At 42.9% G+C, this 121,896-nt stretch overlaps 3 protein-coding genes across 5 annotated transcripts; all 3 read right to left on the reverse strand.

Annotated features, from left to right (window-relative positions):
* Positions 1 to 11,416: 11,416 nt before the first annotated feature.
* Positions 11,417 to 52,851, reverse strand: LOC126046222 (gamma-aminobutyric acid receptor subunit rho-2). The gene is made up of 9 exons (XM_049818352.1): positions 52,497 to 52,851; positions 42,623 to 42,729; positions 28,168 to 28,235; positions 24,548 to 24,771; positions 20,369 to 20,451; positions 18,633 to 18,773; positions 18,240 to 18,392; positions 16,027 to 16,223; positions 11,417 to 12,351 (listed from the first exon to the last, which is right to left on the reverse strand). Exons 1-9 carry the CDS (start codon positions 52,763 to 52,765, stop codon positions 12,043 to 12,045), a joined length of 1,551 nt encoding a protein of 516 aa, XP_049674309.1. The 5' UTR covers positions 52,766 to 52,851; the 3' UTR covers positions 11,417 to 12,042.
* A 1,868-nt stretch (positions 52,852 to 54,719) lies between these two features.
* UBE2J1 (ubiquitin conjugating enzyme E2 J1) lies at positions 54,720 to 99,686 on the reverse strand. 3 transcript variants are annotated; one of them, XM_049818361.1, is made up of 8 exons: positions 99,616 to 99,686; positions 76,310 to 76,383; positions 73,769 to 73,900; positions 73,012 to 73,096; positions 70,882 to 70,987; positions 68,267 to 68,396; positions 63,117 to 63,248; positions 54,720 to 55,789 (listed from the first exon to the last, which is right to left on the reverse strand). In XM_049818361.1, the coding sequence occupies exons 2-8, from the start codon at positions 76,367 to 76,369 to the stop codon at positions 55,520 to 55,522; spliced, it is 915 nt and encodes a 304-aa protein (XP_049674318.1). In that variant the 5' UTR covers positions 76,370 to 76,383; positions 99,616 to 99,686; the 3' UTR covers positions 54,720 to 55,519. The 3 variants fall into 3 exon arrangements, with proteins under 3 accessions (XP_049674318.1, XP_049674317.1, XP_049674316.1); XM_049818360.1 differs by lacking the exon at positions 99,616 to 99,686 and adding an exon at positions 93,551 to 93,575; XM_049818359.1 differs by lacking the exon at positions 99,616 to 99,686 and adding an exon at positions 88,059 to 88,297.
* Positions 99,687 to 100,710: 1,024 nt separating this feature from the next.
* Positions 100,711 to 119,641, reverse strand: RRAGD (Ras related GTP binding D). Its single transcript, XM_049818364.1, has 7 exons — positions 119,295 to 119,641; positions 112,608 to 112,903; positions 111,996 to 112,195; positions 110,901 to 111,015; positions 104,886 to 105,028; positions 102,905 to 103,053; positions 100,711 to 101,107 (listed from the first exon to the last, which is right to left on the reverse strand). Exons 1-7 carry the CDS (start codon positions 119,440 to 119,442, stop codon positions 100,956 to 100,958), a joined length of 1,203 nt encoding a protein of 400 aa, XP_049674321.1. The 5' UTR covers positions 119,443 to 119,641; the 3' UTR covers positions 100,711 to 100,955.
* Between the last annotated feature and the right edge of the window lie 2,255 nt (positions 119,642 to 121,896).

The raw sequence follows: 121,896 nt of genomic DNA on the forward strand, positions 1-121,896 counted from the left end.
AAACATTTCTGCAAGCTTTTCAAACTTTTTGCTTTTGTTCACTTCCTTCATTTCCCTGTCTTCTTTTGATATTAAGACTGAGCAAGGAAATGAAATAAACCCAAAAAAACTACGAAGCAAACATTTCTAAAGCAGCACGTTTTGAGACAGAATATGTTGGTGAACTTTTTGTTAAGACTTGATTCTTTTAAAACCCCAAAGCCCAAGAACATATTGGGATTTCTGCAAAATGTCTCTTCTTTTTTGTCTTTAGTGCTGGAGCAAATAAAAAAATGGATGTTATTAATTTGTACATGCTTTTTGCACATGGCTTCTGCAGCAACTTGGAAGAGCTTATGTCTCCATTTATCATTAAAGGCATTGTGCAGTGTGCCAGAGCCAAAAAAGCCAATAACAATCTCCAGGCTGGCATCCCTTTAACAGTAACTTCTTTCATACTCCAAAGTATTAGAAAATATTCAGCATTTTTGAGAGATGATTAAGATGATCTAATGGGGCTGTTCCATCTCGGATGTCAATAATCAGAGATTTTCATCTCATTGCTCACTTCGTATTGGTGTCACAAAATTTTCTGTTGGTTATATATATGGCCTGTAATTTCCATTACAGCATATGCAGAGTTGCCCATGAGTAAAAAGAGGTTGGATTTTGCTTTGTACTGAGAAGCATAAAGCTGCTCATGGACTTTAGTGGTAAAAAACAGTGTGTGAAAAAGGCTCAGAGAGGTGTTGATGACCATTTTCTCTGCTCACATCAGTACCCAGCCCCCATTGCTTGCATGGCAGCCTGCTGGGAAGCCTTGTTTGCACACCCGGGTACCATGGGCTGACAGCCCTTTGGTGGTCAGGGACTTCTGGAGATGTCTTCCCTGAGCAGCGTTAGCCTGAGCAGCCCCATGGTGTTTCTCTTCATCTCTCTCATGTGCCACAGTGGCTAGTTTAAGCCACAGCGGGTTTAGGGGTGCTGCTGGCCAGGCCGTTGCATTGGCAGCATGACCCCGCAGCGGTGGAGCCCCTGCCCTCCCATCCCCGGGACGCAGGGAGAGGGGAAGCCCTTAGGGGCAACATCATGCTCCCAGACACAAGCACAGGGCTCTTCCAGGTCACCTTAACACAAGTGTACGTAAATGGCAAAAACACTAAGGAATCACTTAAATAGAAATTTGCAGAGTTCAACCTCACTCACGCAGCCTATGTACCTCACTCCAGCTGCAGCGATTAGTTGCTAAGTTAATCACCTGCTGCGTCTCTTTTGAAGTCTCTGCATATGACAGTATCTCCGCCACCAGCCTTTTTCCCTGTTTGAAGTCCTTTGCCTGCACAGAGCTTACTTTGTTCTCACATTTCTTACACATTTAATCTGCTTTCCACAGCTTGGCATCACTGTGCAAAAGCAAGGTGAAACAGAAAGGAGATGAAAGAAAACCCCGACATCTGACAGATCCCATTTTAGCTGCTGAGGACCCACACTGCTCAGGAGATGCGAGTCTCATTTGTCTTCTCCTATTCACATGGCACAGCTTGTGGGGCTTCTCCTGCTTTATGTACGTTTATTTTGTGTAAGTCAATATACTGTAAAATACAAAAAGCACAGGTAAAATGGAATAATTGTTGGTTTAAGCCATAACTGTAAAATTCCTTCCAAATCTTTCCTGTGAGATCATCAGTAAATCAGTAGGAAGATTCCTATCAGATCAGGAGTAAGATTAAATACAGTAAAAAAACCTGTCCTCATGAGTACAAATCACTTTCCTGTATGTGAATCAGTTTTATTATATCCATATCCTTATATCACAGGATAACTATAGTGATTTTTCTTTTTCAGCGGTAATTAATGACACTATTTATTGACGTTCCAGTGGATTTGGCTTTCTGGTGAGTTTTGCTTTAGATCTCATGGCTTTGGGAGAATATCTCAGACCCTCTGCCGGGGTGGGTGCAGGTGCTGCTGTAAGTCCCCCCTGTAAGAGTGACACTGGCACAGCCTGGAGACACAGTGTCACCTGCAGAGGAGCCCAGGGACCAGCTCCTAAAGCCTCATCTCAAGGAATGTCTTAAAGGAAGGAGAGGAACGTGAGTCAGTGTGAAATGCATTGCTCTCTTGCAAGTGGAAGTAAAGGTCCCAGGAGCCTCCTGATGGCTGCAAGGGTGAAAACCTGTGTGTGTGCATCCACTACGACACCGGCTGCCGGGATCCGGGCGGCTGCGTGGTCCCCTGCCAAAACCCCTGCTGCTTAAGCTGGGTTTGACCTCCTGCTTTTCACAGCCGGTTTCCTTGCGGCTGCTAGAAGGTGAGGGCTGGATACCCTGGCCCCCCTGTGCAAGCACAGCCCAATACAGCTGCACCCCTGCTCCTCGCATCTTCCATGGGTGACACGGTGCAACCCAGCGTACTCTGACACCCACTGGCCAGCCGCAAACACCCGTGGCCGTGGCCAGGGAGAAGGCATCATCCTGACAGATGCAAGAGCCATGGCACAGCTGGGGCTGCACGAGGCCATCTCCTGCATCCCCAGGGCACGGGGTCCGTGTGGTGCCCCCCTCACATCGGCTCCTCTGCCTCATCTGCATCACCAGGCTATGGTGCAACATATTGTACTCTTTAGGAAACAAGCTCAGTGCTCCTGGAATTAGGATCCGAGTGACGCTGGCTGAATCATAACCTTTAAAAAATAGCAGATTTTTTTTTTTGGTCTATTTTTCCTGCAGTGGAACAAAGCCGGATTTAAAGGTCTGCCGTGGGTGGATGATTGCAACCCTTGATCCCCGGCCAGAAGCATTACATTACATAAAGAGTTCTTTTCTTCATTAGGAATTAATCTGTGCTAACCAACTGTCAACTGCTGGTAACGACCATTTATTAACGTGCTGCCCTCCCCAGACTAGGGGCATTTAACTGACTTATTACATTAGATGTAATATGAAAATGCACTTATGCATATCCCAGGCACGCACGGGGCCCAGCTTTCCACGTGTGCTGGTGCAGGGGAGCGAGGGCAGCCGGGTAGGGGCTCAGCCTTCCTCCTGCCTCTCCACTGCCCAGCTGCAGGATGTGGTCCCAGCTCACCAGAACCTCCCCAATGGAGAGTCGAGCTGATAAAAGAGACCCATCCTGTGAAAGTCCTGCTTTGGATTAGACTGAGGGCCTTATTTGCCACCATGGCAGGAACCAAAGTTTGCAGCCATGCAGAAGGCATGGAAAAGCACTTCTATGCATTTATGGAATGTGTGTGTTTATTGATGATTAAGTTGGGAGAGGGATTTATTCTGCGTAGTAGAATTTTTGTAAATGTTCAAAACTAGTCACTTCCGGGCTGCCAGCTAATCTTAGCAGGTGTTAAGGAAAAGATGAGGCTGTTGTTCATGGATGAGTTATCACCTCTATGCAGTATAATGACATTTAATGAAATAGCTGGAAAACATATATGCAAAAAAAAAATCAAATTCCATCCTCAAACCATGCTGCTGCTTCCGCAGAAGGAAATATTGGGGACGAGCAGGGCTCATATGGCTTGATTGTAGGCAAGGCTGCTGTGATGACTTTCTGTAGACAAACTGGAGGGTCTTCGAGGAAACCTGATTGATAGATATCTGCACAAACTTAGGTACATAAACTTTCTTTCATACCCACTGCAGGTAGCACAGGGCGTAACAGGCCCAAGTTACAGCAAGAGAGCTCCAGCCTGGCTGCCAATAAACACTTTCTAATTTTAAGGCTGGTTAACCATTGGTATAAGCTGCCTGGAGAGTCTGTGGGATTGCAGGTTTTTAAGAGCAGGCTGCACGAGCCTCTGTCAGAAATGATTTAAGCGTGGCCGAAGCTGCCTTTGGGTGCGGGAGCGGGCTGGCTGGCCTCCCTGCGGCCCCACCGAGCCCGTTTCGGCCTGGCTGCTGCGGCAGGGCTCGGCATGGCGGCCTCGTCCTGGTGGTGGGGACATGCTCCAGGTCTGCCAGTCCTGGGCCAGCAAGGTGTCGATGTGGGAGCCGGGCTGGGCCTCACCGTGCCACGCCAGAGCCCCGGCACCCACCAAACCTTTGCGCCAAGCACCCAGGGACCGAGCTCAGCAGCTTCACCCTCTCCAGCCATCCCATCCCTTGAGAAACACTTTTCAGCCTCTTTCCCTCTTCTGCAGCTGCCCTCGGCTTTTTTCTGGGTGATTCCTGATCTCCTTTCACAGCCTCACAGGGATAAGAAACGAGGTTTAGACACCAGAAGATAGCCGGAGAGGTGGCTGCTCGGCTGCAAGTGCGTGTGAAGTCTTTGAGTCTGCTACCTGCTCTAGTGGGCATGGTTAATGGTTGGACTCGATGATCTTGAAGGTCTTTTCCAACCTAAATGATTCTATGATTCTAATGACAGTGGAAGGCGGGGAGGCTGGGCTGAGACATGGGTAAGGTGCTCAAGGTGTTGAGGCACGTCCAGGTTCGGGCAGGCAGCTGGGAAATGGCACTGGAGCAATTTAACACCACAGGGCTGAGCAGGGTGGACCAGCCTGAAGGCTCCTGAGAGATGAGTGTCAGGGCATTCAGCTCCATGCAAGATGAACCGGGGACCAGGAGCATGCCTCAGAGCAACCATGAGGGTCCAGGGCAGCCTCCATACCAGGAACGGACACGCCTGGAAGCAATGGTGAGCATTTTAAGGCTTAGGTGGCAGGCCAGCAGCGTGAGATGGAGAAGCTGAGGAATGAAACTCTGGATCTAAAGTGCTTCGTGGGTGGCCGCTCCAGTCCTGGGTGCACCGGTGGTTCCTCCTGTGGGCTGAGTCCTGGATCCGCACCCATCAGCCAGCAGGGCCAGACCTCTCACGGCTGCGTGCTGTGCATCTGCACCGGGTTGCTTGATACCTGAAGTGAGGGTAAGCCTCGGACTTCTTTCTGAGGCTGCTTCCTCCTCTGTGAAATCAAACAGAATATTTTTTCTTTTATTTGTACCAGGCTGCTTTACCTCCTCCCAATTAAACTGCTTCAACTAATTGGTATATTGGATTCACACAGTAAGGAAACGGCCTTATGGACAGGGTTTGTACTTGTAAAGCAGCCTTCATGGTTTCTTCCCGTGGCAGAGCACCAGCACAAAGGTGGCTTGTGCTGGAGCTGTTAGTCACATACTTTCATAGCTTTCATCACCAGCTGAGACGTGGGAAGAATATTGACATGCTGTAATGTTTACGTCAGCTGCCAGAGGACTCAGGAAGAGAAAGCACAAACATTACAGCCATGATTAAAGAAAAGCTGGAGAAGTGAGGAGCAGCTAATGGCTTGGCAAAATACTGCCTTCGGCACAGTCACAAAAATACTTACTTTCATTTGGGGGGGGGACTTTTTTTCCTCTTCTTGCCTCTTTCCCTTTCCCTACTTTTTTCTCTTTTTTAAGGAAGCCATGTCCTGCTAAGGACTGCAGGAGATGGGGGGAGAACTTCTGTGGGAGGCTGAGCTTGGGGAAGGCAAGCTGATGGACAGCATAGATCCTGGTAGCATCACTGCCAGGCACCAGGCATTCCCGTGTGTGTGAGCGAGGTAAAGAATGAGCTCCTACCTACAGAGCTCCTGCCCTGGCCTTACTCGGTGTGGGTGGCGGTGAGGGCTCTGGGCACCTCAGCAAGCACCATTTCTATTTAGCAGCTCAGTTCAAAATTGGGTTTCACAGTTTTCATGTCCTCTGTCATTTAGGGCAGAAAGCGCCTGAGAGCCCAGGGCAGACCATTTGACCCCAAGTGATCAGCAGGGCGTCCCATTTTGACCCTTTCCTTTGCTTTCTGTGCTGTTCAGCAGCCCCTTTCTAAAGGAATCGGCAATCCTTGGAAGCAAAGGCTCCTCCTTCTCCTCTCCTGGGCCATCACCAGGAGGAAAGGGAGGTCTGGGGTGGCAGGAATCTGACAGCAAAATCCTGCGAACAGCCACCACAGCTGCTGACCAGGGCACTGACCTCCCTGATGGACAAAACACACATGGAGAGGCCCCCCCACGCCAGCCCCCAAGGAAGAGAAACTTTTCCTTCAGAGCACTGTCCCGGGGCCAGATCAGAGCCATCTGGGGCAGGTGGACACCTTCCCTGGGGTGGCAGTTTGTACCTGTGTCACTGTCACGGCTGGGGATGACCACCCGAGACAGTTACTGTCTCCAGATCTGGCCCAAGCAGGAGCTTCCCTTCCTCCCCATACAGTCCCCCTCAGCACTGCACCCGAGCACCTCAGCGTTAGGTGCTGAGGCTGGTATCTGGTGCAAATGATACGGTCTTTCTCTTGTCTCCCTGCCTAATGGCCGAATAACTCTGCCTGTCCTGTTTTGCAGAATGGCAGCTCTCTTAAAACTCTAGATTAAAAAAAGTATTTTCACTTGGAGGCTGCTGCAATTTACAGTCTGTGCACGACACTGAAGGTTTCCTCCCAGCCGTACCTATAAAAATGTGGTCATTATGCACCTTAATAAGAAAGGTTTAAAATTTCATGGTTGAAATGAATTTGGACCCTAATAAAAATCCAGATAAAATGGAAAGAGCCAGGAGGCTAGAGAGTTTTACAGCTCTAATGTTCTGTCCCATTTCCCAAAATATATTTGTTCAAGTAATTCAAACTGTCGTTACAATTAACTTGTCCTTTCATTTCCCTCTCTGAATTCCCTCTAAGCTAAACACACAATTTTCTTCTATAAATCTGCGTGACAAGTAGAGCAGTAAAATTTTTTTTTTCATGTCATTTATATGCATTTTGCATGGACTGAGTTGCCAGGCACTTTTCCTAAGCTAATTTCTATGGTTGCAATTGCGTACATCCACACTCAGAGCCCCCTGAAAGACTCGTGGGAGAAGTCCAGTTTGGACAACTGGCCAAGATGAGTCTTGTGTGTTGCCTCAAAGATAGGAAATCTTAAAGATCAGTCTTCAAACTATCTGCTGAGAGCTTTGTTGCTTGCTCCGAGGAGCAGGCAATGCAGGGCTGTCCTTGTTCGGGTGTCTTCTTTTATGGGTGCAACGCAGGCTAGTGTCAAAAGGCGGTGGCATGAGGCACGATTCCTTTAGAGAAAATTTTGTGGACAGCTGTGGGTGCAAATATTGCTTGTCTTTCCAGGTCCTCCTGCCTCAGGCCCCAGCCCACAGCCAGCCTAAGCCTAGTTTCCAGCAGCAGAAAACATTTTCTTGCCCAAATCAAAGAGTGCTACATGGTGATGTGTGATGCCCAGGCACCGAGTGCCTTGGAAAAGCTGGGTCTTCCGATCCGCACCTCCGCAGCGGGCTCTGCTCAGCCTGGGATCGCCCCTGCCCTGCCACAAGAGCTGGATGCCAAGAGCAGCACCTTGGCCCCTGCTCGTGCACAATTTCCCTCCCCACCCTTCTTGCTTCATCTGAAATGGCAATTCCTCTGACCAGGAAAGTAATGACCCTGATACATTATTTCAAATGTCATTTTTGCAAAGGAATTAATCAGCTTAGTGTGAGACGGGATTACATTTTAATTTTAATAGTGCTAAAGTCTTGCTGTTTTTTAAATACGTTTTTCTGTTCTTTAAATTTCAGCAGGGCAGTATCTCACTTAGTCTGTACCTTGCTGTAATCTCTTCATTGTGGAAATTTGACAGACAATAGCCATTATTCAGTGGTCTGGGTATCAGCCTCGCCCATGCGCATTTACTTTAGTCCCATTGTCTGCATTAGGGATAATAGCTGAGATCGGGCAGCCGGGACCTCAGAGCGGTTATATCTTCAATTGGTAAGTGTGGAGACAATCTTTTCAAAAGCACAAAGGAGGAATTAAATGACAAGTTCTCATTTATAGTCAAATGGAGATTGGGATATATACCTACCATATGGGCTTTTTAAAATGTGCCCTTAAATGTAAAGTAATTATTGAAATTTCCTCAGTTGTGGGCTGCAGTTTTCACAAAAGGTCTCTGTAGCTTATAGCTGTAATTAACAGCTCAGTTTTCCCAAGGAGCTTTGCATACTTCAAAGTACTTGCATGCTTCCACTACATTTCTTCCATCTTTTGAGATGCTTTTTATTTTAAATCAATTACAAATGAGTGTTTATTCAAATCCTTTACCCCTGGGCATTAGCTCATAGGTGACAAATCTCCAGACGGAATTAAAATCATACTTTAAAGTTCACACCATGAAATGGACTCTTTTCCACCCTTTCCATCTGTTATTTTATTACCAGGTTTGATTACAGTGATCAGCACAGTGGATTGTACCTGCTGTACAACCAGTTTATCATCAGCCTTTCTTGCAAACTTCTCAACACTTTATTTTTCAGAAGGAAAATGTGAGACAACCCATAATTTTTGCCAATTTTTGCCAATTTCTTGGCCCTTAGCTGGCAATAAGAGCCTTTTTTCAATTCAACATAGTAAGTTTTCTGGGCATAATAAATGGTAATTTACATACAATATATTACAACTTCACATATGTACAGTATTTAACATAGGTACACATCCCAGTGTCTTCCTTTGTTATATGCTACCTGCGTATGCATTATACATATGTGTACAGATCTATATACAGAGTTACCTTCTTGCAAAGAAATGATTTGGTTAGAAGTAGAAGTACAATGGAGCCAGACGCAGAATGAGCGGGGCCAACATTTTCTCTCTTTGCAATTGGATCAGGTTATTCAGAGAAGGCGTATTCATCCACGGGCTTCATTTGCCCAAATCCCTTGTGCACTTCTGAAGATCCTGTCCTTCGGTAGGTTAATTGTTCAGATGCTCAGTGCTTCAAAGATGGGTTGTATCCATCAAACAATACTATTCAGAGCCTAGCTTCAGGCACTATTTCTCAAAACATGGATGGATCTTGCAACTAGAAGTTAGACAGTGCTCATTGAGTCTCTTGTAATCCAGGGGAGATGAAAGGTGGAATACATTCTCAATACCACACTTCAAATATTTGTTCTAGCTTCATGCCTAGCCACTTTCCTCCTAATAAGCAGAAAAATACAATTCATACGCTGCCTGAAGGAGATGTCTTGGTTTTATTTGCATCTATACTTTTCATCTATTGTTTTAATGAATAATAAGTGTAAGTGGTGCCTAAGATAGAGATGGTTTTTCCTTCAATGGAAAAATACCCTCCTTGATGGTTTTATAGGCTGTATAATTGTGCCTAGTAGAAACAGACAGCAATCTCTTCAGTTATGTACACATGCATATAAAATAACAGTAAGGTAGCATCTCCAAAAGATGTTTACTAGCTAGCATTTCAACTACAGGCAGTGCTAGTACAAAGACGATAGGATCTAAAGGACTGTCTTTGTTGCCGCATAACTTCTAAGGGAACAGGAGATGTAATAAAAACAAATGGCAAAGTAAAGCACTAGGATTTCTTTTTTTTTTTTTGTATGCCAGGAGGCTTTGTTCATTGACAGTGCTCACTTTTTGGCTGTTGGGCTACGTTTATCTCTCGTTTAATATCATTGTAATGCGAGGGAGTTATCTGGCTTAATATCACCGTAGGGCAGGTGAAATACGCGCTTTCTTCTAGCTGGACTGAATCAGAGGACACATTTGAAGAACTCAGTGGTAACAAAGACAAAAACCTTTGTATTCCCACTGGGTGACTTGCTCAGAAATCACAACTGTGCTCTGCACACGTGCTAGTTAAGCAAGTTAAGCCCCTCGGCACCTCATGAGGTAGGTACAAGTTATTGCTCCCCACTTTCCAGATGGAGGAGATGAGGCACTGAGAGGTTAAATGGCACGTGCCGTGTGTAATGCAGAAAGGCTGGCAAAATGGGGGGCACAGGAGCTGAGTTTCTCACTCCCCGCGCTGGTGACTTCATGGGGCAGTTCTGCTGCCTTCCCCCTGAGAGGGTCCCTTCGCTGCACTGTCCTGCCGCCAGCCGCGGCGTTGGTTCCTGGTTTACACTCAAAACCTGTAATGCTGAAGAACGCACACTGTTCTGTCCAGGCTTTAACCTCGCAAAAGATGAGTGGGCTATTTCTTTAATATTTTTTGCCTCTTTATTGTAGAGATCTCCACCTGTCGACGTGAGAAGTATCCAGACTTCAGGTCCAAGAAGAGTGGTGTGTGGTTAATGCACTGGTCTGGTGGCTCAGGAGAGAAGTGGCAGGCTGGGATACAGGGCAACCCTTCCTTTCAGATACCGTCCTTCCATGGCTCCTCTTCTTGCCAGCAATTTCAGGGCTGTGTTTTCTTACTTTATGACCAGACAGAACTCCATTCAAGTCAGTTATTAACATGGCTGATGAAAGGGGAAGACAGTTGTTAATTTTAGTTTCTCTCATCAATTTTGTTTCCAGTAAATTAGTGCAACCATCAGTGTAATTTAGGCAGCAATATTTGAGGCACAAGGGAAAATCTGGCTATTGCTGACAGCCTGGAGTTAACAATTCCTTGCCATATTCTACATCCCTTGAGATTTAGGACATAAGAATTACTGCTATGGTAAGCAGAAAATTTCACACACCAACAAGTAGTTACAGTTTTGTTAGTACTTTTGTTTGCTTTTCCTTTATTCATGTGATTTATCTGAATCTTCATGGCCCAACCCCAGTCAGATGTATAACTTAATCTTATAATTGAGTCAGCTTCTAACCTTAGCCCTGGGTCTTCACGCTTCAGGCTCTGCCCTCCCTCCTGAGTTTCAGCTTGGTAACCAAATATTTTGATGAACATAATCTCCACCACAGCCAAAAAATCATGGTGTTTTCTAAAAATAAGGAGCACACAAACCTGGACATCGTTGTCTTGTTGCTATCATGTTTCCACATTTGGGTTTTGCTGTCAGCGTTGTTAGTAAAGGAAAGGGAGATATCGCGGGATGAAAAATGAAATGCCAAGCACAGAAGCTTGTTACAATGCTCTCCAGCAGCTTCAGAGGACTTACATCGACCTTGGAGCCAGAGGCCAGACAGGATCTCATTGGATCCCACAGTATTATTCTTGGTCATTTAATCTCTGATATGCCTATGTTTCTGCAGAGAGAGGTTCTGGCAGACATCTCTCCCTCTTGATCCAAAATGCCTGAACAGAAGGACAATGTGTTGATTGGGAGAGGCACACTGGGATAAACAGTTTCTCTGTGGGCTGCACTTTCCTCACAGGGGTGCGGAAAAAACTTGAAAGCCACCAGTGCTGCCCTCAACACTGTTTTCTGCTTCCGGAGAGAGAAAGTAATGGTCCCAGAGACACTGCCTATTCACCATGTGCTAGCGGTACATGCTACATGTCGGCCTCCCCTCTCATTTTAGAGGGCAAGTGCTACATATCACGTGCTGTGCTCAAGTTATATGCAGAACGCATGCCTAAACCTCCCTGTTTTCATTACCCACGTACCCTGGGAGCCATCTTCTCGTGAGTCTGTGGGCTTCTTTGCTCTGGTTCATCATCACTCCTTACTTCTAATCTGGAACAAAAAATGACTTACTGCCTCACACCTACCACCTGCACTCTGTAGCCAACCCTGTTGATCCTGGCCAGTCAACTGTCCTAATCGTATCAGTGAAGGTCCTTTCCAGAGAAAGCAGAATTTGGACCCTAAAAGGAGGTCTTCTTCATAAACCAATGGAAACAAATATGATGTTCATATGCCAAAGAAAAATAAAAGGATTTTCTCAAAAGCAGAGCTTTTGAAAAGGAAAGGCCTCATTCAGTTCCCGTGCAGGAGATGCACTGTCCAGACCTCCCCTTGCAAGTTGCATTTGTCTAATCCCTGGCAGCCCACATGAGCACTGTCTCTGGTTGTCCATTGCACAGCAGGCACCACCAGTGCGGCTGGCCTCAAATGAACTTACAGCACCTTTGGGGTGAATGGCGAGCACATATTTTCAAGTATGAGAAACGACATGTGTCATAAAGCAAACGGGAGCTGGGGTGTGGCTTGGAAAGCAACCAGCACAGCAGGTGCCTCCATGATGCCTGTGCACGGAGTTGCCCGCTGGAGGATGTGTCCTCCCCTTTACCCTCCAAAGAAGCAATAAAATAATCAGTTTTTCTGGCTTTTCGTCCAGATTAGGCTGAAAAAGAACCAACAAAAGAGAGTTTTGTAAATATCTGCTGCTTCAGTCACTGCTGTGCCAGCATACTTAGCTAAAGACAGACCAATATATCAAATTAAAAAATATATAGGTGCCTGGAAATATTAATCTTGAGTATTTATCAATTGCATGACTGTTCTGGATGATGCGCAAGCCCACATGGCCCTTCAGGCCTCTCTTCCTTGATGAATGAGATTCATTGCTCATAGCTAAGTGCACAACCATCTTTTCTTGTTTTTCTTCCTCTGGGACCATCTGGTTTCTTGTATATCCTGCCAGGCTGTTGGCATCCGATTCACTGTAGTTTCCATCCAGCATCATAGTTTTTGAATGAGGTATTCCACATGTACATGGAAACTAGGAACATAAACAAGAAATACAGCTGAACACTGGAAGAACACATTAGCAACAGAAATGATGCCTTTCTATTAGCAGACAGCTTGTAAACAGTTGAGCTTGAAATTTTAGTTGAGATACTATAAGTTTCTCTTCAAACAAAAAAGTCGCTTTTTTTTTGCTTGTGTTACAAAAGGAAGAGACGTGGTTTAGCTACACTGCTTGGACAAGCAGTTTCAGAAAAGATTAGAAAAATGCTTTAGCAGACATAAAAACTAACTAAAAGGTTTTCTTAGATAGCTCTGTTCAGAGTTGCTGTCTTGAGATTCCTTATTTTGCAATCTCTGTGTTTATAAATATTCAAGGACAAGATGCAGTTTTATCTGTGGAAATGGCTTATCCAGTACATGTTATGGAAAAAAAAAAAGGGCCAAGTTCTGGTTTCACAGATACATATGATTTCTTTGTAAATCTGATTTTAAACCAAGGAGAGGACCAGTTAAAAGCCTAATGTAAAATCCCAGCTCTGTTAAAGTTGATGTCAAAAATTGCATTGACTTCATCAGCACCAGCATGTATCCCACAAATCTAAAAAAACCAATGAATACAGGTAGAATTTTGAATAGCAAATACTGTCTTCTACTGTTTAAAATCTGTAGGTTTTCTGTCCCAGCAATATGGATTACATATTTGTATGCCATGAAAACGGACTCCAAAACCTCCTTTCTGCTAGGAGTTCCAGCCTCTGATTCCCCACAGACTGCCTTCCTTACCCAATAATACTTTGCCCCCAAATCCTTCCTCCACCAACTTTCATGTGTGGATTTTCCAAGGACTTGTTTTCAAGGATAAGTTCAACTAAAATAATTAAGTATATATGCACAGAAATGTATATATCCTGAATATTTATATATATTTTTAAAAAAATGTATATATACCTGAATATGTAATACTCAGGATTCCACTGGAAAACTCTGCACTCAAGGTTTTTTCTTCAAATTATTTAACCAACAGGTCACATTGCTTACCAAAAACCTGAAAATCAACTTAAGAATTGTTTTCTGTGTTCTAGTCATAACCAAATGATTTGGTATCAGCAGATTATGTGCAGAAAAACATGAGAAGTTTGTAGTTGAGTTTTAAAATATATTTTATACTAAGCAGGTGTACCTAAAAAAACCCAAACCCACCCAAACAAAAAAAAAAACCAAAACCAAAAAAACCACGAAAAGAACAGAGGGAAGAATTGCATCAGGCTCTTCATCATCAGCTGATGACAGGTCTGGGAGATGGTGGGTGGGTGGAAGGGAAAGCGGTTAACGGCAATAAGCTAATTGCTGCAGGACCCAGCAGAGAAAGAAATTCTGCAGATTTATTCTTAGCCCCCAGGTCAAATTACAGTTCCTATTGCTTCATGTACATGTGATGACAGTCACCTCTATGGGCGAGGGAGCCTAACGTACTAGAAACCCACCTCCACAGACTCTTAAATTACGCTCCTAGGCACATACATGGAGAAGTATGCTACATAATTTCACCCTGCTGCAATTTTAGTTTATGTCTACACTAGTAAATTAAACACTGCCAAAGAGCCTCCCTGGGCACGGGAACTCAGCTGACAATACTATTAGAGTGTCAGAAATGTCTCTGGCCTGAATTTTGTCCGGGCTAAGAAGCACCAAAAAGTTCCCAGGTACGGTTTGGGTATAAGTATGGGCCATTTGCCACAGACAGTTCACAGCAACCACTCTGATTTTGAGGGAAAGAAGGTTTAGTTTTAGATACTCTGTGCCCATCAGCCTTGGTCCCAGGCACATTTAATTTCTTAATGTAGACATAACATAGATCTGTTCTCTGAGCAGCCTAACATATTTGTATTGAGATATTTGGGGTCTTTATAGGGGAACAGCATTGGCTGACAAGATCTACATTTACAGTGAGAAATGTCTCTCCTGCTTCTTCAAGAGCACTCACCTACCTTTTGCCGCAACACCGTCAAATACTGTTGCTTATTATCTCTGTTCTCATTACCACCTCTGAGGATTAATATTGTCACATGCTGAAGACTAGACAGAATATTTTACATTGTGTAGTAAAAAGGCATTTGCCGAATATAGAATTCAATGCACAAGACTCAAAAAAGGGCAGATTCGTGATATAAATAACAAGTTATGCCATCAATGGATGTGGAAAAATGCTCCTGAAAACTTAGCAGACAGTGACAAACCCTCTCAAGTTCATTTCATCCCTCCAGTATAATTAAAGACAAAGGAGAGGGCGTTTTGCCTTTTAAAAAAAATACAGGTTTATTCTAGGCAAGTCGAACCTAGCAAGGATGATTTTTGTTATTTCCTGTGTACTGTAAAGACACTGTCTTCTTTGGAGATGGGAAGTCTGAGTAGGGCTGGCTAAAAGGCCACAGACCACTGCTCACGTGCAGCAAGTAAGATACACTTGACTCGCTGTGCTTGCACAGAGCATCTCTACCTTGTGTTGCTGAGAGCTGCTGGGCCCTGCGTGGGGACTAGGATGGGGGCATAAATAAATCTAGATACTCAGGACCTGTTCAAGTAGCTTTCCAGAATCACACTACTGTTAAGAAAGCCTTGGAGAGAGGCACAATTTTGTCACAGGAGTGTGTTGAATTTATTCCAATCACTTTTTAAAATGTATCTACCTGAATTTTTTATGATATGTCAACTGGGAAAGGTACTGGGCTGATCGGTGGTCTATTCTACACTTCAAGGAAGTCTTAGGAAGAAGTGCAAGGGGAAGAGAAGGACACGCAAAGCCAACAGAGTAGTTCAGAGAGGGAAATGTCATGGTCAAATCATATGAAAGATGATGTCTGCATTGGCATTTCTGAAAGGCTGATACAAATTTCTCCCGGCGTCAAAGGCAGTAGGTGACCAATGTTACCTGTGAACTAATGTGGGAAGTTCCTAATGGGAAGAGAGAAGCTGTAACATATGGCGATGTTCTGAGTCCGTGGGGACTGAAAAAATTTGGTCCCAAGCCTTAGTGTTCAAAAGGTGATGGTGTTTTGTTTAATTACAAAGAAGGGCTCACAGGTCTGTAGGATAATTCATGCTGGAAAGGACCTCAGGAATTCTCTAGTCCTATCTCCTGCTCACAGCAGGGCCAGGCTGCTCAGGGCTGTATCTGGTCAGGTGTTGAAAAACTCCAAGGATGCAGGATAAGACTCTTCATAGCACATTAAAAAGTACAAGCATAAACTTGGCTGACTGGTTTTTGTGTTTGGTAACAGGGAACAACTCCACTGTTACATCCACTAAATCCTGTTTCCAGCGTAAAGCTGACCGTAGAGGGAGGAAATCAATTTAGTCCGAGTAACACCTTTAGCTTAAAAATATAGAAATTGTGGCTGGTGCAGTGAAGTATCAGATTTGATACTTTCCCCTTTTGTCAGCCCCACACAGTTCCAGGTGCAGTCTTCCCCAGTTCAGATCACACTCTCCTCTTCTCTGACGTTTCTGTGAAGACCTGTGAGATCAACTCTTGTTTCTCTGGTGTTAGCAATTCAGCCTGAGGTGGAGCAGTCTAAACAGATCCAATTATACACACATGGATGTCAGTGTTTTCCCTTTTATAGACACAAACCAGTCAATATAATGACCAGACCAGCTGTAAGAAAAAAAGGAATAAATGGATGAACAAAACAAAATTTTTTCTCACCCTCTCCCGCAGTTTCCTCTCCTTCCGCTCTTGCACCGTAGTCAGGTAATTCACCGCCGCATATTCCAGCACCGAGAGGAAGACAAACACAAAACTGACCCACAGGTAGATGTCCACTGCTTTGATGTAGGAAACACGAGGCATAGAGGCGTTCACCCCAGTGATGATCGTGGACATGGTCAGCACGGTGGTTATCCCTGGAAAGAACCAAGAGAAATAAATGTTATTGACTGATACAGTCCATAAGGCTTTTGTCTCAAGAAAAACAGAAATTATGCTCTACATGATGCTGTAAAAGATGTTAGATGTGAAATAAAATTGTGATGAGTATCTCTCCTGCCAATGCAGAACTGTTCCAGTGCCTGCACTTCTGTGCGCATGGTGGGTTTAGTTTTGCGGAGCAGCCGTCATTTTGGAGCAGCAGCGTTTAACTCCCTCCCTAACCTCTAGGGGTTTAACACAGTGCTTACGGTCAGTTCTGCTAAGACCAGTGGTGACAAGGACTCCTGTTTCCAAGCTGTACCACTCTGTGTTACAGGCACTGCCAGGAAGCAACCTGGTATTGACTTTTGGTCACAGCTAAAGAAGATCACTGATCTTACAAAGGATGTGCAATAATGCTAAAATGTTTTGCATGAAACCATGCAAAAGAAAAGCATTACGTTTTTACCTCAAGGACTATTTGTCCACAGTTCAAGCTGTGGGAATCAAAAAGTTTTGAACAGCAACCGTTGTATTATATAGAGAGATATGTGCATGTGTATGTGTTCATAAACATATATGTATGTATGTTTATATACATGTGTGTGTGTGTGAATATGTGTGTATATATATACACACATGTATGTGTCTATATATTTAGACAGCTATAGATAAAGTCCTGCAAAATAGTATATGTTTTGGATCGTCATGGAGAGAAAAATATTTACAAGTTCCCAAAGCCACTTAAATAGAGAAAACAGAGCCAAAAAGAATTTATAGCTACTTCAGACATTTCAAAAGAGTGACCACGGAAAACACAGTTACTGTTGTTCACTTTTCATCAGGATCTATTTTTTCTTTAAATAATATCCACTGAACACATTTCTTTCAGTGGAGCAGACTCTCAATTGCCTTTTCACATATGTTTGCTGCAGCGCATGGCTCTCTAAGTGAGACAAACTCATGGGCTAAAATACTGGTTTTACACTTTTAGTATTGGAAGCCTTACATATTAACATTCAGTGATTTTTCCTATTACATTTTTGCCTTCATCTAACCTCTGCATGGAGTGATAAACAAATCGTCTCTTTTTATGCTCAGCTGAAAGAATTTCCTCCAGTCCTGACACAGACAAAGCTCCTCCCGATGGATTTTAGTTGTCCAGAGAGGCGCTGGATTTTCAAGCAGCTCCTTCTTCGCTTTCCCACTCCTTCAAACGAATTGGATCCTCAGTGCCAGGCATCCTTGGGAGAGGAGAAACCCAACTCCACCTCACCTCAGGGCTGGTGGCCTCTCATCCTCAGCACTGCAGATGTGAGAGGAAAGCCACGTTCCCTTCACTGCCCAGCTGTAGTCTGATGCCACAGAGATGCCCTGAGTGTCCCCAGACGGAGGGACACCTACATCTGCAGAAGCTGAGAGGACTAGATCCCTTGCTGCTTTTCCTTCCCAGCTTTGTGAAGATGCGCCGCGTTGGCGATCTCCAGGCAGCCTGGAGAGAAACGCCGGCCACAGCACCAGTGCCTGCTGGTCGGGAAGACACGTACCTGGGCTGGGACACCTGCTGTGGCAGCTGGGACCTGGCAGGATCCTGCTCACGAAAGGCATTCATGAAAATTGTAACAGAAGCCTTTAACTCCCTGTAGGTGTCTAAAGTCCAGCGAAACTCTACCCTCACCAATGGCAAGGTGTGTCTCAGAACTGCAGGAGTGGACAACAGGGAAAAAAATCTTCATCCATTGACTTATAAACACTGAAAGCTCTCTTCTCTGCCCAACTTTATTTCTAAAAACACAGCCCCTTCTGTCCTGAGCTAAGTGCAGATCAGGAGGACTGCTTAGCGATGAAGGACTTGAGACAAACTGCAAGTTTTACATTATATTAATCATCAGATAAAACAAACATTTGCTTGCCCAATATATTTAACCATCAAAATGAACAGTTCCCTTTCCTGCCAAAACTTTCACATTCCAAGATTTTCATGCAGTCATGGCTTGTTCAGTTGTTCTCACCCAACGAGACTCTGGCAGGAACTGCTCGGCGATCGATCCAGAAGGACACCCAGGACAACATGACCATGAGGGTGGCAGGGAAGTAGGTTTGGAGCAAGAAGAAGAAGATGTGTCGGCGTAAAGTGAAGTTTATATAGAGGCGGTTGTACCAACCTTTGAGAGAGGAGTAAAGCCAGAATCAGTGAGAACAGCCTGGATGGTAGGCATAAAGAGACAAGATCTTTTTTTTTTTTATCTTGTATTTCTAAAGGGTAGTGAAAAGAGAAACTGATCCTTCAAAACATGTATTGTCCAGACCGTGGAGACTGCATTTCAGTGACATATAATGTCACATTAATGTAGTTAATACAGCATTAGGTTTAGCAATAGCATTAAATCAGAAAAGGCCAGTACCCGTGCTGCTGTAGAAAGCCAGTCTTGATGTAGTGTGGAATTTTTGTATCAAAAACTGAGACAAAGAAATCTTTTCATCAGTTTTCAGAGATTCATTCCCATTTTTCCAATACAGCATCAGATCTTCATCAGTGTAAGCATCTTAGGGAAAGAAGAAACATGATGTGATGTGACTTTAGCTTGGAGGGGAAACAAACGTTAATAGATCCAGTCAAAATTAACAAACACAAAGGCATCTTTGGCATGAAGTAATGCCACAAATAAGTTTGCTAACACCAGCGAGTTAAAAAGATCTTGCCATATGACATACCATGACAACAGCAACGACAACAACAAAAATCCAGGTCATCCTGATTCAGGGAAACACATCTCCGCACTGATGAAATGACAGCTGGAATGGTGCTTTTCTGAGCATCACATATCAAAAATCATAGACAAAGTATTGCTAACTGATAAGAATAACTCAGGAAATAGTCCCTCCTTAGAGGAAGGAGGAAACACGGACTCCTCAAACTATCTTAGAATGATAAAAGCAAAAGTGGCAGGTGTCATTTGAAGCAAAAGTCTAGAAATATTTGAAGGCTGTCAATGAAAAAAAAAAATAGTCCACTAAGCAGCCGGAATGGGGAATGAAAAAGGGGTTATCAAGATGTTCAGGGGGCTGGAGCACATGGCGTAAGACAAGAGGCTGGGGGAGCTGGGTTTGTTCGGCTGGCAGAAGAGCAGTCTGTGGTGGGGTCCAGCTGCTGCCCTGCTGGGGGTCATGGAGAAGATGGCAGCAGGCTTTTCTCAGACTCTTCTCCAAGATGCAGAGCAAAAGGACAAGAGGCAAGGGATGCAAGTTACCACAAAGGATTTTTTCCAAGCAGGTAAAAGGAAATTTTTTCAGGATGAGGGCTGTCAAACATTTGAACAGGTTACACGGAAAAGTTGTGGAGCCTTCATTACCTTGGAGATGTTCAAAACCCAACTGGACACAACCCACTATGAAGTTCTCCCTGCTCTGAGCAGGGTATTGGAGCAGCTGAGCTCAAGACCAACTATAAATTACCCTTCGATTTTGTGATTGTGTTATTTGTAGAGGAAAATTTCAGTTAAATAGCTGGGAAGACCTCAAAACAACTGGATATTAGTCTGGACAAAGTTCACAGAACAGCCACAAAAATCTTACTGTTCACATCACTTTCTCCACAGAACAACTCCTTCCCAAAGAAACTGAGTCCAGGTCACAGTGTTTGCAGATTCAGGATTATATCATACATAAACCACATTAGTGATGAAATTTAGATAAAATCAGTGATCATTACAATCAACTTTTTATTGTGACACTTGAAAGCACCACCTTCCAGTCAGAAGCAATGGGCAGAGCAAAACTTCTCCCCCCCAGATTTCTCATCAGCAAGCTGCTGAGAACCAGGGTACGTTGAACACTTCTGTTGGTGGTTTTTTTTTGAAAGTGCCATCCACTGAAATTCATACAAGGATGCTTTCCTTGCAAATTCCCCTGTATTGCAGCATAAGGGCTAGATATACAAGGATGCTTTCCTTGCAAATTCCCCTGTATTGCAGCATAAGGGCTAGATATACAACACAGTAAGTCAATAGAAAGACTCTTAGTAACTCTGATGAACTATTTTTTCTGGCTCTAAAATAGACTGTATTCTGAAATGTGTCCAGTCTATGTGTGTGCAGCCAGCCATGGAGCACGTCTACCTAGAAACACAGATACAACGTACAGCTTTCCAGCTCCAGAGAACATGTCTGAGAGTCCAGGGGGAAGCGGCTGAAGTCCATGTTGCACATTGCTGTCACTGTGATCCTAGAAGTCAAAAAATGAGAAAGGTTGGTTTCTATGAGGAGCAACAAAGGGACAACATTATCACAAATAAATCATTCTGCAGCTTTAGAGCCAGCAATTATGCATAATGTTAGCACTAAATCCCCAGGAAAATGCCTACCAATTCTCCAAGTCCAAGCGAGATGGATTATACACAGAAACTCCAAAGGAAGCTGTCATTTCAACATCTATCAAGGAACTAAAGCACTATATTGTACATTACAGGAATACTAATGTCGGCACGAATACTTCCACTGTGTTTTATATCTGACTATTCCCCTACAAGGCAACAACATAAAATAACCTCACCATTTACATTCAAAGGTTCTCTTATGTCCAGTTTGATTAAGGTTTCCTCATTTTCCCCATAGCTCAGTTCCCTCCGTAGTCACCCAAAAAATGACACAAGCCTGAGGGACATGACCATCTTTATCGCAAGCCACAAAATTCCTCCTGTATATATATTATTAAGGCAAACCCAGTTTATTTCAGCCCTTGATGAAACTCTTTTAATCTGGGGGGTGTATTTCTGGGGCAGAGGGTATAAAAATGGGTGCAGCTGTTTGTCAACAGGTGAGATTTACCTATGTTAAGTTCATGTTTTAGCTAAAGAGCTCCAGCAATCACAGCTCCCATTTTTAAACGAGTCCAGTTGTGCACAACATTGCATAACAAGTTTTCCAGTGGGTCAGTGAACTTTCTCCTGTGGACAGATTTGCAGTGGAGCTCCCGATTTAGTAGGAGCAAATCAGCTGTGAGTCATCGTTTCAGAGGCCGACTTATGTTGGCCGTGACCATTATCTAGATTCATTGCAGATGTTGATAAAGAACTTTTCTTCTGTTCAAGGGATTGTGATCCAAATCCTACACTGACCTATGCACTCATCGCCCCTGAAAAGCACACGCTGTTCATTTTGACTATAAAACTAGAGCAAAATTTTGCCATATGAGCAAAACTTAGAGAAGCTTTTGGGGGATATGCTCCAGAAGATATACTGTAGCAGTGACCTCCCCTAGTTGTGTGTAGCACTTAAGCATTCTATAACTCAAGTCTCATTACAATGTGCTATTTTCTTTCCTCCGGGTCACCTAAACCGTGGCACAACCTGTGGTCATGAACAATTCGTTAGTCAGGGACAGCACAGAAACTCAGCTCATCAGTAAGATATTCCTCAATTAGAGTGCAGTGTTCAGGTGACCTTGAAAGCCCAAGGCCCAAATGAGGAATGAAATATCCCTCAGCCCAGTGCCAACCCCATGCAGACATCTCAAGACACCTGAGGGTATTTCCATTGTCACTGGACACCCATGCTTGGTCAGCTGGATCACGTTCTGAGTGTCCTAAACACCACCAGGACCAAATGCCACGCAGATTCTCATTCTCTGTGGATTTTATGTATCAAATCATCCATTTAACTCCTGTGCTGTCAGCTGTGGCTAACTCACATCCTTCTCTCCTGTAGGTAACATTAGAAAGTCACATCACCTCCTCGACAGTTCACAGAAAATTTTGAAAGTAAATACTCTGCAAACGAGCAGATCTGAACAGAGGCAATGTTTGCCATTAAAAATACTTGCTCCTTCATTTTCGTTGTTGAGTACTACTAACAAGTGGCGTGCTGCTGGTTTCAGCGCATGAGAACTGCAGGGTATGAGCAATGGAAACAGATATTCAGTTACACCAAGCAACACCTGTCGAGAAGGTCCCTACCCTCCTCCTGCTCTTCTCCCCTCGCTGCTGACCCAAGCTTACACCTAACCTCCTTCTTCATTTTTCCTTCTCCTTCTTGTCTCTCCTGCTGCGTGACACCTTCATCCTCATCCGGTTCTAATAAAATACACAGTGTCTTTAGGTGCTTAGTTAAGGTGTGGCTAATCAGACCTTTCATGCAATAAATGGATTTATTAAATGGGTTCAGAACAGGGAAAGTGTTCCTAAGTGTTTGGTCAAGATCGGATTTTCATCATTAGGACCAGGCAAAATGAAGTAGCCATATAGTTCATACTCTCTTTCTTATACACATACACACATATTTCTTTGTGGTTTTAATAATTTATCTGGGTTTTTTTAAAAATAAATTCAGCAGAATTATATTTAGACTATGAAACCAGTGAACTTTATTGCCCCCTGGTTTGGTGGGATATTATCCTACTTGGGACAATATCGCCCACTATGCTCATTCTTCAAAGAGAAATAGCCTCCTGAATCAAACTTTATAGAAAACCTTTCCTAGTTTTTGAGAATTATTTTACCATAGCTAAAGTGAGTAAGTTCCAGAAAGATCCTAGAACAGAAATCCTTGGCTACAAAGCATTCAAAGGTAGCTGTACACTGAGAGCACGTTTTCTGTCCCGGGGAAATGTCCTTTTGTCTGGGCTCTCGAGCTTTTCTCCTCCGGCAGTGTATTTTTCTCTGCATCTCTTTTTGCATTCTTCTGAAGGAAATTAAATCTGCTGGGATGCTGATGTGAGCAGCCATAAAGGTGGCCTTGTTAGAAGGGGGAAGTTACTGAGCAAAAGAAAATGTCCGCTGGAAAATATTGACAGAGAAAGGCCTGCCAGCCTAGGAACCAGACACATCTTTGAGAAGTGCAGCTGGACTCTTTGGAGGGCAGACAGGGTACCTAGAAACTGGAGACATCCTGAGATACCATCGATAAGTGCAAAAAAAAAAAAAGGGGGGATTATAAAGGCAATTGATTGTCTGAAAAGGTGGAAAACAGTCTGGAAAATAAAAATTGGTCTGAAAGAACAGAAAACTTCATCATCTATTGGCTGTCACAGATGAAAAATAGAAATTAAGAGCACCTATTGGCTGCTCAAAGTGTCCTACACCTTCTTATGTCTCTGTCCTATAAGGAAGACATAATTTTTATCCAAAATGGAGCATCTTCTCTGAGAACTTCCCATGCTGCACATACTTTTCCATTCCTAAACAGGTTGAATTCACTGCATGAACTTTCTAACAGCTCTTGGACTCTCACTGGGGATGCCCGGCTGACTCCAGACCCTGTGACGCAGAGCATCTCGGAAGTGAGACTCTGTCTGTTGTCTCATTCGTCCCTGTCTGGGCCCACTTCTGCGGTTGTTGTGGTTTGTCCTCCCACGCAGGGGATGGTTTGGTTTCCTTGATGATGGTATCACTTGATACCAGTATCATACACCCATACAAGCAATCTAACGTAAGTATACCTGCTGTTATATTGTTGATGAGATGCTCCACTAATGGTAAGTTTGTAGTAACCTCTAACAGTATATACCTCGCTGGTTACTGCTGTTATTGTCTGTTGCTACACAATTGATTGATACTATATTATGGACCACTGATAGTAATTTGTAATAGCATGATCTATACATATACTCGTTTTATTAATCATACATATACTTGCTAGTGGTGATTTTGTGGTAGTTTACTTGCTCATGGTGATTTTTGTAGTATTTTTGGTAATCTGTAATAAGGTAGAGAAGTTTAGAGGATTAAACATCTCTGTCCTTGTGTATTACAGAATCCTGCAAACCCATGGTCACAATCTGTGTACACCCGCAGGCCGGGTAACCCTTCAGGTCATGACAGACATATCTCAGGATTCTTCCAGCCAACAAGTCTGCTAGGGACTATAGGGCGTCTTTAATACTGCCATTTCAGCTTCAATAAACTTAAACCTTTACATCAACATGGCAACACCACCAAAAAAAAAAAAAAAAGTTTTTCTAGACAAACAGGAAGCAAAATAGGATAATTATAGAGGTCACCATCTGGTATATCAGCAGCTTCCAGTTTAATCACACACTGACCCTGGGACGAACATCCCTGCTCGACTAAGCCCTCCTCTGACTGCAAAGAGTTAGGGGAATGCTTCCCCTGGGAGGAGATTATGCTGTTATTGCCCACAGCATGGTTTCTCGCAGCTTCCTGCAAAGCATTTTGTACTGGACATGCTGGAAACAGGGCTCTGCATCAGCGGTGGGAGTAGTAGGGTTGGCAGTAGCAGTCCTGGTGGTCACCAAAGCCATGCCGGCAGCAAATTGCCAGTGAAGCCCCAGAGGATGCTCAGGAGCAGTGAGGCTGCACGGTTACCTCATGCTGTAGAGGACATGACCGTCGGGGAACACTCGCAGCATGATGTTGTCCGTGGTGGTATCGTGAATGAAGGACCTTTTGGAATGCACAAAGAAGACATCGGGGACCCAGATCTTCTTTACCAGCCTGCCGTCAAAGGTCATGCTCTTGTTGGTGGTGCTGGGAAATGAGAGACGCTCGTCCTTCCAGTAGTGCCTTAAGTACAGAGTCATAGTGAAATCCTTCACAGAAAAGGAAGAGAACCAGAGAGAGATCTGTCAGTGTTGCTCTCTACACCTAGGAAACACCAGGAAGAAAACTCACTCCTACCAGGTAGATGAAATCCCTCCCCTCTCATCTCCTGTTTCTTTCCTGGACCAATGCTCTGTGTGAATAGATTTTCCTGACAAAATAATTTCAGCCAAAACAAAACATAAACAGCCAATCAATGTGTGACAGTACCCACTAATGTTCAGACCCCAAAGGGATATAAATATGCCCCAAGAGGAGCACCGCCCTGCAGAAATGATTCTTCAATCCTGGCAAAATTATCTCGAAGGACTATAGTATCTGTAGCATGTTCAAGAGGAAAAACTTTCAAAATTAGCTTAGTGGTCAGGCTAAACACTAAGAAATTTATCCCCCAAAGAACTAAATTGTTGCAAACAGCAACAAAGTGACGGAACTGTTTTTCCTACCATACAAGTGTATAAATAAAGCTCTCTTTTAAGCTTGTTGAGGGAGCAAGAGCTTCAGTCACACAAAGGAAAACATCTGTTTGTTGATCCCAACCTGGCAGCTGCTGCTTTCAGAGCTGAATCTACTCTCTCGTGCTGAGAGATCAAATACAGTTGTTTTCTTTGTATTCCCAATTAAGCGAGTGGTTATGGGAGCTGCAGCTGCCAAACCTGGGCAGGCAGCAACACAGGCCGGGATCTCTTCCTAACCACGCGGCAACTGTTTTCTAAAACCACCACCTCATTTTGCTTTGCTGACGACAAACCGTCAGTTAACCTGACTCACCGTTTCAAAGGGCTGCCTGGCAACAGTCTCGCGTTACCGGTAGGTTTTTCATTAAGTTCTGGAAGAAGCCTCCAGTGCCAGTCCTGACCTTGCTGCCCTGCGTGGGGCAGAGCTGGCCGGACACCTCCCTCCCTGGTCCTGGCAGAGACTTGCCAGAGGGACGCTTCTGCTCACCCACCTGCAGGTCTCCACCTTGGCAGACTGGTCCCAGCCTCCATCCCCACTCCCCCCAGGGATGCTCCCAGCTCCTGTTCCCTACCGGCCACCGGCCACCTTCCCCTTACAGCGATGGTCCCAAGGAAACACTTCCAGGCTGCGGCTGCGAAATGCCTCTGTACAGCTCCATCATCAGAGCACAGGGGGACAGGGACCGGTGTGGCATCAGCCAGGGACCCTCGGCACGACTGAGAGCCACTATAGAGGAGGGGGAGATCCTGCCTGCAGGGACAGCGTGGGAAGGGCCACACCACTTTCCAGGCCACCAATTTCCCTGTCCCACCAGGCAGGAGCCCTCTCCTCTCTCACCTCCAGCTCCCTTCTCTCTCCTAACAGGCCTCCCATGGCCAACACACAGGGCACCAAACAGAGCTGCAAACATGAAGCCAAAGCGGCAGCTGATGACAGCTTCTAAGTATACAGTCCAACTTAGGGATGTTTTCTCGTAGCGTGAGTCAAACGAGATGGTTAGCAATCACTGACAGCTTGTTCCTTTCTGACCAGCACACATGCTAGTTACAAGCCCAGAAAAGGAGTTTATTTCAGCACTCATGAGTAGGAAAATCCCTTAGGAAAGAAGTTTTACAACAAACTGAGAGAACGATAGTACCTGCTGGAGGCATAGCAGATGCACATACACGAGTGCCTCCCTTCTGGCAGCACTTTTCATGTTTGTGCCACGCTCCAGGCAGCCTCAAGAGCATGCCCTGCCAGTGCACACAGCAGCAGCCCATCCATGCCGACCGGCCAGGCACCAGTTTTAGAACCACATGCTTTAAACAGCCCCTGGCTGCTGCCATTAACACACACTTGCTGGTACAGTGGCTTGCGGCTGGTGATGCTTCGGTCTGTCTGGTGCCTCTTTGGGGCACCGGGTGCCTGCTCAAGCAATGATAGGCAAAGACTGCCCAGCCGAGGGTACCTGATTTCTAGGGCCACTAACCCTTCAGAGTGGTTTGAAACAAGCCCTGCCTGCAGCTCTGCCCTGCCTGCGACGGGGAGACGAGGAGGGCACCCTGCTGCAGGCACAGCCAGCCCCGCTGCCCTGGCCGTGGGGAGAGCTTACTGCCCGCCCTCCTCTCGCAAACACCCACGCTGGGAAAAACTGCTGGAAAAACAAACCAGCGTAACCCAAACTGACCTAGGAGACCGTTCTTCTACCCCAAATACAAGTCAGCAACTGCTGTGGCAAGCACTTGTCCTGTGGTGGGAAAAGAGAACTGCGGAGCTATCAACAGCAAAGGGAGAGAACTGACCTCAAAGCTTTCCGACGGGCAAGATTTTTGTTGAAATCAGATGCTCCTGACAGAAAGCATTGCCAGTTATTTACTTGCACTAATCAGATCTCTTTGCTGCTCTGACATTATCTTGATATTCTGGAGCCTCAAGTCTCCTTGCGACAGCCATTTCCTGCACTGACAGCTCCCTCCCACGCGCTTCATTGCACGCATCCCCCCAAACCCTCTCTTTCAATATCCAGGCAGGCAAGCTCCCTTGTTTTAATGAAGATGTAATTGCACCACAGTAAAAACCAATCAACCTAAAGCTCTTCCTTTAAGTCTTCAGGCAGAAGGAGGAAGGAAGCAAGAAGCTTCCTCTTATCCTCTATGTTCCCCTTTCCACTTCTCTTTCCAGTGTTTTTATTCCATTTCCCATATTAGGAAAAAAAAAACCCCAAACAGGAAAATGCGTGCGAACACTCCTTTCGCTGGGAACACCTTGAAACCTGTTGAGGGTTAACAACTGCATGTATTTTGTCCTCTTTTTTAATTAATAAAAAAATAAAGATACTAAATCACAACTTAACTTGGTGCAAGTTTCCTGAACAGCATCATCAGTGACTGAAGGACTATTCTGCCACACCAAATTTCACTTTGGCAAAGGCAGTTCAGGCTCCCCCTGGCAGTTCCCACTCATGTGCCTCAGTCACGTTACTCCCAGTGATGAAGATGCAGGAGCAGCTCCTTCTCATTTATGTTGCCAAATTAATTTTCTAATGTGCCTCCCAGAATCATGCATTTGAAACAAATGGACTTAATGGTTCCCTAAGGAAGAAAACCCTTGCAGTAAGCGTGGCTTATATGAACTTCACTATGTACCTTCAAACCTTCGTATGCAGCTGTTTATAATTTTGGTTGTGATAGATACTTCATAGCACTGATTATTCTCCCATTTAAGATCCCTTTTTCCTTCATACTTCTAATCTTTATCTGAAGATACAGAGATAAGCCTTTCATCACCCGGTTTTATCGAGCCTTTAGTTCTGAGTACAAGTCTCTTTGAATTTGCCGAACGCTGCCATTACTTTCAGCTGACCAATAATTTGAAATCCATAGGTTTCAAGTGGGAGGGACTTTTTATGACTAGGAATAATTGAGGCTTAAAAGTGGATTACATACCATGTCAACCTCAGAAATACTGTCCAAGCTTTCAACTTGCACATCCACCCCAACAGGAATTGCAGGGCCTGTAGGAGAATAAGATTTAGGTATGTAAATTACTGTTCTTTTATATCATCTGCATTTAATTAGCACTATAAGGTAGCATACAAAACATTTCTGAGCTTATGTTATACTTTTCTGTCCTTGATTCTTCATGAGAGGGCCGGGGGAAGAGTCAGTGAATAACCATGTAAGGCCCCTTTTGAAACACTGAATTATCTTCCCCTTGGCGTGTGCTGGGATGGTGACACTGCCCAGCTAATCCAGAGCTTGGATAAAACATTTGCATATGTTTTTAAAAGCTGAGCCATCCCGTCATAAATTTTAGGCTTTTATGAACAAATTTGGCCCCAAGAACAGGGGACTGAGAAGAAGAAACTGCAAGCAATGAGCTGCTTCTTGTGGGTTTCTCATTTCTTACCAACAAGACAAGCTACATTGAAGTCTCAAGAGCCCATCACCATTTTCATTCATACAATTCATTGATGATGTTAGTAGTTTTCCACAGCAGTTTTAAAATTAGCAACCAAAGAATTCACAAAGAGTAAATAAGCGGAAAACATCCCATAACAAATGCATACTGCTCTATTACTAGAAAGCCTGTATCAAAATTTTGCCGTAGACTGCTGCTCATTAATGACCAGGCCCTCCTCAGCTGATTCCAAAGTTCCCCACGGCATGTCCTCACACAGCCTTTTCCCTTGCTGGTGCGCTGAGGTCAGTGCCTACAGCGACGCGCACACCAAGCACGACCCACCGGGGCAGGTGAGTGGGAACTGCTGAGGAACGGTCCAAGTGGCTCAGCGGTTACCTTGAGCTCTCAGCGTGTGGCAGCGGGTCTCGCAGGGCTCAGGCTGGCGTGGGTATCTAGAGCGTATCTCCAGCCTGGGCACCGTCAGCGAGACAGACCGTGGGGAAGGAAGCAGCAGCTCTGCAGACAAGGCTGGGACTTGCCCAGCAGAAATGAATTTTCCAAGAACCATAGTGGCCTCCGTGAAGGTTTGCAAAGATTTTTTGCACCTAGATTTTGAATCTGATTAGCAATTCTATGGTATTTAAGAGGCACCACAATTGCTTGGTAGATCCACACCCGTACCTGCGCAGTGCCATGCACAGCAGGGCGTGCTGCATGCGTGTATTTAGCTACAGTAGCATCTTCCTCAACACCACATCCAAGATCTGAATACGCTGTAAGCCTAACTAGACAGCAGAAATGTTCTGAGAAAGCAGCGCACATTTGCAAGCTGCCATCCATCCCGCTCCGGTACCTGCAGCAGCACGCAGACTCCCACACATCTTCAGGGCTTTTGAACACAGCTGCCCTCGTTTCAGCTGGGACAGAGTTAATTTTCTTTCTAGTAGCTGGTATAGTGCTATGTTTTTGAGTTAGGTGTGAGAATAACGTTGATGACACACTGATGTTTTCAGTTTTTGCTAAGTAGTGTTTACACTAAGTGAAGGATTTTTCAGCTTCTGATGCCCAGCCAGCAAGAAGGCTGGAGGGGCTGAAGGAGTTGGGAGGGGACACGGCCAGGACAGCTGACCCAAACGGGCCAACAGGGTATTCCATACCATATGATGTCTTACCCAGTATTTAAACTGGGGGGAGAGCTGGCTGGGGGCCACTGCTCAGAGACTGACTGGGCAAGTGGTGAGCAATTGCACTATGTGTCACTTGTCTTGTACATTTTAATTCCTTTATTATTATTATTACCATATTGTTGTTGTTATCGTTATTATTATTTTCTTCCTTTTCTGTCCTATTAAACTGTCATTATCTCAACCCATGAGTTTTACTTTTCTTTTTTTATTCTCTCCCCCACCCCACTGGGTGGGGGGACTAAGCAAGCAGCTGTATGGTGCTTAGTTGCTGGCTGGGCTTAAAGCATGACAACAGCATTATGTTTGCCTCTGCTGGAGGAGTGTGGTGGGTTGACCCTGGTTGGGTGCCAGGTGCCCACCAAAGCCGCTTTATCACTTCCCTCCTCAGCTGGACAGGGGAGAGAAAATATAACGAGACGTTCATGGGTCAGGATAAGGACAGGCAGAGATCACTCAGTAAGTACCATCACAGGCAAAACAGACTTGACTTGGGGAAATTCCTTTAATTTATTACCAATCAAATCAGAGTAGGGTAATGAGAAATAAAACCAAATCTTAAAACACCTTACCCCCACCCTCCCTTCTTCCCAGGCTCAAATTCACTCTTGATCACTCTACCTCCTCCCTCCTCCACTCCCGATTTTCTCTACCTCCTCCCTCCCAGTGGCACAGGGGGACAGGGAATGGGGGTTGGGGTCAGTTCGTCACAAGTTCTCTCTGTCCTGCCAGCAAACCTGCTCCAGCGAGGGCTCCTCTCTCCACGGGGCCGCAGGTCCTGCCAGGAGCCTGCTCCAGCGCGGGCTTCCCACAGGGTCACAGCCTCCTTCGGGCATCCCCCTGCTCAGGCGCGGGGTCCTCTCTCCCCAGGCTGCAGGTGGAGATCTGCTCCCCCGTGGAGCTCCCTGGGCTGCAGGGACACAGCCTGCCTCACCAGGGTCTTCATCCCCACGGGCTGCAGGGGAATCTCTGCTCCGGCGCCTGGAGCATCTCCTGCCCCTTCCTTCTGCACTGACCTGGGGGTCTGCAGGGCTGGTTCTCTCACATCTTCTCACTCCTCTCTCTGGCTGAAGTTCCTGCCGTGCAGGGGTTTTTCCCCCCTCTCTAAATCTGTTCTCCCAGAGGCACTACCACGGTCACTGATGGGCTCAGCCTCAGCCACCAGCGGGTCCGTCTTGGAGCCGGCTGGCACTGGCTCTATCAGATGTAGGGGAAGCTTCTAGCAGCTTCTCACAGAAGCCACCCCTGTAATCCCCCACTACCAAAACCTTGCCACGCAAACCCAATACAAGGAGAAAGAAGCACCAACTCAGCTTCAGTAGGGAAAGGGTAATCACGAAGCCCATGAGACAAGCTGATTACTGCAACTGGCCCTGATACAAATTTTACTACGGCTTTGATAAGCCAGACTCACCGAATTACCGCAGAGCATGCTGACGGTGACACCGTCCCCCTTCCACACGCACGGTTCTAGCCTGCTGCGCCTGCGCCGTCCATCAGCAGCTGTGCTGGGTACAGGCACCCTGAAGCAAGCCCTGTGGAGCAGGACCAGACTCCTCAGCACCACCAATTCCAATTTAAGTGACTGTTGCCCCCAGCAGTGAAGCTGTAACGTGGCTAACCCAGCACTTTTAGATGACTCCTAGGTGCTTACAAACACCTACACGTCACATTCAGACACACAGCCATGCACTTCATGCTTTAAAAGAATGCCAGCAAACATTTGCTCACTACTATTCATGTCTTGGTGGTGTCTGTCCAAGCTGAAGGGTGTTTGCCAGGAAGATTAACTTGGGGTGAAATTCCAGTTAATCGGCACTGGCATGTTTATCAGGAGCCCAGAGACTTCAGTAAGATTTTTCACTCAAATGACACAAGCCCATCTTGCTCCCTTTCCTGGCTCCCTTTCAGTTGTTTACATACTACAAGGAGTCACAGGAGGCCAAGGAAATTCTCACCCTGTTGGCACTCCGTTCCCCTTCTCCCAGGTATTTCCCAGAACAGGAAAACCCACAAAGGCCCAGTCTGCCCCTGCCGATGAAACACAGACATGCTGTCACAAACGCATCCAACAGCAGGGCCGAGAAGTGCTGAAGACTTTTTTTCTCTTGTACACAGGGCTTCATAACACAGGTGCGCTCATTGAGCAGGCGAGACGAGTCCTCAGCCTCCTCCCTGAATTACACAGGGAATGACTCTCAGCAGAGGATGAGGTTGCATGGAGGAGCAGGCTGAGCTTGCAGTGGGACCTCCTGTAAGACTGTTTCGCTCACTGACCCATAGAAAATTAACCCAGCCAAAACCAACAGCAGCAGCAGCAACTGGACTATTTTCTTCCAAATCAGGGACTTGAATCAGCCCAGGGAAAGACCTGTCAGGCGGCCGAGTCTGCTGCCAGGGCCAGAGGAGAGGTGTGGAGGAGGACAGCAGGTCAGAGAGCCCCCTGCCTTTGGTGGCACGGGCTCAGGTCCTCACGAGCCGGTCCCTGCCTGCCAGGCCAGGAAACGTGCTCAGTCCCTACTGATCTGGCCACGAGATGTGACCGTTCATCAGCCAGTGGATTCCTTCCACTGGATTCTCAGACCATTGTAACTCATCAAAGAGAGGCAAATCCATGGCAAAATCACGGATGTCTTTTCCTTGCCACGTGTCCTTTCTTTTGACTGGCTCCCTGCCCTGGGAAGAGACATTGCTTATGTCCCTGGCAGATGTGTCATTCCTAACATGCAATTCAGCATCCTGCAGACATGACCAGCACATGGCCCTTCTCTCACCCCACAAATGCATCATCTTCTGGTATGGCCAGAGGAAGTGGTGGCTTCTACATGGAAATATTGTAGCAACGGCTCTGCAGTGTTCTGCTCCCCTTCATCCTCTTCAGTTGAGTAGTTGTGGAGTATGATAAGGTCTAATAAGCAAATTAGCTTATAGAGTGCTGGTTTTAAGGAGGTGGTTTGTTACTTCTGGTTCTTTCAGTTGACCTAATAAGTCATGCTACGCTGCTCTACAAACCCTGCCTGTCTTATATACAGTATTTTAATGCAATCCTTTTCAATCTGAAATCACTCTATGAGTTTATACCTTGGTTGCAGCCACACTTGTTCCTACTCTCTATGATTATTTAGGACATTGAGTAAACAAAAGTTAAAAACAACACCAAGAGAAAGAATTCCTATATGACATTCCTCCTGCTCAGTAAAATGTGTTTTGGGGTTTTTTTTAACAAGGCAGCAAAAAGCACTCTATTTGTGGTGATAACACACGTTTTGATCCGCAGTATAATCAACAGGGAAACAACACCAGCTTGCTGGTAGGCAGTGCCCTGTTGGCAGCCAGTTAGCCTTTCTTTGCTCAGATACCTCAAAGTCAGGCATAGTAATCAAGGAGAGCCTGGGAAATGATTCAAATACTTATCTATTCCCTTAATGCCTTTAAATACCCAATAGCTCTTCAGTGTAGCCATATTTTTGATACTTAACTTGGGCCTCTGCAAGAGCAAGGCTCAATGCTGAGGCTAAGACACTTCAGAAAGGCTCCACAGTCCAACACAGCCCACATCAGGGCAGGCACAGGGCTGCCACCAGCCCTGCCTCTGGCTCTTGCTCTAGAAAGCACTTGTAATTAATATTATCCGTTGTCACACATAGCTCTTCGCGTTGCAGTGGCGCCCACAGTGCTGCCATCCCAAACTGCCATGTTGTGGTAGGCACGGTGCTAGCAGAGAAGACGTGGTGTCTGCCAGGACGGCTTCACAGCGCGGTCAGGTTGTGCCAGAAGAGGAAGGCAGCGGTTGTCCGTGGCGCTTCCCGCTGGGTCTCCCTGGTGCCGAGGGGCTGCATGCCCAGCACATGCTGGGAAGCCCCCCTAGCTTCCAGGCTGCAAGAGACACTTTCCATGTAGGAATGCTTAATTTAGCCTTGATTCAGGAAATCAACACCCATCCAAAGTCTATTTATTGCTGTGATTTCCATGCTTGACTGAACACTAATCACAGATTTTAAAAAAAAAACAACCAAAAACCAAACGCAAAAAGCCAAAACCAAAACAGAAGAACACTGCCAAGTTGGTATTTGTCCGTCTCTCCTATTCCTTCCCTATCTGCTCTTGAAGATAAAATACTCTGCCCATGTTCTTTTCTTTTTTCATATTCCTGCACCAAATGCTCAGTTTGGCTCCAGGATAACCAGCCGTTACCTCATTGCAAGGCCGAAGTCTAAGGTTCAGTCTGGAGCTGCCATGAAGCTTTATTAAACCCAAAATAAAGGGTGTTCAGTGTAAAGCCAGATGGTCTGGAAAGCCCTTGAGAGGAGAGGCCTGAGGTTGGGTTAGGTGTCTTGTACTTCAGTGAAACTGCTTTTACTTTTTTTCTTTTCTGCAGTTAATCATGAATTTGAGGGCTGATAGAACAGTGAGTATAATAGAGAGAGGGAGAAATCAGTTGTACTCTGGACTCACACGTGAAGTTCTTAATACAGACAGTATGAAGAGGAGACTATAAAACTTACTTCTCAGTGGAAATATTTACCCTGCCTTTCTTGGGCAAAATCCTACTACAGTCAGCAGGAGCCATCACTGCTTTTCCCTCCTCCCTGCTCCTCATTCAGCACCTGGGGCTGAGGCGATGACAAAGCACATGAATGGGAACGAGGGCACGTTGAGACACCAAGACCCTTTGCAGGAGGCTTGGACAAGAGGTTGGGCTGAGCATGGAAGAGTGGGTGAAGAGCCAGAGGGGCCAGCCCAAATGTTGCCTGCCTGGGAGCAAGTGGCAAGAATCAAACGATCACCAAGTCCTGCTCTAGGCGATGAGCATAACTGATAATGATAATTACATATCCACTCGGCCCATCACTCTTCAACATTTCTACTAAGATGCGGTTTTGCAGAGGCACTTGATGCGAGCAACATTGTAAATGCATGCAGTGTCTGAAGCAAAACAGAAGCCCTGTAAACAAATGCCCTCTTTAAACCACAGAAACAAACCCTGGGTTTCCTTAAAGGTCATCTTGGCTACAGCGCATACCATTGAATTAAACGGCTGTTGATCAGTCACAGAAAGATGTCAAGAGATCTTTGGTCTCACTAATCCTTGGAGTCGATTGGGAACTGCTAGCTTTTTAATCCTGTCCCTCTGGAAACTATACTGTTGAACCACTGGTGCTCCAGATGCTTTGCCAAATTCCCCATCAAATACCACTAGGGATAAGCAAACAGAAAAAAATCTTTCTATTGAGAGGAAGCAGAGAATGAGGAAAGTGTGAAGGGGAAGGGAAAAGAACAGCTGAGATGGTATCTGACACATTGAGCAGAGGACAAGTAACTTAGATTATAGCATTAAAAGTGAAAAAGCCCTCACTGACCAGCTTTTCCTTGTCATAAACAATGTTTTATCAATACTCATTTTTCTTCAGACAGAGGAATTACAGAAGGATCAGCTTGGAGAATTACAAGCAGGAAGAGACCTGAATACTGTAACACTGGAGAAATCTCAAAGCTCAGGCTCCTCTCTAGGATGTTCGCTGCTGGATGGGAACTTAAACGGATCCCACGTGAAAGCTGTGGATTTGGCTGAGACGAGGAAGCAGTGCTGCTTTGCTCAAAGACTGCAGGCCCAGCAAAGATTTTCAGCTCATACTTTAGGGTCTCTGAAAAATGTCAGCCAAATTCATAGAATTTTTCAAATTAAACATGAGCTCAAGTATTTATAGACCAAGGTCTAGAGAGAAAGTGTACAACCTTCAACTGAAGCATTTCTTCCCAAAACAGCAAACACATCGACATCAATTACCTCCATCACTGTCCACAGCAATATCTTGCAGAACTGAAACCCTAATTCAGCAGGACTGATACAAGCAGAAAGCAAACCCTGGATTCTTAGAAAACTTCATAAAAGTCACAGACTTTTATGGCACAGACTTCCACTTGCAACGCAGAATAAACTATTCCCCTTGCATCTCGGACACAGCACAGCGGCAGCTTCCACTTAAGACACTCACACAATCACCAGCAAATTTGATGATATGAAAATTGGAAATGGAAAACAGGAGATTTTTCTTTTGAAGGAGATATTTGTATTTGCTTGTTGAGAGAGGATGTAAGTGACCTGAAGCACAATCCGAGGCTGATAGGAGTGCTTCTACTTTCTCTCTTGTATTTGGCAGCATCCATTAGCCACACAATTTCTGCACAGGATTTTCATGTGACATGGTAGAGCACCCTTGCATCTTCTTACTGTAAAGCAGTGTCTTCCGAAACTGAATCAGCAACAACTTATTTCTATAAATTCCTGCACGTCCGTGTCCTTGCCTCAGATCAAACTTGGGTGTTATTAAAAAGACACTCAGGGACCAGGCTGTCAAGGTGTTTGTGGCTTTATAGGTATTTACTCCTTTGCCAAATTCACAACCCAGTGTCCTGAGAACCAGCAGTGAGAGTGCTCCTTCATTTCTCTTTCTTCTGCAGTGACGTGCTGTTTTGTGACCTACTCTTCAGTGAAAGCCATTACGCATTTGACTTAGGTGCCACATACAGAAAAGATGCTGTACAGAATACCTTTAGAGAAGACCCACTTTGCATCTGCATTCCGTGGTTGTACAAGGAGAATAGATGGACACAACAAGTCTCCATTTTAGACACCAAGAAGACTTTGTGGCTTGTTTCACCTTGCAAAAACTCCGGTTTGAATACTAAACTCTGCCCCAAGTTGCATGGCACGTCTGGTCTGGAGCTAACTCCTCCAGGGAACCCAGGAGGTTTCCACAAGTGCTGTTCAGGAATGACTTGCGAAGGTGCCCAGCATTAAAACCTGTCACGTCCCAGGGTGTCTCAGTACCTAAAACCACCCACTGAGGAGCAGCATGAAAGCTGCAAAGGACCAGCCAGTTCCCGGTCAGAAACAGGTACTGCACACAAACACGGGTTTTATTTTTTAACAGTGCAGCAGGCTTTGGAAGATAGGGAATAGCACGCTACCGTGAAAATTGCTGGAGTCAGTTTTCCACTCCAGCTCTGAGACTAAAGCTTCACAATATCTCTTTAATTTTTCTCTTTGGCAGTGATTTCAAAGGCACATTGTTTTTCTCTGAGACTGTCTCTCTGTCGCCTCATCTATCTTTGAAGGAGTGAGGCAGACATAGGCCCTGAGATAAAAATATCTACATGGGAAACAAGCAGGTTTGAGACTTCTTTGCTGCCAGATAATTGCACACACCCAGAGAGGCTCACAAATGTCCATACGGGATCCCATGTCTGCAAGCTGCAAAACAGCCTTCTGTGTTTCTGCATGTATGTGTGTGTGTATATATATTTATTTTCTTTTTTTTTTTTTTTTTTTTTTAATGTATGTATGTATGTCTGAGACTTCTTAGTTGTGGGCAGCTCAGTTTCCAGGCAGTCACAACCAGGATACGCTCATCCGCTGCCACGTGACTGCAGAGACCTTCGTTTCTCCACGTCTCATTGAGGGAGAAGCAAGTTTTCTTCCAGCCCTTGATACAAACCCTAAGTGAACTACTGATGCTTCATTCACCCTGCCATTCATCCATCCTGACAAAAATACTGCCAAGAAAGGGCAGCAAGGACCAGCTGACGTTAGGCTATTAGGCTATGAAGAAATATAATAAAAGTACAGCATTAGGCTGTTCCTCAGCAAAGAAGATACAGCTATTTTAAGTATCAACTAAAGCTGCTTATTCACAGGCTCCCTGTAAAATATGAGATGTCATAGATGAAATGCTTAAAATGGATGTTTAAGGAAGGCAGCAAACCAAACATTTACATAATCCTTAAATATTAATATTTGTAAATAATACCTGAACATCTGCTAGCTAGAACAAGGTCACTGACATGGAGATAACTCCCTAACGGTCATAACAAATGCAGTCTATTTTAGCTTATGGAGGCTACTTTGAGCATCAGCAAAGCAAAAATCTTTGTCATTACCACCATACCCAATAGCTTGTCTCTAATGGGCTGAGAGCAGGCAAGACAATCATGTTTATTGGGCTGTTAATAACAACTTACACAACACTTGCTTGCTCACTTGCTCTTTACAGAGATAGTTTTTCTTGAAAAACCCTTCGCCTTTCTCTAATGTTTTTCTTCCATTTCACCTTGCATAACCCCAGCCTGCTGTGTCCGGTGGTCACGGCTGTGTTGTGCGGACAGCTTGCCGACTGTCCTCTGCAGACCAGCAAGAGTCACCATGGTCACCATAAAGCAGGTGCAGACCCCTTTTTAGCTTAAAGTTCAATGGTCAAGTTGTAGACTGGTCCACCAAAAATGTTGATGGCTAACAGCTGCCCTTTATTTCACCAAGCTTGGGAACCATCGTATTTACAGTACTGGGCTTCTTTGTAGTCTAATGTCACTCACAATTTCCTTATGCTATTATTTATGTTTTCCAGAGTCGAGTTGCCTTTCCCACCTGCACCATAACATCACAGGCCCAACGCAATGCCATGGGGCTGGACTCTCCTTTAGACCGTGGTGCTTGAGCTGCTCTTAGACAGCAGAGACGGTCTTAGGGCAGCGACCAGGTACGGTCACACACATCCCACAGGCTCCTCTACTCTGCTTCTGCAGTACAAAAGCCTTTTTATCCTACATAGGTCAGACCACATCAGTTTGATTGGCATTGCCACTGCAAAAAACTGGAAGGATTCACAGTGCAAATCACTGTGACTGCCTGACGAATAACATTACAGGAGAAAATAAAAGGATCACCTCTTACCAGACTTTTGTTTTCTTTCCCTTACATTTTTTTTCCGTCAGGCTTATTATCTGTCACTAAAAATACACTCCATCACTCTGCAGCTGTGCAAGAACCTGTACCACCTGAGCTATCTCCATGTGTGAGAGTCATGCTTTCCAAGGCTGGAGCCTCAACAAAGCTGTTGCCATGTTTGTTCCTTGTACATGCAACTTCAGCACAACTTTGCTAGATTCTCACCTTTATCCCAGGTAGCTCCGCAAGATAAGGAGGTTTTGAGCAAAAATTAATGAAACAAAAATTAAAGAAACACCATGTTTTTCCTTTATAAATAAAGTCACCTTCTCACTGAAAGCTGTTAGGATGTTTCTCAATTTTATAGATGTTACTCCAAGTTTTTAGGCTCTAGGAGTATCCTAATGCCATGATGGGATATAGCATGGGAAAACAAGACAAGAGGGAGATTAAAATGCAGTTACATTAGCACTGGAAGAGTAATCATGTGACTATGTGTGTCTATTTAGTGTGAACTGTGCACAAAGTTGTTCCTCACAGGCTCTGTGAAACTGATAAAAACAGTAAAAATTTGGTCCGTTTACAGAAACACAGTGCAGTGGTGACGCTGGACATCAAAACCTAAACCATCAGCACAACAGAACAAAACCCCTCAGGTTCCCCAAAAAGCATAGGCATCATGCCCTAACATAAATCCAGCTAGGAAAAAACCCCACAACAAACCGAAGTCACAGTGGCCCCCCAGCTATCTCCAACCAACTCAAGAGAAGGAGCCCAAATCTCCTCCCAGAGAAGCCCTGTCATTCCACCCCATCAGAGCCAGGAACCAGCAGATCTTTTGGCCAGAGTGTTTGTTAACAGCTGCACCGAGGAGAGATGAGTGCTTCCACAGTCTGTCCACATCAGGCATTCAGAAGTCATCAGCCAAGCACCAAAAACTGAGGTTGGCTTAAAAAACAAAAAAATAAAAAAAAAAAATCTGAAAACCTGACACAGCACCCTAAACTTTAACAGCTTGGGTTTCTAAGGTTTTGGGGGCATTTGCTTTGAGGCTTTTCTCTGCTGCCTAGAAGACTAGAAAATTCCCTCTCTGACACTGACACTAATTTTTGCCTGCCGAAGGGAAGATCCCATCCTTTTGGGATGAGCAGAGTTTGTCACTGACTTCACTGGCTGGGAAAACCATTTACTGTTAAAACCAACTCTGTTCAACCTAGAGTCACCAAGGCAAATAAGGATCCCATAGCTGCACTCTCTCTCTGAGCCAGCTATTTTTCTCTGCGTGCTCTATTCCCTCGCATTTTAACATGACAAAATACAGCCTGGATGGCCACCCTCAGCGAGACTAGTTTAGTAGCGACTGCTGTCTCATGAGCTGGCAAAAGGCAATCATTTGGGATTCTCCTCCTTCCCACTGCCGTAATTTACAAGCTGTGCACGATCCTGTCCACTCAGTGCCTGCAGCCGCACACAATGCGTGCTCTACCTGTCCCAGGGCTACCAGCCCGGGGTTCTGTGTGCCTTCAGATCTGCGCCTGCCCCTGCACTTGGCTTCTCCCCTCTCGTTTGCTCCAGGAGAGCCGCTAGAACAAGCACGCTCACCTCCCAACATGATCAGGGGCAAGCAGGGATGATCTTCAGCACCAGAAACACTATCTTCTCTTCTCTGAGTGAAAAGGAATAATTCCAGCTCAGGCACCAGCCTTGCAGTAAGGAGTGAAAATGGTCAGAGGAAAACGTATGTGCAGCCAGGTTATTATATGGTAGTGGTTCCTATCTGAATGTGGGGGAAGAATAAAGCCAAGAAAAAGTTACCGCTTCAGAAACGGCCACAGGAGCTTTCCACGATGCTCTCTTTTAAGGCCTTGGGGAGGGAAGAGGAGAAGGACAGAGGATCTACAGGATGGGAAGTAGGGGGGACCCTCCGAGCTTATAGCAGGAGAAGGCATACCTGGTATTTAGGGGTGATATGTACACTTTAGTGAACTCACTCAACAGAGCATGGTATCTACTTCTCAGCATCTAGCCTTCTGTTAGGAAAGGTGAAGTGTACCAGATCAGCAATCCATCTTCACGTGTGTGAAACCATGCAGCCTCCTATCCCCCTTCAGAAGACAACATACAATCCAGTGACACAAATCAATGAAGCGTTGATCGAAATCAATGAAGTGTTGATCCCATCATTGGAAGTGTTCAGGGTCAGTTTGGATGAAGCTTTGAGCAATCTGTTCTAGTGAAAGATGTCCCTGCCCGTGGCAGGGGGGTGGACTAGATGATCTTCAAAGGTCCCTTCCAACCCAAACCATTCTGTTAATCTGTGATAAAGCACTGCTGTGCTGGGCAAGCCATGTGGGATCACCAATATCCATGACAGAACAGCATGCCAACAAAACAAAGCCAGACTGAAGGTGGTGGACATCCAGTCAACACCTCACAGATCCAGGCTTTGCAGACAGAACAGAAGAATGGAAAAAAGAAGGCTAAAAATTCAGGTAAAGAAAGCTAAGACCAATAAACAAACAAACAAACAAACGGGAGACTGAGCCAACAAGGTGGCTGGCTGGACAATCCTGATAGTAACCATCTCCTCCTGGAGCCAAGAGGATTTAGGTCAGTCCCTGAAAGCAATCTCATGGCTCCCTGGTCTTTTCATCTTCCAGAGGTCAGATTCCTTCCCAAATCCACCCTGCTGAACAGCTCACCTTCCTAAAGCGGCAGCCCAGCAGGAGAGGAAATACCAGCAATAAGCCATAATCTCCCTTTCCCTAACCAGAGGGTGCAGCAGCACTATCACCGTCAAGGAAATACCCACCTGCAGCAGGTGAGAGGCCCAGGGGCAGCTTGTTCAGCATCGCTTTTACAGATGATTCCAAAAGGAGCGGGCATGCCCAGTGCCTCCAGAGCCAGCTCCCAGACCTCAGCCCGGAGCCTCAGCTGCACGTCTGGGCTTGTCAGATGTGCTCGCACCAGCCCCAGGGAGATTTGCCTATGTTCCACCCGAAGGACAATTTAAGGCAAACTCTTCAACCCTAGAAATAGCAGATCAAGTTTACCACTGACTGTCAAAAGAGTTACCTCCAATGGGCAGGCTGGACTGCAGCCTGTTGGTAAATTACAGTGGGTTTGGGGGCAAACCACTGGTAATGACACATTTTGGGCTCTGGAGATATATAAATTGTGAGCATGGGGACAGCACCGTGCTGTCAGATCAGCACGTCTGCACTGTGGGGTGAGAAACATCTTTCCAGCCACACCAGGAACGGGCAGGTCAGAGAAGCTCTGTTCTATGGAATAGGCGCAAAACGCAAAATACCCGTGTGACCCTCTGGACAGGGAGATGTTGCATTTCATCCTAGAAGGCCGACTGACCAAGGATGCAATATTAGTCATTCAGCAAAAATTGCAGAAAACTCTGTCCTTCGGTCTGGGGAGGCCTGGTTATTGACCCAATCAGAAGAGGGATTTCCCTGCTGGTATTCCGGCACATTTTTTATTCAGGTATACTCTCTCACCTCTGCAGCAGTGACTCTAGAAAGGTCAGGTGAGCACATTCCTGTAACCGGGTACGACAGAAGACAGAAGTGACGGTGACAGAGGCCTCCCCTCCTGCTCTTTTGGTTGCTTTGGAGAGTTTGAGAAAAGATTTTATCCGGACAAAAATACTCCATTTTCTCCTAGCAAGGATGGGATGTGATCCACCTAATGAGTTCTTTACTTTGCAATTTGATCACATCAGCTGAAAAGCTCGTTGCAACTTCACAACTACAAACAAACGTTAAAACCTGCAGCTTGTTCGACTTCTTAACAGAGTGAAGCACCTACTGGGAGGGTCAACCCATCGTGAGCTCTGGGGAACACTGGCCAAAAGAAGAGCCAACTTCAGCGACAGCAAGGAGCGTAGGAGCTGTACAGAGGACTATGAGGCGAGGATGAGGCCTCTCTGAATTGCCTCGAATATCTCCTAAGACTGCCCAAGTCCTTTCCCTTCACACTGGTGCATCTAGCTAGAGGCTTTTTCCTTTTTTTCAATTAGAGGATTAATGAGATAATTAGATGAGCATGAAATCAAGAGAACCATTTTATTCTCACCTCCAAAAGCCGGCCGCATGGTGAAGTCATGGTCGTCCACTCTGAGAAGCTGCTCCGTCTTTCCTTTCCAGGTTTTGGTCACGTCATGATTCTTCTTATAGATATGACTGCAAAAGACAGCAACAGCATCGGTCTGACGGGGTCTCTGGGGCCCGAGCGGTGCTCTGCGGCCGACTCCTGCCCGCGCGGTTTCATCGCCGCAGGAGAAGCGGCTTTGCGGGCGCAGCCCAGGGAGGGCAGCGGGGTTGTTGCCGGCGCCGCGGCCCCGACGCTGCTTCTCGGCAGCTTTAACCCAGACCAGCCCCCCCAGCCCTTCCCTGCGGACAGCCTTGCCGTCCCAGCCGGCTCCGAGCAGACACGGTTTTCTCTCCGCCCTGGACACCACGGCTCCCGGGGAGGCACGAGGCCGAGCGAACAGCATCTCACGGAGGAGCCGGGATGCAGCAAACGTGACAGGGCAGGCAACAGTAGGAGCGGCTGACTCTGCCCCACACTTTACCCAGCCGGGACTTGGCCGGGTACCAAGGCGACATTATCGTGAGAAAACTCTTTTCAGTGGCGGTCACGCAATGTCATACGCTATTCTGAGACTGTCTGCCCCACAAACATCGGCTGAGTACCAGCAGTTTGCGTGGACAGAGGGCTCGCTTTGCCTTTTGACTATTAACAATGACAAAACCACCCATTTCCCTCCACCGCAGCAGGAAAAGAGGGGGTTTATCTAAAGACGTCAGCAAGATCTGCAATCCTTCACTTTTCTGAATATTAAGCGGGGAAAAGTCCTAATTTTTTATCTGAGAGATCATATAACAGTAGAACAAGGATGACAACAACCCCCTGAGAAAAGTGTAAGGAAGTCATTAAAATGGCATAAGTGGGTAACTAAACAGCAGACAGAGAGATACTGCGTGGACTTGCGGAAGAAAATCCAGATCAGCATCCCTGGCGTTCCCCAGCGGTGCAGGAAGAGAGGACTTGGACTATTAAGATTCCTCAACCCCTTTGCTCTGGGCATAAGATCTGATAAAGTTGTAAATACTGCTGCAATTGGCTGTTTGTCAGCAACTTACTAAAAAGAATAATACTAAATAGAACGCTATACAAAAGGGTTCAGATTTGCCTGTGTGGAAGAAATAGTACTGGCTGGTAAAGAACAAAAATCTTGGAGGAAAAATAAAAGGATTAGTCTAATAGATAAAAAAAATGAGGGTAAATTAGGCTTAAAATCTTGGTCAAAAATTCAGAGCTTAGAAAACCACCACCACATGCAGAAGCGTGGCTGTGGAAGGGCCATGGATGTGCTTTAGGGTCATTAAAACACAAATCGTGATGAGTATGAGCAAAGGGAACATAATTCACAAATCAGAAGAAAAGTTTCCCATCAGAGCATTCAGTTCAGAAAAGAAATGATAAAACCTAAGGGGTGTTGATAGCTGCTGCTAACCTGCTTAATAAGGAGGTGAAAAAGAAGCAACAGAATTTAAAAAAAACTGTATTAAATAGATGTTTTGAAGGAATATAAGCCTTTGTGCTCCAGGGCACATGCTACATAGGAAAATTTGGATCCCCCTCACCTCACTTTGGGCTCCTGTTTAAATTGGGATGTCGGAGCATCTCTCTCCCTGCTAGCTGTAAAAGAAGAGCCAGCTGGAGCAAGTACACTCCCAAAACGGCTTGCATTAATGTTTTCTTAAAAGCAAAGGGATAAACCCAAGCACAGCCATTAATGGGAATGGTTGGAGGCAAAAGTTTAGCTTTTTATTGCTTGCTGCAGGGGAAGGTTGTGTTTCTTTGCAGAAGTTAGGGCTGCTGACAAAGCGCTTCATGTCACAAACCACAGTATTGCCTCTGCCTGAAAAGCTGGAAGTGGAGAAGAATGATAGTCCTGCGTCTGCTTGACTTTAACCGTCAGGGCAAAGCCTAAGTACCAGTGAATGTTCAATCAAACCTCCCTACTCAAAGAATGGGGAAAAAACCCCAAATTAAAAATCCAATAAAACTTCGGATTGCATGCTGCATGAGGAAATAGTATGGAAAACCCTGAGTGTATTACAATGCCATCTTGTAAATTGATGGCACAGCCTCACTGAAACGCCAAGCTCGAATCACTTCACTTAAAAGTCATCAAACAGCAAATAGCATACGCGAGAGTTGCTAAGAATAAGCCTGTGGCTGCAGAGGCTTCAGAGGACTGGCTGGGGCCACCAACACTGCCTTAGGAAGAAAACAGAGGTTTTCAGGAAATTCCTGAGCCAGGGTTTGCACTTAATAGCCAGAATTTAATCATCAGTTCATGCCCAATCCTTCGGGTACGTGATGGACGACTCAGAATTGAGAGAGATCTGTCATTTAATTTTTAATCAATTTAATCCATCTACAAAAAAAATTTGTATAGAGCTATTTTTAATGACAGGCAGTCTATGCAGCCTTTGAAATGTCTAACAACTATTTTTGTCAATTTAATCCAAAGGCAAGACCAAGTTTGCCTGAAAAAAACCCCATTCTTTATAACACTAAATGACAACAGCTACGCTGGTACCTCCTGATCCTCTCCGGCAGGTATCCCATGCCACCCCCACCACTGCTTGGCATAGGAAGTATCTCATTATTTGCAGCAAAGGTGAATACAGCTGCCAGTGCCTCTGCAGAGCCAAAGGATGCACTGAACGCTCCTGCCCATCAGGCGCCTTTACTGACAATCTGATCACTGGTATCTCATAAATCCTCCCTGATGTACTTAGGGTCTTTAGCACTTCTGATTATAGATTTGTCAGGGTTTCTTTCAGCTTTATGCATTCTCTGCAATTCACCAGTATTCATTTAAAGCGACCCATCTCCCTTTCTCTTTTTTTGCCATGTTTTTGATATGTAATTTTATTGGTATTTACACTTAGCTCATGTGGGACGAGTTTTATAAAACTGTCTTTTGTGAGGACTTGTTCCTGTTTACAGAGGAGAGAAGCGGACGGGTATCTCATCGAGGTCCTGTAAAGGCCTCTCCATTATTGCCTTAAATTTTTTTTATATTTTCCTTTCCAGTCACTTTTATTCAGAATTATTCTCAGTTGCATAAAATAGATCCTTTTTATATTGCCAAATAGATCAAAGAAAATTAAGTTTGGATAGCATGAGAAACCAGATAACAGCTCAGCAGGACTCAAAAAAGCAGCAGGTATCTAAGCAGACATTCAGACCTTCCCAGAGCAAGATAAAGAACTTATAAAATTGGAAACAGTCCTTGTGCTGTAGGGCATAAGGCAATGGCTAAGTGGTGAGCCTGAAAGGAAATCTGATCTCCGGCTGGAGCACGGTACAGCTGCCGGCAGCCAAGGTCCAGGAGGTTTCTGCATCTCCCTCGGGAGAATTCAGCATTGACTTTGGTCACAACAAGATGGTATCTCACGGTCATGGGACATTGGCTCCTATTATCCCATTTCCTATTGGGATTTGGAAAAGATTTCTACAGTTTCAGTGAAAATCTTACCGCACTTCAGTATATTCTCTGGGAAAAAAAACCAAAACCAAAACATATTAATTGAAGGCGTCATTTACTTTGTGTAGCACGCAGAGCAAGCTGGAGGAGATGCACACTGTGTAAACCTAGCACCAAGAAAGGTACAAAACCTACTGTTTTTCTAACCAGCAAAGCATACGACTGCTGCAAAAATCCCCCAGAAGATAAACGAAAAAGAGAAAGTACAATAACAGTTTATGACTGCCCTAACAATTAACTTGCTCCTAGATGAGCATTCCAAATTTATTATCTCCAATATGCTATGAGTGTATCCCCACATAGATGTGTATCTTTAATATTAAGGTATGGGATCAGATATGGTTGAGAACTTTCTGACAAGCTGGGAACCTCAGGGTCCTTGATTTTGGGGAGGTCTCCTTCCACCACCTGTCAGGGCCAGCAATTCGAGGGCTTGACAAGTCCCAGTTGCCCAAGAGGCCCCAGTAGCTCCACACCAAGGTGGGTCTATCCTGGTTTACATGGACGGCCACACCAGTCCCTCTTGTCTCCAGAGCCGCAGGGGAGAGGGACTCTGTTGCCCTACCTCTGGATGTAACACGCTCCACACTGACACATCTGTGGTTTTATGCCTGGAGCAGGAAGGAAAGAAAAGTGACATTCTTTGCCAGATTTCTAGGAAAAAAGCTAAATCAGACTCTGGAAGATTATGGACGCAAACTCAGACACAATCACTGTTATTGTACACATTAAGAATATCTCATGGCTACATGCGCAACACACCTTAACATCTACTCTTTGGGACCTTCCATTTTTGCTTGGTTTTATAAAGCACGGCTTTTAATCAGGAAATAAAATAAATCTGTTCTATGGTTGTTCATGTTTTTAGCTTATTAAAGATGAATGCAGAATACATCTGTTCTTCACAGCAATAAATGGAGCCTTTTTTTACCGAGAGTATCCCAAATGCTGCACTCCTTGCCTCTTCCTATACCCATCCAGCCCAAAGCCAACAACGGTAACGTAAGCAGAGGGTAAAATTCTCAAAAGATGTTTTATGCAGAGATGCTCCCTTGCAAGGCTAAAAAGCTCAACCTTTTATTTTCACTATTTCAGGGCAGAATTATCCAACCTGCCTGGCTGTCCCCACACCCCCTGCCACTTAAGATGTCATCTTTGGTTTGCGAGAACAAAAAACAATTACAGGCAGTCCTCACTGTGAAATCAGTGCAAGTCACACCCGTGCCAGCAGAAGCAAAAGGAAACCAGCGTGTTTAATCGCAGAGGTACAGCACCGTGATAACGCCCAGCGTAAATAGGCTGCTTGGGCAGCGAACGCTGCAGAGAGCCAAAAGCAAGAGACGTGGGGGATAACGGGTCTAGCCAAGCGAGCCAGCGGCCACTGTTCTGCTGAAGAGGCAGGAGGCACGACTGTTTAAGAGACAGCGCCGGCTGCACACAGCCTGGTGAGGAAGCGGTGTTGAGGATCTAAAGATCTCACAGTCTACAGGCACAACTACACAGCTGCAGCCGGTCGGGGGGGACAACATTACCAACAGCTGAGAAGTCGTAACTGCAAACGTGAGCCACCGCTGAAGCACGCTGCCAAGATAAGGCACGAGGTTTCCTTCTCCGATCTGCTGTTGCCATTCGTGTGCGTACATCTCTCTCCCTGATTTAGTTTCACGTTGCTATTTGGTCCTGCTGCGAAGCTGTGGTGTCGGTGAATAAATCTCAGGAGGCATCAGATCTTGCTCCACTAGAGGCTGTGCAATGCCCTGCACTTGAACCCTAGGTGAGCAACACACCTGTAAAAAATGGTTATCAACATTTTAACCACTGAGCCACATACAAATATCACGCTTTCTGAGAAATCACTGGGCGTCAGAGGGGATCAGTAGGGGCTTGGAGGTATCGCAGGCCAGTGGACTTGTCTGCTGCACCTGGTCAAAAGTTGGGGGAAAAAAATGCAGCCCTGCAAGGCAACAGAGGGAGCACAGCTGCCAGCAGCAGCCATTTCAGCAGGGATCAGCGTTCCGCTTGCCCCAGTGGATCGCTGTTTGGAAGAACAGTTGTGTGCTGAGTTTCATGCTGCCATGCCCTAAGGGTCTACTTCTGCTTCTGGGTCCCAACCTAAGGCTGGCGTGTAGCACGTCCTGAAAATTACATCTCTAAGAAATACTCCAAATCACTGACAACTTCTTGTGGTTTAAACCCAGCCACCAACTAAGCACCACGCAGCCACTCACTCACTTCCCCCCCACCCAGTGGGATGGGATAGGGAATCAGAAAAAAAAAAAAAGTTGTGGGTTAAGAACTATTTAATAGAACAGAAAAGAAGAAACTAATAATGGTAATAGTAACACTAATAAAATTACAATAGTAATAATAAAAGGATTGGAATAAACAACTGATGCACAATGCAGCTGCTCACCACCCGCCAACCGACACCCAGTTAGTCCCCGAGCGGTGATCTCCCTGCCTCCACTCCCCCAGTTTATATACTGGACATGACATCCCATGGTATGGAATACCCCTTCGGCCAGTTTGGACCAGCTGCCCCGGCTGCGTCCTTTCCTAACTTCTTGTGCCCCTCCAGCCTTCTCGCTGGCTGGGCATCAGAAGCTGAAAACCCCTTGACTTCAGACTAAACATTACTTGGCAGCAACTGAAAACATCAGTGTGTTATCAACATTCTTCTCCTACTGAACCCAAAACATAGCACTGTACCAGCTACTGGGAAGACAATCAACTCTATCCCAGCTGAAATCAGGACAGCACTTGAAAAACCTCGGCAAGAAGTCTTTAGCTAACGGAAGCTCAAAGCAACTTCTATTTCAAAAGTGCAGTGTTTCTGCTGGTTGAAGCATAAGGCTTTGCACAACTGTTAGGAGAGAGGAATCGGCAGACTCGGAGCCAGACTGTGTCTGTCTGTCTGTCTCTCCAGTGCAGAGGCCGTTGGAAACACAGCATTCACAGGCACAGCTGAGATGGCAAATGTCTCCTGAGCCCTCTCATCTAGGACAATATATGCAGAGCAATAAACATTAGCAGAAGCATTATCAGCAATTTTTATAGAGCAATAAATATTAACAAAAGCACTAGTTTTCAGAGTTTCTCTTTTTCTGTGTGGAAGTTCCGTCCAGACGGATAGTCTAGGACTACCAGCATTTGCAGTTCCTGAGGTAGAGCCACCACAGAGCTACTGAAGGGTACCCCGAACTGTTGCCAATCCAGCGCTGGACATGCCAACAGCACTTCCTTGGCACTTACGGTAAGGCTGATGCTCCAAAGAAGCCACAAGCACACATACACGTGCACCGTACAGTCAGTACTACACATTGCAAGTCTGACATGGCCCGGCAGGAGTACGCAGCTCCCCGGAAAATCCCGGCTAGCAACACGGCAGCACAGACCATGGCCCATCCGGCACATACACCTGCACCTTTCCACGCTTACACCACCTCCTTCAGCACCAAAGTCTTTACCTCCTCTCTGGAAATTTATTCCCTGGTGTGTAGGTAACGCTGGGGCCAACATCCCCTGCCCAGCAGTCACCCAGGTGACTCTGACAGGTTTTACTCTGCAGTTCATTTATCACTTGATTTCTCTAAAACGGAAATAAATGCAAAGTTTGTTTTACCAACAAATCTCCTGTTAGTTATGAGCCCTTGGTTTTGTGCACCACTTGCCAGCTTGTACATCAGCAAGAAGGCTCTCAACTTCACACAAACAGGTGTCACTGAACCCCTTCACCCAGATTTTTAAGAAAAGAGACAGGGACCGCATCCCTGGAAAATGTAAAAACCCTGCCATCGAAGTACAAAGCCGGGAGCTGCTGCTCAATGCGCACACACCAATTTCCTGCGCAAAGCCCAGGCTCTCCAGAGCATAACATGAAGCTGCTCCAGGCAATGGTCACGGCAATGCTGCACAGAGGCAGCTGCTTCTTGGAGTCATACCTCTGTTTTGTAGAAGAGTTGCATTATCACTGAGGTGGGGAGTGCAGGAATAAGGGTATGAAGCGTGACGCAGTTTTTAATTGAGCAAGTGTTATCCATTCAGCATGCCGAGATACCATTTCCATAGAAAAAACAACGCATTACAGTTCAATATTAATGTAAAACGAGGGGAGTAATGAAGGATGCACAGGCAACCCTTAACCTGGAATTTCTTAATTTGGCCACAGCCCTAACCTGCCTTTACCGTTTTCCTTTCCCATGAAGGCACAGGCTCAACCTCTCCGTGTACACTTAGCAGAGAGCTGTCTCGGCGCCTGCAGGACCGGTTACCCCAAGCCCGCAGAGCTCCGTGGGCAAGAACCTTTATACAACATTCAAGTAATGAACTACTTCTTGAACTCAGTATAAAGATCTTTAGATCAGATGGATGTATCGCCTTGAAGGGCACGAAATATCAGACTTAGCAATGTAGATTCCCAAACACAGGAATAAATTTTCTTGGCTAATACGTTTACTGCAAAATTCACTGTATTTCTTACTGTAAGTTAGCAAGAGAAATACTAAGCAGAAAATGTGATGAAATTATTAAAAAGGACACTGTTTTCATTTCTCTTAAATGATTAGAAAACCAGCAGAGGAACTAGCTTTAATTTCCTTTTACTAGGAGAGTCTACTGTTCATTGCTGGTTTAGAAACAACTATATTTTTTCTGCGTAACTGGAAATGTAAAATATCAATGTCACTGCTCATACACTCTTTTTTTTTTTTTTTCCCAGTATCGCAGAATTCTCTGTATTTAAAATGCCATTCACATTTGATAGTCTCTAGAACTCCATTTTATATACTTTTAAATAAGTACCTTGCATAGGAAATGTGTGTGTGTGTGTGTATATAAGGCATATAGCTCCTTAGGTTCTACCTTGCTGGAAAACTGTTCATGAAAATCATCATTCCACAAGAAACCAAATGGTATCAGTTATTCTTTACAGTAAATTCATTTATCTAAATAATTTTAGCAGTACTTTGACTTCCACTCACACAGCTATCACAAAAATAACAGCACTGGAGAAATTGTAAACTTAAATGTAAACTTAAACATTCTGCAATGTTTAAACGAAGTACAAAATATTCAAACAACTTTTAACCCATAGAATAGCACTACTTTTGGGCAAAGTCATGTTTAAAAGAAGGATTTATACTATTTTGTTACTTCGGAGTCGATGATCTCTACTACATGTGAATGGTTTGCAAGAAAATGCTACTGTTGAATCTCCTGCATTTCCCAGAACATAGACTTGGAAAAATTTTCAGAGTTAAATGAAAGATCTCATTCAATAATGGAGATTCTGTGGAAATCAGTGGTGAAACTTCAGCTGGCTTTAGGATTTCAGGATCAGGCCCTAGCTGTTTCAGCATTATAACATTTACGTCACTAAAAGCATATGCTACTGTATTTTTTCAATAAGTAGTATAAATCTGACAGCATATTAGGTATTCTTTGCTTTCAATTATATCACACTTCTTTGTAAAACATTCAAGTAACAACACTTCCTAAAAAAGCGTTGAGTGTTAAAACCAAAAAACCCAACAAAACAAATGAAAAGATGAAGGTTTACAGCCATAGTGAAGCCATTTAATAAGATGGATTAACCCAATTTTTTTTTTTTTTTGAGCCCTTCAAACAATGAACAGTCTTGTAAGATATAACTGCTACTGGATGACATAACTACAAAAAAGGATAACATACTTTGGACTGTCTGACAGGTTTGGAAGATTATCTTTTCTAATGTAAACCTCGAGTCAAATCTCAGCAACAGTAAATCTAATAAACTTTGCTAAGACCTTTAACTCTTTCTTGTGCCTTTACTTGACTTTTTTATATATATATATTTTTTTAAAGTTTCCATGTATTACTTCAAAATGTATTTTTAATTTTACAATCCCTGGGTAACTTCCAGGGATTTATTCGCTATTAACGCATGCTAACCAACATCCCCACGTCAAATTATTACAGCATAACATGCAATTTCAAGTCAACACAAGTAGCACAGACATTCCAGCAAGCAGGGTAAATAACCTGCTCTTGAAACAGGCTGAAACAATACGTAGATTTTAACATCTCTATTAATTGCAACTGCCCTGAATTCTCTCAGTAATTCACATATAGGGCTGAGAGTATTTTTACCACAATCCATGCTGAAGCGGTCAACTTCTCTGCAAAACCTGCCTTGTTAAGAGTTAATTAACACTAGCATCGAACGCGCCCATTTACAGTTAAAACCGATTATACTATACAAGACTATTATAAAAACATCATCTATAAAGCTGTTTGCACATACAATATACACAAAGACAGTGGCAGGGCAGATTTTTATGTCTATGTAGTAATAGATTTCTAACACCCCAGGAAAAGAAACGTATGTGTGTCAATAACCCTTACCTTGCCCTCTGCACCTCCAGCTGGCTTGTCCACCTCCTCCTCCTGTGTTTTCTGCTTTCCACAAGAAGAACTAAGCAAAAGATTAATAAAAGGAGTTTTGCAAAATAAGGCATCTTGCTGGAAACAGGAGTCGGGCACTCTGCGCTCCAGTAACCTCCTGTAGTACAAGTCCCCCCGGGTTTAAGCATTGAATCAACTCTAATTCGCGTGTTCGTCGGCAATCGGTGGTAGAAACGCTGCTTTCCCAACGTGATGTTTTCGACAGGCATTCAGGGGCTTCTCACTCAAAGCTTTTGCCTCATCACTGCTTAATGATTGGCCATTACTCGTGAAGTTCGCCTCACCAAACATTTCCACTGGGTCCTAAAGGATATTTACTAAAGCCATTATGTAAAACCCCACAATTCTGCATGCCGGCTTTTTGCTCAATCCCCTAATCTCAGGGCAGCGCTATCCTTCTGCCAGACTGTGTAAAACCAGGCTGTCCCTTTTCATTAGGCTTTCCAGATTTTCTGTTCCTTTGTGTGGCATCTTTTTCAACTGGAAAGAGCCTGTGCCACGTTTCAGACGTGTATCATTGTAAAATGTACGTATCTTGACGGTTCTGTAGCAGTTAAGATTTTATTTTCCAGTTTAGTCTGGCTCTTTATGCTGTTGAAGATAAAAGATGAGCTATTTCCTCTGAAAAGGATGATTTTATTTACTGTTAACACAGTAACCCCCAGAGTATCTATACATGCCATAGACTCTTTACATAAATCAAGTCACCATTAATATTTATTTCTTCAAACAGGTATTTGCACAATCAGGCATTTTAACTTTTATTTAAAAAGTCTGAAATAAAAATGAAAAGCTACAAAGCAGCTATTTTGTTAATCACAAGGAAGAGGCTGTTTTCAGAAACCACTCAAAGCTTATTTTCTCATAACCCATTCAAAGGGCAATATAGGCTGCCTCTTTGCAGAAGTCTTGGCTGCTTTACTGACAGCCAGTGTGTGGTACAGGTACGAGAGCAAAAGTTTGCCTGGCACAGAAGCGAGGCTCTGGGAAACGAAAACCACATTCAGAGCAAACTTCGAGGACCAGGTGGGTCAAAACCCAGCAAAACTGTCTTTTGGGTCAGACCTCCTTCAGAACTCTCTTCTGTGAGCCCAGGTTTGCAGTACTTGAATAGAACAGGTATTCAAGCAACATACCAACTAGGAAACACAGGTACTTTTATTTTTAGGCTACAGGATCTGGAGAGGTTTTGGGGGATTTTGGTGGGGGTTTTTTTTGTTTTTGATTTCTGATGAAATAAATATACAAATTAGGTAAACACACATCAATTAATATATTGACATCAAATTGCTCTGTAGCAGAATGTGTAAGTAACTGCTGAACTGGCTGAACAAACTACATACTTTTGTGTGAACTTCTTAAGAAAACTATTTTTTGATCTTTGTTCCATTGTACCTGCAAACAAGATTATCAACACTCCACAAGAAGTGCTAAAAAGGAACTCAAGTTTTGCTTTTTTTAATTTCCACATCCCCCTTAAACACACAATGGCCCTTCCTTATTTTAGAAGTTGTTACAGCTACTTTAATGTTTCACAACACTAATACATAATATATTTAACAAAATTTAGGAAAGCTGTAGGTAGCTTGATAAATACTTGCTGAGAAACAGGATGAGAATCTCACTTAAGTCAGTGCTATCGTGTTTGACAGCAATGAAACAAGTTAGCTAATTTTCATTGTCTTTGAAATAAACATGCTAGAATACATTTAAATGTGAACAGTAATACAAGAGGAAAATTATCCCACTGATTGCTTTCTTCTACTTCACCGCAATACTTAAACACTGACAGACAAAACCTCTCAGAAACCTAACAATTGTAGGTCTATTGCTTGTATATGTGATTTCACAGCATTCGTGAATATTATGAGTTATTTTTTTAATAAACTAATAATACAAAAAGCCTCTGGGTCCAATATTGATTTTTTGTTTAAAAAAACCCAAAACACTGAAACAAACAAACAAACAAAAAACCCAAAAAAACCCCACAAACCAAAAACAAAAGGCCATGTAATACTTGAAACATAACCGAAGGCTGGCTTGAAACTGTTTATTACTGCCAGGGTTTTAATAAATATTTCTCTTAAGCATGTTCATATATATGAGAGTTTAAGTATAATAAGGTTTAAATTTTCTTTAGTAAATAAAACCACATATGAAACATTCAGTTCAACACATGTATATTTCTGGTATAATTAAAAGACAATAGCTCTGGGTAAATAATTATATTATATATTTATAACTATTGCAAGAATAGACATGTTTTATATAATCTTCAAATTTAAAAAACCAAGATATACAATTGCGAGTATTAGAAGAGGACATTCAAATCTTGCAAAAGATTATCCAATCTTTCTTCCAAAAAATAAAATCAAAATAATGCAAGTAGTTTTCTGGCCCCTGCTTTCCTCCCCTACTCCTTTCCCCCTTTCACACACAAAGCAGCATCACAACCAATTTGTACATGTTCCCCTTCTAGAAATGCGTCATGGTAAATAAAAGTGGTTACAAAACCGTATCCCCTCTAAATTAAGAGTTCGCTGGACACAAACACATAGTAGTGTTTCATTTTATAATTCCGTCTCCAATGTCAAATCTTGTACTAACTTAGATGGGGTGATTGAATGCATTTACACTCCATAAAAAAGTGAATCAACCACTTTTTAAAAATTGTGTTTTTCTAGTTGATAAATTACTCAAATTGACTCCCCTCCTACATGCCTTAATGTTACTATTCCACTGCACTGTTTCTCCAAGTATCTAGTGGGCACTCAATTAACACTTGTTGGTAGTTAAACTTCCAACTTTGCTTTTCTTACAAGTAATGTATCTGTAGGTACATTAACATTCATAAGAATTTAAGTGTAAATACAAAAAGTAATCTTTGTAAACAGTTCTTATGTCATACCCAATAGAGAATGTTCAATGAAGCATTCAAGTCACTGCTGTTACGATAAACAACCCTATAACTCAAATATATACTCGTTAGCCAAGCATATTCTACGAAATATAAGAGCTGCCAATGCAAAAGTCAGAAGGACAATCAGAACGGTTGATCCAGTGTGGTTCATGTTGACTCTTTGTTGCTGTACCCGATTAAAGTCAGTCGAGGACGGAGCCCTTCTCTGACTCTGCTGCTGGGCACGGCGCTGCCGAGGACTCATAGACGTGTTAGTGGACACAGGCGGAGTGTGCTCTTGACTGGCCGCTGCGCTGCTGTTCTGAGTTTCAGACTGAAAAGGAAACATGGAGAGTTGTGAAGCAAGATGGTGCCTAAGATTAGCAAGGAATAAAATCATTAGGACTAAAATGGGCTCTTTGGATAATTGTTAGTACTTGAAAGCCTGTTAATACATGTCACTAGTAATTATGAGATTGTTATAGCCATAATTTTTGTCCATACACTACCTCGAGAAGAAGTCTATTTCAAGCTGCAAATTAGCAGTCTGAAGAAAGTCTGTCAAACAGTATGTGAATTCTAGATTGGTTCCAAATCCAGAGATTTCGAATATCTTTGTCTAGGATTTGCGTAACTCTTTGCAGTTCAAGAAATCTTTAATAATCCTCCAGATAGTTAAGTCTCTGAGGATTTGTAATGTCACCTATACTGAAGGGGAAACAAGTTTGGGAGGGCAAGAGAGGAAGAAGTCCAGAGAACTATAATTAAGCAATGCTGCACTGCTTTCTGTGGACAGCTGTGTCCAAAAGTCTGTTCTCATCACCAACACCACCACTGGAAAAAAACAAAACAAAAATCCTGGATACAGAACACCTAAGTGATTCCAGCACGAATTACTGAGCACTGTATTTATGCATGCACATACCTATTGCCCTCTACTGGTCAAACGTTGGTCTACCATTATATGTAGTAAAAAAAATAAACACTGGCAACTGATGTTCAGCTCAGGAGAGTATTATTCTAAAGAAAATAATTTTTCAGTCTGTAAGATTGAAACTATGAGTTCTGATATTCCACCGCCCTAACCCTGCTTGCAATACTAAAAGACTCAAGCTTCCAGCATTTTAATATTAAAAAGTGACACAGAACAGTTGTTGGAAATTAAAATTGAAGCTTGTCAAAATGTTTGTGTTTAAAAAAACCAGTAGCTCTGACAAAAAGTTATTTTTTTGAAGTCTTCTCCTCACTTCTCAGAACAGTTTGCAGGTATCAGGTATCCCCACTTAAAGCAACCTGCAGCTATTTTCCAGAGTTACTTTTCTCCCCGCTCCCTTCTTCGAAAAGATTGATTATCATTACAGCAGGTAAAACTAGAATTCTGGACTTTTTATATTTGCTTCTAAGCAAATGCCTTTTAATGGACACAATATCCATAACCCTAAGCACTGTTTCAGCCAGCTGCTACATCCAAAAAAGATATCCTTTCCACATGGCCAGACAGGGAATGTCCTCAACTGTGTATCCCATTTGATGATCCACAGAGCAGTCAGTAGCCCTTGGTCCTCTGACTCTTTGGCCACATATTCTGCATGTGGGAGAAGAACTCCAAATTTTCACCTAATCAGTGATTTGACTAGCCAGGGAAAGAGACCTTCCTTTCCTATCTCTTCATCATTAGTACTTCCTACTGTTTATTTTCAGCAAGGAAGACTGATGTAATTACTTGCCACATTTGACAACTTGCCTGTTTACATAGGTTTCTTGCCTAAGCAAGCAAGCAGCTTGGGTAGCTTCAAAGAAAAATGTTTTTAAAAGATTTCTTTTATCAGCAGAGACAGCCAAGAACACCACAAGCAGCTTGCCATGATTTCCACTACACTGCAGAAGAAACTCATTCTGCTCCATACTGAACCCATTTGAAAGCTCCTCATGCCAAGAAAAATAAAGACTTAGGGAAGCTGAGCTTTCGAAAAATGAAATTCCTAGATGCACCTACACTCCCATCTTTCAGAAGGGGAGAGGTAAAGAATTGAATTCAGGAAGCAAGAACTGCAAATTCAGCAGGCAAAGGGTTATTCTTCTTAAAGTAGTTTTTAAAAAAGGAATAATTAAAAAAAGTCTAGAAATATTACTGATACTTCATACTTACCAACAAAAGTAACTAGCACTTGCTGTCACACACCTGGGTTTCTTCTCAACACAGCAAATTTTTAATTTAAAACAAAAAGGCCCTGTTCTGAATGAGACAAGGTGCCATACCCTGACACGAATGGAGCTGTGATTCAAGAGAAACCTCACTGACAATTGCAAGGCTTTAATTTTTTTTTTTTTTGAGAAAATTATATAGATGCATCAGGACAGCAGAAAACTGACTGCCTCACCCAAAGCCAAGCTAACACACTGCCTTGGGATTTCCAACGCAATCAATGACCAAGTATCAGCAGACATGCAGAAGCAAGTTAGATAAAAAAAGGAGTGACCACTACCCAATATAAATTTGGCACCAGATGCTACTATAACTTAAATAATATATACATCTAGATAAAGATTTTTTTGTTTGAAGACTTAATTGTTAAGAATCCCACAAATGGCAGTTGGGCTTTATTATAAATTCAAAAAATCACAATCATCTTGTCTTCACTTATGGCAAGTTTTTAAATTCTCCTTAAGCAAAAATGTCAAGATTTTTAGACTAACACAACACCTCACAAGACATAGTGTCCATTCAATTTTAAGTCATCTTCTGCCAAACCATACTGGAAATGCTGGGGATGAGGGCTTAATAAACTAAAAATAAAAATGTTTAATAAGAGCTATGTTGTAGCCACCTTTAGCATTTAATCTTTACAGTCATTGAATATGCACTTTATGTGTCATATTAGTTCTGAAGCTTCTGAAATTGTTAGAACTAGTAGAAAACTTTGCTCCAAGGACATCTGAGTTCAATGAGTAAGGCTAGTTCACTAAAATGTACATATATTAGAATTAACAAAAAGTTCTATCATATAACAAAATGCAAGTAAGGAAATTTACACTATGTTCAGTCTACTGCAGAATGGTAGCATTCACTGCATCATTTATGTCTCCAGGCCATTATTTAAAAAATTTTTATCAGAATACTGGAAGTATTAAATAATCTTAGAAGGGATGTTTTAAAAATATAGAAAACTCTAGGAACTCAGAACCATATAAATCCTCTGGGTTACTGAAGCCTCCTTCAGTTATACTCATGATGTCAGAGAGATACAGAAATAAGAAGGTTTAAGTATAGGTGAAATACTTGGTTTGTGTATATAACTTCCAACTGAAGAACAGCTGAAGTTTGACACAGAATAGCTTAAAGGTTAATAAGAAAAATGTCTATTTTTTAATAAATCAAAGTTGGGCCAAGTACTCCTGATTGCCAAGACACTTAAAATTGTTGCTGTAGTATTACAAAACTTAAGACACCACTTATTAGTGATAAAAGGAAACACTTTTTAACAATGTATCATTCAGAACATATGATTAAAAATAAGGGCTTCTATAAATCTCATGTATCAGAACATAGCCTCATTTCCTCACAGAAATCCCCCTCATCAGTTCAAGATTAGTTGACTTCAGTTATACTGTTTATTTCATTACTCCTCATTATAACACTTCATCTGGCCAGTATATTACTGCAGGACACTACTATAGTATATTGTTTAATAACAGGTGTACTGAGGTCTAACATATTCCCAGGTTATCAGAAAAAAGTCTAACCACAGTTTTTAGCTTATCATGTTGATACTTAATAATAATCACAATTTTATTCAACGACTATAAGCACCAAAGTGGGACATTATTCCACATCAATACCCTAAATGTAGGTTGCTACAGGCATGGTAGGAGTTCAGACTCCCATGACAGTCCATGTGGATTTAGTCAGTGTGATCAGGGGGACAGACAGAGCAACACAGCCTGCCAGCCTCTGCTTCTCAGTGAGCTCCAGTGCTCTCCAGCCTCCACTAACCGGTACCACGGACTGTGATCAGAATTTTGTACCAACGTTTAGGTGACCACTAGCATAGTAGGCGACTTAATCTGGACCTGAGTCCAACCTGACTGTCTACAACATATTCATTCTAAAACATTCTTCTGCTCAGATGTGGAAGAATCTCATTTTCTTAATGCTAAGGGCAACTACTTTTATCAAGCCAACTTTCAGCAGTACCTTGCTTGCAATATGAATACTCAAACAAGAGTAATGTACCACTACTTTGCCCTGAGTGGACATCAACAGCTACTACAAACTGAAAAGAAAAAAGGAAGGAGGGGGCAAAAGAAGGAGGGGGCAAAAGAAAAAAAGATGTATATATTGTCAGAAGTAGTCTAGTCATAGATGTTTTCTGCACTGGCTTCAGACTCCTCACAAGTGCTATGCTGCATAATGCTTTAGGTAGCCTATTGTTTAGTCTTAATAATGCTTAAAGCCTGTTCTTTGCAGGTCTGGATCCTTTTACCCAAGCTGCAGTGGCAGCATTTTCCAGACCCTCCATGGCAGTGTTGTTCTTTTCATGGTCCTCATGCTGTTGTACTCACTGCCTTGCACCTGCAGACCTCGATAATGTTGTTATGATGAGTTCTTCTGGGAAGCAACTACCACTGGTGTGAGAATCATCACCCCCCCCCCTCCTTTTTCTTCATTCAAAGATAAGTTACTTAAATACTTGATAAATATTCTCTAGTAATATAGGTGCACAAAATTTTAACAGGCAATGTGCAACATTTGTACTAGTGGTGTACTCTTCAGTTGCTGCTGACAGGGCCATGAATGGGAACAATCAATGCACAGGTCTTGACGAAAAGTATGGCAAAAAGTCATCTTCATCATTACCACGTGCTATGCTGCAGAGACAACTTCTATCCCTCTGTCTGCTTTTTAAACTGCAGGAACTCAGGAAATATATATTCAACATTGCACTGGGAAGGTATTTAGTCCTCTGCTAGAGTGCAGACCAAAGTGGACACACTAGTAATTAAGTGTGGCATTAAGATACTGGCTGCTGGTCTGGCAAAATGACAAGAGAAGGTGGGGAGGGAGGGAAGTGACCTAGAAGATGAGTTCAGGCAGGGAGAGCCCAAAAGTCAAGAACACATAGTGCACCTCTCCAACAGCACAGACAAACACATCCATGCAACAATTACACCACACAGCAAGTCTCTTCACAGGCAAAAATCGGGAAGACTAAAGTACTGAACAACACAACAGTTCACGCTATGATAGCATTGCTGTTAATGTAACAACTGCCATTACTAAACCAGAAACCACTATTTCAAATTGAGTTTTGAAAGTAAAAAAAAAAAAAAAATGCTTTACTGAAATACTGTAAGTCTTGGGGTTTCTTTAGTCAGTGAGGCTATGTTCCTTTTCCTAAGTGAAAGCTGACAGAAGGGAAAGTTAATACAAAATATCTTTTCTTCTGATGGAAAGAGAAATTCTTTCTTCAGGAATAAGGCCCCATGTGGAACATGGGGAATGGACTCAAAGCAATGCCATGCCACAGATCCATTTCAGTGTGCTCTTCACACAAGAATTCAGTTAAACCTATCCCAGGAAGGACATCACAATTGCCCTGCCATTAATTAATTGCAAAAATCTTTGTCCTTTCAAGGAGCTTAAAGGTAAAAATCATGGAATAGACAATTGTTGCTGGAAAGAACAAACTCGCCTGTGAAGCAGGCTGTACAGTGGTTTTCCCATAGTAAAACATAGCCTACAGATTCCCTCCTCTTCATCCACAGGTAGACCCTTTCCTTAGCATCTATTTACCACCATGTTTTTAATGAAGACTAGTTACAACTGTTCTAAGAGCAGAAGAAAAGTAACACTCCGTTCTTTCTGCACAATTACTGCTATTTTTTTTCCTCTGTATTGTGTAGCAGGACATAAGGTCCCATGACTTCAGAGTTCGGCACATTAAATTTACTATACCAAAAGGAATCATGCAAGCTAATACAAGGATTCAGCATTGGGTCTACCTCTGCCCTTTTTGTTCTCAAAGGGCATAAATCTCAAGTTCACAACAGGAAATTTTCTACAATAGCTTTTAATTAAACACACATTTGTAGTTTAAGTGGTAAACATTTTATCTAAGAAGAGAAAAAAAAATAGTTTTGATGTTGCCCACATCTAACACTTACAACTTAGTAAGATAGAATTAGGTCTTTACACAACAAGAACTAACCCAACAAACTGATTTTACACATGCAAGAAGCCCAGCTGAGTAGAAAGGGTCTGAGGTTTGCATGAATACTTTTTCATATCTATTAGCAGAGCAAGGCCTCCGGCCCCCTACTTTGAGATTTCTATTAACTTTTGCATGAATAAGAACACAAAAATAGCAAGCTCAAATTCTTTAAAATAGTCTTTCCTGTTACGCATTTCTTTCTTCCACTGTGTGGCTCTAAGTTTTCACTCCCCAATGGCTCCAGAAGATTCCTAACGCTCAAAATGTGGCAGCTCAGACACACAGGTATTGCTTCAAACTCAAACTAACAATCCTGAGTGTGACAGTCCGATCCCTTAAAACACAAATCCACGTATCTTTATTTACAGTTTATCACATATATTTTTACACACATTTATATGGTTAAAGGTCTCATTTCATATGGGACTGTTCTGCTGAAAATTAAGTTAATCATTAGTTACCAAATCAGCATAACTGATTAAAACGAATTTCTTGGAAATGGGATTAATAAAAAAAAAAAAATCAGTCTCTTTTTCCTCAAGAAAATGCTAGCAATGCCTTGGTATTTTGGCTAGGTCTACTATATTAGCCAGGATTTGTAATAAGAAGAATAAAATAAAATGGTTTATTAAATCCTGAACAATCTGGAAAAATCCCTATTGGGGGGAAAAAGTATGCTATTAGCATGTTTATATTTCTACATAGCTTGAAAATATGTTGCAAACACGCAACAGATGGTCTGACGTTATTTGACGTGTTTTAGTTTTTTTAAATGATCTGCAGCCCCATCCTCCCTAAAAGAGACAGCTTAGCTGGGATTTGCCTGCAATTTATCAGTGAATTTAGATTGCATTTGCCACAGTCATAACAGCAGCTGCCTTGGCCCACCACCAGGCCTCGGTCACTTCCGAAACCATTATGTAAGCCCTACACCTAGCATTAAAACGTAAGTGTCACACTTCAAATGGTAAGAATATTTTAGTCAGATTTACTTAATAGGTTATAAGAACCAGGAAGATAGCCTTAATTAATATTTAAAAGCTACAAAGTATCACTGAAACTTTTTTTGCCTCTGGCTAAGAATTCTATTGCAAAAACCCATGATATATTATGCAGATGGTAAATTGTAGTACTTCAGACACCATAATATTTTAATGAACTGTTAACACATACATTAAAGGAACTAGTGGGAACAAGAATTGCTAAAAGAACATTATTTATTGTTTTTAAGAGAAGGAAGTGAAAGCAGAGAGACTGCTATTTCTAAAAGTGATCAGCATACTACTTGCTAAGTTTACATGTAGATTTTATATAGAAGTATGCAGAAGTTCTAGAAGAAATGTATGAACTACATACTCTTAATGAAAACTCCAATCAGCTTAACAGTACCGATTTCATGTTCAGACTATGCCTGCCCTTGCGCTGATAGAGTTCAAAGACAGACCATACCGTTGCACTTGTTGGATCCTGGAATGCTCTAGCTGCACCATCCTGCTGGGGCTCACGTGAAGCTGCAGAGTGGTTCAATCCTGAAATGTTTGAGGGCCCAGCATCAGGCTTCCTGGATGCATTGACTTCTGCCTACAAGGAGTACATATGTATGCTTCAGAAACAAGATCAAAGGTCCTCCAAAAAGATCTGGCTTATTTTGGAATGTGTGTTTTAACGCATGGCGAATATGAGACTTACTGAAATGTAATAATCAAGTACGCCAACTGCAGTTTAATTATATACCAGCAATTAAAAAATTCTCATTCTTTAGAAATAAGACTATAGATGTGCAAATATCAGTTTAAAAAATAATTTTGTTTGCATATAACAACAGGTATAACATTCAAAAAACACACAGATGTATAGAGCAAAAAAGAAAATTCTTTAGAAAATCCAGGACAACATTATGCCAGAAATAAAACCATTTTTTAAAACTTTTGTTTCTCATGTCCTTAAGTGAATGCTGACTACTGTTGTTACAAGTGAACTAATATAGCCTGTTTCTCAGCAGGGCTAACTAGCCTCCAGTAAGTCCTAATTGAATGTGGCTATACTGGTTCTAATAGTGAAGTTGCCTCACAGCCAGAGTGGACATATATGCATGGCACTACACTGTGTCAGGCACGCATACCTCAGTTTCCACTATTTAAATTTCAGCACAGGCAGAGCAAAAGAAAAAAACACAAGTCTTATAATAGTGCTTTTGTACACATTTATAAAATGTCAAATAAGCATTCAATTCCCAGAATTTAGGTTTCACGCTTTTAGAAATTTCAGACAAGAGATCAGTAGTAACATGTAGAAGACCATGAACGAACCTCTTGTTAAAACAGTATATATGTCTGCAATAATCCCTTGGGAATAGAAAAGGACACAACATCATAGTCCTGGACTGAAACACTTAAAAATGTATACACATTTTAAAAAAAAAAAAGTCATAACAAGATCAATTTTTATCAGCAAGCAAGTCATCTCCCAAGTCATATATCTAGATCTCAATTTATTGTAAAGATGACTATTCCAAATCTAATACCTGTCTTCAAATGCAGATATAAGTAGTGGTAGTAGTAGTAAGAAATACAGTGTATTAGAAAACAACCAGCTACGCCGATAGCAAGCTAATAAGATCACAAGATAATAATGTTCTTTCATGATAGTATTTTGTGTGAGGAAATTAAATTCCCTGTCTCTTGATGTATATTACCTCAGGAGAATCTGAAAAATATGTCAATGAAACAACCTGAACATTAATTTAACATTTAAAAACACTTACAAACTGACAAAACTGCTTTCCTTTTGCACTTGACTATTATGAACTTTAACATTAGACAGGACAAGTTATGACTTAAATATGGACTAGCAACAAAGCAACACAGGAATATGAATAATTTATGCTGCAATGAACCTCTAGATGTCACCTGGTCCAACCCCCTCCTCAAAGCAGAGTCATGTTCAGTCAACTTTTGAGCATCTCCAACCCGCAGGGTGAATTTCCCTTTCCCATATCCAGTTGTAAGTTGCTTCCCTGGAAACTGTGATCACTGCTTTACATACTTCTGCTTTTTCCAAGAAAAGCTCATTTCATCTTTACTGTTAATCTCTATAAAGCACATAAACTACAAAATGTGAATTTGATTTATTTTAGTTTATTAAAGTACTAAGTCTAGTATGCTAGACTGAAGTCAGACTAGCATTCAAAACAATAAAGGACTTGAAAGTTCCCAGAACTGAACTATCTTTTTTGTCACCTAGTCTCTCTATTCTCAGGCCTTACCTTCAAGGAAAGAAGATGAACATATGTATTTGTTTGCGCAGCAAGGTTTTGGTAGCAGAAGGGGCTACAGGGGTGGCTTCTGTGAGAAGCTGCTAGAAGCTTCCCCCATGTCTGACAGAGCCAATTCCAGCTGGCTCCAAGATGGACCCGCTGCTGGCCAAGGCTGAGCCCATCAGTGACTGTGGTAGTGCCTCTGGGAGAACAGATTTAGAGAGGGGGAAAAAGCCCTGCGCAGCAGGAACTTCAGCCAGAGAGAGGAGTGAGAAGATGTGAGAGCACCAGCCCTCCAGCCCCCCAGGTCAGTGCAGGAGGGGAGGAGATGCTCCAAGAGCCGGAGCAGAGATTCCCCTGCAGCCTGTGATGATGAAGACCATGGTGAGGCAGGCTGTGCCCCTGCAGCCCAGGGAGCTCCACGGTGGAGCAGATCTCCACCCGCAGCCCGGGAAGGACCCCACGCCGGAGCAGGTGGGTGCCCGAAGGAGGCTGTGACCCTGTGGGAACCCTGCGCTGGAGCAGGTTTCCTGGCAGGACTTGTGACCCCGTGGGGGACCCACGCTGGAGCAGTCTGTGCCTGAAGGACTGCAGCCTGTGGAAGGGACCCACGCTGGAGCAGTTTGTGAAGGACTGCAGCCTGTGGGAAGGACCCACTTTGGAGAAGTTCATGGAGGACTGTCTCCCATGGGAGGGAGGGACCCCACACTGGAGCAGACGAAGAGCGTGAGGAGTCCTCCCGCTGAGGAGGAAGGAACGGCAGAGACAACGTGTGATGAACTGACCCGAAGCCCCATTCCCTGTCCCCCTGTGCCACTGTGGAGGAGGAGGTAGAGCAAATCAGGAGTGGAGTTGAGCCTGGGGAGGAGGGAGGGGTGGGGGACGGTGGTTTTTTTAAGATTTGGTTTTATTTCTCATTACCCTATTCTGATTTGATTGGTAATAAATTAAACGAATTTCCCCAAGTCAAGTCTGTTTTGCCTGTGACAGTACTTACTGAGTGATCTCTGCCTGTCCTTATCTTGACCCCAAGTTGAGTCTGTTTTGCCTGTGACGGTACTTACTGAGTGATCTCTGCCTGTCCTTATCTTGACCCATGAGCCTTTCATTATATTTTCTCTCCCCTGTCCAGTTGAGGAGGGGAGTGATAGAGCAGCGTTGGTGGGCACCTGATGTCCAACCAGGGTCTATCCACCACAACAAATTTAAAAATAATAATGAGGGTGAGTGGAGAACTGATTCTACTGCAAAATATGCCTTGTGATGGCAACATGTAGATAAACCATATTGTTTTATAGTAATGCGTATGCTATTAGTTGTCTATCTTTTGGGTTTTGTTTTTTTATTAAACCCGAATGGAATTTATGGCATATAGCACCTAAAATGGACAAAACAATTTGCAAGTCAATGTAAAGTTGATAAAAAAAAGTAATGTTGTATTAAGCCAGACAGGAATAAAGGTGGAGGCTCATAGAAGCAGGAAAACTGTAATGAGGAAATGTGGTTTGTTATTTTTTTCTCCTGAATTTCATATTCCTTTCTCAATACCACACATGGGGGTTTTTTATAAGTTACCATTTTGCTTAAGGCTGGTATGAAATAATTTCTCGTAATCCTAGCATAATCAAGAAAAAGTTAGGATATCTCTTCTTTAAGGATAAAGATAATGCAGAGACTGCTAGTATGTTTCCTAATAGAGAGGCGCTCTCAAATTACACACTCAATCAGCAGTCTGATGTTAAATCTTACTCCATAAATTGACATGGAATATATCCAAATGATAAAAAAATTTTGTATTCCCTGCTAGTAATTCATACTATTAGTTTACTACAAACACATCAATTGAATGCCTCAGCCGAACATCAAACAATAACAAAGTCAAGCTAAGCAGAGAAGCAGGAAGCTTAAAAAAACCCCAACCCCCTAAAATTTTATTTGAGAAACGGAGGGAAGGTGCAACCAGAGGACAGACTTGATTTACCTTGTAAAAAACCCACAATGGATTGGAAAAGGCTGTAGAAACCTGAGGCTTTTGTTCATTTTTCCCTTGCTGAGTGCTTGTTCTTAGGAAGTGGAGTTAAGTATGTGGATACATGGGACGCACCAATATTCTTTAGAGATTGATGTCCCCAAGTCTTTCATTTTAAAACTGAAAAAGGTATGAAATGCAAGTTAAGAGTTCTTTCTAAAAAAAATTATACTCTGATATTTTTAGAATTTCTGTGAAAATTAGCAGTTCTTAAGTAAAAATTAATCCTATACTTTTTAACCCATATATATTGTAAAAAAGGCAGGAGCAGGCAGTCCATTGCTTCTCTGAGTAGCTCAACTTTAAAACTCTGTCCCTGTATCTCTTCATCTTTGTAAAATATTTTGATATGTTTTTATTATAAGCATTATTACACACAGATCCAACCATGTCAACATGTCTAGATGTGAGATCGCACAGGAATATGCAGGTCCTGAAAAACTGGCAGTAATGCTCAGGCAATCTTTACTCTCATGGCACGCACACAAAAAAAACAGTAGTCTTTAGGACAGTGTTAGGAGAACATCAGTGGTAAAACAGGACATATTAGCATCCTGACCTTAGTGAGGATATATTCTGCACCAATGCCACATTGTCATAATGTATTTCACTGTAGTTCCCTGCCCTCATGCACAGCAGTCTTCCTTAGTGGCTGATTTAAGAGTTTAGAGGAAAACCCAGTGAAAAACAACACTGTGCATGCAAGACATGCAATTTTCTAAGGCACATATTTGGCTAAACAAACCTTACTTTCACTGAAACACAAGCTAGAGAACACATTTCTGGGTAACGGCAACTTCCATTCCAGAGTTCAACTTTCAGTATCTTCAGCTGCAGTGTAATTCAAAAGAATTTGCAACCATTTTTCAGTAGGAATATGTTTTATTCCTTCCATAAGCCAGAAGAGGGGGTGGGGGGGAATCACAAAGGAAAAAAAATTTAGGTTAGCGTTGCCCAAACTTTCCTAACACTTTTATGATAAGGCTAATTCTGGAGAATTTAATCAAGTTATTAGTGATGGAAAAAATAGAAATAAAAGCAACATAGTTATGCAGTTCTTATCACAATGCTCACCACTGAAATTAAAACTAATCAATCAGTGCTTGAGATGCACAATTTATTAACTGGCTCATTGCAAGAGATCCACTCCTATTTTCCTCTTTCAGACTATCCTAAAAAATCAGGTTTCCATGTAGTGATCGATGAAGGTTTATGAAATGAAGAATGTTTCTAAAATTTACAAGTTCACCCCCCCCCCCCCCTTTTTTTTTTTATTCTATACAACAGAGATAAAAGTTTAAACAGTGACTTCACCTTGAAGCTAATTTGCCTGGCAAGTTCTTTAGCCTCCTTGTCCGCCTGGCTTGACACACTTCCGGATGTTAGTGGTAAGAGGGCTGTCTTCATAGATGTGCCACACATTTCACAACAGAAGTCTTGTGACCTGGCCACAAATGACATCGCTCAGAATAGCATGTTCTCATAACGTTCTTGTGTGCTTGTTTAAACAAACTATTTGCAAAACAATCCACAGAAAGACAAGTGGCGTCAAGACCAGTAGCTTAAAAGTACTTCCCCCTGCCCCAAATCACACTGTCTTGAAAAAGTATGTTGAGAATTATCTATACTACAAATACACATTCTCTCATGTCGTTTAGGAAAGTATTAACAACTGACTTGCATATTGCTATTATCTATATTTTATTAATAATTTGTTACATTTTAAAACTTACTTTATACCTGCAGCAAATTAAAATTGTAAATTATAAAGACCTAACTATTATTACAAATATTTAATTGGACCCAGAAGCTTGAACCTTAAATCCAGGAATTTCAGCTTCTGCAAGAGCACTTGCCTTTCCTCCCCTGCACACATAATTTGTCTATAGGGCATACTGCAGGCAGCTCTCCAGGACAATGAGAAACCACACAGCCTTGATAGTACAGTACCAAGACCAACCCACAAAACCCTACCTTCTCAGCAGTGTTTATTAGCTTTGACTCAGTACCACGCTAACAGGAAAGTTGCGGCTTCCAATTTGTAGGCAGGTGTGAGCTTATTCTGCCTGTACTCTGAGCCAAATAATGTGCTAGTTACAATTTGGAAAACAGTAACTTTGCTTATTACATAGAGATAAGGCCCTTCAAGTACCTTCTCCTTCCCAGACGGGAAAGTAGAAAGACCAAAAAAACCCCACAGGTATAAGATTTCATTTAAGGATAATCACAGAATAGTTGAGGTTGGGAGGGACTTCTGGAGATCATTTAGTCCAGTCTCCCTGCTCAAAGCAGGGCCAAACAGAGCACATTGCTCAGGTCTGTTTCCAGTCACATTTTTAATGCCTCCAAGGATAGAAACTCCACCACCTCTCTGGGCAACCTGTGTTAGCGCTTTGACCATCTTCACAGTAAAAAACCTGTTTTCTTGCATTCGGATTGAATTTTGTGTGTTTCAGTTTGTGCCCATTGCCTCATCCTGTCGCTGGATGCCACTCACAAGAGCCTGGCTCTGCCTTCTTTACAACTTCCTTTCAGATATTTGTACACATGGATAAGATCCCCCTAAGCCTTCTCTTCTTCAGGCTGAAACTCCCAGCTCTCTTAGCCTCTCCTTGTATGAGCCATGTTCCAGCCCCTCAATCACCTTCATGGTACTGCACTGGATTCACTCCAGTAAGTCCGTATCTTTCTTGTACCCTGACCCAGACACAGCCCCAACCCGGACCCAGCGCTCCAGACATCTCAGCAGTGCTGGGTACAGAGGAAGGATCACCTCCCTCAACCTACTGGCAACATTCTTCCTAATGCAGCCCAGGATACCATTACTTCTTTGCTGCAAGGGCACATTGCTGCCTCATGATCAGCTTGGTGTCCACCAGGGTCCCCAGGTCCTCCCCTTCCAAGCTCCTTTCCAGCTGGTTGGCTGGTGTTATTCTTCTCCAGGGGCAGAACTTTGCTCTTTTCTTTGTTCAACTTATCGAGACTCCTCCAGCCCATTGAGGTCCCTCTGGATGGCACCACAACCTTCTGGTGTACCAGCCACTCCTCCCAGTTTTGTATCTGCAAACTTGCTGAGGCTGCACTCTGTCCCATCATCCAGGTCATGAATGACACTGAATAGCACTGGCCCCAGTATTGACCCCTGGAGCACACCAGTAGTGACCGTTCTGCAGCTGGACTTTGTGCTGTTTACCACAATCCTTTGAGCCAGGCAGCTCAGCCACTTCTTAATCTAGATTATGGACCCCACTTAACTAGGCTGTACTTCATGAGTTTTTTCTGAAGATACTAAGGAAGAAGCATCAAAACCTTGCTAAAGTCATGATAAACAACATCCACTGCTTTCCCTTTGTCTATGAAGCTAATCATTTCATCATAATCACAAATCTAAGTTTAAGTTAATTTCCAAGTTAATTTCCTAAAAATCATTCAGAAACAGTTGCTTCAGACTTTTTAGTTGTTGTTTCATCATCATCATCATCATCATTATTATTATTTACTTAAGGGAAATGATGCATCATTATTTTGGTTGTTTTGTCCCCCACTTACACTTACTATCAATTCCATCATACTCATTTTCCCTCCACACTGCAGTTACCACTGTATCACAATGTTAATTACATCTCTAAGCCTGAATTTCAGATGAACCTCTAATTTGACCACACAATGCTGGAAGGAACACAGCCCTCTCGAAGTATTTTGTTTAATTGTAAGTTCTGAGTTTGCACAATGTTGGGGGGGGAGGGGGGGGAGAATATATATATACATGCACACACAAAGCATAGAACTTTTTTTATATTTGGAATAAATGCAAAAGAACAGATTGAAATGACTTGACTTTCTACTCAATGCCTCACCCTAAAAGACAGTGTGTTTGTGTGTATATATATATGTATATATGTACCTACAGTAACAAACTTAGTGCTTACTTCTTTGCAAGGGCTCTTCTTTCTTCTGGTGTATAATCCAGAGATCCTATTGCTCCTTCACCTTTGGTTGGCATAAATCCAATAATAGCTAGTAAAGCCGTTCTTACTAAAATGGGAAAACAGAGATACAAACAAGGTTGCAGAAACAACTGATATTTCATCTCACTCTACACTCAGTATAGAAAAGTTGCAGTTCTGCCTGCAAAACTTCATTTTGTCCAAAGGAGTAGTCTGAATTTCATACAAGCAGCACTGGGATTTTTGGTACACAGCAAGGCTTTCTTCATTTTTTTAACTTCAAATTATAAATGAAAGGTGAGGCCTTATTCTTCCATCAGCCAACACAGAGAAGAAAAGATAAGTTGTCACAAAAATGTTGCATCAATACAATAATTAGAGTTCCAGACTTTAAAATGGGTTCTGAAGAAAAAAAAGGTAAGGGAGAATTAACATATAAATGGGGAGGGAGGGGAAGAGGAGGATTCATAAGGCATTCTTCTTTTTGTGCGTGCTTTCTACTAGACACAGTTTCTGCAGTTTAGTGCATAGAAGCTCAGTGGTTTTCTTTTATGCAGTGTACCACAGAATTTGTTCCTTTTATGTCATCATGCCGGGGAAGGAGCTTACTTAAAAATACTAATAACAGTTCATAACAGAATTGTCATCTAAAACATCTCTTTTGACAGTATCTATCCTTCAATTTTATTTTACATAGTCATGAAATTTAAGAATTCAAGACACTTTGCTAGTAGATTTGGTAAATAAATATCACATGAAGATAAGTACCACAAAACAGAGACAGGATATTTACATGTCCTACTTAGAGGACAGTATTTTCTACTCTTTGAAAAAAAAGGAGATTTTACAAAAGTTGAAGAGTGGTCTGGTAGAAAATTCCCAAGATCTTACCAACATATTTTAAAAGCACAACTGATATCCAAAGAAATAACTGATGTACTGTACTCAGCAAAACTAAGATTATATAAACACAGAAATACTGCCTTGGATGAATTGTGCCAACTCTCAGTTTCTGTGATAACGGAACTTTAAAAAAAAGGTAGAAAACATTCCGTTGTTCTGAACTCAGACCATATTGGCCTTCCCCTTGAGTGTTCAGAAGTACAGCATCAAAATTAAAAGCTGACCACACTCCCCACTATCAATATTCAAGCTGGTTTTAGGGATTATACAAAACCAGAGTAAAGTAATAAGATTTAAAGTATTTTCACATAAGAACAATTTAAAAACCCAAAACAAAACCACCAAAGAATATTCTAAGTAGTCTGAGAATTCTTACTGCTTGTGCATCCAAATAAATAAGAGCTTACTATCACCCCTCAGTTTCTCAACCCTTTCACTCCAGATTTAATACCATTCCCAAATCCTATGTCACTCTTTCACTACTTTACATTTCTCAAATTCTCCCATACTTTTATTCCCTCAAAATCTGTCTTCTCTTCTGCTATAAACACTCTTTGTGAGATTTTTTTAAAGATCTAGTTGCTTGATGGGGTGTCCTGGTTTCAGCTGGTGATAGAGTTAATTGTCTTCCTAGTAGCTGGTACAGTGCTATGTTTTGGGTTCAGTAGGAGAAGAATGTTGATAACACACTGAAGTTTTCAGTTGTTGCTAAGTAGTGTTTAGTCTAAAGTCAAAGATCTTTCAGCTTCTCATGCCCAGCCAGTGAGAAGGCTGGAGGGGCACAAGAAGGTGGCGCAGGACACAGCCAGGGCAGCTGACCGAAACTGGCCAAAGGGGTATTCCATACCATGGGACGTCATGACCAGTATATAAACTGGGGGGAGTGGGGACAGGGGGAATTGCTGCTCAGGGACTAACTGGCTGTCGATCGGCGGGTGGTGAGCAATTGCACTGTGCATCATTTGTACATTCCAATCCTTTATTATTATTGTTGCCATTTTATTAGTGTTATCATTATTAGTTTCTTCTTTCCTGTTCTATTAAACCATTCTTAACCCACGAGTTTTACTTCTTTTCCCAATTCTCTCCCCCATATCCACGGGGGGGACGGGGAGGGTGGGAGTGAGTGAGCAGCTGTGTGGTGCTTAGCTCCTGGCTGGGGTTAAACCACAACATGGGGGTAACATTTTCCAAATAATAGTTACTTACTACTCCATGAAGGCTGCCATGTTTCAGGATGATGCCCTGAGATGCTTAAACAAATTTTCTTCCCCACTTCAAACCTGCCATTGGCCTTCAAAGGAAGAAGGAGGATATAACAAAACATGCTGGAAGTTAACTCTTGGCTTTTGCTACAAGTTGTAAAAATCATGGTTGAACAAATCTATATGTAAACAATACTTCATAATTATATTACTGCCAACCTCACAAAATTTGGATTCAGCTTTCTGAACAAAGAAGTCTGCCATCTGCCTCTCTTCATGCATGAAGAAACCCTTAACTGATACCTCACATGTCCCAGTGTGACATGGTGGCTTTCCTGTTGCTTCTGTAACCCACACACCACATGCAGAGCACCTGAAAAGCGATAGCTCTGTGAAACCGTACACACATGTGGGCCTTTGCCCCAAACCGCATGTCTGCCCTCCTACATGCAACCAATGTCTCCAACAGAGACCAAGCGGGCCCATGGAGAGAACAGAAGGTTATACAATCACATCAGCAATGTGATTACTCCTGGAGGAAATTTCCATTTATTAGGTACAAAGCTTCATGTTACAGAATACCAGAATTACAGAATACCAGAGTCACCTTGGAAGGCTTCTGGTCTTAAACGGGCAGCATTAACTGTATTATGCCACCCTTCTTAAAAAATAACATTATCTTAAACGCCAAAAATCTGTGTCTCAGACACCTACAGTTAAATTGATCACATAAAAAGGAAAAAACTAGTAAACGTGCTTACCGTCAGCAAAATAATGCTGGGTGGTTTCATAGGATATTCAGGTGGTAGTACTATTCGCCCGTGATAAATCCCTCCATCGAAATCTGAATCTGGAGGGCCTCTAACAGTAAAGTGCCATTCAAAAAGATTATCCTAAAATGCCCCCAAGAAAGGGAGAAGAAAAAAAAAAAGAAGGAAGAGCGTGTCAAATTAGAAGACAACTAAACACCATTCCTTGAACAAGGACAGGCTAAAGAAAGTACATAGCAGAAGTTTTCAGAAGTCAAAATCAAAAGGAGAGTAAGACAACCAACACAGTATTAAGATTCTGGTTAAAAGGATAAAATATTGTAGCTTTCTGGTAATTTTCTTACCTAATGGCTTTGCTGAAACCCTCAAATTGATTATTCAAGCTCTTCACTCTAGTTGTATCAATTATGACAAAAGTTTTATTACCCAACAGATGGAAAACTGAGTCAACGAAGGGAAAACTGGGGTTTTGCCCCAGCAAATAACAATTTCTGGAGAACTGAGGTGAGACCCATGCCAAGAAAGAACATTAATGACAGCCTTCCCAAAGCTCCTTCCATGCCCAAGTCAACACAGGGACTCAACTCACACCCCAGAGAATTCCCATCCTTTTTTGCTTCTCCATAAGCAATTTTGAACAACTACTGTGCCCTACTGCACAACAGATACACTTTGAAATTTGGAATGTTATTTTCATTGGACATATAACTTCTCTTTAAGCATTATTTCTTTGGGGTTCTGTGTTTGGCTTTGTGTATCAGATCTCGTGATGCCCACAACTTCCTGAACACTTACAAGCAGGACAACTCCCACTGTTAGCACAGGAGACCATATGAGGCTTGCTGTCAGTGAATGAGATCTCTCAACTAATGCTGAACGCTGATATCACAGGGCTGTCACTGCCCACCTAGTTACAATTTTTTCAAGGATGGGAGGTAACTGTCAACATTTCCAGCATTTCCTTTCATCTGCCACTGTTCTCTTCCCAGTGAGTCACTGTTCTAACCCAGAAATAAGACAGTCATGTAAGTTACAAGTAATAGCATGAATTAAACCTTACATTTCACCATAGGAAGGGGAAACACAAGGTACAAACAAAAACTAGTCAATAATGAGGTATATTTGATAGCACCTAGGAACATGCTATTTTCTGTAAGCATGTTAAGTGTGCTAGGGCTTCCTATGAAAAGCTAAATCAAACCCTCAAATTGAATACCACAGAACACTGCCTTTTTTATCATTCCAGTGAAATAAGAAGGGGTTTCTATTTAAGCTTCTAACCACCAGAACTTCATTGTCCTCTCAGCCCCAAAACTTGAGTGTTTAGAAGACTTCAGGAAGCTAGTATTTAAGAGGAATCTAAACATTCTCTCTTATAATGCATCCAGAATTGCATCCAGAATTGCACCCATTTACGTTTTTCAGGGGTTTTGTATGCAAAATAGTTAATCTTCATAGTTCACCTAGGTTGAAGTGTTTTGTTGAGTGTACCAGGTTTGCATGGCAAAGTTTTGGTAGTGGGGGTGCTACGGGGGTGGCTTCTGTGAGAAGCTGCTATAAGCTTCCCCCATGTCCAACGGAGCCAATGCCAGCCAGCTCTAAGATGGACCCACTGCTGGCCAAGGCCAAGCCCATCAGCAATGGTGGTAGCGCCTCTGGGAGAACAGATTTAAGAAGTAGGGGGAAGGACTCACATTGGAGAAGTTTGTGGAGGACTGTCTCCCATAGGAGGGACCCCACGCTGGAGCAGGGGAAGAGTGTGAGGAGGAAGGAGCAGCAGAGATAACGTGGGATGAACCGACCTCAACCCCCACTCCTCACCTCCTTGTGCTGCTGTACTGCTGGTGGGAAGGAGGTAGAGAAAATTGGGAGTGAAGTTGTGCCTGAGAAGAAGGGGGGGGGGGGGGGGGGGGGAGGGAAAGTGTTTTAAGATTTGGTTTTATTTCTCATTGTCCTACTCTGATTTGATTGGTAATAAATTAAATTAATTTTCCCCAAGTTGAGTCTGTTTTGCCCATGAAGGTAATTGGCGAGTGATCTCTCCCTGTCCTTATCTCGATCCACCAGCCTCTCCTTATATTTTCTCTCCCCTGTCCAGCTGTGGAGGGGAGTGATAGAGCGGCTTTGGTGGGCACCTAGCATCCAGCCAGGGTCAAACCACCAGAGTTGAGCAACTCAGCAACTGAGCCAGATGTCAAGTTTGGGTGCAAAAAGCTTGACTTAAACATAATGCATTTATCTAATGTCAGGAAGAAGGAGAGGAATAAACATATTATACCTGTGTGATAAAATTACTCAGGTGCAACATAAACCCAGTATTATGTATTTGCACTAACAACCTGGAACTACAATACTGTTCCAGTAGAATTCTGCTGTTGATTTCCACCATAGGACAAAAAGAACTGAATCAATTTCAAACGGTCTGCTAGTATCCAAGTATGTACATTTTAAATACATATGTATACAGAGAACTTAAGAGTATATATAACACAGCCTAATTACGAGCTCTTGCAAACATATAGAGAAACAAACCTCCAAAGGCTGTGCATGATAATGATCTGTAGGATCCTTCAGTTCTGCAGCCTCTTTCATCAAACGTTTGACAGCTGAAAAAAAGAAAGTGTAAGAAATGAAAATAAAGAAAAAAATTAATATGCATTGCATACAAAAAAATACATAAACATTTCTTGAAGAGCTCCTTTTAGCTAACTAATCTTCATCAGCACATCCCAGTTTCTCCACTGGAGTTAATAATCCAAAACACAATATAAATTACTCACACTGAATAAATCTTAAATGAGTTATACAAGCACAAAGTTATGAAAAGTATGTTGCACGGTCACAGAGTTTCTCAACACTGAACACTGGGACTAAAGTAGTTTTACATTAATTGCACCAAAGACACAAGGAAAAACATAGGTGTCATTAACAGTGTTTCAGACTTTAAATACAAGATGTACAAGACTAATTAGCTCAATATTTTATCATTAAGGACATCATGTGCATCTTTAAACAACTGCTGAAAAGCTTTATCCTGACACCTCCCATGACTATCACGTGACTACTCCCTTAATTATTCAAAAGGAGGTCACGATAAGATTTGAGAGAAACCAACACATTGGCAGTACGAGGAGATGAAGTATTAAACTAGATTTGAAAACGCGTATGCCCAGCCAGAAAAATTTACCCAGGGCCTTTGTAATTTGAACCTACTACTGAGTGTGGACACACTGATATTTTTCTATCCTTAATTCAGGATAGTCATTAGTTACCCTCTCCAATCTTCTAATTCAGAACCACCACCATCATCTGTATTTTCTGCATCTCCTTTTTCCTTCCCCTTTAGTATGTTCTGTTACACCACTTGTCCTGCCAGGTGCCCTCATGTGCATCATGCATTAATGCCTAATAAAGAACTCAGCCAAACTGAAGAGCAGACTAAACGTTAAGAACTACAGACATGAAATTCAAGGATGCCACCTCATGAATAAGACTAGGCAGAAAGTTCTTACTCCTTCCTACTTACTGGGAAAAGTGCAAATATCAGTTACCTCTTTCAGCAACTACATAGGAACAGGACCCCTTAATCCATCCTCCACAGTCAGTTCAAAGCATGGATGTCCCACCCACTCATGTAATTATCTAACACAAAGAAGGAGAGACACCGACCAAATTCCCTTACATCATAAGCCTAAAGATACGGTGAAAGTGAACCGTAGTTCCTCAGTTTACAAAGCCTGGTATCACTAGCTGACTGTAGGCTGTGTAGCATGCTCAGACTCCAGGGCTTCACTCGCTTTCATGATGCTGTGACGGAAGCCACTCTAACCCTCCTGCAGAGAAATTTTGATTTCAATCTACTGCGAAAAGTTCTTTTCCTCCTTCGCACTTCTTGACAGCTATAAACAACAGCTCAAAGTTTGAGAATGTCACTTCTTACAACCCAAAAAGCAAACAGACTATGCGGAAATTTGCTGCTGCCAGTTGTCCCAATTGTGCTGCTGCCAGGGGGAGGTGTCAGCCAAACACCCTGCAGAGCCCACGAGGTCACGTCACAGACAGCGGCACGGGGGCTCCACTGAAAAGCAGTTTGCCTCTTCCATCTGCATTAAGGTTTACCGGTTCATTAGTGAGGAATAATAAGAAAACCAGTCTGGACCAGAAAAGGCTTCAGACCCAGCACTGCTTCACAGCCAACAAGCCTGGACACTTGCCTTCAGAAGAAGAGTGGCACACACCAGGGTGAGCTAACTCAGGAGCGAATACCCCATGAAGTAAAAGGGTAACCATGAGAAAACTGAGAAAGTATATAACGAAGCCTAATGAAGACAGAATAGTCGTGGACAAGGCAGGCAACTCTGTTACTGAGTTTTCCCAAACAAGGGACCCAAGATAGAAAAGAAATGCAGTCCCCCTGTATCAGCATCACGTGCAGTTACCCATGTTAACTTAGGGAAAGCTAACTATTAGAGGGGGAAAAAAAAAAAAAGTATTTCAGGACCATTCTACAAAAGTCTACCGACACCCAAAGAAAGGTTTGTACCCAGCCTACCAGCCTAAAACTGGGCACAGGATCTTTGGCAATGCACACTGGCACTTTGGATTTGTCCCAAAAGGAATAGCCTTTTTACCGCTTTAGCTCCAAGGCTGTCCCCAGTGCTGAGTGCCAGCAGCTGGCAGGCAGAAACAGAGAAAACAAGATTTTGAACTGAGAACAGAGACAGCAGCCAGGTGGGGACAACAAGCAGGTGGGCTCCTGTCAAGTAGAATTTAAAACAGAAGCAGTTTAAAGCATGTTTTTCTAACATAGTTTTGTATTTAATTAACAGTAACAGTGACACTATGTTTTTCATAGCATTATTTTATTATCAAGAAGCCAGACTATAGATATTTTAAGCCAGCAAAAAATACACTGAAAGAATATGAAATACTATTCCATTCTTGGAACGTGAAATACAGAAAAACATATAATTTAGCTTTTGTATACCATAGAGATAACTTTCTTAGAAGTTTTCAGTATTAGGCAACCTAGGATATCTTAAGAAGAAGAAGCACATGTATATGAAGAAAAGCTGAGAGAGTCAGGGTTGTTCAGCCTGGAGAAGAGAAGGCTATAGGGAGACCTTACTGTGGCCTTAAAACACTTACAAGGGGCTTGTAAGAAAGACAGAGAGACTTTTTACCATGGCCTGTAGTAGCATGGACATAGTAGGACAAGGAGTAATGGTTTTAAACTGAAAGAGGGTAGGTTTAGATTGGACATAATGAAGAAATTCTTTATGATGAGGGTGGTGAGGCACTGGTACAGGTTGCCCAGAGAGGCTGTGGATGCCCCCTCCCTGGCAGTGTCCAAGGCCAGGTTGGATGGGGCTTTGAGCAACCTGGTCTAGTGGAAGGTGTCCCTGCCCATGGCAGGGGGTTGGAACTAGATGAGCTTTAAAAGTCCCTCCCAACGCAAACCACTCTGTGGTTCTGTTTCCACATTGCTGAAAAACACCAACTGACACGCTGCAGAGAATAGCCTGGACTGACAAAGGTTCATTCTGAGAACATGCAATCCAGTGAAGAAAGCATCAAATTGTTTGTTCTTTAAGCATAGCTGCAGTATTCATGAACACAGTCCCTCCTCTAGCTACTGAAAACTGCAATGGAAGAAACGTAATTCACAAAGTCTGCCTGCAATGAGTACATGACATTCTTATCCAAACTTCATTAAAAAGAATTTTGATACAAAATATGGTATTTCAACCCACTTAAAATCACACTGAGTCATCTGAGTAAACGTTTGGCAATGGCAATTCTGAAAAATAAGAACGATTTGGGCCCATTCAAAATAAAGAATTGCAAACTGTCAATAAAGTAAAAAAGTATCACTGTCATTCAGCCAAAAAAAATTCAAATCAAGACATTCGATTTGTCCAAGACAAATTTGAGAGACAAAATAATCAAGGTATTTTTTAAAGTGGCATGACTGTCATCATGAAAAATAACCATGCTTTCACAGGCACACTCGACAACTATTTATGATAACGTTCACTGAAAATAAATACTGCAGAAATTAAGTTTCTGGGCTAACTAGAGAGCAAAGGAGAGTTCCCATCCTGGCAGGAGGCGTACGAGCTCTCCACTGCTCTGGGGAGGAAAGGAAAGAGTGGGTGCTATGGGCCAGAAGCTCTGCTAGACAATCTGCCTCTTGTATTACACCAAACTTACCAATTTTTTCTGAAAAGCAGAACATGGATGTTAAAAATCTGAGAATCAAATTTAAAGCCACCAGCTTGCTTTAGGATTGAGCAGTGGTGGAATAACACAATTAATAAGCAAAATTTGTGTAAAGTATGCATGTATGATTTGTAGATTTATTTCTGTCAAAAACTGTGTCCTGGTCAAATCCTACTTCTTATTAACATTTACCTTTAGCTATCCTGAAATTTCTGTTCAACACAACTGCTTCTCTTGGTTATATCTTGAAGTCACATTCAAGTACTCCTGCTATCACGCCCAACTAGACTGGTCTGCACCTCACAGCCCAGGAAACCCTTCTGTACACAGAAAATGCAAGTGATCAGTCTTCATAAATATCAGTATTACTGCTTAAAGAGACGACAGGATTTGAACATCAGTGGTGTTCTCTTAGTAAAATATCATGCCTCATTTTTAAAGAATCTGTTATCATGAAAATAAAAATAGTCTTAAAGCAATTACATTTAGCATTACAGACCTTTGTTTTGTTAGTAGTCTTCTGTATTTAACAAGGAAGGATTTTAGTTCATTTTTACGTTATCAGTGAAGAGTACACGTGGCAATCAAATGAGCTGACCAAGGTTATATTAATGTAAACATAGCACACAACCTTGCAACAGGATTTATTTCAGCATAACAAAGTTGCACGCCTTTTGCTCACTGGAAGTTCAGAAAATCAGACACAAGTTCCAACCCCCTCCAACACTGGAAAACCAAAACCCAAAACACTGTTACAAGCTTCCTGAAGATCTGCCACAAGTTGTCTACAAAAGGCAAGGGTACTCAGGTACAAGAGCTCGGCAGGAGAAAGAGCTGGGTGAGGGCAGCGCTAGAGGTGAGGTGGGTGACACTGTAATCAAACCCAAGTTGGGAAGCACGGGGAGGGTGAGGTCTCGGTTCAGGAAGGCTCAGCCTCTACTACTTCATCACATCAAGAGACAGCATTTCGTGCACACAAAGATGACTGCAGGATCATCAGTGAAACAAATTCATATTTAAGTGATATGGGTTGCGCGTGACAGTATCTTCCTCAAGTGGATAGCAACCATTTCATTCAACCAATTTGCAGTTCTTCTGTTTGAAAGTACATAATAAACAAATGAATAAAGGAACCCGAAACAGCTGGCATAAAGCTAGAGATCTGCTAACCTTTCAAGTTGACTTATCTGATCTGGAAAAAAAAAGGAATAAAACAACCTGACAGCTTTTACTACTTCAGCAAGTGCTTTCTACTGTCTTTTTTTTTTTTAATGGCTGCTATTATTATTTTTTTTTTCTTCACCTTAAGTAAGATTTAGAGGTCTATGCAGCAGAAATACAGAAAAAGTAGCAAGTTTTTCCCATGGCTCTGCTGACCAAGACAGCATAATTAAGGATGCGATTTACTTATCGAATTCGGGTTTCCAATGAATTAGCAAAACTCTTATAAAAAGAGTTTCTCTGGGGTGAAAGGGTTTATAACTACACAACCCACTTGAGGTATTAGTAAAATACAAGTCATCTTCATTACTTTTTTATCTATTAACAATGCTAAAATATTAGACAGTAATATCAGAAAAATAAGAAAATTGAAACCGCACAAACAATTTGAGACAAGCATCAAGGCCCTTCAATTAGATGATGTGTATGTCACAGATGACATTTTGGGAAAGTCTTTTTTTTAAATCCAGCTGGCTTTGGTTTTTCCCCCTCCCCTCAATACCTGACCATGGAGCCAAGAGTGCCTGACCCATGGCCGGTAACCGCTGAGCAACTTCAGAGCTCACAGTGCACAGTGTCACCTGCTCAACCACCACCAGTCCCCGCAGCCACCCAAAGCACCTGGGAACCCATTCACCCAGACTGCCTGTATTCGCATTCAAAAGAAAATCCTGTTTACTAATGGTAAGTTTAAATTTCACATAAGGGGAAAAATAACAGTGAATCCCAGTCAGTCAGTAGTTCAACTGCACAGTGACTGGATCACACAATTAAAAAAAAAAGTGAGGATTAAATTTGTGTAAAGTACATAGGATTTCTCGTAAGATGACAACACTCGATGAGCTTTGACATTTTAAGTCAAAAAATCACTTTAAGTGATGTGGTCACTAAAGCATGCACGAAAACACATTTAAAGCAAAGAGTCATAGCAGACCAGAGACTTAAGAAATACTTTTACTACAGCTCTTTAATATGGAGAATGGTATTCTTTTAAGTAGTGTTGTACTCACTAGAGAATGGTTTATTAAATCTAAACATACAGAGACTCCTTCGGGTTCACAGCAACCTGCACATTGTCACTAGGTAACTGTGTGTCACCTACTCTATCGTGGATGTGATTTTCCTGGAGAGCTTAGAACCTGTGAATGATATGTGATCATTAGTGAATTAAAAAACAGGAAAAGGGGGACAAAAGGGGCTTGAGACAAAAGTACTCTGAAACATAAATTACAATCCTTTTGCAGAATAGAGTGTCAAATGGTATCTACTCTAGAAATAAACCCATGTTACCACAATTCCAAGTGAGCCCCACATTACTAATGCTCTTCTCCTCTACCTCTGCATTCCTTGTGTTTATTCATTTTGCCCCCACCTTTCTTAACCCTTCTGAGTTCACATCTGTCTTTAAACAGATTTTTTAGTTGCCGTATATATTTCTGTACCGTCATTTCCCAAAAACGTGGCTGTATTTTCATAAAAATTTGCATAGCAGTTTATAGTCACTTGATTTTAAATCAAGACGACATTTAAAGTTTCACTAGGACCAAGATACCTAATCTTTATTCATAAAAACCCCACACGTTCCAGTCACATCCAAACAAAACAAAATCCCTGGAAGACAGATGAAACTTTCAGTTGGGTGTGTCCTTAAAGCATTGATGAGGAGAACATACTACGTAATCTGTTCCTTTAAAACTCTTTTCCTAAGCATTCCCTACTGCCTCTGTCTATGATGGGACAGTGGACTACACAAATCTTTGCTCTGACAACTCAGCAACAGAAGTATGTAGAAACAGGCATACATGCAACAGACCATGCAAAGATTTCCAGATTTTTCAGTCTTCTGGAACTAGAAAGCCTGCAGCAGAAGCAACCCATAATGCTAACAATCCTTCCCATACTGCCAGCAACCACCTTATCAAACCCACATCCTCCAGTGCTAGAGGAATGAACAAAACGAAGAAGAGTTAAAACTTCAGTCTCAGGTGAACAGCATCACCAATTTAAAGTCATCTCTACCAAAATCTACTATAGTTTCAACTTGATTTTAAACATCATAATCCACTGAATGCTGTTTCGCCATACTAGAGAAATCACACTTCTCTGTCTAAATAAAAGCAAATGGAGACAATGAAGTCGTTCATCATTCACTGCTTCTGTGATGTTCTCCACTGCTGATCTTGCGTAACAAGACAAAACAACTGTTCTTACAAAACCAAAATGTGCGACTGCAGAACTATAACAACTGTCTAGGGCAGCCATAGGTTCCAAAACTGCTTTTATTTTAAAATTTGGTTTGATAGTTCCTTTGACTTCTGCTACAAAACAAATGGAAACACTGTTAGCCAAGAGACAGGCCAGCTGCTTTACATCTTCAGGATCTCAGATACATCCTTTCCCAAGACCCACAAGCCTCCTGAATAGCTGCTTTACATCTTCACAGCCTCACATATATCCTTTCGCAAGACCCACAAGCCTCCTGTACTCATATAAAGTGTTGACAACTGTAAAAAAAAGAATACTTTTAATTAGACTATTCTCTCTTTCCTCTCACCCTCAGAAACGACAAACCTTTAGTTCCCATTTCCCTCAGAGCAGCAGGAAGTACAGTACTCCTCCTGTAGTTAAAATTCGAAAGAATTGTTCAGTCAACACAAAGGGAGATAAAGCTTATCAAATGTAAGGTGCTTGTTGAACACAGAAATATTAAACAGTGTCTTCAGCTTTAATAAATTTTTAACATCCATTCAACTTTTCTATTTTAAAAAATTCTATCTTTATTTCACATATGGAAGGTAATAAGCAGCACGGTACCTATTGCCTATTTTCTTTTAACTGTTTTTTATTAACAAAGAACTGATGCATGCTTGTTGACAAGGAACACTTCTTACTGGTAAAAAGTATGGAGCAGAGAAAAAAAAATAACTTGTAGGAAAAACAGTAAATGTATTGAAGATGACAGCTAAGAGGATCACAATCTCTGCACGTTGTGTTCCCTGTGTGTTCAAGATCCAAAAGCACTGTCCCTGTGCAGCAAATGCAGGACACACACACCATGCCTCCCTCCACATGCTCTCCCCAGTCCTCCAGTGCCCTTGCTAATCAAATTCTAGATGAAAACAAACAAACAAAAACCACCCAAAACAAAATAAAAGCACTGTTGTTTGTGGGCTCTATGTGAGTCACTGTAAGTAGCTGTTCATAATTCTTCAAGTGTGTCTGTGCTAATACCCGCTCAGAAGACGGGTAACATCCTACATGAAAGAGGGAGACTGTCACTACAAAAATAGTGACTACAAGATTTGGTGTCTGATCTTGCAGCAGGCTAAGGGTCACAGCTCTCGGAAAAAAAAAGTAAAGAGATTATTCCAAGTAGCTGCCTTATAAATTTCAGAAAATAGGGATGTTCCTGAAGCATGAAGAGGATGAAGTCTGTGCTTTAGTCAGCTGAGCTTTAATATTGATGGGAGAGGTTTATCAGCCATATGGTAGCAGGCTGATATACATTGACTAATCCATTTTGAAATCCTAAGACAGAAAATAGCTTGCCCTTTTACAAGTGACGAAAATAGACACAAAAATATGAAGCAACAGCTTAAAAGACTGCCTTATTGAAGAAATACAAAGAATCCTGAAGTGTGGAGTGTGAATTTTCTTCCCTTCCAAAATTAATGGTCTTTTGGGGAAGGAATAAAAAACCCCACGCTCATAGACAGTGTGAGGAGACAGCCTCAGGTGAATGCCCCCATACCCTCTTGCCCTTATAGAAGGTAACTAACCAACAGGAGCCAGCAGCAGCTTAGCACAGCACCCTCATCAAGCCCAGACCTGCAGTGGCCACGATGTGTACCTACAGTAAACCAAGAGCTGCCAGAGCACCAGCTGCACTGCCTCTCATCGACAGAGACACAGCGTGCAGGGGAACAACTTGTTTCGTGCTGTGGAGAGTTACCATCTTTTAGATACGTTGGGATGGACTAACATTAGCTGGAGAAACTGGGATAAGGAAGAAGATGAATATATTGAATAGGAGCAATTAGCAGCAGGACAAAGCTGTGCAGCAATATTGCTCTTTATGTGGTCTATTTGAAAGCACACAAAAAGAAAGGCACTAGAGAGCCTAACTGATCCTCATTCATCAGTCTGGTTTAGCACACCTAGTCACAGAAAAGGGATCCATGTAGCCGTGTATAACCATAGAAAAACTTCAGCTCCTGTCATAGCTCTACAGCAGAATATGCCTTAAAAGGAAAATCAATAGAAGCACAAGTTTCTTTTAACAAAATTTTCCTATTTAAAATGTGTCTTCCTCTACAACATTTTTTATAAAGTCTACTATAATCATTAAAATAACTTATACTAAAACTCTAAGTAATATTTGCTCTTTTTGAAACTAGTGAGCAGATGGAAGTCACCATCTGCAACGAGAGTTTGAGCAAGTCCAAAAGCAGATTTCAACAGGAGAAGCCTCTTGTGCAGGTACAAAACAATTATTTTTTTTTCCCACTGTCTCAAGAGAGCACATTCCAAATCCTTAAAGCTGACCAGGACCTAAAGGTTAGCAGCTTGGTTCTTCCTCTGTTCAAGTCAGAGCAACTAGAACAATGGGCACAGGGACAGCTACTAGTTCTAAAGCCTTAGAGGGCTTGGTTACCAAAATAATCCCTTCAGTCCACAGATGACACAATCATGTGAAATAGGAAACACGGTGGATTTGGTTTTATGTATTTCAGTGCATTTACATTAATTAAAGCCACTTTAATATTACAACACTCTACATTACCATTTTAAGCCTTAGCTGACTAGCAAGTATAAGATACCACCATCATTAAACTGCACATGTAACTGTAACAAGATAGGAATTTGTAAAACATATACAAAAATAATTGCATATGCTTATCTACCTGGTTAGCAAGAAAAGTGCCAGACTAAAAGCAATGGTTATACATAATTACAGTCAACTCATTTTAATGGACAGCTACTGTTGAAGAAACAGTATTTATTTAAATCTTTCTTGGTATTTATTCAATACCTTTTTGACCATCTTTTTTAATGGAAGATTTCAGGCATATTAAGTGACTATTGAAATGAGTGTCTTAAATCATATTATAGATTTAAAAAGTGATTTAAATCTTTCATAGACTTCCAGCATCCATATGGAAAAAAATAATTTAATACACTAATATGCTATAGAGCATGTTTAATTTGGGGAAGCAATACTGACCCACCGTATAAATCATTCACCTTTGCCAAGTAAGGTTCATTTTGCTATGGAACAGCACAAGTGCTCAAAATCAATTCCAGTAAAAGTAATTTGCTCTTGAAAACAAGGGGGACTAGTAACAACAGAGGGGAAGAACATTTCTAAATTAAACCACAAATATTTGCCCTCTCCACCCGGATCCCAGGAGCACGTCATGGAGCACACCAACACTATTTCCAATGATGTGGCAAACCGTAATTAGTAAGCATGTTCACGTGGCCTTGTAAATTCACATACGCAACATATCCAACATATCTACCTTAAAAAAAAAAAAAGTCTTCCTTCCTGATATTTTAAACTCTAACAATTACATCATTTGCTTTGTGATCTTTCTTCTCTTTCAGTTATGCAACATGGGTGTGAGGGCAAGGGACATAATTTAGCAACAGATACATCATCCACATGAGCCTTGTTTTGTAAATAAGCCCGACATTTACCTTTGTAAGGTACAAGTCATCACAATGTTAAGTTTGTCCCCACCTCCCATGCTGGTAATTGGACAGTATGAGTAAGGAATAAAGCCACTATTCATCATAATAATATGAAGCGGAGAATAGGGGAAGGCAGAGGTAGGACTGCAACCGACACACAAACCCAACTAGCCCTTACAAGCTGCAGAAGAGGTTTTGCTTTAGCAGCAACAGGCCTCCTGCTGCCCATGTAGCTCCCAGGGGGTGAAAGCCAGCACAGCTGGTGAGGGGCCACTGCTCCAACACAGGGCTGCGGGAGGGACCCCACCTGTCCTCAGTTTCCCTTCCTAGGGAGCAAAACCTTCCCTTCCAGCACCGCTTCTCAAGACATCTCCTACATCTCTTGAGGCATCTCTCTCGCTTCAAGGATTCAAAAGAAAGGAGTTGCAAGACATGAGTTTTAACACGGAATCCCATGAACAAACACACACACGCATGTAAATACGGTGCACATGTTAACACTTCTGTAAAACAAACTCACGCCACACAGACTAAGCTATCGTTGGCAATCTGTCCCCTCACACGCACCCACTTGGAAATGAGGCAGTAACCAGGGGAACAGGGAACAGCCACCTGACAAAAATTTCAAAGGTACGCTTCCACGAGCCGGCAAAAAAGCGTGTGCATCCCCCCCCCCCCCCCCCCCCCCCCGGGTATCCAGGGTGTTCTAAGCCGAATTACAGCTCGGAGGGAGTTTTCACGGCCACGGCACTGGGAAGCAGAAGCGACCGAGCCGGCCTCCGCCTGAAGGCCTCCCCGGCGCGCAGCTAACCCACACCCGCGGGCACCGCCGCGGCCCGGCGCCCCCGTCCCTCCTCCCCACCGCGGCCTCAGCCCGGCCGCTGCACCTGTCCCGCCGCGCCCCGGGAGCCGATTGCCGGCCGCCGCGCCCCGCCAGCGGCCCCCGAGCCCGCCGCGAACGGCGGCAGCCCCGCGGAGGGCACACCCGCCCGGCCGGCCGGCCGGCCGCCCGCCGCGGAAGGCGGCCTGCCCGGGGTGCCTGCAAGGCAAGGGACAGCCGCGCACCCCCGCGCCCGGCCGCGGCCTGCAGGCGAGGCCGGCGGCCGCCTCCCTGGGCCCGGCGGGGCCTCGCCGCGCCGCCTACCCGGGCTCTTGAGGTTGTAGCGGGCCTCCATGGCAGCGGGCACCGCTCGCCGCGTCTCCGGCAGCGGGGGCCGGGGCAGGGGTCGGAGGAGGAGGAGGAGGAGGAGGAGGAAAAAGGCCGGGCCCGGCCCAGCCCGCCTCGCCTCGGGAAACTCCCCCGACGTGGCAAGCGGCGGCCCCGCCGTGACCGCGGAGGGAGGCACCTGCCGCGCCGTCCCCGCCCCGCGGCCTGGCCGGGCCTGGCCCCGCGGGGTGGCCCACGGCAGGGCCCGCCCAGGCCGGCACGGGAGCGGGCCGCGCAGCCGGCGGCGGTCCCCGGCGAAGCTTCCCTCCTACGGCTGCGTCGCACAAAAGCCCGCCCTTCTCTGTCGTAGCGTGGAAGCGGCAGCCGGCTTCCAGCAGCGGTGGCTGAGCCCCGGGCCCCACAGCAGAACGGCAGGCGGGGCGGCGGGGGGGAGGTGGGGCCGCCGCCATCACCAGGCCGCCGTTCCGCCGCGGTGGCTGCAGCAGTGAAAATGGCCCCCGCCGCCCCGTCGCGTCTCGGCCTTGGACCGCAGAGGTCGTGGGGGGAGTCCCTCACGGCCTCACGGCACGAGTCGACTGGTCTGAAAACGGGAGGGCTTCGAAAAGGGGCTTCCTTTTCTGGAGCCTCTAAGGACCCCGCGGACCCGCCGGCAGCCCCCCCAAAAGACTCAGCCCTACTCTAAGGCTTAGTAGCGTCCTGTTTGTTGGCTTTCAGGATCACGAAAGGCTGAAACGGTGTCAGACACCAACGATTGTTCATCTAGGCAAGAATTAATCAGCAAGAGCTTGACGTGGTGGGGAGATCACCTTTTCCGTGCCACAATGCCAGAGGAACATTTGTTTGCGCCTACAACTTTGGTTTCTCTGCTGCCTGGTTACAGCCGCAGTACACCTGGGATAGCACCGCTAAGGAAATGCATAAATTAAAGTTGGGCATAAGCTCAGCAGTCTCAGTTTCCCTTTAATTCAGTACAAGTCATAAAGAAACATGTCTAAGCTTTTATGTGCTTGTCTTCAGCAGCATAAGCTTGAAACCCTTGTCTGTAGCTCATGACCTGTCCCTAACTTCATCTATGTTACTTTTATACTCTTCCTAATCATCTTTAAAAAAATAGTTTATGTTTTGATGTCTTAGTTCTCTTTCCTTCTTTGATTGAACAGCAATGGAAAACAGTTGTAAACAAAAACTTTTGAGTAGGTATATTTTTCTTACCTCCTCATGTTCTCAGAATGGCAAACCAAGGCATTACTTTTCCCTTTCCCGTTCTGTTGCACAGTGATGTTGTGGTAACAGCAATAAATAAATAAAGCAACTTTACTCCACCTTCACAAGTAGCTGAGCTTTCAAAGGGGCAAAGTGATCTTCCTTTTTACAGGACAAAGCACTACGAATAATGTAAAGCATAAATAACGTCTATAGCAGAAGGGAAAGGATGGCATCAGACCTTGAGGTTCCCTCTTACACCAAAAGCACCCCAGGGTACATTTAATGGGCAACAACTCTTGATGACATCTCAGCTTTTCTGGTTAGCATTGGCTGATCCGACTGCTCGAGATGGTGAGCTGCAGGCACTGCGTGTCATGTTTGCAAACTATTTTGGTCATTTTTAGCAGGTATGTCCCATCTTTCCTCATTTGCCAGGCCTTCTTGCTGTGCAGCGGGAGAAGGGCTCTGGGACTATCTGCGACTAAATCTTGCCCTTCCCCGAAGTAGGAGAGCAGTATTTTGCATTTGGAAATCGGGATTTTCATGTAAAAAGTTCTGAGATGTATTTTGATAGAAGACAATTTAAAAAATTATAATGTGAATAATGGCATGAATTGAGAAGTGATAGTTATTATGAACTAGTTAAGGGTAATGTGGAATTCAGCTTTCCCTTCTGGGCTCTGGCCTTTGACCCCGGCCACACTTACAGCATCATTTTATATAGTTCAAGGAGGAAGAACCTGCAGTTAACATAAAACTTGGGCTTTTAGCTAAAAAAAGAAAAACACTGTCACTGTAACTACATGACAGCTAAACACTCCTGAAAAATAAGCTGAGCAGACTTCAATTTTAAGTAACAGAAATTCACTCATAGGACATGGACATTTTCCGCATTTAAGTAAGCTACATTGTGGCCTGGCTGGGTGCTGGGGTAATCGCCACATCAAATTGTGCAGAGCTGGCAGTACCAGAGCGCTTTCATTTTCAGCTGTATTATTAGTTAAAAGAGCTGCAGGAGGTGAATGCTGCCAGATTCCTGTGAAGCAGTCAGGGTACGGGTAGAAATCTGGAGATTAATTCCCAGCCCACATGTCAGCAGCTGCTTGGGGCAGACGAGGAGCAGGTGCTGCAGAGCTCTTGCACAGTCAGTGTTGCCAGCCCGGAGCGGCAGCCTCCCTCCTCTTCCTGCCTCTGGTCAAAAATGCCCTTTGGATTTGTGTTTTCATCTGCTTTTTGTTTAGACTTTTGCATGGATAAGCCATTTTGTGCTAGGACTTGTGTTTTTTTAAAATCAAATGCCAAATATAGTAGCAAAATCGCAGTCAAATCCTACACGCTGGCAGCACTTCATGCAGCTTGTGTATCCTGTCATATGATCTAGCTTGGTGAAAAAATAAACATGCTCAGCTGAAGCATATAGAAACTGAAAGTTTGCCTGAACACTGCTGCAACAAAGATTTTGTTATTTAATATCACACTGAATCCTTGCAGAAAGATTTTGCACAACTTCACCAAATCAGTTGCAAGATAGCAAGAATCATCAGTTTTGACAACTCAAAATATTAAAAATTGTGTGGCTTTAGTAAATGTTTTACATTGAAGTAAGGCTTCAGTATGACCAAAAAAAAAAATCACTAATAATTTCTTTTTTTTTTTTTTTTTTAATTTCTAGTTTCCAAGAAGATGTTTGTGGAAATCACAGAGTTCAGCATGAGGAGTTGGGGGATGGACTCCAGCAGGAGCCCCTGAAGAGGGAGTTACTCCCGAAACCTCCCCTTTCTCTTGGAGGCAGGACTCCTATGCGACACAGGGGCTGTTGTTGCACTTGGGTCTGATGCACCAGTGTATATTCTGGCAGATCTCGGGGAATTAAGCTAGGTAATGGGACACTGAATTATTATTTATTTCTCTGTGCAGGTCATATAATTGTGTGATGTAAGGTACACTTCAACAGTGTATTCCTTATGTTAAGTGATTACCTGAAGTCAGTTCAGAGTGGGGTTTGTATGCTTTGTAGGTTGTCTCATAAACTCAGCTACAAATAATTTCTTCTAGAGAAGGTTTGAGATCGCAAAAGCTCATGAAAATACAAGAGTTCTTTGTATAAAGCATTCACACCCTGCTTTCACCAATTCACAAAATGTAGAGCAGTTTGCTTCATTTAGAGTGCTACCCTTTCAATACAGACAGTTGGCTGCAGAAATAAACTCTAATGGAATTAAGGAATCTAATATTAATATGCCTATATTATCAGCGGGAACAGATATGACTCACTTGGAAGAGAAATCATTATTGTGCTCATTGGTGACTAATACAGTCTCAGCTTTTAAAATCCTTTATGTGACTTCAGACCTGGTAGATCTGGATTCAACAAGTGTACCTCCTCCTCACGGATAAAAACAAGCAAGGCATTGTGTAACCAATGCCCTGTAGCAATTGCACAGATGCATGGTGCTTCTCAAGAAAGCGATTACTGTCTTTTCTTCAAGCTTAGTTCTAAAGCAACCATCTCACAAAACGGCTGGCTTTGCCAGCTGACTTTTAATTAGTGTTATTTCAGAAATGGAAGAAAGAGAATGAGGGAAGAAGTTACCATATTGCTGTAGCTGCCCAAGTGAGCAAGTGCCTGATCTGGACCACCAGCACAGAGTTTGTGGAACATCTTGCAGTAGTCCACACTATGTCAAGTCACAATAAAGGTACTTATTTTTCACTTCCCCCCCGCCCCCAAAGAATGGGAAAAGTCACGCCAGTCACTTGACTCACTCCCCTCTGGCATCATCGTTGTAATAATTCAGATGGTTTCCTGGTTCAGAAGAAATGCACAAAGGCAGAAGTCAAAGCTGAAGCTGCTCTCCGAGTAACAGGGGCTCATGACTCCGGACTTCCCTGATCTAGTTACTCTATCTTTAGCAACATCAGACAATGACAGAAATTTTCTTTACCGTGCAAATTGCAGAGCGAGCTAGATGGATGGAGAGTAGTTATGAACTACTCTGATTAAAAATTATTTTGCTCCTGTGCCACTTGTTAGGGAGAAAATACCAGACATAGCCTTTGACTCATGCAGCCAGTTTTTCACGATTCTCCCTCTTCAGAGCTTCAGGCCCCAGATTTTTTTTTTTGTCACTTTTACCTTATGTGAGTTGCTCCCCATGTCCCTTCACTTTAACTTACTCCCATAAGCTTCCTTCTGGGAAGGGAGCATCTGTCTTCACAATTACACGGCAGCCAGAGGGAAAGCAGTCAGGATTACACCTGTTAGACTGCCATCAGTCTTCCCACTCTATCCATTCCAAAAAAGTTACTCATGACTCTAATGTGAACTTGCATGTACCTGCTTGCGTACAGCTGCTTGTGTACAGCTGCTTGCATACAGCTCCTACTGACTCAGCAATGGGAATAAAGGGTTTACAAGCAGGCTCTTAATTTAAAGCTCCTCAAAAAGTGTTTTACAATTGGTGTAAGGATGATTAAAGCTTACTGTGTCATTAACCAAGCTATATTGAGTTATCGGTTGTCTCTACCAGCCCTCTCTAGGTATCTGGGGCACCCAGGAGTTTCTCACATGGTTAGTGGAAATCTAGGACTTGATTCAATTGCACACACATAAGCAACTGATGCCATATGAGGGATCCCAAGGTATGCCATATGGAGCAGGAAGGTATGATACGGGATACTGGTGCTGTTCTGAATGAAGCAGTAGCTGAAGGCCAGGCGGAGTGCCTAGAGCACCTTCAGTGACACGAAGGACCTACATGGGCAACTGGACTAACCCCCTAATCACAACAGTTAAGAGAGCCCAGAGAGTGACTCTGCTGACCCAACACGTCTACCCGCTGGCAAACTGCCGACTGTGTTAACTCCATCTCCGCCGCCTGCTAGCAAGTGACCTCCCTCTGCCGTTTCAGCTGCCTGGGCTCTGCAGCCCCGCAGCCTTGGTTTGGCACGCTCGGGAGATCGCTTCGCTGTGAGAAAGGGCTGCACAGCAGAGCCAGGCCAGATAAGGCAGAACCAGCGATGGAGGGAGGGCTGTTGAGATGAGGCCCAGGAGAAAAACACCGATGTGAAAAGGTATAAAATGCTGCAGGGAAAAAGCGGAGAGTCAGAAGATGGCAGTTTGGTGACACTGGCCAGTGAAGTCTCATCTGGTGTCGTGCAGAGGGAGGTGAGCGTGTTAATGATTAGTCTAGTAGCTTGCTAGTCATAGCTGCCTGTATTAACCAAAAAATTATTACTTTACGCTCTTAAACTGCGTGTACCTGCTTGCAGGGCTTTTTTGCAGATGGTGAAAGGTGTCTAGCAAAGTGATTCACGGCAGTGCAGACAGGCAGGTGATGCAGGCTGCAGAGGAATTTTGTTATTCTGAAAGAGAAATAACAAAAGCTGAAAACAATTGCACAGTCTGGTGGTGTCATAACTATTCAAATTAGAGGTTTATAGCTTGGATTTTATGGGGACTATTAACGGTAGCAATATAAAAGGGAATGAACTTCTCCCATCCTGGGGAACTTCTAAGGATGCACCCAGTTCATGGGAGCAGGAAGCTTTCATCGGAGCCGGTGCACTGAGAAAAGCTGGAAAGGCATTTATAATCTGTCAAGAGAACACTAAATTGAAAGCCAATACTCAAGTTTCTGCATCACAGGCTTTATGAAGAATTGCAGAACTTGGAATGACGACTGCTGCTTTATAGATAGAAGATGTGGAACTGAAATACGAAATGAAACTGCTGAAGGAACAGGACCAGAAACAGTGCTGAGCAAGGGGAACAGGACCGGTGGGAGTGAGCCCACTCGTGTGCCTCTGCTGCAGAGCTTGCATTCAGCACTTAGGACCCGAGACCGGGAAAGTGATGAATGGCATGCTGGCAGTCGAAAGAAGTTCAAGCAGCTGTGAAGGGAGTATTGACAGAGAAGCAATTTGTGGATCAGATCATTTGGCTCGCCAGAGGATGATTCAGTCTTTGAAAAGGGCACTGCAGAAAAGCATCAGAGTATGCTTCCATCTCTCAGTGCAGGATTTAGAGACAAGATGTTGGCCCCTGGGACCTTTTGATTTGGATCAACTAATTTCCCAGAAGGCACACCCCCGTTCTCTCCGTATACTGCTTTGCAAAAGGAATTGAAACAGATTACGTTTCTCACGGCTCAGATGTCTCTGGTTGTTATCAAAGTAGTCCCCAAAGCTGATGTGGATGAGTGTGAACAACGGGAAAATTCAATCAATAGTTTACTTAACCTCAGACCAAGCTGGAATTCTATCAATCACAGGTGTCAAGTCCCTTGAGTGACACCACTGCAAAGTGGATGGTGGGGCTTCTAGAAACTGCAGGAGTGCTGGATGAAGATGTTAACTTCATTGCTAGGACATCCACCGCTCCATCCAATCAGGCAGTTTTATCAGCAGCATTAGAGGAATCCCAGCTGCAGAAAAGAACTCGCAGCACTGGATGCAGAGGACTCTGAAAGCATTACTGGCTCTGTCCTGGTTTTGGCTGGGACAGAGTTAATCTTCTTCCTAGTAGCTGGTATAGTGTTATGTTTTGGATTCGGTCTGAGAAAAATGTTGATAACACACTGATGTTTTCAGTTGTTGCCAAGTAGTGTTTAGACTCAGCCAAGGATTTTTCAGCTTCTGACGCCCAGCCAGCAGAAAGGCTGGAGGGGCACAAGAAGTTGGGAGGGGACACAGCCAGGGCAGCTGGTCCAAACTGGCCAACAGGGTATTCCATACCATGTGACATCATGCCCAGTATATAAACTGGGGGGAGTTGGCCTGGGGGGCAGATTGCTGCTCAGAGACCAACTGGGCGTTGGTCAGCAAGTGGTGAGCAATTGCATTGTGTGTCAATTGTTTTGTATATTCCCACTCTATTGTTGTTATTATTATTTTCTTTCTTTCTGTCCTATTAAACTGTCTTTATCTCAACCCACGAGTTTTACTTTTTTTTCCCTGATTCTCTCCCCCATCCCACTGAGGTGGGGGTAGGGGGGGAGTGAGCAAGGAGCTTGTGTGGTGCTTAGTTCCCAGCTTGGGTTAAACCGCTACAGGTTCCCAAACTGTTGGATGGCTGTTTTATCTGGAATAACAGAAAGCTGAGGAAGGACTAGGGCAGTATTTAACAAGGAAGCATGCACTAGGTATGAGACTTGGGTTTTGTGTGGGAAGGAGCAATGAGACAGCCCAATGAGGAGGGCCGAGACCATAAACTTGCAGTGATGAATGGATTGGTACTGGCTGAGCGGACACCTACCTGACATCTAAACACCTATACACAAACATGAGTTTATCTGGGTCAGAAACTTGCAGTGCTGATGAGAAAGTGCATTAGGACTATAGCATTCCCTGATGCTAGCGCTCTCAGGTAACTGGCATGCTCACCCCAACTTACACCCCTCTTCATTGACAAGCTGAGGTTTCTCTTGGACATAGTCAGGCTGTCTGCTCTCCCTGCGCTGCGCAGAGGCTCCAGAACATCACTGCTCTCTTGCTTTAGAAATCCATTTTCAATTTCCAGTGGGAACATGTTCATGCCTGGTTTATACTATGTTTGAACCAACACTATCCTTTAGTTCAGCAGAGTCCAGAATGGCTTTTAGTTCGCACTAAGTAGAGATTAAAACCTATATATAGGGTAAATCCTGCTACAATAGCAAAGGCAGCGCTGATACTGTCCTGTAAGTCACTGCTGGGGCACTGCTAGGTGGTCCTGAGGACCATACGGTGCAACTGAGCTCGCTCAGACCACCTCACCATGGTTCAATGTACACGCGTGCATCTTGGTGTGATAAGCCCATTGTCTTTTCTCAGCCTGCCTTTTGGGAAAGAAGGCAGCTTGGAATACACTGTGAAATGCTCTGGCCTATACACTAGGCCACTCTGTTTTTTTTTTTTGTCTCTCATGTTTGCGCTCATCATGAGGTGTTTAAACCCAACCCTTCTCAATTTAGGCCATGTTTAGTTGTTGGTTTGGTTGTTTGTTTGTTTTGTTGTTGTTTTTTTTTAAAAAAGGACATCAGTGGTTTTTTCTCTACCTTCTGGTTCTCAGCAATTCTGAAATAATCCTTCTATCTCATAGCAGCTCCTAGTGTTATTAAGGAAAATATTCAGTAGAGTTATCTCCTCTGACTAGTCTCCTGAAAATCTTTTACCTTATCAAAAACATATTAGTTTAGTCCAAGAGACATTGTGACAGACTGCTGCATGAGATCAATTTTTTTCCCTGGACGTATTTATCTGTATGAATCTCTTCTTTTAAAATATGTTCTGCAGACGACTAAGAAGTGTTTAAAATCCAATTGCCAGCATAAACTGTAACTTGAATATGAACACATATTTGTATGGCGTGCATACATACCAAGTTACATAAATATGTTGTATCTTTTAAGGACATTAGTAGCGTGTAATGGATTTTATACAATTTAGATATTTTTGTACTCAATATTCAGTAGCTTTTTGCTCAAGACCTAGCCTGTAGCTCATAACACTTATAAGCCAAAGAGAATAGGCTGGTAGGAACCAAGGAGACTGGGTATCTGACCTGTTTACAACAAAACATGTATACAGAGATAGCAAAATGAGAAAGGTAACGCAGAAGATATCAAGGAGAAAACAAATGAAAAGAAACAGTCTCTTAAGAGTCTTTTTTAAATGTAGCCATTTGTGGATATGGGCATGAGCTAATGTGGAAATATTAATACAGTGGGAAATCAAGTGGGATGTCAACCATATGCCACCATAATAGAAGAGCCCAAAAGAATTTCCCAACCAAGCTTATGTCTCATTTCCCACACAGCTGAAATGGGTGAAGTTGATGTGTTTATCTGTAATGGAGTAAATTCACATGTGGCTATCAATAAACATTCAGCATAAGAAATTTTGGTGTTAATGATCTGATTTCCCCATTGAACAGGACAGAGGTAAAGCTGCAGCAACAAAAAACCACTATGTAATAATGTCATGCACATCATTCAGTACAAAAATCGAAAAAACCTCAATGTTGAATTTAAGAAAAAAATATTCTGTAATGACTAGTGCAAATGACAGGGACAGTAAATGTGTCATTAAAGCAAAGAGTTGCTACTGTATATGATGACCTGTTCAGGGTTATTTTCTTTAATTCTTCAACTTAATCTGATGATGCATAAAAATGGAGGGAGTTTATAGGTTAAAATTTCTGTTAAAAATCACTACAGTACTTTCACAGAATGAACTCCCTTAGTATAAAATGTTATCACAGGAGTGCAATTTCACATGCAAGAAAACCCAGAATTTTTGTTTTGATGAGAAAAAATTGTTCCACCACAAAACATGAGATCTCAAATGATCCATTTGAATTACGCTTTATCAGAGTAGTTTGCTCCTGTTGATTACACTTCCATGCTAACGCACAGCATGGCTGTAATCACAGAATTTTAGAAAGACATTCCAGCACTGTTACACTTTAAATAGCCACGTTCCAGTGCATGCTCAAGGATGCTTTTTAACTCTTCAAAGAATCCATTAAGTACTCTGGGCTGCTGGCTATTGAATTACTTACAGAGATTTCCTGAACTACAACAAGTTGTTGGAACCAATGTGTTATAGTTATTCAGCTTCTGACTTTAATGTGTCTATGAGATACTAAATTGGTTTGGGTTTATTCTAAACCAGTGTTTTAAAAGAGACACATCTAGGTCAATAATGGTCCCTGCTATGCCTAGGCAACACCAACAATATATAAAAAAGCAGACTCACAGATCAGGTATTTTGGAAATACTACACTATTCAGGAAGTGATGACTTCTTGCACAATTTCTAATTTTAAAAAAGGTATCTCAACACTGCCTTGTCAGAATTCACTGTTGTTGTATATGGGGTATTTAATCCCTTTAAAATAAAAACTAGAATCTCAATAAAATTTAAAAAAAACCAGGAGATTTGAAATAATATGTTCTTTAAAAAGAACAACCTTGAATGCCTCACTCAGTGCTCAATCACTTCAGCTAGAACATGAAAATCTGAGATACTAATTAGAAAATGATTACTCAAAAGTGGAACACACAAGTCAACACTTAAACTGAAAATACCAAAGTTAAACAGTAGAACTAATGCATTTTTAACATTCTTCCAATGTTATAATTAAGCTTATTTGAAACATAAGTAATGTGATAAAAATTATGCTTAATATCCAATTAGAAATTTTACACATTAGCTAAAGTCACCTTCACTAAATTATGCAGCCTAGTCTACGTCAAATTCTGGAGAGGACTACAGGAGCTAACTTAATTGTCTTAAATATTTAAGTTGATAGTCCTAAATACATGGGTATGCATGACTACATAGAACTCAGGCCAAATATATGGAACTACATTCTTTAGTTATGATTCATACCATAGCCAGTATGATGAAATACTTTATTAAAAGAGAAAAAAAAAAAAAGAAAAAAGTGTCTGGTCCAGCCTGGTAGGTGTTCTTTGTCCCACATAGTCAGTCACCTGTACCTGAAGGAGTAAAGGGAGAAGGCAAGAAATTATGGCAGCCCTTCAGTGAAAGCCCTGTGGACTGGAGAGCTGTCAGGAGCTGGCTCTTACCCACCACTGCTTTGGTGAACTCTGAAGACAGCTTTGTATTACTTTAACTGAAGAGTTGGTCAGAAGAGCAGCCCTCACCCAAGGTGACAGATGGTAACAGTACCAAAAGGAATGCAAACTGTCATTTTGAAGCATTCTGCTTTGATTACAGCTACTGTCATCCTTCACACTGGCACCAGGACTGGTACTTTTCGCTATTCTCAATGTTTTTCACCTTCCTGAGCACCTAGAACTGCATTACTTACAAGTGAGTCTCGATGGAGCTGAGCTCCATCTATCGACTAGCACTTTTTTTCTAAGGACTCCACATATATTCAATAGATTCATGCCAAAAGAGCCAATTAGTTCTAAAAAGATAAGTTGCGTAAAGGGTAAAGGGTTTGGAAAGCACCGGTCTCCCTTTTGGCAGGTGTTTGTGTACAGAGCCTTTGCACTCATGCCAACTGGCTCTCCCAGCTCTTGTACTCCGTATAGTACTAGAACTTCAAGATGTGACAATACATAGCACAGAGAAAATCTGCATTTGCCTTCAAACCACAACTGAATTTACACTTGCTTACCACAGGTTAAATCCCTCCTTGTTCAACAGAAGCCAGCAAACACTGGGGGCTCTTAACTTACTGACAGACATGCAGCATTATGCCTTACCTTGGCTAAGAGAAAACTTTCAAATTCCATCTTCCCATCTGTCCCCACAGCTAGCTCAGCTAGGGGCAGATTAGTTATGAATGCGTGAAGTACAGCTCCCCTTACCTGTTTCTGGTCTACAGCAAGCTGCCTCCCATTCAGGTCAAGCTCTTCCCACTCCCAAGACCTGCCGACAACACCGCTGGACCGCACATGCAATTGGTCTGCGGCAGGACTGGGGGGAAAAAAAAAAAGATTTGCTCTTCTGACTAGAAACTATAATTTTGTATCATTAATGAAACAAAACCAGTGAATACAGAACTCGGAAAGTAAGTTTTACTTCTTTTTAGGTTTGAGAGTGCTCTGCTGGCCGATCCTGTAGTAAGTCTGCCCATGATCAATATTAAAATAAAAAGTAGTGATTTACGTTGATTACTACAGCAGGTAGATTGTCCAGTCCTCATTTTAATGGTCTCTTCTTGATTTCAGTCACAGGTGTCCCTATTAGAGGGTATCAGAACCCAGTGCTCACATCTTTAGGACTTTCTATCAGTACATCGGAACGTCAGGATGGAAATACATATAGATTCTTCAGTACACCAACTGTAGATGTGCAGGCTCTCAAAACAAACTCAGCAATGTAAATTCAACCTTTCAGATACAACACCCTCCTCTGAAGCCTTACAAAAATACCAGTGCAACATAGAGCCATTTTACAAAACAGTTATCTTTATAGAAAGGTATTTTAGTAGTATATGCTGAGGTAAATAATAAAAACAGACCCAACAGAGGGCATGACCAGTGTTATAGAGAATTCCGGATGAAATTTGGCCAAAAGCCTGTTTTATAAAAGCTAATATTTACCTACCAGTTATGATCCCTGGTAAGGTGCTTATTGCTGTAATACTCCAAAATTATTCTTCAGTTTACAAATTGAAAAATATATGAAATTAGATCTGTATGAATGTTAGGTATTAGCTGTCACAAATTTTAAAGGCATTGTACCAAGTTTTCTTAATTGTTTACTAACCAATTTGATTGTAGCAGGTAAATAAACTACAGCATACATTTTACCTGACACCATGCATCAAAATCACCATAAAAACTAAGTTTATCAAAGTCCAACTCCACAAGGAAAACATGAAAAAGTGCAAATTATGTACCCAGTATCTCTGTCACAGCTGTTTTTTCTTAATATGGCATGAAAAAAGTTTACAGCATATATTAAGAAAATTCTTACAAGTGTTCACCTCAATGCTTATATATACAACATTTTGCTCAAAGTGCTCACTATATGAAAAAAACTGATTGAATAAAAATATTTAAACAGTGCTTTCTGAACATTCAGGGAAAATTCATATAATACATCAGTCCCATTTGTTTTCCTCTTCACTCAGTGCAATGAGATGCAGAAGTCACACCAACTTCACGAAAACTTTGCTTGCCACATTGCCAGAAAACCTCAGTTACAGTGGCATTCTTGGTGTCCCATTGGGAGTGGGTCTTTTATTTTTTTGCATGTGGCTTTGATGTTTTCGAGATCTTACTACTTTCATTCTTACTTCAAATACTTCTTGTATGGCTTTTCGAAAACAATGGAAATTGTAGTCTATTAATCCTACAGAGACAGAAATGTTTTCCATATTAATAAAGACATTTATACAAATTAGGTAATGAAAAAATTACTTATATTCTATATTTAGTGAAATACCACACTGTCTCTCTGGAGGTCATAATCAGTGAATTTTCCAGGCATTTTCTTCTGTGCTAAGCAAAAGCACGTTTGATAAATACAAATAAATCAGTGAGCATTACAGCTTCATATTATGTCCAATATTAAATATACTTCTTAGTCTTAAGAGAAAACAAATAGAAGTTCATTGGCGGATAACAAAGCTTTAACTTAATAAAGAGCTTTGAAGAAGTGCTCAGTATACTACAATAAAAATTAAAATCTTTCATAAAATATGGTGTCATTCTGTAAATTCGCTTTACAGAATAACTGTGATAAAAAGAAGTAGCATCTAGTAATCAAGGAATTTTTATTTTTTGACAACACATAAGCTTTGAAATGGATACTTGATAGAAATATTACCAAACAACAGCCAGCCGTATTTCATCTTACATTGCAATTGAAAAATAACACATAGACATGCTGTTAGATTACGTACATACATAATAGGCAGATAACATTACCATGTGAGTGGGCTGAATGTGATCCCACAGAAAAGCTGTAAAGCCATACTGGTAGTCAATTAGAAGACTTACTGGGTGCTACAGCTGTGTAATACTACAATACAATTTTAGAATTTTGGTACTGAGCTTGTGACCTTATTGACGGTTAATGATGTAAGCTGCCTTAACTCAAATACCGCAGTGTTTTCCACTTCAATTTCCCTAACAGGAGATGATACATATTTTAAGTGGTTTAAATCTACTGTGTTACACTTTGATTTTTTTCCAGGAATTACTTTCCTTCTCCCTAGAGTTCAGACAAAATATTATGTGGAAGTCACCAGGCACCAAAAGCTAATCTGCATTATAATACCAGAGCTGTACTGTCAAAGAGTACAAGCTACAACAAGAAGTGTCCCAAACTATGTAGACACAACAACCTGACACAGTTGTGAGAAATTCGACCAGTTGAAGTTCTATAAAATAAAAGCTAAATAGCCTGTCAAACAGCCCAGCAGACACAGTATGAGTACTGCATTCACAAACACACCAATAATGACTGGTGAATTAAATATCACAAGATGGGGACACAAGCTCAGATGATGGCTCATTCTTTCACTGCTCAGTTCTAGTCTCAGGGCATTTCACTAAGACCAGTAACACAGTGAACATCATGCCAGCGAGCAGAGCTATCATGAGCCAAGCTTTCAGTATTGACCTTGACCAGGGTCAGAGAGATAACCAAGAAATTTTATGCACTTTAAGTGCAAAATACAAAAGCCACCTAGGTCCCAAATATGCAGCTTCTCAAAAGCCTCCTTTCAGAGATGAAAGCAAGAACATATTTATTTCTATCAGCCAGTTTCAGTAATTTTCCCTTGGTTATGGCACACAAGCTGTTCCAAATGCGTATGCTGGCGCCAACAGGTACAAATCAATGTTAGCCAAGATAAACTGACACATTCTACTGTTGCAGACGGAAGCTTTACTGCACTGGATATAAAGTTTCATATGCTTTCATATCAGAAAGTTGTCAAATACATTTACAATTTCATCTTATCTTAATGCCACCACAAATACTTCATGCTTTAAACAAGTTTTGTAAGCTCTATCAAGCTGTACTTACCTTTAGTATTTGTGATACAGCTAGAGACTGTTATCAGCTAATGACAACCACAGTCATTCATTAACTCGCTAATATAAGGGAAAAGTAATGTGATACTAGAAAAGAGAAAAATACCTTTTCTCTCAAAGCTTTCTTCTCTGACAAAACAAACAAGAGCAAGGAATTTTGTCACCTCTTTTAAATAAAGGACAGTTGTATTGTTCAGTTTTATGATTGCCATTGATTCTTTGTCATAAGGAGTTCCAGTGCCATCATCTTTAAGCCTAAAGGACAATATTCAAACAAAGAAACAAACAAGAAAAGATAAGCCACCAGATGAGCTAACAAAAGTACTCCCACATTGGTTCTTTCACCAGATAATCTCAAACTTTATGAAATTTCATTTTAACCTTTCAGAAAGACTTCATTCAAACTCCACACTATGTAAACTAAGAAGACACAGAGATTAAATAACTTATTGAATCACACACCAAATCTTAGATCCGGTGCTAGAAATTGTTTGATTGCCAAGTACCTGAACTGGAGCCTTATTTTTTCCTCTGTTAGTTACCAACCATTTACTACAAGGTTGTGTTTTCTTTTAATCAATGCACTATATTATGACTTCATCTAAAACACATGAAACAGTAAGTCTGTACTGACAATTCCAAATGCAGTAACCTTGCTTGAGCGGTGGCAGCTGACTGATAGTTTCAGCCATCTTGAGACTTTGCTCATGAGATATTGCCTTTTGCAACATCATAACATGAAAAGAGATTTCTTTTTCACAGATGGTGTGTCATGATGATCACTATTAGTTTTGTACCTTGTAATTTTACCGTTATTTCTGAATGCACACACAAATCTTGTTAAATGGGCAGTTATCACCAACCTCCCAGAACAATTAGTATCAATAATATATTAAGGTAGCAAGTTCCACAGATGATCCAGGAACAGAGGACAAGGAATGAATTGTAATATAATTTCTTTAGTCTATAGCTAAAGCATGGCAAGCAGATTTCTGGTGATAAATGCTAAAAGGTTACACAAAGACAGTGCCAGAGTGACATTTTGTGAAAAGAGCACCCCACAAGTGGTGTTGTATAGAGAAAAATTAAACACATAGTCTTTTGAACTACACAGCAGCATCTTTCTCTGTACAAAAAAATGCCACAGAATCAGCATCCTTTATTGTATACCTCTGTAAAACACAACTTCTTGTACAGTTACTGAAGTGACCAACTGCAAAATCTGAAACACACAGTAGAATATACTATCATAAGAAATTTTAGAAAGGTATTCAACAATTTGTTGGTCTTTTGAAGTTCTAATGCTTGTTGCACATCTGCACCAGGATTCTCCCTTTCACCTTCTCCAAGAGTGCAAGAAGTCTACCAATGGGTAAGAATGCAAAGCTACCAAAGAATACCACACTCTAAGCATGCTGCTGTTTAGCCTGCAAGTCTATGCATCTTAATGCACTAATTCTTAATGTGCCCCTACCTTTCCCAGGAATAGCTGGCATTACATTTGGCCAAGGGCCAAGCCATTTGAAACATAATTTGCAAGGAGACATACATGCTAACCCAGCAGATCTCCAGTTGGTAATGTGTAAGGAGGGGAAACTGAAAAAACGCCCACAAAGGTCATGAAGGGAAAAGAGGACAGAGAACTGAAGCAATAGTGAAGCAGCTCTCTGAAGCCAGTAGAGGCCACCAGCTATTAAAGTAAACAAAACTAAATATGGCCCCACTTTTTTTTTTTTTTTTTTTTTAAGATGGGAGGCATCCTTCTGTTGAATTAATCCCTGGGGAACAAAAAGATAATGTATCCCTTTATTTTAGGTTGGTTACTTCCCACTCCTTCCTCCAAATAAAATTATTAGCATAGAAAGAGGAAGTTGTTAACAAAAGAGGCTGGGCAGGGAACTGTGCTTGTTGCTGGCAGTGGATCTGTACCTCAGAGGCTTGCTGTTTCCTCCTTCTTCCCTGTCCTGACAAATTAAGTCTGGCAAATTACACATTCTCATTATTGTTTATACCCACATCATTCTAATTTTGAGGCCGTTCAGATTCTAGGTACACAGTTTTATGAAGAACATTAACAATTTACTTACCCATATATACAAGAAATGTCAATCACAACATCTATCATATCACAGCAGAGCTCGTAAGTTTGCATATCCACTGGAGTACTGTCCGTTGCAATATAGATCTTACTGACTACATCAAATAAAAATGCTTTTTCAATCCCAGAATTCTATTTAAGAAAAGAAGAAAGATAAATAAAACAGAAGCCAGGTCTTCAAACTGATACCAAGCTTTTTTGTTCCCCTACTTGCCTGTTATACAAAAAGCTAGGCTGAAGAAGTGGAAGTTAAACTGCAATCAAGCTTGTTGGGAAAGAACAGTACACACAGCACTGCCATTATTTGTAGCAAACTGATGCTCACAGACCTTCCAACAGTTTCTCTGCCTCTGAGCAGACATAACACCAAGTTACACTCCCAAACTTCCCTCTCTGGAAAACATCTGGAAAGATTACATTTATTTTCAGTGGAAACTGCAGGGGAAAAAAATCTTCCAAGATCAAGCTTTTGGCTTTTTGATTGTAACAATGGACATAAAAAGAGGGCTGTAATTTAAAGGCATTCTAGCTGCACAGGTAAGAAGGTGAAAACAAGGGGAAAAAAGTTGATGGACAAAGAAGGCAGTAGTGTTCAGGAACTAATTTCTCAAGGAAACTGAGAAATTGTCTCATTGAGGTCTGTAGCTGTTTTACTGTCAGGTTCCTTAGAACATCTTTTAGGATCACAAGAGAAAGACCAGTATTTCGATGGTGCTCATTCAGTTTTCTTGTAGCACTGGTGGTTAAAGCCATGTTTATAATGCTAAGGCTTACTAATGTGATGACAGCCTATGTTCCTATGATCCTGCAAAGCTGATTAAGATTCTCTCCATACTGGAGATGTATTGTATTCACAGCTCTCAGAGGCTAGCCAGGAATGCTAGCTCATACTCTTCATGTAGATAAGGTAAACTGCCATAAGTCTCTGCTTCCTGGAAAAAAAAGAGGAAAAAATGTGTACTGCTTAGCTGAAAACAGTAGCCTTGCCTGCTGATATCAAGGGATTGCTCCTGGGCAGCTGTCCCAGCATTAACACAAACAGCAATTTCCCAGTATTGCTAAAGCTCAAGCTATAAAATATGCTTCAGAATCCACCTACACGGAAAGAGAAGCAACTTTCTCCCATCAAACTGAATTTTCTCCATATATGGGCTTACCTTTTTAATACAGTTTGGGACTGCTGCCACAGCAGTTTTGTAACTACCAAAAAAACACACTGAAAACCCCTAACAATTTTTAATAGCTTCAGCTTCCTTTGTAGTTGCAGAACTTTTCCTTTTTTCTTCTTCTTTCTTTTCTAAGTCAACTATTTAATACATAGTTAAGAGACTAAAGGGACCCTCCCACTTTCCAAATTTCCTGAAATAGGTAGACAAGTTTCAAGGCTAGGTATGCTATTGAACACTGGCCAGCAATATTTTGGGCATTTGCTTCTTAAAGAGGCTTAATTCTTCCACCATCGCGCACACATGGCTAAGGCTGGAAACATCTATCAATAATAAAAGAGTATAGCAGTGAATTTCTTGCATTTCATTATGGAAAAGACTCTGTGAGTGGCATGTTTCAGTAAGTCATTAATAAAAAAAAAAATATTCAAAACAAAGTATACACAGTGGATACCTTACATACATGGGCTAAAGCACATGATGTACAAGGAGAGTCTCAGAGAACTGGCTTTATTTAGCCTGAAGAAAAGAAGGCTTGTTGCTATCTATAAATACCTAATGTAAAGGTGCACAAAAGACAAAGCCAAACTCTTCTCAGAGGTAGAGTGTTGAAGGAAAAGAGGCAAAAGGCACAAGCTGGAATTATGACTTGATAGAAGAAAAACCAAAATTTACCATGAGAGTGGTGAAGCACTGGGAGCACGCTGACCTAATACTATAGAGTTTCCATCCTTGGAGACACACAAAGCTGGACTGGACCCACCCATGAGCAACTTGCTCGAACTGGCCTGACTCTGAGCAGGTCCCTTTCAGCCTACATGGCTCTAAGTCTACGTTCTTTGAGCACTAAGAACAGAAGTGTATGCATATTTATTTTGGTTATTCTGGTGACACATGATAATTCTGTAATTTTAATTTTTAAATAATAATTCTGACAGCACCTCACATACTTCAACAGATGCTGTCAAATAAGATTAATCACAAGATTTACCTGTAAATATCATATAAATATACAGCCATAATTCATTGCTAAAATATGTATTTGAAAACACAAGTCATTTTAGACAAAAGAAGTTGGAACTCGAGCCCTGTAGTGACATTCATGAGGAGTCAATTACAAAATTTTGTACTATATAAAGAGAGATATAATGATAATTTCAGCTGTACAGATAAGAAGTACTTTAAATTATTAAGATGCCAGTGACAATATAATAACATTTAACAATGAGAAGTGTTTTTTCCATCTCAGAACTCCAGCTGCTGCAGCCTGCCTGTACTTGCAGTGACCATTAAAAAGGTTTTCATCTCGAGATGTTTGCCATGCCAGCAGTTAGGCCTGCTGGTAAGGGCAGAGCTTGGTGTTTTAGCTTAAAACATGCTTGTTTTCAGTTGTAACTAATACATCATGGTAGGACCTGCTGAGAAACTGGCACATATTTGCTTCTGTTGAACTTTGTATGGTGACAGAAACCTCTGCGAAAGGGTAGGATGGACTGCCAGGAGTAGCAACCACTAAATTGTACCCACATGACTTCAAAGATCTCATTTGCCAGGGTTTTTAGTACAACTTCAACTGAAAAAGCAAAGGATTTGCCAGAACATTTGTGAGGAAATTGCTCAAGGGGAAAAAAAAAAAAAAAAGAAACCAACAGTACAAACAATAATTACAAGTCATAAAAAAAATCAGGAACCAGTGGATAAAAAATACTATTCAAAGAGACATTACATCATTAATGCTCAGTCAGGGAAAATGACAATAAGAAAACAACTGTTTCTGTTACTAGAGTAGGAGCGTTCCTTATTAGAGAAACAAAGGCCAACAGCTGCCTTATGCAACTGAATGAAATGCTGCCATTGATGTCAATAAGAGCAGGGTCAGAATAATCACTAGTTATCTCTGATGCAACCCTACAGCCTGGAAAGAAGATGCAACATGCGCTAGAAGCTCTATCAAGTGCTCTGAATTTATCTAAGAGTATTCCAGGGTAATCTGAACCAAAAGAGTCATTGCAAAAAGTCTTCTGCCATGAATATATGAGATTTTCTTTTGGATAGGTAAAAACCATGACATAATTGAAATTTAAACCGTGTTTCTCAACTATACTGAGTGTGATAAAGTAGAAGGCAGTTTCTATTCTGGAATGGGTTCAGTAAAACTGGTAGTGTTACTCCAATTCCTAGGTTAGGTAACAGGGCCTATCTTTTTCCTTCTTGAAAGTATGAAAAGTAAGCCAGAATTTGGCCCTAAAAAGTAATTTTTAAAAGAACTTACAGGATATCACCAGTCAGTTACAGTTCGAGATGAATTTCAGACAGTTATTTAAAAACGTCTTGTGGCAAACAGCAGATTTTGTGGATGAATTTTCATTTTAAATAACACATTTGAATTTAGATTATTAAATTTAAATCATTAAATAAACAAAACTGTACTTCATTTTATTTTTATTGTGATAACTCGTTTTTTTGTTTTTACACATACTTTTTAACATCCCTCACCCCCCCACCCCCAAACAACAACCCTAAAATGAAAATCCACATTCCCATGTCATACGACTTGATTGCTTGGTAAGGCCACAGTAATTAAAAAACAGACATCCTTCTATATGAAGCTGATAAGAGTGTTAGTCAAGTAAGATTTATGTGGGTTTTGAATGCCAAACCAACTGTTATTTTATAGTTTACAAGCAGTTCCATTAAAGAATGTAGAAGCAGTATTATCACACTGATGGTTCCTCAAACGTACAAGCTAACACACTGTGGCACTATAAAGTTAGTCAAACACCTGCTGTGAACTTAAGAGTGATCACAGATTTATTTTTGTAATCATCAGCTTTTTGTGTTAGAAGTCTTAATGGCATAAATGAAAACACATCCTCATGAATATTGCTGCAAAATCCAAACTAGAACACCATTACACCCACACTTTGATATCCAACACACTGGCTTCCTGGGGTAAGGCATGACCAAAATCCATGTCAAGATTTGCTGTCACTAAGTTGCTAAAGTAAAAGAGGCACCTGCTAACTAATTCTATGCTTTGGAATGATGTTTAGTCTTTCTGTGGTTGCAAATAGAGTCATTCTGAGCCTCCTGTCTACAGATAGAAGATACTCATAAAAACAGACAGCAAGCATGCTGAGGACACAGCTACAACAGCTACCGCTTGCCCTAGGTCATTAACAAACTAGATTTTGCTCTGTTTGGAGCTAAGAAACAGTCTGAGACTGTTTCTCCTACTGAATAGAGGACATAGCATGCCTCGCTCACTTTTTTTGGACTTCCCATTCATTTAAAAGACTTGTTCTTCCTTACAAATTACATCTGATATTCTAGATATTATTGGAGCTGCCTTCTGGGTGTTCCAGACACACAAGCAACTGTTGTCAGTCATTCAGGAAGCAGCTCGTGCTTGATTCATCTGGTGGTTTGGCAGAAACCACTTCTTCACCAACTCCAAACAGCGAGGAGACCCCATACAGAGATCTGACTCACAATTATGAGGGACTGAGGTGACTCTGGCACAAGGAGGACTATCATTCAGACAGCGTTCTCTTTAAGACTTGTGTAGCATATTCAGTAACCAATTGCTCCAGAACTGTTGTCATCACTCCTTCATTACCTTTCTGTCCTAAGTGGAGTTCAAGACTGGGTGATAACTGGTATATGGTCCAGCCATTTTGGCAGAAACAGATCTTGGTAACAAACCATTCATTATGAAATAGCATCATTTGTTGCCTAATAGTAAGACAGTAAGTTTTGGAAAGACCTTCCTCTAATCCTAGCTCTCCCTTTCAGCAACACATCCAACTTTTCTCTCTCTCCATTTTCACACCCTACACGGAGAAACTGTGAAGTCTAATTTTATCTAGTAGGCTGTTGTATGATATTAAATAATTTCATTACTTCAAAACCACAAAAAAGACACAACAAAATACCTTGCTTGGAAATTGAAGCTTGACAAATTAATGCTAGAGGTAAGGTGCAAAATTAGAATACTGTGAGAAAGGGTGCAGCGTCAGGAGCTGCTACAGCCTGACTTCACCAAAAACAAGGAGTTCCCCCTTTTCACAGCCTACTCACTCTGTTTCCCTTTGCTCACGGCCACATGTTCCCACCTCTTATCTTGTGCCAAAACAAGAGCATGTTGGACTCCTCCATGACCTGCTATTAACTAAATTCAACAGTGCATTAGTGTCTGTCCCCACGAGGGAACAGGTGAGTATCAGAACCAGTACAAAGGAGAGGAAGGGATCACACATACAGGAAGAGTGGAGCAAGCAATTACCTCCACAGTGATAACAAGCCACTAGATCTACAAAGCTCCCTAACTGGCCTTCAGAGTAACTATGGAAGCAGTGAAAGTTGTGATGCACTCTACCTCTAAAAATTTCAAGGCAAGAGAAGATTTTCTTAAGCAGGGTAAACTTCGATACAAAGTAGAATTAATTCTAGGAAGCATTATAGACAGCTCTACATAGGAGGTCAGACTAGATGGTGTTCGTTTAAGAATTTATTTACACAAATTTTAAGTACTACTTAAACAAATGCATGCAGCACAGACCTTTGCAACATTCAGATGAACGTATGAGCAGAAAAGTGATGACTGCTAATCCACTTTCTGTGATTCAGGAAATACTGTATCTCAGCAGCTCAGCAACACTCTTTAATAGGCAGGGAGGTGAGGCCAAGCTGCACGTGGGTGCATTTCAACTACATTCTGTTAATTTCTCCGAGAGTTCAAATTACTCATAATCTCTCAGAAGGCAGCGAACAGAGTACCTGAACATGCATGTTGGACATAACTGGATCTACAGACAAAGTATATAACAAGTACTTACTGAAATAAAGATGTTAAGCAGGTTTTCCAGTGTTGGGAGCTGTGGAATCAGTTTCTGTACCACTTTGCTAAATGCTTCAAATATAGAATGATCATATATGCTTGTCAGATAAAAGCTGGAAAAAAACGTCACCACATTTTCCTTTTAGCCACATACTGTGAACACGATGTACCTTTCATAATATGAGCGAAATGAAATATTGTCAAACAGCAAGTGCCTATATTTATGCAATTACCCCTTGTGATCAAAAGTCATGTCATGATTGAAGCATAGGACTTCATCTCTATACAAAAAAAGCCTAGACACTGCAAACTAGACCTTGATGTAGAACTTCATGATGCAACTCCCACCTTGGTATTCTTAGGAAAATATTTTTCAAATTGCAGGAGAGGAATATTACTGAGTATGTCTGTTGCAATCCACTCTTTGAAAGCTGTGGACCTATTTACTAATGCAGTGATGCAGTCAAGTAGTTAAGAGATCTAAAGAGCTGACATGTTCACAAAGCAGGTCTCTCTTTTTAATGTATTTGTACTTGGCTTTAAGTGCTAAGAAAGCCATGACAACTTGACGTCCTCTAGTTCCCAGTCTGCAGAAGTCCACTATTTTTCATTATCTGCTACAAGAATCTGCTTTCTCAGCAGACATAAGGCAAAGATACAGCACCTGTCTTCCCAAGTGGCTCCAAGCAGGCTGCAGCAGTGAGGACTAGTGATTGGGAGGGGACTGTGAGACAGAAAGGTTTGAAAGAAGGCAAAAGTCGTGCAAGTGGCATATACACTCTACTGGCTGGAGCTCTACTGGTTGCTGCCACTGTCCAAGCAACTTATTTCAAGACAGCAGATGCAGCAAAAACTGGTAGGACTCTGGTTTATTTGTCATCTGTTTTTAAGCACATCTCCTCTCCATCTTTCCCTCTAAGAAAGCAATCAGAAATAAGATACTTTGGATCAGGTCAAATGCAATGTCTCCGACCATTCTTTTCCTTCATATATCAAAAGCTTTTTGCCTCCTACCTCAAGAGGACAGAAAATGGTAACTTGTCAAATAAGCTGCTCTCCTCTTTAGGATTCTCTGCACAGCAGCTTTTCTCACCTGAGGTGAATCTTCTCTAATCCAGCATCTGCAAGGTCATCATTTGCCCTCTGGTGAATATCTCTTTGCGTTTCAATCTTGTGATCATCAGATAAACCATCCACTTTATGGATAAAGATTTCAAAGTTGATATCTGGATTCACTTTATAGGCTCTGGTCACAGTAAGATGCAGCCGAGCTAATGCTTCCATATAATCATCCTAATGAAGGAAAAAGAAAAGCTACAACGGTAGAAAAGTTCTTAAAAATATACATAAAATTTTATGACACTTTTAGAAAATGCTACAGTTCCACAACAGCTTAATTTTTTCTTATAAGTAGAAGCCTGAGCTTACATCCAGCATGTGCACCAATCTCATGCTGTCAGCACTTAGGAATCTGAGCAAGAACCTTGAGATGTTAAAGCAAGTTAGTTAACTTTTGAACATACTGCAAAGAGATTAAAAATAGTAAAGCAGCTCTTCAAGTTTTAATTACTTTCTTTTAATGTGTGTTTGTGGTGTAAGTTAAGTCATTTATTTGCTTCGAAAAAAAACCCCTCTATGCTTTCCAACCCATTTGTCTATTGCTGAAGGAAGAAAAGAAAAAGGTATCTTAAAGCCCACTTTTTACCTGAGAATCAATAACAAATATCAGTGCTCCAGTGCCTCTGAAAATCATCTCATAGTCAAACGTAGGGTCAAAGAAGTCAATTTGCCCAGGAAAATCCCATATCTGAAAGTTGACAAAGGAGCTGTTGGAAACATCCTCTCTGCAGATCTTGTTTGTGCTCTCCAAGAAGAGAGTCTCATTCGGCGACATTTTGTGAAAGACAACTTTCTGAATGGAAGACTTCCCACTTCTTCTCAATCCCATGAGCAGGATTCTTGGCTTAACTTCAGTACTGAATGGATCATTGAAATCCAAAACTGAATAAAAAAAAACACAAAAGAAGAAAAGTAATATACTATGGGAATATAATTAGTAACTGCCAGTTAACATGCATTTTATATTTCTTTTCATGACATTTTTACTTGGATTTATGCAAATGTTAACAATTTTTAAGCTTAGGGAGCAGTGCTACAGGCATTTTAACTTGAATTATTTGCCCCTTAGGCTATGCTATCAGAAAATCTGCTTCTCACCTCTAAGACAGAGACTGCAGAAGGCTTGATTGCTCAGTTTGTATGTGAAAAATGTGTTACCACACACAGATATCCTAAAATTTCTAGTTTTACTATAATTAACGCTATCCCACATACATTCTAACCCAACTTTAAAAGAGTATCATCCAGTAACAAATACCATTGACAACTGATAGCTACATCACACTGCTGGAAGAAAGGAGTAAGTTTGTGTTAGTTACATCTGTGTGATCTTCCTAAGGCTATATGAGGCTTTCCTTCCTATAAAGTAAGTAAGTAAATAAAGTCACACATCCCAGGAGCTCTAGGAAGAGGACAACTCAGAAGGCACATAATTCCTCTCTGTTGGGACTTCGGTGCTGAGCTGAAAATGGTATTGCACGTAGATGTAAAAAGCTTTCAAACACCTCTGTGATACCCTGTCTGCAGTGTCAAACACAAGCAATGCAAAAAACTGAGCTGTCAATCCTAAATCTGGAGTAAGTCTCACAGAACACAGCGGTCAGATTTAAAATACTGATCAGAAAACAGGCTAAAACCACTTGCTGTCAGGCAGGCCTTCTGCCACCTACTGAAGTACAGACTATTCAACGTAATTCAGAGCACAACATAATTGCATTTCTTTCTCTTTTTCTGCTGGGATAAATTTTGAATTGCAGAAAACTGGCACACATTTGCTCATATGCATCCTTCCTGCATATGCCCTGCATACTTTAAGTTATCAACTTTACTCCAAAGGTATGAAAATCCAAAACAAGAAACCTCAGCCACAACAATTTGAACCTGTCAATTTATCACGTAGCCTTATGGGCTGAAAACCACGTAAAGCTTGAAGGAATCCTTTGCCTAGGAGGATGTTTTGCGCCCAGGGGTGGTGATCACATCTGTCCTCCTGCGTTCCTCAAGCCTCACTCACAACTTTCAGAAACACAAGAGCAGGACGTGCCTGCCAGGAGGGCACAGAACCTTGGTCGCGTCTGTTTGTGCCTCCTGAGCTTCAGTTATGGAGAATTTAGGACTTCTCAAGGGAAGGTCTTGCGGTGTTAGCGTAAAACATCCCCTTGGCACCACCTACTGGCTCCTGCGTGGTTATGCCACTCAGTGTGGGCCCACGTCACCACAGTGACTGACAGTAGTTGAAAACTCACTATCGGTGGTATCCTATCCATTTTAAATACATTTGAAAGGCCTTGATGGGTATTACCACTTGCTGTACTCTTGTCAATTATCACACATGAAACACTGCCAGGCTGGAGCAGTGCGCAGATGAAGCTCCTTCAAGCAAAATAGCAACAAGTAACTCTGTAAGAATCTCATTCTCCTAAGGCAGCAACGGCCAACTTCTGCTGATCCACAGACAACAAATTTAGGAAGTAATAAGCTGCAGTCAACACGCTGCTCTACTCTTCCTGTGAATGTGAACAGTGATAGTACCCTCCTGTGGCTGCAAGAAACATGTGCCTACAATACTTCACACTTGTAAAGGAATAATAAACCTCTGCTCTAGGACGATGTAACGATATTTTATGTTTTGGGGGTACGGTCTTGTCAATAGAGCAAACCAAAGGTACAGGATTTAACGGTGTATCCTCCACACCACTCTCTTCTCTAACGTACAAATTTTCCACAGCTGCCAAATGTATAGTCCCAGTTTCATTAATGTGCATATATCCATACCTCATGCCGTTTGCATTGTGGCCATCAGAAGGAAAAATAATTTATTCAAAGCTTTACAAAAACTAGTTTGAATAAAATGCTTTATAAAGGCATATAAAGAACAGTCTTCCAGTTGAAGCTTTATTGTGTGTTTCAGAAAATTAAAAACCTCCCATTTACTCTGTACGCAACAGAAATTACAAAGTCTAATTTGCTAGATTTGTACTTTGTGTCCCCGTCCTCTACCCACCACAATAACACCAACTTCCCCCTGTATGTCTTATGACATATCCTCCAAATAACAGACATGACACGCTGTGGCCAATCTGGAGCTCAACACATGCTGGTTGGCCAGACCGTACACGCGTACACACTGGTTTGCCAGCTGCAGCCACAAAGAACACACACATCTGCTCGCCTGTCCCTCTGAAGACACTTTCATTTGGGTCTCTTCTCTCTTCTGGATGCCAGTTTTCAGCAAATTTGTGGGAACTTAATCACCTTTGAGACATCTTTCGTTCAAATTTGGTTGAAGGTGGACAGCAGCTTCCGAAGTTCTGACCAGTGATGAGACAACCAGAAGACAGGCTACCTACATAACTCCCCTTTCTTTAAGAAATAGGCTAAAAAACTCATATGTATCTAAAAAAATATTTTAAATACCTTGGGGTTTTACATTGTTGCTATATTAAATTATTCCAGACTGTTGGATTGTTATGGACTATAATACTTACTAGAAAGAAATTGCTTTATATTAAAGCCATACTAAAAAAAACCAAACAGTGTCAAGTGCAAACAGAGTTACCGATAAGAAGAATGAACACCAGCTCTTCTGCTAGTAATACTTACTTAGCTTTTGAAATCCTGCCAGTTCAAAGACAGGGAAATGTAAATGAATATCATCCAAACCTGACTAGATAGCAAGGCTGCTATAGCACTTTCCTCTGAGAGAGAGTTAAGAGATTACCTTATATGTAAAGGAATTGGACGATGCACTGCCTGCCCACATTCCTTTGCAGAGTACATGACAACTCCTTCTTTAATTTGCCACAGAAATGCCAGTAGATGTATCACTGCAACTTCCCAGACTAGGTTACTGAGTGAGATCATAATACGCCTAAGAGAAACACTAAACTTTTCTCTATTCTGTAATGGGAAAGATAATTTTCCCTATTGCGAGATGCAATGCATTTCATGCTTCATTCACTTTTGCAAAGAGTAAATGTTATAAAATGCCAGTTTCTAATGCATACCAACAGTTCTTCGTATTTCAGCTTTTCTAAGCAGCTATAAAGAACAGAAGTCACGCTAGTTAGACACCATATCCTTTGAAGCATTCACAAACGAAACTTAAACCCAAAAGCACTTTCCCCACAGAGAAGCAGTCAATTCCTTACAAAATTTCTGTAATTGCAATTGTGTCTTTGCTTATGGAGTGCAATTTGCTTGTGTTGCAACATGCAAAAGAGCCCAGCTCTGAGGAGTTAATTGAGAACTGCACGCAGTAGTCCTGACCTGTCTCACCAGGATGCACAGTACACAATGAATACTTTAATATCTCCTTCAAGCTATTAGAAATATTAATTGATAACTAAAATAGTTTTCGAAGCCCATCCTGAATTCCACATCAATTGCAATTAATTGTCAAAGCAGGTGACTATCAGTGCTTCACAGGCATATGTGATAGGGATGCCACATTGGAAGGTGTATTTGTAGATCTCACCAGTTTTCAAACGCCCAAGTAAAGCATGGCTGTTCATCCGCTCTAGTGATGTCAAGCCAAAATAAATTATTTTGCTCGTGTTACCGTCCATACAGTAACAAGCCCGAGTCTCATTTTAAACTAATACAGCTAATGATGATTATTTTTTTGTCCACTAATGCAATTATGTTATTTTTAAGTTTCAACCTTTTTTGTGTAAAAGAGAATTAGCAGTCCCAAACTTCCTGCTCATGTACCTTCAAGCTCACTGATCTCGTAGCATTTCCAATACTACGGTGACTGTGATATCTGCAGCACTTTGGAGTGCTGTCGAGACAACAGCCTTACAAAACACACACAACGAACACCTCTAATGCTAACAGATTGCCTGAGCCTAAAGAGTTAACAGAAACAGCTTATATGCAATCAAGAAAGCTGTTCAGCTACTGTGGGTTCATAAACATTGCAGAAATGCCTGGTGGAAGGAAATTCTTGTGGCTAAAGAAAAGACTCAGAACCAGAAGACCTGGTTCCACCCTGCCACAAGAGCGGCACTGTGCAATGATATGTCTTAAAGCTACTTTCTTGGACACTCTGCAGAGGGCTTCCTAGCTTCTAAATACTTTTTAATTGTATATACCAAAAATATGACTAGGCTTTATGTAAACTAAGTACTTCACTGAATATGACCCCATGTGTAAAGTAAAAAGATTAAGAGGACAAGAGACGTGGTTTCAGCATTCAGGCTGGAGACAAGAAACCAGTATGGGGTGAGAGATAACCAATATGAAGTTTTGAAATCTCCCGTATGCCTACAAGGACAAATTATGTTTTTACTTTTAAGCCTGGCTTCTCCTTTCGCTTTCAACAGCCATGCATTGAGGCTGTTCTCCTTGCATCACCCTTTCCATTCTTTCTTTGCGGAAAAGTGGAGACCGTGATGCTGAATTTTGGACTACTTACTGTACAGATCCAGGAAGAGAGAGGACAAAAGCTGGGAAAAGGAAAGCCCCTTGCCCTGCAGGCCGGTGTTAAAATACACAAAACACACACCCAAACCCCAACCCCCTCCATTACAGATGCTCTATACCTCTTTCTCCAGAGAATTCAGAATGTAACAGAAAGCCAGGGGATCTGGACTGTTAAAATGGCCCTTTGTTTTAATTCTGCATAAAAAAGGTCCCTTCGTGGACTGTCTTCTGCTATTCAGGATGTAAAGGTTTGTTTCTGTTAAGAAATTCTGTTACAATATTCTGGTGTTACTAATGAAGACACAATTGAAATTTGTATCAGTCTAGCAAAGTTCCTATTGAAAAATACCCAGATAAATTCCTCTGAGGACAGAATATGGATTACTTCTCTACAGAAAATGCTAAGTTAGTTTAGCACTAAAGAAATATGCTAAATGTGTTCTCTTTGGATTGAAATAAAGGCAATTTTTAAGCAGTTCCAAATAAGACTTTACTTAGTCTCAGCTACATCTCTTACATCCTAGCATTCCCACAGCCTTTCACCACTGAAGGCTTACACTCAAAGCCCTGACCTTCTCTCCTCCCCAAAATTGTGTTAGTCAATGCAGTACCTCCCATGGCAGCCTGTAGGACTCGGCCTTTAAGGAGAAGGGTTCTGCGTGCTAATAATCAAAGTAGCCTTAAAACATGTGGCCTTTTATTATGCTCTTATGAAAACGCAATTCTTTTTTCGCCCTGAGATACTGAGAGTTTTCCAAGCTCCTCTGTGAAATACGTCTCAGAAGAATGAATTCAGGCTCTGAATGAAAGCAACAGGCTCTGAGCCGGCATTGCCTCTTTTTCCTGAATGAGGCTGCTTTTCCTGGTAAGCCTGTCCTTCCTTGCATCACCATCCATCCCTACTGACACGGATACGCAGCGAGTAACGCGGGTCCTCGCACGCACAGGCACACGGACAGCAGACGTCGAGCAGAGCCTGCCGCTGTGGGACTGACATTCACAGCTGCAGGGCCGCCCTGGACACAGAGCCGGGTGCTGCCGCTGCCTTTTATAGCCTGACACCCAGCCCCCCGGCCTCCCTGGCACACTCCAGTCACATCACCCGGCTGCGGCCACTAATAACTAGTAACTCTTACCCCAGACACGGAAAACGCTGACAGGCGATTACCCCCTCCACCACCACCACCTTGCCTGCGCTCCTTCTGCCTCCTCCCTCTTTCCCGACCCCTCCTGCTACCTGTCAGCCCTTGCCCCGCTCCCGCCTCAGAGCTCCCCACTCGCACCCTGTCCCCGTCCCGTCCCGTCCCCTCCCACGGTCACCTCCGCAGCATCCCCGCTCAGCCTGGCCTCTGGCCAGGCAACCCACCCCCGTCCCCAGCGAGGCCTGCCCTCCCTCCGGACGCCTCGTCTCCCCCACGCCGCTCCCCCTGGCTCCCTTCGCTGCCCCCTAATCCCGCGGGGAGCCTCGCCTCCCCCCTGACCCACATCCGCAGAGCGGCCAGGCCCGACCCCCGGCCGCCAAACCTCACCTCCCCAGCGGCGGCCCCGTCCCGCCCGCCGCCGTCCTCTGCCTCGCCTCGGCCCCTGCCCCGCCTCACCCGCGTCTCGGCGCTCACGGGGCCGGCCCTGCCCCGCACCTCGCCCCACGCCCGCGCTCGTCGCCAGCCGCTGCCCCGCAGCCCCCTCCGGGGACGATGCCTGCCCCCCCCCCCCCCCTTCCCCGCTCCGGTAGCAGCCGCCGCCGCCCCCCGCAGCCCCAGGGCGGCCGCGACGCCGCTCCCAGCCACCCCCCCCCCCTCCTCCCCCCGGTGCCGAAGCCGCTGCGGCCGTCGCGGGTGGCACTCACACGCCTCATCGCCGCCGCTCTCCGCGTCCCCGTCCGAGAAGGACTCGGCCCCGTCGGCGTAGCCGGCCAAGCCCACGATCTCCTCCTCCTCTTCCTCCTCCTCGTCCCCCTCCTCCTCCTCCGGCAGCTTCCTCGGCACCTGGCTCATGCCGGCCGCGCTCCCGGCGGGGCTCCGAAGGCCCCTCTGCCTCCGGGCGGCCTCGGGGCGCGCCTGGCCGCGGGGGGCACCAGGTGCCGCGCTGGCGCCGTGCCCCGCCGCCGCTCCCCGCCGCCGCCGCCGCCGCTCCCCTCCCCCGCACGGCGCTCGGCGGAGCGCGCGGCGCAGCCTGCCGGCGGGGCGCCGAGCGAGCGAGCGAGCGAGAGAGGGAGGCGGCGTGACCCGCGTCACCTGACGCGGCCGGTCACGGGCCGGCGGGGCCTCCGCGCCCGACCGGGCCCCGCCGCCGGCAGGCAGGCAGAGCCGGGCGCTGCCGCGCTCGCAGGCGGGCTGCGGGGCCTGCCGGGCGCCGCCGCTTCCCGCCCCGGCCCCGCTGTCCCGCGGCGCCCTGCGCGGGCCTGGAGGCACGCGTGGGACCGGTGCACACGCGAGGCACTGCGTCTGGCGTGCGGAGGGGGTGGGGGACACGCCGCGGCGCCGGAATTACTTCTGGCCTTTTTATTACAGGTGGCCCTCCCGGGGCGGGGGCCTCGAAGTCGATCAAATCCTGCAGCCTCCCACCCCATGGAGCCCGAAATGGGGCTCTCGGGGCCCTCCTGCATCACCCCCACACGCGCCTCCGCCTTCAGCGTGTGGGAGACGGCGGGACTCGGGCATGGCCCCTGCCCGCCCGGCACCGCTCGGCTCACACACCCGCCGTCCCTGCTCGGGGCCCAGACGGTGCCTGCGGCCTGACCGGTGCTCCTTCCGTGCCGACCCTGTCGTATGGCCGGGTCCAAAATGTTAAGCCAGGCAGTAATGGTGGGTGGTAACAGATTCGCAGCGTGGGTGGGAGAGATTATTTTAGAAATAATACTCCGGATGAATAAGGAAGACTACAGAAAGCCACAGGAGTGAAAACTCCTTGGAACAGGATGAGACTTTGAAGCCCCTGACAGACTGAGGTGCACCCAGCTGCCTGCCATTGCTTCCTCCAGACCTGCACCACGAAGACAGACCTCAGCCAGGCCCCTCTCAGGAGTCTCCAGTGCTGCTCTTGTTGTCTCGTACCAGTCTAAGCACTGGAGCGTGTGTGTTAGCCCCCGGCTGTCATCCCACGCTGCCCGCTGTGGTGACTGGCAGCTGAGTTCCCGGTTCTCCAGCAGCCCGTTTTCCTCTGTTTCTGTTTCTCTCTTACTACTTCTTCCTGTCCCGTTCTCCCTCGTTGCATTCAGTGCAGTGAATGGACTTCTGTTCCGAGTCCCCATGCCTTTCCTGCAGCTGATCATTTTCCCACCTTTACGCTGCATGGCAGTCTTCTCATCACCAGGCCTTCCAGGCCGCACTAACCCACTTGAGATAATGGAGGCATGCTTTTGTCCGGGGGAGGGGGGGAAGAAGTCCCCCTCTTACGTTCCACATTGTGACAAATCTACCAATACGCAAACTTACCGAAATGCCTTTCTTTATTCTCAGTTTACCAACCTGCTTGGAAGTTTTGCTTGAACAGATTAACAACGTACCAAAAGATTATGGGATACATTTCCAAGTTAAATCCCTTACAAGGAATTAGGACTTAAGTTTGCAGCAGGAATTTTTACCAGTCATGTTTTCAGCATTGTCTTGAGACAGCCCTAGGAGGCATTAATCTGCTGAAAATGCCTGACGGAAAGAGGAGGAAAGTTTTCAGGTCTGTAATGAAGGACCATCTATCTCACCAGCTGACCACATCTGCGCAGAAAGGGCTATTAGGTTTCAAGGCTGGCTATGGGAAGTGGGCCTTGCCCAGAAATCAGACTGTCTGTATTAGGTTTCTTTTATACAAAGAGCTATGAAACATCATCAGTGGCAGAGGGAGAATAATTTGGAGATATTAAAATACTAAATGAGGGTGTAGAAGCTCAGGAATGACAGGACTGGTTACAGTGCGGCTCTTTCCACAACACTGATGTCAGTGACCTCGTGCTTGACCACAGCTTCAGGCTCAAAGCCACGTAGACTCCACGCAGTCCCATCGCCAGATAGGTTTTTAGAGTAGGGCTGAAGCACTTCTGCCAACCCCTTGGCAATATAATCTGTCCTGGACTCTACCTAAGCTTCAGGACTTGTTTCTCCTCTGTCCCTTTGCCACCAAGTTGTTCTCTGTCCCCTCTGCAGCTGGCCTTTTCCTTTCCTTCTTTTTCTTCTGTCAGGTTATTTAACTTTGAAGCCTGTTGCACATAATGAAACAGTGCCCAGCTTTCAGTAACAGGACTCATAGTAAGGGCAGGTAGACAAGGGGTTGAGTCTTTGAATAGATGGTGTGTACAATATTAGATGTGACTGGGCTTTGTCCGGAGGGAGCTGACTGAGGGAATCTGCAGGCAGCTGAGGGAATCCCTCAAGAATTTCTCTTCCCAACAGAAAAAAAACCAACCCATCCAGAAGAATACAAAATTGGCTGTCTGGATTAAAAAAGGTTAATAA

The sequence above is a fragment of the Accipiter gentilis genome, chromosome 15 (genome assembly GCF_929443795.1).
Source record: "Accipiter gentilis chromosome 15, bAccGen1.1, whole genome shotgun sequence".
Classification (NCBI taxonomy): Eukaryota; Metazoa; Chordata; class Aves; order Accipitriformes; family Accipitridae; genus Astur; species Astur gentilis.

Coding starts and splice junctions, on each gene's coding strand:
- LOC126046222 (XM_049818352.1), bottom strand. CDS start 52,765: ATGCCTGTCGAAAACATCACGTTGGGAAAGCAGCGTTTCTACCACCGA. Junction 18,393..18,632: donor GGCTTTCTACAGCAGCACGG/GTACTGGCCTTT, acceptor CCTCTCTCAAAG/GTTGGTACAACCGCCTCTAT. Junction 16,224..18,239: donor TCCTGCCAGAGTCTCGTTGG/GTGAGAACAACT, acceptor GGTTCTTTCCAG/GGATAACCACCGTGCTGACC.
- RRAGD (XM_049818364.1), bottom strand. CDS start 119,442: ATGAGCCAGGTGCCGAGGAAGCTGCCGGAGGAGGAGGAGGGGGACGAG. Junction 112,904..119,294: donor GAGCGGCGGCGATGAGGCGT/GTGAGTGCCACC, acceptor TTTTTTATTCAG/TTTTGGATTTCAATGATCCA. Junction 105,029..110,900: donor TGCTTAACATCTTTATTTCA/GTAAGTACTTGT, acceptor TTTCTTAAATAG/AATTCTGGGATTGAAAAAGC.
- UBE2J1 (XM_049818359.1), bottom strand. CDS start 88,089: ATGGAGGCCCGCTACAACCTCAAGAGCCCGG. Junction 73,097..73,768: donor CCAGCATTATTTTGCTGACG/GTAAGCACGTTT, acceptor CTTCCTTTGAAG/GCCAATGGCAGGTTTGAAGT. Junction 55,790..63,116: donor AGGATCCAACAAGTGCAACG/GTATGGTCTGTC, acceptor TTTCCTTTTCAG/TCTGAAACTCAGAACAGCAG.